Genomic DNA, 113,220 nt, shown 5'->3' with positions numbered 1-113,220 from the left:
ATGGGGTGAAGGGCCAGAGAAAGTCAGAGACGGAAGTGAGAAAGCATGGCCTCTTCCTAGAAGGGAAGAGGGCAGCAGCATTGCCTTTACCTCTTTCCGTGCCTTGCAGGGAAAACTTAGGGAAAGGGGTTAGGCAGTAGAGATGGAGGGCTCCAGGGTGGAGCCATGGGGTGAGCTCAGGTCAAGCCTTTCACCAGGATGTGCCTCAGTTCTCTCCCAGCTGTTAAACAGGGCTCTTGGTTCTTCCCAGGGAGTTAATGAGTGTTTACAAAAGGGCTTGGAGATCCTCAGATCTCGGCTGGGCCACCACTACAGTTATAAAGCTCAATAAGGGCTGAGTGTTTTTTGGGGAGGAGAGTAGGGAAGAGGGAAAAACTACTCCTCTCTTACAAGCTAAGGATAAAGCCAAGCTCAGAGCACAAGCCTCAGCTGCCACGGGATCTCCTTGTGCCCAGGGATGGAGGTCATGCCCCCTAGTACCTCTAACCACCTCCAAAGGCGGGCCTCCAGCTCACTGTGGGCAGAACCAGACTGGCAGCTGGTCTTCATTAACTCCAGCTTTCCCACCCCCCACTGTGAGCCCACAGCTCCTACAGGCCTAGGCTAGAGGGGGCCGCCCCAGCCCGACCTTGCAGCTGACTCTGGGTGGCAGGCACCACACCAAAGGCCAACTTACCAGCTGAAAATAAAGTGGAAGCAAGACTCCCTTTTCCCATTGGGAGCAAGAGAGGAAAGAAAGGAGTGTGGGGGTGAGAGGGTGGAGGTGGGGGAATTTAGGGCAAACAGCAGGCAGTGAAGTCAGCTGGACTGAGGCCCAGAAACCCCCACACCCTGGGGCCAAGTCTTACTCTAGCTTTGCTTTCAGCTTGAGTCTTGGCTAGGCCCCAAACTAGGGAAGGCCCTGGCTGCCCCTTTCCGCCTCCCCACCCCCACCCTTATTAAATACACATTTTATCTCTCAGCATCTTCATTATCTTAACTGAAGGAGACAAGCAGTGGATGGCAGCAGCGTCAGGGGGGGGGTGGGGAGCAGGCGCACCCTTGTTATAAAGTGCTGATCCAGCTCTTTCAGGCAGTGTGGGAAAAAGAGGTGGGATCAAAGGGAGCGAGGCTGATTCAGAACTCAATTAGAGCTGCTTAAAATCGGAGCGGAGCGAGCTCCCTCCTTCTCGTGTCTTCAGCTTTTACCCAGGCCCCTTGCACCCAATTAGCTTCTACTGGCCTTGCCTTGGGGCTGGGTTGAAAATCAAGGTGAGGCCAGAGGGCATGCCTTCTCCCCCTACAGAACGCACCTCTCCTGAGAAGAGGGAGATCTGCCACTTTTGTAGCTTAAAAGAGAATGTCTTAGAGGACGCCTTACCTTTTCAGGAGGAACCTGAGGTTACAACTTTCCCCAAAAGTTACAAAGTGGGACATCAAGGGTAGTTTCCTCCTAATCCCTTGCCAGCTAGAGGCACAACTTCTGGCCAATTTCTAGGGACACTAGGTAACAACCAGACAGGCACCCTTTTTCCCAGCCTGTAGGAAGGACTCTCCCCATAGCCAAGGCTTCCTGGGAGCAAGATGGAAGTTGCCTCAAGCAAAATACCAGTACATCAGAGGGAGCGATTGGAACGCATCTGTGAGGCCAATAAACCTTCACAACTGTGCCAAGGCGTATTTTGTAAGATGAAGCGCCCTTTTACAGGGGCCTGCTCCATCTCAGCGCAAGAGCACCAGCGATGCTTACTTCCAGATTAGAACTGTCCTCAGTGGGGAGGGAAAGGCAGTATCTTATTGCTTCATTGATCTGTCCACTCAACAATTGTTTTTTGAATACCTACCAGGTACCAGACACTGTACGAAGGGCTGGGGACAGGTACAAATGGAAATAAAATCTCAAGCCTGGGTCTTTTGGTCACTCTCAGGATTCAAGGCGATACCTCTCCATAGATATTTTTAAAAATCTCCCAGTCGATCTCATTCCCACTTCCCAGTTCTTACTGGTCTACCTTAAAAGGCACTTAATAAAGGCAGGGAGCAGTGGAGTGGGGGTGGGGGAGAGAAGAGAGCTCTGCCAACTTTTTTGATCTCTGGGTAGCTTGGCCCTCACACACTCTTGCCAGTTATCTAGCCACAGGCAAGTCTTCATTGAGCCAGAAATATCAGTGGCAGCTCTGGGGTTGAAACTCACACCAATTTTATTGTGTCTGTTCTTTCCATGGCAAGACCCACCAACACTCTGGGGAAGCTTAATCTGCTTCTTTGAAGAAAAATAAGTAAACCAGGAGATCGACACATACCCCACCACCTTCAAGAGGAAGAATGTAGGTCAGCATCTTTGCCACTACTCTATGTGAAAGAGCCTAGGATCCTGGCAAAAACTAGTAACCACAAGCCCATCCCGTCCCACTACCTTCCCATATAGCTCTCGGCCTCCGTGAGAAAAGCCAGCAAGGAAAGGCCTTTCTTCCTCCTCTACCCGCTTCCCGGCTGTCTGAATTACACTTAAGACTTCGCTGACAAACATACATCAGCTTTTGCTCCCACAAGGGCAGCGGAAGCCAAGCAGGGACTCTAAGTCTGCTTCACGCATCATTGACAGAACCAACCCTGTTCCAAATGCTGAAGTCTTAAGAGCAGCAATGACCTAGAAATTGACAGTGGGGGGAGAACTGAAGGAAAAGAAACAAGCCAGTACATAGAAAACCCCATTTCCAAATACCAGGGGAAAGGGAGAGAAAGGAGGTAGAGGGAAAGAAATTTGGCCCCTTTGAATCTGCAAATGCAATCTTGGCTCAGCGCCATGGAAGATACACAGCCGCCCCACTGCGAGTCAAGCCATGTTCCTGACTCAAGTCCTACAGTTAAGAGGAAGGCGCCAAGCCTCAAACACAACGAGGTGGGGAGGCCGCTCCTTTCTGGGCAGGATCCTACTGTGGGCCCAGAACAGACAGCAGCTGCCCACAGTGTGGAAACAAACTGTAAAGCAGTCACGTCTCTTAAGGCTGCAGCATCCAATAAAATGTAATTTAAATCAAGCCTCGCATCTGTTCTCAATCCCATTCAGTCTCTGCTTTCCATCAGCCTTCGGACAATCTTTGCAATTATGCTTGTTAACCCTTGTAGCCCCAGACCCTTTCAGAGCTTGTAGGTATAGAGCTGTTTCTACCCTCGCAAATTACCCTCGGAGGGAATGAATGCTCTGGTAAGAGTGTGTGAGAATGACATTCAGACTCCTGTCCACAGACTATATATGCTCTGCTACACACACCAGTGGGTAGTGTTCATTTCAGAGGGCTCTTCTTCTGTCCCATACCACCTGCTGTAGCCCAGATCACATTGCAAGGATACAGTGGGCAGCATGAATGAAACAGTGGCCAACAGATCATTTATACACATATCAAGTTTCCAAACTCAAGTGTGTCAGAAAGGTAGGAGGAGACAGAAGAGCTCAGAGAGCACAGCCTTGGACACTGGCCCCCAGACCATTCATATCACACATGGCTTGCATTCCAAACATCTGCTTGAGTTTTAAAAGCACAGCAATCTCCCAAATGAATCAAACTTAAGTTTCCCTCCCTTCTCTCAAAACTCCCCCAGCCCCATGCTTTCACTTTCAAGGCAGTCAGTGTTATAATGGTGCCCTCTGCTGTCCCCATCACAAACTGCCACTTAATGCCACTGGAAACTAAACCCAGAAAGGGGGAGACTTGAGGAACCCTATGGATTAATTGATCTAGTAAGACTAGAAAAACATGAGATTTAGATGAAAACCCAACCCCAAACGAAGGCATCTTGAAACGAGTGGCTTCATCTGAGGACAACTAAGATTGTGGTACAGTTTAGGGAGAAATTTTCTGAAAGTGGGAGCTATCTTGAAATGTGACTGCTTAAAAAGACAAAGAATTCAACTTGAAAATAAATATATTCACAATCTGTAGAGTTACATTCTCCTTACCAACCCCATACCCTTGGGAATGCCTAAAAACCCAGGAAGTCTTTCAAATGTCACAATGTGGAAGTATCCACAAAGTGAACACAGTATACTCCAAAACGAAACAAATTCTTTGATCACAAAATGTCCTCCAACTCTCCATGTGGACTTGTTTATTTTCCTGGATCATCCTTTCTCATTCTTCTGACTCTAGTCCCAAAGTTCTTTCAAATATACCAATGTTTGAGAAAACAGAGATAACTATATACAAATTCCACAACATAACTCTATACACCTGCAAGGTAGTTAATATAATCAAAAGGGTCTACTTGGTAATTTTTAATGCATAAAAATAGTAAGACCCAAAGACGTTATTCTGTGCAAATATTCTTAAATCTATAAATTAAAATTGATCACTTTAAATTAAAAAGGTCATATTTGTTTTCAAACCTGAATATATGAGGTACTAAAATGAAGACTTTATAGCTTTCTAAATGCCAGCTGGATACTTTCAGGTGGGGTATTAGTACAAAAGAATTTAAGGTAATCCAGTAGATAAGATATTTCCAATTAAAGCTTTGTCTTTCAGAGCATGCTCTATTTCCTTCTCTTCAATCTTCAAAGACACCTGAAAGAAGAGAATAAAGCTTTTCACAATGAACTCACAAAAGCAGTTATTACATAAATGTCTACCACGTTAAACTTTTCTCACAAGAGACCAGCAAGTTAAACACTGCTTTTTCAATGGCCTATAAAAAAACCTCATTCATACCACAGTCCCATCCTCCCACATCTTAATAAACTACCTAATATAAAAACAAATCATCTAATTTTGATCACTTAAAATTCTGTACTTTAGCAAAATATAAGCTCTCCAAAACAGGACAACTAAAAGCAATGTCACATAGAAGCAGTTAGTTGTACCTTTGTGAAGCGGGTTTCCTTGTTTTTCTTTAATTCTAAAATGCCCCTGGCCTCCAAGAGCCCTGAAAGTGACAAACACTCTGACTGGTCCACAGATGCCACCTGCTGTTTGCGACAGACGTTACTATAGGCTTCATATAACTGGGAGGAAACAGGGGAGAACAAATGTTGCTTATAAATCATATCTCTTGCAGCCTTATAATCTTTGGGGGAAAAAATGCGAGTCTAGGTTTGCAAAAAAGTTATCTCAATACCCCAATTCTCCCTCTTTTCAATAAAATCCTTGAACAGGCACTCAGTAGATAATTGCCAGAAACCTATACTGTAATGCAGGAAAGGGGCTTTATATTCTTCCTGAAATGAAGGGGAGAAGATTATAAATGGTGAACTCTCAACCACAACCCAAGGAAAATAAAATCAGCTGCCTTTTGTATGGTTTAGTCTTACTGTTAAAATCCATTTTTAATTCATATCAGCTGGAGCATGATAGGCCTTTTGGAAAATATCTGCTCTGCAAAGCAGATTCTTGTCTCCACCCCAGCACCATCTGCTGAGATTCCCAACTAACCTTCCCCAGAGTGACCTCTTTGATTTTCAGCTGCCTGGTCAAGAGCAGCAAAGAGCAGACCAAGATCTTCTGCTGAAGAGGGAAGGAATCTTGTACTCCTTCTTGGCTCAAAGTCATTCTGTTACCGTCAACTTCTGAAATGACTTGGGATATGTGAATAAGACCAACCCGCTTCGGAACCAGTGACTCAGAGGGTGATTTACCTATAAAATAAATAAATCAAACTTAATTAGGTTTTGAAAAATTCTGTGTATTGAGACACATGACACTAAGTTTTAGTTGGAGACAATTCAAGTGCAGTCATGTAGTGGCAAAGCAGAGTTTCCAACTCTGTAACTAGAAGCGCAAGGATGAGAGACAACAGTATCCTCAGAAAGAGGCCAAAATAATGTGGGATGACTTGGAAAGTAGGGTATCCTTTTTCTGGGCAGAATGGTGAGCTATTTTGCCCTGCAGAGTGCAAATAATCTCAGAGAGACAAAAAGCCACCTCATGAAAGAGTAAGAACCAGATAGAGACTACTTATTGCATTTTACCTTAGAAGTTCCTAATATCTCAAAAGTACAAAAGAACAGAACCTTGAAGCAAAGATGATATATGCCTGATATTTAAGGAAGAAAATAGTTGGGAAAATGAACTAATATTTTGAATCAAACAAGTGACTAAAGGATAGTAAAGTCAATCCTGCGTAAGTCCTCTACATAGACTCCGTAAATGACCTTTGAGGATTGGTTCACTTGCCCAAGCTGATCTACAGTAGAGCAACACTTGAGAAAATGTCATTGGATATCTTAGCAGATAGCACCATCTCCGAGGCCGCAGTTTGGGAAACTGCCAACAAGCTGCACAGGACTATGGCTGCATTGTTTGGAGATGCATGAATTGCAAGACAGAGGAGGGATTTGCTCTGTAACAATCTTTGCTGAAAGTTACTTCCTGTGACCATCTGTAGTTGCCCCACAACAATTTGCTTCTATTTGATTACTACAAATGAGGTCCTGCAGAGGCCTAATAGTAGTGGAGAAACTGGAGATCACTGATCAAGTAGCAGAATCTTAAAGTTGAAAGGAACAAGATGATGAAAAATAGAAAGTGTTCTCTGTGGAACTGTAATGCTAGAAACAATTTTAATAACTTTCAACCAGTGCAGGAGTGAAGGAAGCAACTATCAAATCAGACTGTTCTGTTTCTAAAGATTAACACTGGATATTGAACACTGACGAGATACGTAGTTCATGGCCATTTTATGTTTGCCATAGCTAAGAGAACAAGGCTGAGGGAAAGCAAGACTAAGTTTGCCTTTGCCATTTTTGTAATAGCCTGCAGTTTACTGTAGCAGTATCGGCTTTATACCTCCACCCTCCTAGGCTTGTTTAAAGGTTTGAAATATCCCAAGTTGAACTCCATTCTTTCACTATCTGTCTTATTTACCAGGCTTTGCTTTCACCTATATTGAGACCTAAACTGCACACAAACACAAGCACCCAGAGAAGCTGATCCAACCTTATTGTCTACAGTTTTCATTCCTAGAGCTTGGAAAGAAAACTTACTCTGTCCCAACCATTTATGTAACACCCTGAGGAACGCATTTCCAGTAATGCACGGATTATAGTACTGGCAGGCAAGACTGAAATAAGCAGATGAAATAGACCAAAAACAGACAGACACAAAAATGGGTGAGTGTGGATTTAACTGTGTTCATTACAACTTTCTAGCTGTTTCCTCAGAAAAATTAAGCTTCCAATTATAAAGGAAAACAGGAAGGAAATAAACTACTTACATTCAGACAGTGGTTTGAGGATAGTCTGGCTTTTGACATCTGACTCTACAATTTCAATAGCTCTCCTATAAAAAAAAGTATTTCTGAAATTAATTTAGGCTGAGCCAAAGCAAACACCATACCAAACTAAGCTCAAAAACAGACACATTAACAAAAAACAACATGTTTTATAATTTTAAATCTCCCAAACAAAACTGGGTTATGTCTCTGCTAAAGGAGACTTAGTTGCCTTGAAATAATTCATAGACCAGGGAATCTGAGAAACTTCAACACTACATGGTTTCCTCTTATAAATGCCAAGTAGGTCATCATACATTGAGCCAATAATAACATTTTGTATGAGGACAAAATGTCACGGATAGGAGAGAATATGTAGTATGGGCGACTGACTAAAGAGAGCCAGTTATCACCTGTCTACACTGGACCTAAAAGGGGAGTCCTCAGTTGTACATACATGGCATATGTGTAGGCTAAACCACACCATACTACATGACTATTGCTCATAGGGCAAGTCTTTACCCAAGTAGTTTGCTGACTAGGGGAAACTTTCAAACCCAGGATCATGACATCTAGCAAAAGGAAGAGCTTACTCTCCCACTGCTCTCTCCAAACTACTTTGACCACAGGAAGCCATAAGCCAGACCTGGATCTTCTGCATGGCAGTAGGGGGAGGTTGGACCAGCAGGCCAACACAGTAAGTATCATTTTAATGGACCCAGTGTTCCTACTGAGAAGGAAGAAATTTCATCAGTCAGCACAGAGGCTTTCCCCAGCAGGAGGGGAAGGGGGATGGGAAGGGAGAGAGGTCTGGAGTTACAACTGTGGGGACCACCAACTGGAGGAAGGGGTGCTCACAAAAGCAAAGGAAGGAAAAAATTCTCTAAAGGCAAAGATGGTTCAGGTCCATAAATAAACCTGCTTGAGACCAGCTAATGGAAAAGTAAACTGGAGTCTTTTTTAATACAAATGTAATTAACCAATCTATAATCACCACAGGGAGTGCCAGCAACATCTCATTTGTTCCTCCCTCTGTAGGTAATGGACTGATAATGTTTCAGACATTAACACGGTCGAAATGCAGAGCTCCCCACTGAGAAACAAGTCCTCTTTTCTGAGCATAAAAAGTGGCAGAATGGAGCCTCTTAAGCCACATTCACTTGAGTTACAAGAGACAATTAATGGCATTTCTTTTTTTTAATAAAAGCAGCCAAAAGTGCCATAACTCACCTGCAAACATCTAGTGCTTTGCGAACGTCTCCTGAAACAGCAGACACTTTTCGGGCGCAGAACTGAATTGCAGCGTTGTCCAGAACCTGATCTTTTGATGCCTTCGTTCAAGACAAAGAAAGTGACAGTTTGAATTATAAGATTCCCACTCTGTGATTTAGATCCCAGACATAAATATTTTCACACTTAAGTCTAAACTTGATTGGCCGCCCTTTAGGGTCTAAGATGCCTTTTCTGCTCATAAGTAAATGGAGATTTCACACATTTAAGTATTTCCTAGGAACGTGGTAGAGATTTATGAATGGAAAAAAGGCAATCAGAACTTAACAAAATGAAACAAAACAAAAATTTATTTAGTCCTTTTCAAAAGAGAAAGTTTTCTCGTAGGCCCTATTTTTAAAGGTCATCAAAGAAGCACATGAGTGATTCCTCTCTTATTCTAATTTCAACACTGAGGCATCCAATAAATGGAGCCATGGGTGAAAATTCATATAAAAATGCTCTCTTTATGGCTTTCCCAACACAGGTGATCCAAGGAACACACAATTTGGTACAGTGGTTGACACTCACCTGATTAAGTCGATCCTGCAAGATAGTGGCTATCTGATTTTTGGTATAAGGTGGGAAGTTCAACAGCCATGGCTTACATTTTTCTCTAGCTTGAAGCCTTGGCAGAATTCTGTCTGTGAGATCCAGGGTATTAGCAATACCTGAGGAACAGATAAATAATACCAATCATCACTGGTCAAATCATCCTAAAAGGAAACATCAACCCTCTGAAAGCTAAATAAAATTCCCAGTTCCAATCCAGCATTCCAACTGTTGCTTCTCGCTCCCACCCTTCCCAATACTCATTAGTACATAGTCATCACAGAATACTCTTTTGAAGTTAGGTTTAGAATTGTTCACTGATAAGCAGGACCAGATACTCCAAAAATCAACAGTCTCTGAAATGCAGTATTATGCCATTTATGTTCAGACTTAATAAAATTGACTTGCCTTAGATTAAAAATACCATTATTTTTATGGTAACTCATTTTGATAAGAAAGCAGAAAGCTGGTTTAAAATAAAATAATAGGCGATAAATAAGATGAAGAGATTAAAAAAAGAATTCTTTAGAACCACCATGTAACATGAACAATTGAGCACTAACCAATCAGCACCAATCGAGAATTGCTCAGCCATGGCCATTCAAACAGTGTGTACAATACATCCTGACCTTTGCTGTCCAGTTGATCCATCTCATCCAACACCAACACACTACAATAAAGAGAAACAATCAGTATCCATGTTCACCTTCTTAACTCTCCAGTGTGTTTGAGCTGGGCTGACTCTAGGTCACATTCCTACAGCCGACACCAGTTTGAAGATCATAATCTGCCCTTTCACCAGTCACTGTTACAATCATACCCCCCCCATCATGAAAAAGTAACATAGAGGTTTTTCAAGCAATTAGTTTGAAAACATTTTCCCAACTTAAAATTAGAAGGCGTATTGTATTTTTCCTTTCTTCTTTCCCTGTAAGCTATGTAATGACCTCTCATAAAACAAATATAGGAAATGCTCTTTTTATGAGCAAACCGATAAATTCAAGGATGGGAGTGTGGGGGTAACAGAGCTTGCAGATTTTCACAGCCACATGCAGCAGAGCAATACTTACATCATGGGGCCCTTCTTTGCAGTCAAATGGTTTTCCAGTTTCCTCATCATGTCCTTCCCAGCTGGCCTGGATACTCCTTCCTGACAAATCTCCTGAGCAATAGCTGGGAATACAGCCTGGGCACTCCTCAAGGACATGCAATTCAGCATGATAGTTTTAAAGCCTTTCAGTTTCTTCTAGGAAAATGCAAACACGGGAGTTATTTTGGCTTCAGATAAAGATTTGATGGAACCTGAGGTGTCTTTGAGGAGTTAATAGCATATAGGAGAATAAGCTCTACTTTCAATTGGAAAGATTTAGACAAGGAAATTAAAAATGTCTTCTTTTGGGGAAAACTTCAACCCCCTAAGACTTCTACTTTTTCTTAACCCTTAATAACCAACTGTCATTTTAGCAAGAGCATCATAATTTATACTCTCAACATACCTTGAGGTCCTGCAGAATTCGGCTTAAGCAGGCAGTTTTTCCAGTTCCAGGAGCACCAGAAATATAAAGACTTCCAGCTTTTTTCCCACAGATGTGCTCCCTCAGGAAATTCCTGATGATATCCATCTCCTTTTCCCTGGCAGGCAGCCGATCTGGGACAGCTGTATTCAGGACCAGCTTTGCTTGCTGGTAACAAGTGCCTGTGCCAGATATGAAAAGACAATTAGACACAACAGAGGTGACTGAGAAGACCCAATGGGTTTCCTCTGGAGTCATCAGCCTTGTTTACGACGCTGCACTAACAGCGGCCATGTAAGAACAAACCTTCTTGTTTGAAGAGTCTCACACGTGCCGATTCTTTCTCCAGGGGACATCTCTGCTCAGAATTTGTTGTGATCTCTTGACCTTTTTGAACTGAGGAACATATTTTGTCTTGGTGAACTCTGGCTTGTTCTCTTTTGCTAGGAGACTTAACAGTCAACTGATTGTCAAATACCAATCTACGCCCCTTGGGTAAATGTGAGCTAGGGGGACCATTCTCTTTCTTGCCCTGCTTTGGTGGAGAACAGGGTAGTAAATGAGGAGTGTTGCACAGGTTGTCATCACCTGAAACATTAAAATAAAAACATGGTCATTCACGGTAGTGGATAGTAAAAGGACTTGCAAAGATCTCTGCCTCCCCCAGAAAGAGGTGAAATTTCTATGATAAGTCAAAGCCACCAAAATAAAATGCCTCTCATTTTAGAAGCAAATACTGGCCACCAGATGGCATCACTGAATCTTACTACTGTTTGGTAGAAACCAAATGGGTTATAGTGGGATCAAATTCTAAGATGGTTCTAAAACAGGGACAGGGTTTCTCAACCTGGGCACCACTGATATCTTGGACCAAATAATTCTTCACTGTGTGTGTGTGTGTGGGGGGGGTTATCCTGTTCATTGCAGAATGTTTAGCAGCATCTCTGGTCTTTATCCACTATGCCACTAGCATTTCCTCAGTTGTGACAACCAAGTGTTTTCAGATACTGCCCCATCATCCCGCATTAAAAAGAAATTATCTAAAACAAGGAAGAATTACCAACCACTGTTCTAAAACAAGAATGTCACCTGTGTCTCTTAACTTCACCACTATTAAGGCAAGTTTCAAAATACTATACAGTATAGCTAACTGCAAGGTCATTTAAAATACCAACAAAATTAAGTTTAGTATTAAGGAATTGAAGATCAGACCTATTAAATACTTTAGAAAGTGATCTTAACTCTGAAGTTCGGTAAGAATTTAGCAACCATTCTGAAAATAACCAAAGTGAATAGAGAGGTCTTAACAGAACGTAGAAAGCTGCTTCAGAGAACTAGGCATCTTATCATTGAAGGAGAGGTCAAGAGCTACCAATCAAAAAGCACTTATGTAATGGATAGCTTACCCAGGCGTTTTCTGGGGCTGAGAGGCAGAACTACACAAGGAGAACGGGGTATGGCCTGGACTTTTGTCAGTTCTAGTTTGGTGTCACTAGAGTTTTTAGCTTTGTCCAATGTCCGAGACAGCTTCTTTTTTGGAAAACTGATTGTGGCCTGTGACTGGGATCGCGTTTGAGGCATGATGGCAACACAGCTGGGCACAAAAAAAAGGAGAACAACCAATCGGTATGTAAAACTGAAGGAAAAAAGAACGTGGAATGTATCCCAATGATCAACACTCACTTCGTTAGTAAATGATGTTACAACAATATTTTAGCATCCAGTTCTGCTTCCCATCCAAATCTATGCAATAATAGTGAACACTTGATGTCTACCTCTTAGGTGTAAGAAGCTGTTATAAAGATGTTAGGTATCGACTCCTCTAAATTTTACCCTACCTGAAAGGTAGGTACCATTATTTTATTTGTTTGTTTGTTTATTTATTTAGGAGGGCGCAGTTCACCGTGGCCCATGAGGGGATGGAACCGGCAACCTTGGTGTTATCAGCACCGCGCTCTAACCAACTGAACTAACCGCCTCCCCGGTAGATACTATTATTAAAATAATCTTCAAGATGAGAAAATTGAGAGGCACAGAGGTCCAAAGTCACAGCAAACCCGGTATTCTGGCTTCACAGCCCAAGTTCTTACCCACTTGAGCAACGCCATTTAGTTTATCTTGAGTGATTTCCATATTTCTAATTCCCTCACCCCAGGCACGGGGTCTACCTTTATCACCAGCTTCGCCCAGCAACCTTCCGTAGTTTTCCCGAGGCATCACTCTGCACTCAGTCCCCACTTTACACAACTCTTAACCTCCCCCCGCAGAACATGTTCCTCTTACAACATTCAACTTCTTTACCCCGCGCACAACTGCCAAACTACTCCGAAGGCGCACATCTCCCTTCCCTTACCCAGACCTGAGCTGCAGCGATCTGAGCTCTCCTCCCCTCACTTCACCTCGGGCCTCATCGAAACCCGCGGGCCCTGCCACCCAACTCCACTGCCTACCAGCTCCCAGACCTCCCGAGCAATCTTCTCCTCTCCACCCCACAGGGCTGCGTCACCTCAGTGCCAGCTCCTTCTCACGTCTCTAGCACACGGCTTCAGGGATTCTTCACAAATTCGTGAACAACCAGCAGCAGAAAAGCCCAGCCACTCTCGCGCCAAATCTGCACAGCCGCAGCTTTCCGGCCTCCCGCCAAAGCCGGGCCAGGTTTCTGATTGGTTGTCGTGAGTGCCGCGCGCCACGGCCAACGCCCCTCCTCTTCGCGTCCAATCCAGCTGTAAGACCCATAACCAATAAGAGAGCCCCAGGTCTCAGCGCCCCAGTGAGACCACGCCCACTGGGCCCAGAGCGCAACTATATCCGGGACCTCCGCGGAAAGACGCGCGGTTGCAGAGGGAGCGATTCTGGGTAAGGTGGCCCGGCCGGGCCGCAAAGCCCCGCGGGAGATGTAGTCTTTGCCGCACGCGGCTCTGTATGTCTATGTCCTTTTTTTGGTGGTGAGGTATAAAGGTGCGGTTGCCCCTTCTCATTGCTGAACTTTCCTATTTTCATTATCCTAATAAGCTAGATTTTTAGAGCGCTACTATATAATATCTACCATTTGGGGGGCGGTTCTGGGTGCCAGGCATGATGCGTGCAAGGCTCTTAACTCTCTAATGCTCAACCCTGCAAGGCACAAAGCAAATGTGCAGAGGGTTAATTAGAGGTCACAGCATCTTGTGGAAGGGCCTAAGACCCAGACTTCCTGACACCCAAAGCAATGATTTTTTTTATAAAGTTCCACACATACATCAATACAGTACACTTCATCACAGTATCTCCCTGATTTGTATTTCAAAGGTGAGCTATAGGACCAGGCCTTAGCTTTTATTTTGTTAAAGGTAAGAATATGACATTCTGTGCATCTTCTTATCATTAATTCCATTAATCCCCACTTAGTGGGGAGTGGAGAGAATTATGGCCCCTTAATTGTAAAACCTTTTTTTTAATGGCTAAACACTAGGGTTTCAGGACCAGAGAAAACTGCCACGGAAGAGGCAAGCTGAGCTTTTAATGAAAAAAAATAAATTAGAGCAGTAATTTACAGGCCAGCTTCCAAAGCTAATAATCTAGCTAAGTCTCAGATTCTGTTCAAGCCAAAACCCAATTCTAGGCGATGGTAAGCATTTATCTTTCATCTTTCAGTATCACATAAAATAGAGCAATAAATCCCAGAAATAGGAAAACATTATTACAATCGTCAGTTAATTGTACCTAGTTCATATAGGATAAGAGCCAACACTGACTGTTTAAGCATATGCCGGGGACTGAGCTCAAGTATTTTGCCTATATCACCTTATTCTCACAAGCACCTCATGAAGTTGGTATTATTTCCTTTTACAAATGAGGGGCTTGAGTAAATCTGCCCAAGGTCACACAATTAGAATTTGAACTTGGGAAGTCTGACAGATCAAACTCTTCACCACTCAAATATCGGGAAAGGATTACAGACATAGGTTCTAAAATGGTTTTCTAAATTAGGAAGATATGGTGAAGGAGCACATTTTGGGAAGGCTTTTTAGGAGCTGCAAACTGTAAGAGTGAAGAGATAGGCAGCCGTGAATGTAAAAAGTGTTATCCTAGAATGGAGGCTTTTTGACCAGATGGTATTTCTGATGTCTTAATAGGGCAATGGAACCTAGGAAACAACCTCCCCTGTTCTTATTTTTATAACCTGAGCACCTAAAAATTGTCCTTAATAAACTGAAAGGGGTAACATGTGCCTAGTAGCCAGCTTTAAGGGATGGTGGTGAACAACCTCTCTCACTTACAGTGGAGAAAGGGAGCAGAGGAAGCTATGAGTACTTAATGTGCATATTGGAGCCTATGAAAACACTTACCAGGAAATATAGCCCTGTTCCAAGAAGAGCCTACAAGGGTAAATGACCACTGTGTAAACAGGCAGAGAATCACAAAATGTCAGGATTGAAAGGTGTCTAAAAGGTTACCAACTTGAAGCTTTCCCTTTCCAATACTCCAGTAACATGATGCACATAATCACCAGATTGTTTTTTGCTTCTGTGCCTCTGTCCTTGCTGTTTCCTGTCTGGAATGCTGCTCACCATCCTCCTTCCCTGTCTAATTACCATAAAGCCTTTTAATACACTGCATAGGTTTCTCCTGATAGCTGTCCTGAAGTCTTCTACTAGACTCTGAGCTCCTTGGAAGACCATGTCCTATTCATTTTCATATTATAGATGCCTGGCACAGAGTCAAATATGCAATAAATGCTCACTGAATGAATGGGAAGGACATTCCTGTTTTTTGTGGCCAGATACCATGTAGCCCTTTAAGTCTCACACCCCTAAACCTAGGAGTGGAGAATAAATTCAATTATGTGTAAAAACGATTCAGACTGGGCCCCAGTGATGTCACAGGCAAAGCATTTCCCCATAGTTGCCCTCTAGGGTGGTTAGGATCCTGAGGTTGACATTTCAGTTCTCTTATCTCCGTCTGCAGAGTAATAGGAAGTCAGAGATAGGCAGCTTCCTTGCAGTGAGTTGCACAGTTTGTGTCTGGGTTGGGCCAGGAAATACTTAAGAGGCACATTCACCATAGGCAGTGGTGTCTCATCAATAATTACAGTGGGCAAACTAGTGTCCTTATCACCTGTTAATTCATACACAGTATCATTGGGGAAGGAATCAAATCACACTGGAAGGACCTGTCTGGCGCGCGCGCGCGCGCACACACACACACACACACACACACACACACCTAGCAATATCATCCCAATAGGATGGAGAAAGCTTATAGGGTTAGGAAGTTGAGGGTCATTTAGGCAAGCTCTATTTGAGGGCTATTTAAAGTTACAGGAGGAACAATTAAATCAATAAATAGGTAGTTTATTAATCATATTAATAACAATGATGGGCCAAATAATCAGGAATTCAGCCAATTTGGCAAGTATGGATGAAAATGAAAGGAGGCTTTTCCCTCTTCCTTCCCGCCCTCCCCCTCAGGTTGTTTTATCTAAATTATGTGCGAGTGATTCATACACATACTCATTATGGATCAGTATGGGAAATAATTTCAAGACCTTTGCTAGTGATGAAAGTGTAAGTTAAGCTCATTAAGTCTTAATGGTGATTATGTTGGCTGACCCTAGTAAGCAGAGAATGTCTGGTTTAACTTTTACACCGAAAGTCGAAGTTCCAGAAAGCCAGCTAAGATTTCAACTTAAAGAGCAGTGAAGAAAAACAGCCAATACCCACATAAAAATAGACACACAAGGTCTGCATGCTCTGCCCCCACCTTTTCTTCCATGCCGTAGTGTGAGCATCTGCCATACAACACAGGTAGAAAGAATCATAGGGATATAAAGAAAGGACACAAGGCCAGAGGGTGTCCTGGGTTCCCTGAAATCATAAGCAAAGGGAAGTCAGGTGGTAAATATAAATAATGACCAACTCTATTAGAATTACCCAGTCAGCATGGCTAACTAGAACTGTGATTTTCAAAATACAGCAGAGGGGTGGAGAGAAAACCCTCAGGAAGCTGCAGATACTTCTGCCCAAGTCAGTTATCTCCTTTCTCAGAAGATCTAGAGTCAAACCAAACTGGAATATGAGGCAACAGACTTTCTCCCCTCTCTATGCCAGCAAATGAGGTGGCATTCCCGACAAGAGTACACAGTTTCCAGTATTTTGTTTTTGTTTTTAAGCAAGGTTTAATTAAACTGCATGGCATCCAGAAGAAACAAACGTACCAAAGAATCCAACCTGAGACCAGATTATACATTTTAGTGGAGGTGGTGGGGAATCAATGCTAATTGGGAGGGAGCACTGTAATCAGAATATAACTCCAAAATAAATCATACAATAAATTATGTTTAAAAGAAACTGATCCACATGCAGACAAAGATGGACACACACATACACACTCACACTCTTCAAACATGTCATTCTAGTCTTTTATTCAGTGTTGACTATGAGTTCCATGCTGGTTGTCATGGGAAATAAAGGTTAGGCATGAGAAAAGTAGGCTTGGCCCCTCTGCCACTAGTGGAATGAGATTTAGGACAATTAGGGAACCCACTAAGATGTTAGAAACAAGAGTAGAAAGAAAGAAACAGCAGTTATCAAGGAAGATTTTAATTGCTTCAAAGAGGGAGAGGGGAAGAAAGCACGGAAATCTAACACAAGTAAAGGCACAATGAACGTGGAGTTGAATGGAACCAAACCCTTCCTTCAGTTAAACAGTTATCCTTTTTTTTTTGTATGTGTTTTGAAACTGGTTGCAGTTTTCTATCATTTTGTTTTTAAGGTATGAGTCTTGAAGGCAGAGCTGTAATGCCTTCCATTCCCTAAATTAGGGTGGTTTATAGCAAGCCACCCTGACTACACAGGCAGGGACTGAGATTTAATAGGGGGGAAAAAGACTACAACTGGAATGTGAAGAATTTGATTTGCAGTTGATTGTAGGCTGGGTTTCCAGAAGGGCAGACAGCTCAGTGTAGTGCCATCAAAGGGCCTCAGAAGCCCTATACTCCACCCCCAAAGCTTCACAGAAGACCCTGGAGTCACACTTGTTCCCCACCTCCCATAAGCATTCAGCCTACAGATTATTTCAAGTGATCAGGAGAATTAAAACACACCCCAACCCTGAGTTGCTCTGTAGCAAGTCTATTTACAGTTTTTTCTTACCTCTCCCTGAAGGTAAATCTGGGTTTCAAGTTGGGAAGCCGTGGCATGAGGGGATGCCCCCAGTGCAATGGCCAGTGGCTAGTCTCCTTGCCTTTGCCAGTTGGGAGGGCTGGGATGAATTTCTGGAGACAGAAGTTTCACATCCATTGGGTGGGGCAGCCCTAAGCACTCTCACACTGGGGCACAGGCTGTGAAGATGATGGGGCTCTGCTGCTGGAGGAAATCTCCACGACAGAGAAAAGCACACATGGAATATCAAAGTGCTCTTACCCAGGTTGGGTGACCAGAGAAGAGGGGGGAAGAGGGGCATCTAGCTCATTTACAAACCTGGAGGCCACTGCCCTGCTTCCCAGAAAGGGCGGTAAGAAACAACTATAGTATTAAGTTTTTCCCACTAGAGAAAAACATCATAAAACCAAACCCACACAAGGGCTTTTAACACAGCTTCCTGATGCTTAGTTGGGCAATGTCTCTTCCTTCTGAGGGGGATAGGGGTAAACGGGACTGGGCAACAGCCTCAACATGAGACCACCCAATCTGTCACTGAAGAGACGACATTCCCACAAGCAGATAAAAAGAGCAGTTTAAAAGGTGAGAAGTTTTAGTGCTCTTGCAGCCAGCCCACCTTAAACCTATATTACAAGCTTTTTACAACATACAAAATAGATCAATAACTATGAGGATCACATTCCCATTCTTCAATAGTAAATATACATGATAATAAATCTGTTATTAACAGAGGGACCAAATAATGTATAAGGCAAAGACATTTAAATAAGTACTGTGTCACTAACATGCTCTGAAGAAGAAAATCCATCTGACTAGATCTAGGCCCAGGCCTTTTTTCATGAGGCCGAGAAACTGAAAATACAATACCCATGTGACACAGTCCAAATGCTGGGGAATATGAGGGACAGCAGGTCACAGGGGAGGAAGATATCAGCCCCATTGAAAAGCTGGGGTTTGGCTTTTACTTGTGATACGTATTTGGATGCTCCATGATTGAGTAAAGGGGAAAAAACACACTTGGGTAACATTGTACAAAAGGCATCAACTCCCATTTCAAAAATAAATGGGAAGACTTCACAGTCCAAGATCAGTAACTGGTCAGCATCTATCTACCCTGGAACTGCTGCCGTATCCAGTCTCGTACTCTCTCCCTTTCCCTCCACTAGCATCCCTCTCTCAGCTCTACTCAGGGCAGGATGCTGGGGGTATCACTGGGAGATAAATGCTAAGAGATTTGAAAATAAAAATGATAAATAATGATTAGGAAAAGTCTGGTGACAGACCTAATCTTGGTTTGTCCCAAGAGTCAATGTGGTCCAGGGGATGACAAAGGATAGCCGACCCCATACAAATAACCCACGTCGAGCACTGTCCCATCTAGCATTTGGAAGACTCAGGTTTCACCTGGCACCAGGCACAGACCCTTCGTCTGTGATCCAACAGATCACAAAGGTCCCTAAGGTGGTTGAAGCCTGTGATGTATCTGGGGAAATTTTTCAACTGACTTTCCCCAACCATTTCAAGGAATCGCCATGGCCTCCCTCCTCTGACTCCAAGCTTTGAGTAGCCTCTGCACTTGGTAAGAGCTGTAGCAAACCAAACCATCTGTGTGTGTGGACCCCAGGAGCCCCCATCACACTGTTGGAGAAGGGGAAGTCCCTGTCCCATCATCCAAGCTCAGTTCCTGCCTAGATCGGGCACCTCCATTTTCTCTGTGCTCTTTAACTAGGATCTGGAAGATGAAGAAACAACATATTGCTGGCCGCCAGGGAAGATCAGCTGGGCTGAGGAATGCCTCACCTGTCTTTGCACTTCCTGGCGCAGAGAAATCCTGGACGACCCCCATAAGCTTCCTCTCCCTTCTCTACTCTGCTGTGCTAACCCCTGCAAGTCCTGGGAAGGCAAGGGTGGTGGGTGGTGGACAAAACAGAAAGAGTCTGTTCAGTCAGATGGGTTGTGAACTCTGCAACGATTGGGCCTTAGTCAGTCTTTTGGAGCCCACAGAGTTGGTCCCTTCTACAAGGTGCTTCACCCCTCCATTCTTTATCATCATGGAGCACCCATGGGGCTGACGTGTCTGGATAGGACTGAAAGGGCTGGTGACCTTCAGGGCCAGTCAGAAAAGACTAAGGTGAACTCAAGGTCAAGTGTAAGGCCATCCCCAGTCCCTATCTTCCGAACTCCATCTGGAAGTTTGTGGGGTTTGTGAATCCGGAATGAATGAATGAAAGTGACTTTTCTTTTGAGGGCTGGGTGGTGGGGGGAGGGAAAACATCCCTCAGCCTCAGCACCCTGAGGAAATAGGGCAGGGAGTCCCAGAGGATTCAAATGGCTCCTGGTCCCTTCGCTGCAGAGAGTTCGAACTTACTAGCTCCAAAAGACTCTCCAGTTTATTTCACCCTCTCTTTGTATTAGATGTTTAGTTTAACTGATTAGTATTTAGTGTTATATCCAACTTATCCGTGGGGTGAGTGTAGGGGGCGGGGTAAGAGCAAAACCAAAATACCCCTAAAAATAAAGCAGACCCATTTCCTTGTCCTTTCTTCAAACTTAATCTTTCCAACAGATCACTTCTCTGCAAACTCCTAGATTGTTTCACTAAAAATTCCCCCTCTCTCCCAAGTCCCAGCCATGTCAGCCTCCTAAATGATGAAATGTAACGTACAGCCAAGCTTCCCCCAAAGTGGGTAGGAGAAGGTAGGAGTTCCTTTCTCCACCCTGCCCCAACAATCACAACAAGGCACCTTTCCCCCAGAGGAAAGCAGGGGACATGGAAGCTTTTCCTCATCTGGCTAGCAGGGCTTGCTAGAAAGGGGATGGATGGAGGGTTTGAGACCCTATTGTCAACGTAAAGAGTCCAACCACCAAGTCCAGCAACGAGATGCACAGATGGAGGTGAGCTGGGAGGACGCTTGGAGCCTAGAGGTTGGCTGCACTGGAGAAACACGTTAGGAGCTCTCATGCAGGTTTGCAGGGGAATAGAAGGGACCATCTGAGAAGAGGAGTGAGTCCATCCTTTTCCTGAGGAACAGGACCAAGCCAGACTTCACCTGAGAACGGGTGGCAGAGGCGGGGCTCCACGGGCAGCTGAAAAAAATACCAATAAAAACCACATACACAAGCTCACCCACCAGACCCTGAATAACCCAAACAGCCCTGAAATAAGAGACAGGCTCTTTAAACTAACCTTTAATTTTAGGGGACTAGGTTTTTTAAAGAAAATGCAGATGAGGAGAAGCAAATTTGAGCTGAAGAAAAGACACGAATTCTACTTTCTATGCAATTATGGAAAAACTTTCATGACTACTCTTCTCACCTCGGTTTGTTTTGCTGGGATATACTCTCTGAAAGTGTTTATATTCTTCTGGAGCAGGAAAGTCTTCTACTGGATGGAAAGAATACTTCGACTCAAAATCATCTACAAAAGGAACAGGATATTAATTCGCGCCCCCCTTCCTCACACTCCCACCCCCTGAACCACTTGAACTTCCCCTTACTCGCCTCCGTGCACTCTGACGTACACGAGGACCTGCCTTGCCCACTAACCCCAGTTCCTGAGGACAGCAATAGCACCATTCTATGGCCCTCACATGCACACAGGAGGTGCTCAAAGGCTACTTGTACATGAAGGAATTAGTCTTTCAACTGGTTTTTGAAACATCTTTCCATGAAAAATCAGGCATATAGCAAGAAAGGAGACCAGCTGCCTGCATGGGAGGAGAAAGGAATATAGTTCTTTAACAATCATCTTACAGACTATCACCATGGGAAACCAACTGAACTGAATCCACAAATTGGTAGAAATTAATTTAAAATGGGAATATTTGTGGATTCTCTCACCAACTAGTAACAGATCTGACCAGATAATTCCCTTTTGGCCCAGGTTACCCTCACTTAGCTCTGGAACACAGTTGGGATAACCATCTCGTGGCCCCCACTCCCACTTTCCATGGCCCCACTACAAGAAGGTTCAAAATTTTCACAGGTGTAGCTTGATCACGTTCACTTATCTTCAAAGCAAAAACCCTGGTCCACCTAATAGGAAGAGACTAGGGCAAGGCAGAGAAGAATCAACCATTAAAGAATTCAGGGGGTGGCCGGATGCCTCAGGTGGTTAGAGCGCGAGCTCTGAACAGGGCTGCGGGTTCGATTCCCACATGGACCAGTGACCTGCACCCTCCACAACTAGATTGAAGACGAGCTGCCACTGAGCTTCTGGAGGGACGGCTGATGGCTCCGTTGGTTAGAGTGCAAGCTCTCAACAAGGTTGCCGGTTCAATTCCCACATGGGATGGTGGGCTGTTCCCCATGCAAATAAAGATTGAACACAGTGACTGGGCTTGGAGCTGAGCTGCAGCCTCCACACTAGATTGAAGGACAACAACTTGGAGCTGATGGGCCCTGGAGAAACAAACTTTTCCCCAATATTCCCCAATAAAATTTATTAAAAAGAAAAAAAAGAATCCAGAGTGTTAGAGCTGAAAGGAATTGTATAGACCTTTCCAGGAGTCCTTAACAGAGGGTCTAATGATACCCTCTGGACAACCATTGCTTGGTACTCCATCCCCGACCTAATGAATTAGAATCTCTTAGGTAGGGCCTAAGATTCACTGATAACCTTGGAAAAGTTAATCTGACACACGCCTGATCTAGTCAACTTCCTCATTTCACAGACAAGGGAAGTAAGGTCAGAGAGATAAAGTGACTTCCTCAAAATAACACAGCTAGTTAGTGGCTTTGGATTACTAGACAAATGTTATATACACAGTGTAGTTAGTGTTTTGTTTGTTTTTTAACCAAACACACCTTTATTTTAGTCTTCAAAGAACAAACTCTTCTTTTTTCCAAGACAATCATAATTAACTTATAAAAATGGCATTTACAATGCCTCTTCAAAGCATTCCCCTTTAACAGGAAACTTAACTTCCACAGTGTAGTGTTTTTAAAGGACTAGAAAGTCCTTTCTTAGGAAGAAACCGTGTTTCCCCGAAAATAAGACCGGGTCTTATATTAATTTTTGCTCCAAAAGACACATTAGGGTGTATTTTAAGGTGATGTCTTATTTTTTCATGTACAACAATCTACATTTATTCAAATACAGTCAGGTCATCTTCTTCTGGAACATCGTCATAACATACTAAGTGTGTCTGTCTGGCTGACAATCTTAACTGGGGCTTATTTTCGAGGAAACACGGTACATAGAGTTCTTGTCTGAATGATCCTGAAGAGGATAAAGTCTCTGACTTAACTAAAAGGTAACCACAAATAATGATCCTTGGGGAGCAAGAGAGTGGCTTTAGAAGAAGCATGACACCTGTTGATTTTACTTCAATCTATCGCAAAGCAACCATGCCTCGAATTTGCATCAGGAAAGGGATGTCAATGGACAGGGCCTAGAAATCTGAGGTCAAGTCGGGGAGAGGACCTGCTGTGAACAAAGGATGTCAAGTGACCATTCCCACTCCTCAAGGGCCACAGAATTAGTAAGTCACCACAGGGACGAGGAGGCTGTAACAGCCAGCTACTCACCCAAGAAAGATCGGACAGTGGTAATCGAGTCCCTGTGGCCATTCCTCAGGGGCGGTGGAGGAGGAGGGGGTGGCCCGGCTGGCGTCCTTGAGGGCGGAGGTGGGGGCTTTCCTCGGCTCAGAGGTTCCACCCCATGTCGGTATGGTGGGGGGGGAGGGGGAGCATCTCTGGCACCATTTCGGAGCATGGGTGGTGGGGGCGGAGGAGCTGGAAGTAAAATCCGCAGCAGTTAGGTTTGGATGCAGCGGCTCAGAGGCTCTGGGCACCATGTTAAATACCATATTCACCCTCCTCTCATCCCTGTTTCTCTAACAGCATCGCCATTCTTCCAGATACCGAAGTTCAGACTACACATATGACCCTTTTTCTTTTCTCAGGACAAGTCAGGCAGGAACTCCACCTCTTCTTCATGATTTTCCCCCTGCTTTCCCGTGTCTTCCTCCGCAATTCTAATTCAGGGCTTTCTCATTTTTAGCCTGTTCTATTGCAAAAAGCTTCCCAAATGTTCTCCTTGCTTCTAATCTCTAACTCTGCCAATCTATTCTGCATACCACCAACTGACTACGATCTCCAAAATACTTGCTCAAACTTTTGCAAAGGCTTTGCATTTCCTACATCATAGTTTAGAATCCTGAGCTTCCACCCCGATTGGGTTTCCCCTGATTATCCTTTCTTACCACGTCAGTCAGTCTGATCTCACCTTCTCCTCTTTCCTTTCTTGGTTCCTAGGCTGGGTTCGGTACCCCTCTTCTGCACCCCACCATCCCCTCTGTGTCTCTCTACCACTCTACTGTACTCTGATTATTCATTATATGGGCCTTTTCCCCAGTATACTGTGTATAAGTCAGAGCAGTGACCACTCATGTGAGTTCCCAAGCTCGGCCAAATGTACCGCACATGATAGGTACTCAATCAACCTTTGCTAAATAAACCAAATTACGTATGCTCCGCTCTTATGACTGCTCCCACAATCCTCGGAAATGCCATCGCTCTTCCTTTACTACCAAATCTATCTATCCTTTAAGGTTTAATGCAGGTTCCATCTTCTCAAGGCTTTGCGGAAGCAATCCACTCTATTCTGCTCCCCTCTTTCTGTGCTCACTCAAGGCATTTATAGGCCACGTCACTTACTCTAGCACTTAGTAGTACAGACTAAAGTGAGTGATTTTCAAGATACATACACATATAGTAAGTTCATCTGTGGAAGTTACGTATCGCCACTGATATTCTCATTGCTCTAAGAAACTGGGAACACCTCTCTCAGAATTGCCTCCAAACCCCGTTTATCAGACAGATCCATAAATATTATTATATGATGGTCACATCTCATTTCTGAGGTCACATCAACAGTAACAAAAATATTCGTACCTATGTCTGACTCAGCTTTTAGGCCATTTTAAAAAATCAAATACATCCTTAAAGACAAAAATTTGCCACCAAGTAGAAGATAACATCAAAAGCTTGTCTGAAGAAATGGCACCACCACTGGAATACATTCTAATGTGTTTAAGTTACATTACTTCTATGCTTTGCATTAACTAACAACAGCAGCTACAATTACTTGGTATCCACTCTGTTCCAGGCACTGTCCTGGGTGCATTTTATTCAGTAAATCTTTAAAAATTCTTGCAGCCACTCTTGCAAAATATGTGGTATTATCCCCTTTTCACAAATAAGGAAACTGGGACACAGATTATTTGTCTAAGGTCACAGATTTAATAGACCCAGCACACGTTTGCTCTTTCTCTTACCCCCACACTGCTTTTCATAACTACTGCAAGTATTATATATCTTATCTCCCCAACAAATTTATAACCCAGTGAGATGGAAGTGTGTCTTTTGGTACCTATGCCATGTCCAATAAATAGCTGCTATCTAAATAGTACATGGAGACTAATCAGCTTAACAGAAAACACTGTTTTAGTAATATGAGCATATCTTATTGTCCCTCCAGAATTACTGTCAGAATTTCTGTACAGTGACCGTAGGTAAGCATGAAACACTAATGGGACAATAGATGCAGACAAGGGGTCCAGCACGGCAGGCCCAGTAAGTGTTAGTTTTCACTTCCCATAAGGTACACTCGGAATGTCAACTCTCCCTCAGTCTTTTCAAGGTCTAAGTATGGACAGGGGCCATTAGAGGCAATCCTTAAAGGGAAATCTCCTTAATATCTCCCAGCAGATCTCTGAACCTTGCTTTCATTCCAACTCTGCCCAAACTGAAGCTCTTTCAGTTATCCTCAAAATATTTCCCTAAAGCCCAGATTTCTCAGGGCCCCGAGAATCTGTATCGACTCCTAGGGCGGGGCCCGGGAGAGTAAGGTAGACAGGGTTAGCTAGACACCAGCTAGACACTGAGCAGATGGCAGTGAGGAGAGCCAGCCTGGACTGGCAAAACAGAACAGGACCAAGAGCAACTCACTTGGCTTCTTCAACTCCCTCCCTCCCTTGGGGATGGGCATCCCAACCGGGTCCTGCCATCTCCAGTAAGTTTCAGAGCTCTGTCACATCCAGTTTTAAGACTGTTTCAAGTGACAGACCCGGAACCCAAGGAACCTAAGAAAGAAGCAATTTGTAATAGAAACCTTGGGGTGGGAGACTGCCTTTTGTAATCTAAGATAAACCCAACTGTGACGAAAGCACAATGGAACCAATTTTTCAAAAAGAAAAAAATATCCCTTAAAAATAGTGTTTTACTCTGCAAAAGAAAAATTCAGGAAACAAACTCTATGGACCAATATTGTGAGCTGTTTTTGGTTCCTGAGGACTCTGGGAAGGCAAAAAACCCCACACTGCTTCAAATGTAAATAATTCACATAGAAACAAAAGTACATTATCGCATAATATTGTTATAATATAAGGTAATAACAGAAATAAGTCTGTGAACTACCTTGAAGTCCTTTGCATAAAACTTCTAACATTCATCAGCATACTATAGTTTATAAAGCACTTTCATAAATAACTTTTATTTACAACGACCTCTGAAAATACTGTGAACACACCATTTAACAGATGAGAGAACAAACTCAGAGAATAAACAAATAAAAACCAATACTCAAAAGATCTCTAAAATATCTCAATTTTTTTTTTCCAGTGTACCACTCTTAAGAATTTCCACTCTAGTTATTGACACAAGAAGCAGGGTTGGTGATGGCTAATAAAGAGAAGACCAAGGCTTTATAACTTCATATTTTTCTAAAGAATCCATAAAGAAAAAAACAGAGAAGTAGGACACAAGAAGTCTGCAGACATTTAAAACTACTCAGTTCAATGCACAGAAATTGCATTTTTCTCCATTTCTATTCCTGGGTGGGGTTAAGAAGATGTAGGCTGTGCTCAGATAAAGCGTCTTTAAAAAAAATTCCTAAGTTAAAAACAAAATTTTTTTAACCTAAACTTTGTAGAACCAAAGGCCACCTTAGGACTATATCCTTATAGCTAAAGCCAGGAAGATACGAGGTAAGGAAAGTAATAGGTTACTGCACGACTGCCTTTTGGACTGCCAGCTCTCCTAGAGTACAAATCTCTATGTAATTAACCAAGAAGCAGCACAGGTTAATGGGCTTTCAATACATGTTTCTTGATGATATAACTTCTATACCTGCATGGACTGATGGTTCAAAATAAAAGCTCAAAAGCCATTCGAGGAGGATGTGGCTCCAAGTTCAATGATACAAGGGGATGTGGGAGCCCCAATTCCTGGGTCTCAGAAAGCCCCGGAGAGCTGCTGTCATGGTCTCCCTCACTCTCTACTTTCAGTTACGCTATTCTGTAAAAAGATTATACAATCTCCTCTACCTCTAGGGTTCCTTAATGCCCTCCTTACACATCTTAGGAACACGTTCCATTGTTGCAATCACGCCCTTAACACACATCCTGAAATTAACTCCCTGGCCCCACTCTCCCTTACAGTCTCATGTGCCTAAACACTGCTAACCCTGCTTAAATACGACTCTGCCCAACTCTGTATCTGCAAATACACCAAGCTGATTAACCTCACTCTAAATGGATTAGGCCCGCCTAATCGCGAGTGGGCCTTTCCTGTTCCTGGTTACCCTAAGCCCACTTCCCTACTCCATTCACTCTCCCACGGTCCCACAGGACCACTGCAAGCCCTTTTCTCTCTCTCCTCAAATCTCCCTCTCCTTCGCTCTCCTCACTCAGCAATAGAAAGATGTCCTTGCTTTCTATTTCCCCAAAACAGAAACAAACGAAAAGAAACTGTCCACATGCTCCTACCACCACACCCCCTCACCAACTTGCTTCGGTGCCTATATGCTCTGCCTTCCCTCCTGTTACTATGGAAGAACTATCTGTGTTCTTTTCTAAGGCCAACCCCTTACCTATGGATCAGATTCCATTCCTTCTGGCCTCCTCAAGGACAATTCCTCAGGCAGTTTCCTCCCTCTCTACTGGACAATTCCATCAGTATACAAACAGATGCTGAAATCTCTCCCACCTTGGGAAGAAAACAAATCTAAGCCTCAATCCCATGTTCCATTTATCTGCACCCCCCACACGCATTTACAGAAAACTCCTTAAGGGATTTCTATATTATCTCCAATTCCTCTCCTATTCCTGCATTTGTGAACGCATCCCAATTAGATTTTCACCTCCACCGCTCCACTAAAACTACTAAAAAGGGTTCCATGTTGCTTGGGAGTCCCCAAAAATGACTCCCATGTTGCTGAAACCAATGTCATTCCCAGGCTTCCACTTAACTGACCCGGAGGTAGCCTTGGACAGAACGATCACTCGCTCAGGCTTGGAGTTTTCCCATCACTCTGTTTGTTTCCCCCCTTCCTTCCTCACTGGAGGCTCTTTCTCAGCTCCTTCTGCTTGGCACTCTTCATCTCTCTGACCGCTAATGGAGGAGGGCCCCAAGCCTCAAACCTCTTCTTTACAGTCCCTTATTAGGTGATCTCACCCAGCATGTGGTTTTCAGCATCGTTCAAATTGCTCTCTCTAGCCCAGACCTCTACCGTGAATTTCAGAATTTGAGAGCCAATCACCAATTCATTATTTACTCTTGAATATCTAATAAGCACCTCAAACTTGATTTGCCCAACACGAAATACCTGTCTTCCTCCAAACCTGCTATGGTCCTACCCACCTGCCCACCTTATTGAAATAGCCTCCTAAGTGGTCTCCTTTTGTCACCTTTGTCCTCCTGCAGTCTGTTCTCAACGTAAGAGCTGGTGATCTTTTTAAAAGGTAAATCAGTGCTACTTCTCTGTTCCAACCCCTCCAAGGGCTCCCAACAAAGTAAAACGCAAACTCTTTACAAAGTCCTACATACAATGTTCTCCCATGGAAATCTAGCTTTCTGACCTCCATACTCTGCCACTTTTCCCCTCACTCATTCTAGTCCTGCCCCAATGGCCTCCTTGCTGCCCACCCCCCCTTCCCGTCTCAGGACCTTTGCATTTGCTGTTCTCCGTGCCTGTTTAGCTTATTCCCTCACTTTCTTCAGGTCTTTGCCAAATTGTCACTTTATCAGTAAGACCTTCCCTGATCCCTGACCCCCCTCCACCCACACCCCTGTAATTGGAAATATCACCCCACCCCAGAATATCCTATCCCCCTTCTCCACGTTGTATTTCTCTAAAGTATATACATACTATGTAGTTACATATATTTTTTTTTACTAATTTATTTGTTTGACTGTCAAGGAGTGCAGGAATTTCTTCCATTTATTGCTGTTTCCCTAACAATAGAGTCTGACACATAAAAAGGTATTCAATAAGCTGTGTTGAAAGAGTAAGCGAATTCTTATTCTCTTCAATCACTGGAGAGCTTTGAGGAAAAGAGTGAAAAGATAAGCTCAATTCTCAGTATGACAGGAAAAAAAGGTGCTTCCAGGCACTTACCTGCTCCTCGACTGGGAGGGTCTCGCGCTGGGGGAGGTGGTCTATTACTTTGTAAAGAAGGGGAGGCTGAGGTGGGTGGGGGAGGTGCCAGGCCTCTGACAGGCCCTGGTGTCTTCCTATGCAAAGAATTGTGTCTCTGTGGCAGCTCGGGGGCTGACTCATTAGTGGGACTGGAAGGTCCATTGGGGACCCCTGGCGGCTGGCGGTAAGGCGGCGGCGGAGGAGCCAGGGACTGGCTACTTGGTCCCGTTCTGATAGTCACCGGGGAAGGAGGTGGTTTGACAGGGGGTGGAGCAGGAGGTCCCTCTCGACCAGGGTGAAGCCTCTGTCCAGGTGTGGGCGGCAAGGGTTTCTCTCTGTTGTAGGCTGGGACTTTGTTGCTGTGCATAGGCAGAGGTGTAGGGGGTGCGTTGGCACGACGCCCCGGGGGTGGCGGCGGAGGGGCGGAGGAGCTGTGCTTCATGCCCGTACTGCTGGTGGTGGTAGGCCGAGAAAGGTCCGGTAATGATGGTCTCTGCATCCGGGGTAGTTCTGGGAGTGACGCCCGGCTGCTGTCTGTATCATCTTGAGGGCGCCCGCTGGCTGTAGACACTGGAGGCCTTGGGGCAGCAGCTCGAGAAGTGGGGACTTGTAGGGCTGGCTTACCAACTAGGTTCTCTAAAATATACCAGACAGTACTGGGTCAACAGAGCTCGAGATATGCTGTCGGTCAGTATCTCAACTTCACCCAGCCTCATTAGTGCCACCTGCACAGCAGCAAGGAAAGCATTTGTACAGGACTCGGTTTGAATCCAGCTCAGGGCCCATTAACAAACACTACTGATATAAACAGAATACATTCTAATTTAATGCCTCTGCTTTATTCTACTCTGTAACTCCTCCCCTATTCCCACTCCTCCTTCCGTCTCTGCCACACTCCTCAACCCCCGATGGATCATGAGGGAGCAGTCAGAAATTAACATACTTGGGAAATAAACCTAAGAAAGTATTTATCAAATACCTGAAACGTCCTTGGCTCCCACAGGTCGGAGCTTTGGCACTCCTCCTTGGAAGAGACCTCCCTTGGGCTGCAGGGCACCTGCTCCAGAGCCATAACCACCACTGCTTCCTTTGGGTTCTGGAAAGCATACCATCTATTAGGGCTTTCATTTCATATACGCTAAGCTGGTGATCAAGTCAATTCTGAGGAGAAACTCTTCCTCTACCTGGGCTCTAATTTGCAAACAAACCTATCTTGCTTTTGCCTTTCAAAAACAAAAAAAAAAGCTAGGACTCTCTGCTCCACAGCTTCATGTGACAATGAAACTCTTTGCAGCGATGAAAGAAAAACAAAAGGAACAAGGAGCCAATCTTCCCTTATTTAGGCCAGAGGGATAACCAGGGTAAAGACATGTTCAACAGAGTTTTCTGGGCTCTCCTCTCATGTTCTAGATGGTAAAGGAGGGTGGCGGAGCTAGTGGCTCAGGGACCCAGGTGTGAGCAAACTCCCCAGAGGCCTTTCAGAATGGACATTGTAGCAATTATAAAATCATCGTTGGCTTCAGCTGAGTGGTTTTTAGAACTGTTATAGTCTCCTCAGAGAACAGCTGAGGATGTGCCCTAACAAGCACTAGCGACATAAGAGATGGGAGTCTCAACCTGAGAATGCTCCCCAAAGGTCAAAAAGAAGTTTCTAAGGTATTCAAATGAACAGATGGGAAGAGAAACAAAGAATATCCCAGGACAAAACTCTTCCACTCAAGACCCAACGATAAAAATGACAACACAACCAAGTCTCCAAATCAATCCTAGGATCCGGTGGGTCACTGGAAAGGAAGCTCAGACTCACTCTCAATGATGGGAGCACTCCGATCATTAATGGCGGTCACCTTCTTCAGCTTGGTCCCTTTGCAGATGTCCTGTAAGAGGGCGCCGCGCCCCCGCTGCTCATCTCGACTCAGCTTGGGCTGCTCTTTGTTTGCCTGGAGGAAGAGGGAATGGAAATTCACCCCCAAAAGTCCCGTTCATCACAAGGTCAGGATAAATGCCTTAAGCCAAACTAGATTCCATGAGATGCCCGTCCAACCTAATCAGATATTTGTGACCAACAGCAGTATCAATGCGCATCACCATTCTTCTTCGTCTTTTTTCTCCTGTTCTGTGAAGGGTACAGGTCTCCCTCCTACTCAGAAGCTTCTGCTAGGAGACCTGCACTAATAGTTACTGAGTACCTATGCACTATGCTTCTGTGTTAGATGCTTTATATGTATCAGCAGCAGCAAGGCAAACATTTATTGAGCCCCTGCTATGCTCAGGCATTGTGCTAAGCATATTATTTTCATTATCTCATTTAAATCCTGAAATATTCCTATGACCAACTACAACAGATGCACACGGACAGACAGTTAGTTAAATGGAACAAAACAGTAAGTCCATAGGCAGGCCCAGACCTATTTAAGAAATAATAAAAGTGTATTTCATCAGAAAGAGTAGATTATTAAAGACAAGGTGTTAATCACTGGTAATTTGGGGGAAAACAGTGAAGTTAAATACCTACCTCACAGCTTACTCTCGAACAAATTCTAGCTGAATTATAAAATTTAAGTGTAAAAAAAACTCAGATACACTATATGAAAAAATAGCTAAGGGAAGGACTTTCTAAGCATGACAACTAAAATGCAGGAAAAGATGAACAGACTTGTTTATTACAAATTATTTACTTAGGAAAGTAAGTAAAGAAACAAATGATATACCGGAAGGAAAAAATCATCTGTGACAAATGTAACATATGATAGACACAAACGTAGTGTCCTAAATCTATAAAGCATTAAATATAAAGATGACTTAGAAATCAGTAGGATAATAAGCAAAGGATATGAACAATACTGTGTAAAAGTAATCAAAGAGCCAGCAAGTATGAAAACAAAATTCAACTACAATAAAAGAAATGCAGGGGAAAACACAGTGCTAGTATTTACCTATGAAATTGGTAAAGGTTAAAATTAGAACTAAACAGACTGCTAGCTTCATGAAGGCAGGGACAATGAGCAGCGCGGTGCAGTTCCTGGCATGTTGCAGATGTTCTAAACATGGTGTAGAATAAATAACTGCCCTATGATGCTCAGAAGGCTTCAGGGAAACAGGTACTCTTTTGCACTACATGCAGTAAGGTAAATTGGTATGATCTTTCTAGAAAGTAATTTATGTATTAAACACCTTTTAATAGTCGAACACAAGAATTCTATTCCTAGGAATTAACTTTCAGAAAATCACTGGAGACGTGCAAAAAGATGTTGATAATATAGCCAAAAAATGGCTTATAATAGCATAACACTGAAAATAATCTAAAAGTTCAACCAAAAAGAACCATGATAACCATACAACAGGATGCCAGTTAAGCTAAAGATGCAGAAGTACCTCTCTGTAGCAGTAAATGTTTGCTACAATCAAGTAAAAAATATAAAACAATACATATAGCATGATTGCAGTTTTCTCTTTTATAGAATCGGAGTAACAGGAGAACTTACCTCACAGAGTAGTTTTGAGAATTAAATGATATTAATGACCCTTTTCAAGAGCTTAGTACAGTGCCTTGTATACAATAAAAGATCAATAAACAGTAGCTAGATTACATTTGAAAGAAAAAAGATGCCCACATACAGAACTTTTCTGGAAGGATATATGCTGATACCAGCAAAAGTTAACTTCGGGTAATAATGTTCATCTGTATTTTCTAATTTTCCTACAATCAATATATAAAACATATAAAATGTTAACAAAGGGTAGTTATAGATACTTTTTCACATTTTCTGTCATTATTGGTATTCTCTAATTTCCCCCATTTTTAGTACACTAAAAAGTTTTTTAATGATATCACTAACCATTTAATGACAAGCCATTTACGATGTATGAATGGGTAAGAAGAGCAGATGAGAAATCAATATATAAAGCACAATTTTTTTTAAAAAAGAGTATATAGATAGAAATGAAGGGAGGGGCAGGATATATACAAAACTGTTATGAATGGTTGCATTATGGGTAATTGCTCCTTTTAGCTTATCCATAGTTCATCAATTTCTTGAACATACTCCTTTTGTAAAGAGAAAATTATTATTAAAATATGACTAAACACATCCCAAATTGAGCTTACACCCTTTCTCCACAAATAGCAGTATCATTCTGCGCTTGGGAATACTTGGATGCACTTGGGTGCTATTCACAAGAGAACATTTTTCTGGTAAATAGCACCATCATCAATTGATTCCCCAACTAGGGTCATCCAAACCTTCTTCCTCTTCCTCACTCTGCCATCTGTCATCCAAGACTTCACTTTCTAAGTGTCTCTTGTCTCCACTCTCCATCCTCACTGCTTTAGTCCAGACCCTCAATTTTCAATTGCAACAGGTTTCTGTCTCCAGTCTCAACTCCCAACCCACTGTCCACACTGTTAAGTGACCCTTCTAATACAAACCCAATCAGGTTACTCCGGCTCCTGAAAATACTTCAACACCTCCCCATCTTTACTGGGAGAAAAATCCAAACCCTCAGCTCACATCTCCAGCTTCACCTCCCACCATGGCCCCCCCTTTTCAAGCAATAATCTAAACCTCTGTGCTTTCTCACAAATCAGCATCCTTTCACATTCTGCTTGTCTCCTTCCCTCTTCTCTTTCTGGCTAACCCCTACTCATCCTTTAAGACTCGGCTCAAGTATTACCTCCCCCCAGAAGCCTCCTCTGACTGCCTCCTCTCCTTCCAACCACCAGGTAAGGTGCCCTTCTTTGTGGCCTCAAATGTTGACTTATCTGTCTTATCCATTATACTGGGAGCTCTTGAAAGCCAGAAATTGGGCTGGCCCGGTGGCTCAGGTGGTTGGAGCACTGTGCTCCTAACACAGAGGTCGCCGGTTCAATTCCCACTGGGCCAGTGAGCTGTGCCCTCTACAGCTAAGATTGTGAAAAACAGTTCTCCCTGGAGCTGGGCTGCAATGAGCAGCTGGAGGTTAGCATGGGCTACTGTGTGTGCTGCCCTGGGCTACCGTGTGCTACCATGAGCAGCTGAGTGGCCAGCAGCCAGCATGAATGGCCAGCAGCCATCCCAGCAGCCATCGTGAGCGGCCGGCAGCTGGCGAGAATGGCCAAGGCCAAGAATGGCCAAGGCGACCGACTGCCTCAGCCGAGGGGAGCGCAAGACTCATAATACCAGCATGGGCCAGGGAGCTGTGTCCTATACAACTAGACTGAGAAACAACAGCTTGAACCAGAGTGTGGGGGGGAGGCAGAAGAAGGGGGAAATAAAAGAAAGGACGAAATTGTCTCATTTCTGGGTGATGGTATTATGGGTGATTTTTATTTGCTTCTTTTTGCTTATCCACATATTTCCCCTCTCTTTCAATTATATAAGTAAATTCCTGTTGTAAAAGAGTAAAACAATATGTAAGCACAGAGTAAAATTATGGGGATTTTCTAACTTGTATGCCTAGCCAAGTCCCTGACACACAGTAAGCCCCCAACAAAAGGCTATTGAGTGAATGACAAAGACAGCATGATGCACGGCAGTAATCCAAGAGGTTACAGAGATCCAAGGATATCCTTTGGGTCCTTGAATCCCACTATAACCAGAGCAGCTCTGCTTTCATCTACTTCACTTACTGGGCTTCCAATAAAATTTCATCCAAAAAGGGGATTCATACATATCCTCAAGTGAAATGTCTGAAAACTAGATAAAAAAAAAAAAAAAAAAAAAGGGTTGGCAGACCTGATTTCTAGTGGTATTTCAGAACCAAATGAGCTAGGCAAGTCACTTTCCCTCTTTATAGCACAATTTCTCATCTGTTAAACACTGCGTGTGCACCTCTGGAATATTCATTCTCTGTAGTTTATTCACTAAATTTTACAAAAAATGTGATAAAGCACCCAGGTTGCTTCTTTCTCAGGTGACACCAGATGTCACAATCCAGACATAGTTAAAGAGGCTGCTTCCTTGGTTAAGAAGCTACACTGCTTTTTAAAATTCCATTATCAAACCTTTAAGTCTTCTTACTAACACATGCCACAAACTTTCTTTCTTGATGAGGTGTTAGACGTAATGTACTAGGTTTTAAAATGAACTGATTTGGAGAAGAGGGAGTTGAAATGGTGGCAAGAAACCACCATCAGAAACTGCCATCCTTTTTTTCAACGATGCCAGAGAAATGAAGTAGACCTTTATAGAACAAATAGTTTTAGGGGGAAACGCCAGTTCCTACCTGCCCTAATCTCTATTTAAACTGAACCAGGACAAGAAAACAAGAGAAGCCATTACGGTCCTAAGAGGACCTCTCAGGAATCAGCACTGGCTGGTAAGGGCACATGTTACCTGTTTCTTCTCCTTCCTGCACCACGTCTTTGAGTACTCTTACTCTTATACCAGGAAGCGCTAAGTATCCATTAAGGTTTGAGATAGCGGGTGGAAGGATTACCTACCTGATTAAAAGTGGGAGGTGGAGGAGGACCAGGTGGGGGTGGAGGGGGAGGAGGAATTGGCATCCTTGCCCTGCTCGCAGCTGGCACTGCTCTCTCTCCGTTTTAATTTGCTGCTTTAGGTCACTCATATACCTGCAAATGAAACAGAAATTCATGAGAACAACTTTGCCTTTAGAGACAGTAAGTACCAGGAGAACTGGGTCACTGGGCATGACATCAGAAAACCTAAGCAACTCATTTCCTAGTTCTACTGTGACACAGTCCAGGGCTTGGTAAACCTTTTCTGTAAAAGACCAGATAATAAATATTTGTAGGCCATATGTAGTCTCTGTGGCATAGTACTCTTTGTTTTATTTTGGCATTTTAAAAAAATGAATAGACTGTTTTTTTACAGTAATTTTAGGTTCAGAGCAAAATCGAGCCAAAAGTACAGACCGTACTCCCATAACCCTGTTCCCCACACACATACACAGCCTCCCCCACTTATCTATACCTGGATTTTGTCCCAGCAAACCTCCATTGACACCACGTTATCACCCGAAGCCCATAGTTTATATTAGGGTTCACTCTTGGTGCTGTCCACTCTCTGAGTTTGGACAAATGTATAATGACGACTACCCACCACTGTAGGATCACACAGAATGGTTGTTTCACTGCCCTACAAATAATCTGCACTCTGACTCTTCATCCCTCCTGCCTCCCCAACTCCCGGCAATCACTGATCTTTTACCGACTCCATAGATTTGCCTTTCCCAGAATGTCCTAGAATTGGAATGCTATATAATTGGAATGATATAATATGTAGCCTTTTCAGATTGGCCTCCTTCACTTAATAATATGCACTTAAGTTTCCTCTACGTATTTTCATGGCCTGATAACTGATTCCTTTTTAACGCTGAATAATATTCCACTTTCTGCATGTACCCTTGTTTATCCATTCACCTACTGAAGGATATCCTGTTGCTTCCAATCTTAGCAATTATGAATAAAGCTGCTATAAATATCCATGTGCAGGTTTTTGTTTGTACACAAGTTTTCAGCTCATTTGAATAAATACAAAGGAGCATGACTGCTGGATCATATGGTAAGAGTATGTTTTGTGAGAAACTGCCAAACTATCTTCCAAAGTGGCTATACCATATTGCACCCTACCATTAATGAATGAGAGTTCCTTCTATTCCACATCCTCGTTAGCATTTGTTGCTGTCAGTGTTTTAGACTTGGCCCATTCTAATAGGTGTGTAGTGGTATCTCGTTGTTTTAATTTGCAATTCTCTAATGACATATGAAGTTGGACATCGTTTCATATGCTTACTTGCTGTCTCTGTATCTTCTCTGGTGAGGTGTCTGTTCAGGTCTTTTGCCCAGTTTTTAATCAGGTTGTTTGTGTTCTTATTGCTGAGTTTTAAGAGTTCTTTGTTTATTTTGGATAATAGTCCTTCATCAAATGTGTCTTTTGCAAATATTTTCTCTCAGTCTGTGGCCTGTCTTCTCATTCTCTTGATTGTTACATTTTAAAGATGCAAAAATCATTCTTAGTTCATGGGCCATACAAAAACAGACCGTGGATCACGTCTGACTCACGGGTCATAGATTACTGGCCCCTGGTATAGTCACACCCCTGGAATCTGATCAGAGCATAAATACCATGAGAGAATTTAGCTACCTATCAGGTCACAAAAAAACTATCCAGCACTCCCTCTATTACACTGTGTAACTGATCCTCATTTTACAAATGAGACTCAAGTCAGGGAACTATCTTACCGTCAGACATTAAAGTAAGGGGCAAAGATAAAACCAAAACTCAAGAACAGTAACCACCCCCAAAAAGTTGTCCCAAGGAAATTCCACTTCTTGATCCCAATATATTAAAGCCAAAATAACATGACCACTGTGAGTACAACTTGCAGATGACAAGAAAGGTTCAATAAAGGGTAATCAACTTCATCCATTAATCCATGGACGAATGCTTCCAAGCAACGTGATTAATGAGATTAGGTCACAGGAAAATTCACATGTAGCCCCTAGCACAGACGGGTGACCATGTGAACCCCCTAGCACACATGGGTGACCATATCTACCTCTTAGCATAGAGAGGTGACCATGTGTACCAAGCCAAGTCTAAAAGATCCAACCAGCACGGCCATCCACTGGGGAGATTTGGTTCTGAACTCTACAGGGGTGATCAAAATCTCTGCGAATAAAGGAGTAACCACTTAATCGCTTCTCTCAATGCCTTGGGAATGATGAAAGGAAAAGGCAAATATTCCAAAGGTTCTATAAAACCCAGAACCTTTGTCGGTGGGCAGAATTTGATCAGAAACATGACTGTGAAGGTCCTCCAAACCCCAGCTCTTTCCAGTGTAATGCCAGCATGTAATGCCAGGCTGGCTGGCCAACAGGGCTTTTTGCTCCAACCACAGACAAAGAACTGGGCAGTACTTTGGCTAGGTGGTTCCCATGGAGAATGGAATCTGAACTCACTTCAAGAAACAAGCAGCTGACGCCCCTCCAAGGGAAATACCTTCTCAGCTAAGTCTAATCTTTCTTTGCCTGGGATCTAACACACTAGACTTTTAAAACTGATCAGAACAGTAAATCCTCATAAGCAGAGAACATCTATCACTGGAGAGGGGGGGACACAAATTTAAAATAAAAGAAACATAGAGAAGAAAAAAAAGTTCTTCTATTTTAAAAATAATTGTCTATTTAGAAACAAACATTTTCAACTAATTCCAGTGACCTGAGTTCCTGCCTTTTCTGAGTCTCTAGTTCTGCCTACATTTGCCACTGTCACAGTTGTAACAGTCTTCTAGAATAATCTGGAAAAGAGATTCAGACAAGTCCCTAATTCTTCCCATATCCACAGGTGATCCAACCTATATGCTACAAAGAAATGACCTAAAGGAACAACCCTATACAATGAGTTCCACTTATTAATAAACAAAACAGTGATCTCTGGCAAGGAAAATCTTTTTCTAAAGTCACTCAGTGCAAAAGACCACTAATACATTACACAGTTAAAGATGCCTTCTTCAAGTAGGTGCAATTCAAACTCCAATTTCAAAATAGATTTTTAAAAAATCGCCTTCACAAGTGACTGACTTTAGCGTTGACCACCAGCAGTGGCTCTCAGGCTTACTGCTGCCTCCATAGATTGTACGCATGCACGCCACACTCCCATCAGCGACGTTTAGTATACAATGCTACACTACAGTAGGGTATTACAGCTTCCACTTTACAGGTGAGGACACTAAAACTCCAGGAATGGGAGTGCACACGTGCGCACTAGAGATAAAAACTAACCTGACTTAGGGTGACCACCCAAGATAAACCAGGAGTAAACTGTGGAGTTAGGATTTGAACTCATGTTCTGAGCCCCTTCTATTTCACTAATTACTGGAAAAAAAATCTCCACTGGAAATTGGTTGGATTTAGCAATTTTCTGGTATTGCTTCCAAATGAAAATTTAACCCACTCCCAGTTTCTACTCTAGTGATAAAATACAAACAGCTCTCTGTATGTATGTTTTCCAAGAGCAGCCCAATTTATGTAAAATTAAATCAATACAACTTTCCTTTCCCTGAAAATCCCCAAAGAAGTTTTATTCAAACAAATTTAGGATTGACACTTACAATCAGTAATCCAATGAAGAGGGTGTGTTTTGAGAAGTGCTTTTAGTTAAAAACAAATGAACCAATGCCACATGGGTACTAGATTTATTGACGTGATCACTTTGTAAGGTATATAAACGTCTAATCAGTATGCTGCACACCTGAAACTAATATAATATTGCATGTCAACTTTAATTGCAAAATAAAAGTAAAAAACAAAATTTTTTCATAAAATAAACCAAAAACAGTTCATAAAGTTTTATGACAGAAAGACAAATTTTAGTGACCAATTATTTTTAGTAAAAGGACAAATTCAGATCTTCTGGAGCACTGTCTATTGCAATTTTAAGAATCTAACATTCCTGAGGTTAAACCTGAGATTAAACACAAAAAGAAAAAAGCGGGTTCTCGACAGAATTTTAAGTCTTTCCTTTCTGATTTATTAAATTAGAACGACAAGCCTCACTATCTGTGCTCTTCAGAGTCCCTGGTTTTCAGAAATATTTTGAGATTGCCTCTAGTTCAGCAACATAGCAATTCTCATCCCCTTCTTAAACTCTTCCATCATAAAAACCACGATATAATAAGCTTTTCACATCCTCAGGAGTCAGTTTCTTTTAAATAAAGATCAGAAAGCATTATTTCAAATCTTCCTGATGTTAAATTTATTCAGATGTCTCCATAAAAATCAAGCAATGAACTTTTAAAAAGTGCTTTCTTCTATTCCTCAAAAGACCAAATCTATTTTCCTATTCAACTTCCTAATATTTCACCCAAATATTCCTACATTTTAAGAGCAGGAGACTTCCTGAGTACAAAGACACTGACTATTGCCTTTTGCATTTGAGAAATAAAGAATCCAATTTTGTTGTTGCTTTTTTCATATGTTTAAAATCATCTAAGAGGTATCCTAGTTACCACAACAATCTGGGGCCTTTATTCAAACGGCATTCTGCTGTTATAAAACTCAGGTTTCAATTGCGAGTTATTTTATAAAGGAAAAAAAAATCTAAAATCTTAATGCCATCTACTTTCATTCTTAGAGACCTCAGGTAACAGTACTTTCCTTTAATCTTGGCTTTGATTACAGCGTAAATTACAGTTTTTGTATCGGAGTACCCAACAAAATCCCACAGGGAGAAACAACGACCTTAAAAAGTAGGCTGCCTCCCCTCAGCAAAGCCTCAAGGGCCTTGGTTCCACCTTACAAGAACCAGTCATGAGTAGGAATTTGGGTTGTCAACAAGAAAATTATCTCTCCTTTCTTACACACTTGTTCAATTCTTTAATATGCTATTAAAACTCTTTCCAATATAAAGAAACAGAGATGGGTAAGAGACATTTCAAGATCCTCTCTGGACAAATAGCTCTGCCTAGAACTCTGTCTCCAGATAATCTTGAGAAGACAGTTGTGCCTTCAAGAAAAGATTCCAGGCATTCCCTCCAATAGAATTCTTCTGATTCCATAGTTCAAATCAAAATAAATCTTTCTAACAGTATCAGAGATGGAACATAATAATTGTTTGGCAGAAAATCAGTTGCTCTAGGACAAAGAAATTCACATAATAAAGGGGGTTTTTGTTTGGTGTATTTTAATCCCAGCCAGAAGGAACTCCAGCTTTGCTTAATGTGGCTTCAAGAACCCAGGTAGGTGGAGTGGCAAGACTTTCTAAGCATGGACATTAAAAACCCACTGATAAATCAGCTGTTCACAACCATTCAGTAAGACAACCAACCACAGAAAACAGTCATATCGAACAAGTTCAAAATGAGCCAGTCCACGTTGTTTATTTCTCAACCAGGTTTTAGACAAACAGATTTAATAGCAAGAAACTAAGGGTAATTGCAACAAATGAAAGTAAGTAAAAAGTGAATGGGTAGGTTTATGTTAAAACTGGATTCCAAATTCAACATCAACTTCACCTCATTCTGATGAGCACTTAACTACTGATTCAAATCACCCTGTGGTGTCCCAGTGACACTAATATAGACATTACCCTGAACTAAGAAGCAAACTTTAGAGGAAGATTCCATGTATCTATGTCTGTTTTACCCAATGAGCGCGGAAGCAGACAGCACCGTATCTTTCTATCGTTCTCTCCTGTTATTTTACAGCATACGGTAGGTGTTCCATAGTCACTTGTTAATTGAACAAAAGTAAATTTAAGAGTAACGCTGTCTGAAAGAGTAAGCAAGTCTCAATGAAGGAAAAAAGCAGCAAAGGATGAATCAATGTGCCAGAAACAGAAAAGGCAGAAGGATGGTTATTTATCTATGAAAAGAGTAAAGGAAGAAACATGAGGCTATGCACATAGGGCAGTTTCAAAATTTTTAATTTGCTGAATTCATTCATTCATGAATTCAGTTATCATCCAATAAATATTTACTGAGCACCCACACTTAATCCATTCAATAAGTATATATTAAGCTACCTACTAGATGTCAAAGTATTATTCTATAACAATGGTTCTCAGCAGGGGTGACTTTCTTCCCCTGGAGACATTCGGCAATGTCTACAGACTTTTTGACTATCACAAGTAGGGGATGGTTACTAGCATCTGGTGGACAGAAAACAGGGACGCTGCTCAACATTCTATCACGCATAGGGCAGCCCCCCCCCACAACAAAGAATTATCCATTCTAAAATATCAATAATGCTAAGGTTGATAAACCCTGTTCTAGAAGGTGAACAAGACAAGTTTCTACACTCTTGGGGCTTCCATTCTAGTGGAAGAGATAAACAAGGAAAACACATATAATCTCAGTATCTCAGTTACTAATAAAAGAAATAAAAAAAACTAGAGACTCATAAAGGGAGAGAGCACAGGAGCAGGGTGGAGTGCTGTTTTAGACAAGCTGCTTGCAGGGAGAGGCTCCTGCCCAGGCTGGCTCTCCCTGAGCAGAGCAAGCCCTATGACCATCTGAGGGAAGAATAGCATTCCAAAAAGAATTAACAAATAGCATGTAACCCGCCACACACAAACTGATGGGACTGAGCTTGATGTGTCAGAGAACTAGTAAGAAGACCAGGGTAGCTAGAATACAGTGAGGAGGAGAATGGTAGGAGATGAAACCTGAGGCTTTATAGGCCATGCTCCAAATCCAACAGTAGCACCCTTCTCTGTCTAATATGCCTACAATACTAAAGAAGGCTAAATGAACCAACAGTTGCACACCTGAAGGAAACCACAAATTCAATCAGTTATCTCATTAATCCCAGACTGCACTTGATCTCTCGGCTGAAGCACAGCTAGGGACCTCCGTGCTAGCTGGAAGCCTTCCAGGATTAAAAGTCACCTGATGATAATCTGCCTGTCGGTCCACCTTCAACTTCGCTCCTGAAAAGCAGTCCACGGTGGGGAGACAGGGGCTCGTTACCACAGCAGCATAATGGCATCCAGTTCCGAAACCACAGAACCCCAACATGGGAGAAGAGCCAGGAGCTACAGAAGACTATTCACATGCCACTCCACGAGACTAATGAACAGCAGGAGCCAAACAGGTTCCAATAACTACATGGGAACTAGCGTGAACACAGAATCATGAACATGTCTCCATGTGTTCAATGTAGCAGAGGGTCTCAACTAAAGCATTTTTGGTTTAAAATACAAGGAAACAGACTAGAATAAGTTTCGTGTTTTACAGTTTACCACCCTCCCCATCCCCAAAAGCTTTAATTTATATAATTTGAAAATAACCCATAGCCCTCTTATCTCAATGGAGAAGGTGCCACCTCCCCCTTGAAATTCAACTCAGTCAAACCTCTGGTGAAACAGATATCTATCATGTGTAGAGATGGATTTAATTAAAACTCCAAGGTTATTCTATGAAGGAAAAAAAATCGGTTTTCCAACTGCAAGCATTTTCCATCATGGAAAAGTCAACTATAAAACAAATCTGATTGATCTAACAAGTGAAAAAAAAAAAAAATCACATACCCGCCATGAATATTTATACTGAAAATCCTAGGACTTCTACAACTAAACATGGATATTTTACTCTTTAGATCAATGATTGTCCCTGTTACAAGCAGCACACAACCCTGGAAGAGAAAAGGAAGGAGGCAGAAGAAAGATGCATAACTACATGATGAAATGCTTTCAAATATAATTTCTCTAATAAAAACATAAGTATGCATCCTAATAATGCAGGTTTCCCCCCTAATATGACTCTTTCCTCTTGTCCTAGATTATTTTTTAAAAGCCCTAAAAACATAAACTCAGGAGTCTACTTACTCATGTACTACTCGATGTGGTGCTAAATATTAGGCACCACACATTATTCCCAGATACAAGGCAGCCCAGGAGCCAAATCCACTCATCTAAAACAATGACAAATCAATAAGAATTCTCCTCTTGTGTTCAATTAAATAACCACAGCTGCAAAAAAATGGTTTCATAAAAAGATAACTAATGCCAAGAGCAACTGTAAATTAAATGTCTGAAAATCATCCAAAAAGACAACAGGGAATGACCTCACCAAACCTCCCCAGGCCCACCACACCCCAAAGCAAAAAGAAAATGCTGTGGTCCTGTAAGCACTGAAGTATTGGGAAGGTGAGGGAATGTGTACAGAAAACAGTCAGCTGCAATAAATCACTGGTGGTTCAAAGCAGTGCTTTAACACATAGCCAGTGGTCAACAATCAACGCGACAACAGGACTTGAGATACAGCATTGTGTTTGTGACTTCATACCCCAAATCTGTCACTGGAACTTGTAAAAAGGTATTAGAGCTGATTCTATAGAGCTGCTCTTAGAACACCAATCAGCGCTATGTCAGAGCCCACACATCTTGCTCTGGCTGTGTGTTAGCTTGTAACAGCCGCCAAGACTTCCAAGAACCGAGAACTAGGGTACTACACTTACTAGCTCCTACAACATCCTAAGACAGGTGCTAGTTGGCTCCTGATGGCCAAGCAAGTCACAGCAACCTTGGGGCAAGTGCAAACATCTCATTCCCAGAGGCCTTACAGACTGGCAGTACAAGACAAAGCTTTTCTTCCTTTGCAGGCCTAGGGATCTATAACACAAAAAGGAGAAGAGACTATGCCCTTTCAACTGTCAAAGTGAAAAACAAACTTCAAATCACAGTGCTTTAACATCTCCTAAAACGATGCTGCATATATCCAAGGTAGATCGTTAGTACATCTGTTTTCAAAGCCTGAGTCAATTTTCCATTTTGCCAAAAAAAAAAGTAACAGATTCTTGGATTTGAACAGTAAAATGATGCAGAAAGTAGCTCCATGTTCGTAACTAATATTTCCTCCCCACCCACACAACCCAGGAACCAGAGGGTTTAGAAATGTTGGCTAAAAAAATGGAGTCACACAGGGCCAAAGTTATTACCATCAGCCAGCATTTAACTAAAGAAAGGAATTAATCAGATGAAGGGCACATTCTAATTTAGAAATCCAGACCAAAGCTAGACAGACTAAAACACAGTCTGAATGCAAACAGCAAAATTAGGGGAAGCCTAAGGAGTTCACCTTGGAGAGACTTAAGACAGCAATAAGACCCTTCTAAAATAGAGTTTCCAAACTTGCCTAAAGACACATCCTAGGGCATTTGTTAACAAACAAACAAACACAAAAAGATTCCTGGGCCTTAACCCAGACCTTCTAAAATCATAAATTTTCCATGACAGAGATCTGGGAATCTGTATACTCAACAATTCCTGGTGTTAGGGAAGTTCTAGAAGACACTAAAAGAGTATTAGGAATCAACTACACAGATAGTATCTGAATAGATGTCAGCAAGGGAAAACTGATGAGCATGTTGGTTAAACGTGAAGATGCTGCATGCATTTACCAGTGTTCCCTCAGAAAATGCCATTAAAATTATGCAAAGGGCTTTTTTTAAAAAGGCATAAACGAGAGAGAGAGAGAGAGAGAGAGAGAGAGAGAGAGAGAGAGAGGGAAGGGAAGGAAGGAAGGAAGGAAGGAAGGAAGGAAGGAAGGAAGGAAGGAAGGAAGGAAATGGGAAAGGAGACAATAGCAGAAAGAGAAATGGCAATAAAATTTTGGAAGCTGGACAACAGATGCACTAGTGATAAATAACTTCACAGAAGGGAAAAAAGCTAACCGCTTGCAGTGGAAAGAATTCCTACCACAGAGTCTCTGAAAAGGCTCAGAAATGGTAGGCACTTAGTACCTGTGGACCAAGGAGAGTAGGAGGGGCTAAAACAGGAGAATTGGTTGAAAGTCTGTATAAGACGTAAATTCCTCCTTACCAGGTGGAAGATTGGACAAATTGAATCAGAGGGTTGTTGAACCAAGGGGCCAAGGTAAGGGCAGGAGTGCCAATCTGAAAATAGGGGCGCAAATAAAAGCCTAACTTTTACTCCAGGTAAGGGCAGGAGTGCCAATCTGAAAATAGGGGCGCAAATAAAAGCCTAACTTTTACTCCCCACTCCCCATCTCTCTTCTCCCACTTGGCTCCAAAAACCCCTGCTGCTGGGCAGGAGACTCTAGGCAGGAGACTGGAGAATCCTCTGAGGAAACTGACCAGCCGCCAATTCACCCCAAAGTAATGTCCATCACTGAATGAGCCAGGACTCCACATTCAGAGCTTACTAGTGCCTCATTCTTAAAAATGAACAGCCAGCCAAGAATTATGAGACACCTGAAGAAAACCTCTGACGTGAAAGACAGAAATCAAAGTAAACAACACAGAATTCCTGGCAACATGCAAAAATATTTATATATAAAATTCAGAGAACACTAAAAAGAGCCCATGGATGTTTAAAAAATTCATACTAGAAAATACAATACATAAAAATAGTAAACATGGAAGAAAACGCTAAGGAAATCTGAAAATTTTAGTATATATGCTGCTGAAGCGAGCACGGAAATCTGAAAATTAATGAATAAAAAAAGGGAAAATTTGCTATGAGGAAAAAAATTAGAGGACCAGTCTAGTACCGTGTTTCCCTGAAAATAAGACCTAGACGGACCATCATCTCTAATGCGTCTTTTAGAGCAAAAATTAATATAAGAGCCAGTCTTATTTTACTATAATGTAAGACTTGGTCTTACATAACGTAAAACCGGGTCTTACATTAAATATTTTTTGCTCCAAAAGACGCATTAGAGCTGATTGTCTGGCTAGGTCTTATTTTCGGGGAAACAGGGTAGGAGTTTCACCATCTGGATAACAGAGGTTCCCAGAAAGAGAGAGGAGAGAAATAATTATCAAAGGACGAATACATCAAAGATGTAACACAAGAAAACTTTGCAGGATGGATGGGAATAAGCTTTAGACTGAAAAGGGACACAGAATGACAAACATGATGAATTTTAAAATATCCACACCAAGGCACAACATGATTGTATTTCAGAATGAGGGGTAAAGACAAAACCTGAAAACCTTGCAGGAAAAAAACACAACCATACAAAGAATCCAGAATCAGAACAGTATCAAACTTCACAGTACCACTATTGAAAGTCAGAAGACCACAAAGCAAGGCTTAAAATTTCCATAACGATGATCTCCAACGTAATACATTATATCTAATCAAACTACCAACTGGTGTGAGGGTGGGAAGGAGACAATTCAGATACACACATCCTCAAAAACTGCACCCCCTCCAATGGACTCTTTCTCATAAAGCCTCTGGGAGAGGCTCTACTACTGTATTTGAATGCATTGAAGAGAGATTTATACTTCTGCCCGAGTTCAGGGAGGAATTAGTGATTGATATTTAGCAAAAGCAAAAAAAAAAAGTGAGAAAGAAGAAGAAGAAAGGAAGAAAAACAATGGCAATTATTTTATTTAGGGAAAAATAAGGAATATAATCATAGTAATAGTTATTATAACAGATGTTAATTTCTTTTCCTCCCCCCGCACCACCGTCTCCCCCGCCCCGCCTTCCTCCGCCTCCTCCCTGCCCCCTCCAGGCATGTTTCTCAGTCTAGTTGTGTAGGACACAGTTCCCTGGCCCCTGCTGGTATTATGAGCCTTGCACAACCCCCTCACTGAGGCAGTCGGTCCCCAGCTCACAGCAACTCTCGCCACCCTCAAGCTACTCACAGCAGCCCAGCTCCAGGGAGAGCTGTTGTTCACAATAATAGCCGTAGAGGGCGCAGCTCACTGGCCCATGTGGGAATCGAACCAGCGACCTTGGTGTTAGGAGCACGGTGCTCCAACCCACCCCAACTACCCGCACGGCCCAATTTTGTTTTTGTTTTTTAAATAACATTCACCACTACTCCCTTCGGACTCATGGGGTGGCAGGTGGCAGGTGGGACGAGGCTAAAGGCCTGGGAAGTACATTCCCAGAATCCCATCATTGGGGTTGTGGTTTAAATTCCGAGAATACTAGTCATTCACCCAAGATCTGGAAGATCTTAAAAAAAGTAGATGCCACTACTGCTCTTCCCATAGCAATGAGTAGGTGTGTGGCTTCCGACAGATGACAGACATGAGTTTTGCAGCAGTTCCAATATCCTGCTAATTGCCTGCTTTGGTGTTTAAGGCAGCCAAGATCATTAACGATAGCAGTTTTTTTTACAAATCCTTATAACATGGCTTTCCCTGACCAATGCTCCCATGGCCTTTCAACGGTTTTGTAGACATCCAATATCTGCTTTGAAATACCAAGAATAGTTTTTCTAATTGAATCCTGATCTATAATATAAAAACATACAAAATATTGATTTAATCAAGATTATGATATATCTGTATTAGGCAAATAGCAGGAAGGGTTGAGGGTGGATAGCAGCATAAGAATGCAAAAATCATCTGCCACAGTAGAAATTCAATAGATAATATCTAAGAATGGAAAAATCAAAAAATAACAGTATAAGCATACTATGTAGAAACATGAAGATAATACACATCAGGAAAAAAAACACTAAAGCAGTAAAAGTGAGGACAAACAAGGAGAAATGGAGCAGCTATTTTTTTTAAGACTTGTGATACTATTTGACTCTTTCAACTATGTATGCTTACTATTTTAATTTAAAAAACATTTAATTATGAAAAACCAAAAAATCCTAACACTGTATAAGCAAAACCGAGTTTCAGACTGACCAAACTTTCTTTAAAATGTCAATCAATACTGGATCAAAACAGGGCCAAACAAATAAAAAAATCAGCTTAAGCAATTTTACTTACCAACGTAATTAAGGACAATAGAAAATCCCCAAAACACAAAATATTTAAAAGTCCATCATGCTTGATTCTAGAACCTGTCTTGAATTCAACTCTAATGGAAGCGGGCTACCTAACGTGACCTGAATCTGCACAGCCTGGGTGTAACCAAACAACGTTCCCCACCCCAGTGCTTACTCTACACCTCAGGTCAAATATGTGAGGAACTTGCAGGTCACTGTTAAGAAATCATGACCAAAATTAATTGTAAACGTAAGCACAAAAATAGAGGGATACATCTTAAAATCTTAAAAAACCTTAGCTCCTTTATGGGTCTTGTTTTCCATTTAATGCAACTAACTGAAACACAGAAACAACAACCATCTGTTGTCAAACATCTTTAGAAGTTCTAATAAACTGTTAATTAGATAAAAAGGGAGATTACAAGGTGAACTGAAACCCAGTCATTTATGACAAAAACAGCTCTTCTCACTCTAGGCTAGCCATATCTCACATTACTAGCCCTCAACATCCATGTGCCATCCTTCATTTGCACACCCAAAACATCCACGTAGAAAAGCGTATACAAAGAATAGTCAGAAGTAAACCCAGTGATAACAGTCTCCAGTATGAAAAGGCCTACAAGAAAACGTAAACAGATGCTGCATGAAATGTTGATCCAGATTTCACATGGAGAGAAGTGTCATGCCTCATTTCAAAGATAATATATTAAGTCCCAACTCACCACAGATAATCTAATAACAAAGCTTGACTTTCACTGTCGAGGAGTCTCTTTTCTCTCACTCTAATACCCTTAAGCCATGATATACACAGATGCTCCTTGCTGAAATGCTAGAAAAATTTGCCCATTTTCATTTCTTGATCACTAGTGATGGACTGCTAAACCTAGAGTCTACTTTAAGTTATGAAAACAGGGCAAGCTGATCCAATTTCACAAGAAAGGTACTAAATCAAACAGGCCCATCTGGGCTTTGAGGAAGAGTACTGTGATTTCTGAACAAAAGTCAATATCCTGAGAGATAAAAATGCTTTCATGCTTTTTTATAGTGGCCCTTGGGCTACTGATTCATTTGCGTGCCCAACAAGAGTTATGTGTGACATTAAGACATACGGCCTAGATGATGGGTATGAGAATATTATATTCACCAGTTCATAAGAACATCTGTGTTCTCGCTCTAGCCCCATGAGGCTTACAATAAAGAGTCAATATTCCCTAGAAGTAAATGGGTTTTCTGTTTGCTAAATAGCAGGTCTGTTAAACTAACAATCCATAATCCCCATAATCTAAGAATTGCTCCCCAGTAATCACTCATTTCTATACTAATTCCTAAGACCTTAAAATTTTAAGACTTAATCCAGCCACACAAGTTTAATTTGCAAGACCTAGAAGAAATCAAGACTGAAACAATAGGCTTTGTCCAGGGAAGTTCTTATAGAGAACGTTCCACTGTGTAAGCATCAGATTTCTTTATGATACTGATGGTTTTAGCATCAACACTAGCCAACTAATATCTGTGGAAAGAACTGACAGAAAAAAAAAATCTCTACTGTAAAGGCTGAAGTCAAAATTCACTATGCTATTTATCTAATTTTTTTAGAGAGCTCACGCTATCTGATGTCTTACCTCCTGTTTCTCAGACATGCTGGAACTTTCTTCAATTCTTCAAAATATCCATATTCCTTCCCTGCTCAGGACCTTCACCTATGCCATTTCCTCCACCTAGAATAGTCTTTTGTCCTCCCTTCATTCTTTAGGTTTCAGCCTTAAAAGTCAATTCCACAGGGACCTTCCTTGACTGCCCTTCTTCCCAATCAACCTGCGTTAGGCTTCCAAATAGTTCTCTCCACAGTATTTATAGTGAAAGTAATTAATTGTTTGTTTAATGGATTCTTCTCCACCAGACCAGAACTGTGTGAATGCAAGGAATGAGTCAGTTTTGCTCACTGCTATGTCTCCAGTACCTAACACAGTGCTTGGCACACAGGAGCTCAAAAATTCTTGCCAAATAAATGAATTAACAGAGCCAAAAAAAAAAATTAGCTTCAGCAACTCTACTTATAATTTACTCTACAGTTATTGTCACACATATCAAGGGCCAAATATATATTATTATTCACTGACCACAGTTTATAATAGCAAAAGACCAGAAACATTTAAAATACCTACCAATATAGGGCAGGTACCAAATCTCTTCATTGCTTATATGGAATGACTGCCAAAATAAGTTAAAAAGTACAGAGTATTAACAGTGTGCTACACTTGTTTAAAAAATACAAACCAAGAAATATATTTATTTGCTTTATAAGTACATAGTATCTCTGCGAAGGATCTTAAGAAACTGAATACTAGTTGCCTCTGAGAAGACGAATTGGATGAGTAGACAGTAGACTACGAGTAGAAGGCAGACGATTCACTCTATACCCTTTTTACTTTTCGAATTTTGAACCATGTGAACATATTATCTATTTTAAAAATAAAAGTACCTAAAGACACTCCTGTCCTTATTTCTACTATAGTGACGGAAAGAGAGTAAACATCTCATACTTGGATCTTTGACGATAAACATCTTGTCTACTAGCTGAACAGTGGGAGGGCAGAAGTAGAAAGAAGGAAAACTCACGTATCCACAAATCTTGGACAGCTTGCCCCATACTAGATTGCATCATTTTAGAAGAAAATTCCATGTTTTGTTTAAACCAGTTGTCCCAATCTGGACATATGGACAATGTTTTCACAGTCAGAAGGGATTATTAGGAAGAAAACAAACGGGGGACTATTGGATTCAGCATTTCTATAAGCAAATATAGTAGAGTGATGAATTTGTACTGAAGAAATATCATAATACTGGCTAAAAACAAATTATTTTCACTGAGGGGCCTCAAAATCTTAATGGAGCTTAATTTGAATCCACAGAATTTAAGAAACTAAATTTTTTTTTGAAAACCAATTATAAGAATGGGGAGAAAAGCTACACACATTCCTCAGAAGTACAGATTTGCTAAACTTCAAGATGCTTTTCAGGAAAGAAAGATCCAAGACTTGATTAAACACAACTCTAATAATCGTATTTGTTATCAAGACCCTGGACCAGATTTAAAGTCTTTGGATCTGAACCTGTAAGTTTCCCAAACCTGCATATCAGGAACAGAATACTCTAGACTAATGATGGCAGGAGAAAGCCGAATCCAGGACCACCAACGAGAGGGTCTGTCTCGGGGTTTCCAGTGTTAGAAGGGCCACCGTCATACGCTATAAGAAATGATCTTCAGAATCCATCCCAAGACCTATCGGAGAGAGTTATCTTCAACTAATTATCCCCTGAAAGACAAAAGGGTATTTATTTACTAAGCAGAACCCACTGAAAAGGGCATTTACTAAGTAGAACTAAGTATTCAGTACAGCTATTCTAAATTGTTAGAACTTTGCCTAGCCTAAATGACAAGTTAGAAGCCAATTCCTGGCTCTCTACTTTGATAACACATTTGTCTCCACACATTAAGCCTTTCCACACATTAAGCCAAAATCTTAAGAGATCTAAGACTGACACAGGCATTAGCAAATGCATCACCTTTTGCCCCTGCCAACATTGTTTTTCTCCATCAAGTTCTATTCAGCATTTTAAACACCCTTCTATAATATACTAAGAAACGTTCATGGATTTAGCCTATGGCTCTCCAGGCTCAAAGGCTTGGAAGTGAAAGTGGGGCCTAAGAAAAATGTCTGAAATACTCTCTCTCAATGCCCTGGACTTTCAAAGCTAGACAAAGGCAATGATTCTGCATTTAATCACCAGATGAACTAAGAAACAGATTTGAATTTAGAAGAAACATAAAGGAGTGCAAAAACATTCACGAAAGAGTACTGCCTCTACTTCCTTGCAGAGCAGCTCTCAGGATCTGCCAATGAGCCTCATTTTGACACGGAACACCCCATCTACTCTAATCCGGGGCATATCCCTCAAGAGACAGTCAACCGGAACTCTGCCAACTTCTGCTCTGGAGTTGTGTGAAGAACAGTAACAACAAGAGCCTACTTTGAGAAGGAGATCAACAATCACACTCAAGAAGAAAAGAAGTTATTTGGCAAAGGGAAGCATGTTGCCAAAATGTTCGTCACAGCTTCAAGGTCCCGGTTTGTGTTTCTGCAACTATTCTTTGCTTTGACAGAGTCCATTCTCTGGCCCAGGAAGCCCAGCTCAGCTTCTGTCACACGCCCCATTTGAAGCAGTCAAGAAGCCTTTCAATTTGGTGGTATCAAACTGTGACACACACAAGATGTCCACCAGCGACTAAAAAGGAGGAAAAAATATGTAATTTGCCATTTGCACTTAAGACCGGCTCACGGAGAGCAATGGAAACACATAATAGGATGGAAACAAACGGAAAATCATTGTTAAACAAGCAGGCTCTATATACCAAAGCCTCCCCACAACTCTGAGCCTCTGTAACTTATTTCAAAACCTTCTTAAAAACAAACCAAAGAGACACACTGTAGTCTCTTTGAAATTACAGCAAAATATTAAGCAGGTTTATACTCCAAAGTAAGTGTATACACTTCAGAGCCTGCAGCTCTTCAGAATTAACTTCAAGAGCAATAGGAAAACAGACTCAAGTAGACCTGGTTAAGTCTCCCAAAGGGCCCAAGAAGTCAAGAAAGAACATCTGAAAATTTTCCCTTCAAAAGGAACAGGACTCTTCTCCTCCCTTCTTAAAAATGAAAACTTCAGAACTCCAACGTTCTCAACACCCTCCCCCTTCCCTGCGTTTCACCTTTGTGCTGACATCACATAACTAATCAGTACCAACTAAGGTAAACACTACTCTGATATCAAGGGTGAGGTAGAATTAGAAACTGCCCCCTCTTGAGCAAATCCACGTCAGACTTCAGAAATGCCCAGACTTTCAGGAACACCAAGCTACGTAAGTTCACCGACGGGCAAAGTATTTAAGGTATCGTGCCCCAAGGAAAAGCTAGAACAGTCGAGATTTCACAGAATTAACAATAAAGAAGTTAAAATTGCCCACATGCACACTCGTCCCCACCAACTGACAACAGGGCCAAAGTGACCGGATCAAAGTAAAAATGCTCAATTGCCTAAAACATTATTTCTAGTATTTTAAAATTAACATTTTAAGATGTTCCAAGAGTTCATGAGGAAAATCAATGTTTGTCAACAGTCAAGTAATGGAAATTCTGTCCTTAAATTTGTTTTAAAGAGTAAAATACTCTGGTGGCTAGACTGAATTCTCTCGCATTCTCCCGCAACAGACTTCATTCACCCCTCACTCTAACTAAAGTCTTTATCTTAATGGCAGCCAATACAATGTAACACAATAATGTGGAATTTTTGGCCACTGAAAGTTGACGTTAAGAAAGGTTAAAACACTGGATCACAAAGGGTAAAACACATGTATCAAATCAGAACCAACTCTTCCCTAGCACAAAAAAATGCAGCAAGGCTGAGAGGAAGAAACTGAGAAAGACATGTCTTCCAAATATCAGTATCTCAATCTTGTTTTCAGAGGTTACTTCTTCGCGTCCACTTTAAACATCCCATTTGATTTAACACAATCTTTTAGAGGTAGCTGAAGGGCCCAACCTGTATCTCAAAAGGGAAAACAATGAGACAGTTTAATGACTTGCCCCACCGTTACTCAGGAAGTCCATAGGTGGGCTAGACAGTCCTTACTCCCTCAGGTTCTCTCGTAAAATGAGAGAAGTCACCGAAAACATTCAGTAAGCCCTTCAGAAACAGCAACTGTAACGGCAAGAATAACAGCATGAAACAGGAGGTGGATCCTAGGGGAGCCCCAAGCAGGAACAGATGATTGAAACCCCTTTAAAACTAGGAATTCCAGCAAACACCAGCTCTTCCCCTCATCCCAGTGTTGTCTTTTAAAAAGTTTCCTTCCTGATCAGTAACTCAACAACACACACCGCCCACGTTTAGCACGTTAAGATTTCTCCCTTCCCTCACTTCACACCCCTCCGATCTGAACCCTCAACTCTAGGTGGTGGCCATGCCCGTTTCTCAATCCAACCTTGAACTCAATTCGGATTTCTTCTCCACGGACGCTCTCAAGATTCCCTCTGGTGTAAGCAGTTTCCCGAGTCCTCCTCTCAACCAGCGGTTTTCACTGCAGTCAGTCCCCAAAATGTAACACTGGCCTCCTCACCTGGAGCATCCGGTTAATTACCTGTTCCCAACGAGTCCTCCCTCCCCATCTCTCTTTTTGCGCACGGTTACCTCTCGTTCCTCACCCCGAGTTACCGTCTTACTCACCTTACCCAATCTTTCAGGATCTCTTATTTCCTGCCTCTTAATAACCTTCCTCCCCATTTTCAGTCAGCGAACGCCCCACACCAATTCCCGACCACTCCTCCCTCCTTAGATTTGCCACGCTCCCTCTCCTCCAGGTTCTTCGGACCCAGACCCAGCTCTCCCTCCCCTCAGGCCCCGCCCCAAGGACCCCGCTCGGCCTCAGGCCCCTCCTCCAATACCTCGCTCTCCTGAAGCCCCGCCCCAATCCCCCTCCCCCGGATCTCCCTCCCACTCAGGTCCGCAGGTCATCTCAGCTACGGACCCAGCCTTCCTGGCCTCTTTCTGACCTGGCCGCAGCGGCTCTGGGAGCGAATCCTCCGCCACCTCCGCTCCGGCTTCGTCCAGCTCTGCTCGGCCCCTGCCCGGCAAGCTCCCTTTCTCGCCGCCGCCGCCCCTTTTGCCAACCCGGAAATGGATCTGCTCCCACCGTCCCCAGCGTCCACGAACAAAATGGAGGCGGGGGGGAAAAGGAGCAAGGAGCAGGGAGCGAAGAGACATTACACGCATGCGCCCCTGGAAAGCCCGCCCCCGCCGGTGCACGCAAAGACGGAAGAGGTCCGGTAGCCACCATCTTGAGAAGGTCGCAAGCAGTCCCACCTACGAGCTATTATAAAAGCAGGATTTGCAACTTTGGCTGCAATTGCAATCACCTGGGAAGACCTAAGTAATAGTGATGCCTGAGTTTCATCTCAGAGATTCTGATTTAATTGACCTGGGGTACGGCCTAGGCATCGAGACTTTTAAAACTGAGCAGATGATTGTAATGTTCAGGTGGAGAATCACCAAGCTAAACAGGGTCTTGAGTATACCTTTTTCGTCTTTATTCCACCACGCTCTGCACATACACACACCCCATAAATGTCCTTCCCTAATTTTGAGTTAAGGAATAACCTGCCTCAGTCAACCTTGCAAGGGCCCGGTAGTCAAGCTCCGGTTGTCATAGCAACAGAGAGGTTAACACCCTCCCCCCCCCAACAAGTCATCATTAACGTCATCTTACCCACCTGACCCGAACGCCCGCAACCACCGGTCTCCCCTTTCCAGGGTTGGAGGTTCCCCAGCTTCTAGGGCTGGAGGATGGTACTGCGGACTCTTCGAGCTGCTTGGGTCACGAAGAGGAATCCTGTGCCCTCCCTGACGGGGCTGCTGTTAACTCCGTTTCAGCTGACTAAGGATTCCTCCATAGTCCACCCATAAAAGTTCCTTTCCACTGCAGCCAACCCCGTTGCCTTGTATCCTCAAAATGCTCTTTAGCTCTCTCTGTCATCCTTCTTTGCACTGACTTAGTTCCCACTACTTAACTACCAGTGTGCCTTTGGGCCTCAGCTACCCTATCTGTAAAATGGGGCTAATAGTTCCTGTGCCGACTGTTTCATAGGGTTGTTGGAAGGCTCAAGTCAGGTAATGAGTGGGAAAGCATGTGATAAACATGAAGTTATTATTTTTGTTTTCCTTCTGGTCTGCCATGAGTAGTGCTGAGCACCACCCACTAGTCAAGTAAATGTCACAGCATTCATTGAGTGCCTGCTGTGGGCCAGGCACTGGGCTAGACACCAGGAGGTAGCTGCAGAAGTGACTAAGACAGAGCCTCTGCCCTCAGGGAACTCGCTGTGTGGTGGGCAGATTGGCATGTAAACAGCTAGCTGAGATACAAGTCAGCATGTGATTAGTGCCATGGGGACATATGGGCTCTGGGACATCAGGCAAAGGAGTGATTAATTCCTGCCAAAGAATGAGAGAAGGTTTCGCAAACTGTTTTAAACGCAGCTCTGAAGGATGAGTACAATTTTGTTATTAATCAGAGAAGGCAAGGAACACCTTCCAGACAGGGAATCAGTGAGTGCAAAGATAAAGATTTTCAGGTATATAGTCCCGCATGCCTGAAGTCAGGCTGATTGGGCCAGGGAGATGGTGGATCTAAACTCCAAGGTCTTCAACCCCATTTTCATTCTGTCCCCTCCTAGCTCACTATACACTGTGCAGACCTGCTTTCTATCACTGCAACACAAAGTGGTCTTTCAAGGCCTTCATATTGGCTGTACCTGGCCTCTTCCTCATTTTTCTGGCCTTAGCTCAAATGTCCCCTCCTCAGAGGGCATTCCCTGCCCACCATAACTAATGTAAATCCCCATTCTCTATAACATCACTCCATGATAATGGCAGCCATTGGGGTGGAATACAGGGGCATCTCACCCAGACCTGGGGAGATAGCCGTGGGCTTCATAAAGAAAGTAACATCTAAGTGAAGCCTGATGGGTAAGTAGCAATTTGTCAGGGGCAGAGGGGAGGGAAAGCATATCAAGGCAGAGGGAGAGTATGTGCAAAACAAAAAGAATCATGGCACATTCTAAAAAACAAAGCATTTTGGTGTGGTTAGAGCTAGAATTACGGGAGAGGCAAGAAATTAGGTTGAAGAAGTAATCATAACATCTGACATTTATTAGCCCTTACCATGTGCCAGGCATTGTCATGGCTCATTTAATCCTCATGATAACTTTCGGAGGTGGATATTATTACTCCCATTTTACAGATGAAGAAACTGAGACACAGCAAGATTAATTATCTTGCCCCAAATCACACATCTACAAAGTAGCAGAACTGTCTCCAGGGTCTATGCCTACCAAATGACCCTGCACTCTACCAGACCCAGTGTCCCTTTATGATAACAACTACGTTGTAACTCAACTTTACTATCCCAAAGTGAAATCAACACATAAGATAACATCTGATTTCAAAACACATGATTTCAAAAAACAAATCAATATAATGCCTTGACCATAAAGAAGACAAATAAGAGGAGAGCGTTTCGATATGCCAATGCTCAGGTACCACTACACTGGAAGATACATCGTGTAATAAATGCATGCACTCATTCCTAGAATCATTAAGAATGTGACAGGAACAAGTGCAGACTGAAGTAGGGGTGTTGTATTGGGCAGCATTGTCATTTGTGATAATGATTTTCCAAAATGGTGGACAACTCTTGTTAAAGTTCTGAACAACACAATGGTTGTATTCCTAGAAAAAAACAGATTATATTAACTATGTGTAAAAATATTTCATATTTGTACTTTCCTTTTCTGACAACATGTTAGGCTAAGTACCTTGGAAATCTTCTCTCTAAAAACAATTAAAAATCCTACATAAAAATATTTTTAAAATCTTAAATTCTTCAATGAAAAAGTAAGGAATTTTCAAGGCAAAACAAAGTAAATGAAGGCAGGGGACACACCAGAGAGAAGTAAGTGGAACACTGAAGCAGGTGTTTGCTCTGAGGACACTTGCCTACTAGATGAATGTGAGCTTCTGTCAGTGTCTCATGGGAAAAGAAAACACCTCAGAACTTCCTCAACAGGGGAACAGGAGATTCTCCCTTCATAAAGATGGGACCCCAAAGGACTACATCTTCACTGCAAGGGTGAACCAGGAATAAACCTGTCCTCTCGTCCCTCGGGCGTAAGGTTAATGGCGATAGATTCTAGGCTCAGACGATAGATTTTTTTTCACATGGAATGTCCAGTAGGACATTGAAAGCCATGTGAAACCCAGGAAAATTCTTTGTTGTGTGGATCCGTCCCTCACAACGGAGCACTCTTAACATCCTGACCCCTGCCCACCAAATGCCAATAGCACAACCTCATCATTGTGATAAGCAGAAAGACCTCCACAAATTTCCAGAATGCGCCCATGGAGAACCACTGTCAAGTTAACGGGGATCTATTTGTATAGGACTTTATTGTGAAAACGTCGATTTTATCTTGAGGGCGAGAGGAAAACCATTGAAAAGTTTAAGCCAAAAAGTGCCATCACTCACTTTGCCTTCTGGAAAGATCCCTCTAACTGAATTGTGGAGGATCGATTAGACGGGGCTAGGCTGGAGGCAAGAACACCAGTTTGGAGGCTGCTGTGGACCTCTAAGTGAGAAATTATGGTTACCTACACCAAGTGACAGCTGGGCACTGGCTGGACACACGGGCTTTGGAGGCAGGACTGCCTGTCTGCAGAGCCCAAGGTCTCAAGCCCAAAGCCCACCATTGAATAGGGCGAGACTTTGGAGAGGTTATTCAACCTCCACCAGCCCCAGGCTCCTCATCTGCAAAATGGAGCTAAGACTAAATGGAATAATACATCTGAATGGTATACACACTTGGAAAAGAAGGAGGAGCCAAAGATGATTCCCAAGTTTCTGGCTGTGTGCAGGTGAGGCCAACGATTGGCTGGAGAGAGTCAAGAAAAAAGAGAAGGGGCTTGGGTGTGGCAGCAGCCTGAGGAGCCCGGTGGGCAAGGAAGGAAAGAGAGGCCCTGTAAGCCACGGGATGTTTGGGTCTGGAACTTAGAAGAGCAATCCTAGCAATTTGGGACTCAACAACTGTGGTAGCCAGTCTCCAAAGACAGCCCCCAAAGACCCAGGACTCCTCATATTCATCGAATCTGGGCTGGCCTGTGACTCCCTTTAATGCAGCGGAAGTGATGCTGTACCAGCTCCAGAAGTAAGCCTTAAGAAGATCTGGAAACTTCTACTCTTGTGCTTTTGGGACCCCTAACCTCCCGGCTGAGAAATCAGCTACTCTGCTGTACAGGCCACCTGGAGGAAGAGACCTTGACATGGAAAGAGAGAGCTCCAGCTGACCCAGCATTCCAGCTGTTCCCACCAGGGTGTGAGATGAGTGAGCTAGACATCATGAACATTCTAGCCCCCTTCACCTTCTGACGGCAGCCACATGAGACACCCGAAGTGAGACAGCAGAACTGTCCAGCTGAGCCCCATCAATCAACCCAGAGGACCCTGAGAAGTTATGAAATAGTCATTGTTTTTAGCCACGAAGTTTGAAATCATTTCAGTAAAAGCAGTAAATCCCTAAACAAAAATATGTGGATAAAATCTAAGCCCAGGTGTATAGAGGGAAGAGAAGAGGGCTCAGGCAAGCCCCAAGGAACTCCACGTGTAAGGATCAACCCGAGAGAGAAGGCCAGCAAGACTAAGAAAGGGGACAGAGGGAAATCCTGAGAGCATAGTGTTTTGGAAACAGCAATAAATGTTCAAGAAGGAAGAACAGTCAGAAATAGCAAATGCCAGAGAGAGGAAAAGTAAGATAAGTGTCCCTTGGACTTGGTAACAAGGGAGTTAGTGCCCTTGATAAGAACGGTTTCAATGAGTAATGAGGGCAGAAGCCAGAGGCACTGTGTTGAAGGATGAAAGGGAAACATAGAGCAACAAAACCAAACCAACTGAAGTTACACATACAGGCCGTGCCAAAAAAATTGTGTACAAGTGGACACTTCGGTCAATGTTGCTGAAGCAGTAGTTTGCCATAATCAGAAGTGTCTAGACGCTGATGGGAACCACTTTAAGCACCTCTTGTCGTTGCAGAAGTCAAACGTGACTTCTTTTTCATCTTTTGTTATCAGTATATATTGAGTATTACAATTTTAATAGTTTTTTCCTTTCTTAAAATGTGTATACTTTTTTGGCACCCTCTGTATATATAGCAAAAGTTCACAGAAATGCATGAAAATGATACCACACTCAGGAAAGTGGTTGCCTCTGGGGAGAAAGGAAAAGGGTGTGATCAGAGACAGGTACCAGAGGCCTCAGCTACAGGGTAAGTTTTCATTTCTTAAGCGGGGTGGTGGAGACACGGGTGTTCATGATATTAATCTTTAAACTTTTTGTACGATTGAAATACTACACAATATTACATTTAAAATAACTTAACAAGAGTGAATGATTGGGATACACAGGATATTTGCAAAATGCTAACGGCAAGGAGGAAAAAAAAGTGTCTTTTCAATGGATAGGCTTGTAGTCCCCCTTCAACTAGTAGTCAAACTCAGCCATCACCAATATGGGCCAACCTCCCAGTGTGATGCTATTAAAGCAGCACCTCTAAACTATTCTTCTCTAGAATATTTACGCTCTAAAAAACCACTGGAACCAGGTTGTCCAATTTGGGAGCCACTAGGTACTGTGGCTATTAAACAATTAAAACTTGTGTGTGTGTGTGTGTGTGTGTGTGTGTGTGTGTGTGTGTGAGAGAGAGAGAGAGAGAGAGAGAGAGAGAGAGAGAGAGAACAAAAGGAAATTTAGCAAAATATTAATTATAGAATCTAGAAACTTTGGAGTATTCATTGTACCAATCTTTCAACATTTCTATGTTTGAAATTTTTCATGACGAGAAGTTGGGGACACAAGACAAAATAAATAAGGAATGAATGGGAGGTGAGGAAATTGAGACAGTAAGTGGAGCCAACCCTTTGAAGAAGTTTGGTTATGAACTGAAGTGAGAGAGGAGACAGTAGCTAGAGCAGGCATTTGGGGAATAAGCCGTGTTTTTAAAAATAGAGACTCGAGAAGGTTTAAATGCTAAATGGGAAACAGCCAGTAGAGAGGGAGAGAATGAAAGATACAAGTTATTCTGATCAAATTTCTGGCTCATGCCTGGGGACAGACTCTCCCAGAGAGATTCAAGAGATCCCCAAGAAATGCTCTAACACCCTCTCCCTGTCCGGTGCCTCCTCCCTATTCCCAAGCTTGGTGAGAAAGTAATCTTAGTGGTGACACCTAGTGGATTAAAAGGGCACTGCTTCAATTCTTCACTCTCCTCTCTTCAGGCACCTGCTCAAGAGGGCATCTTACTGCGTATGCTGGTCAAAGGACTGTCATCCCTTTGTTCATTGCTAGACCAGCCTAAGAGGTACAATGCTACTAAATAAGGTCATCTTCTCCCCATCCAGCCCACAGGACCCTTGAACCACCTCTTGTGTCTCTCGGCCACGCTCTACACAAGGAGACAGACTACAGGTGGGGTGGAGGAGGGGACCAGAAAGGATAGTCCTCCCAGGTACAGTCAAGCTGCCACTGCAGCCTGGTAAGCACAGGGTGGACGTTTCTCAGCTATTCAAGATTCCAGGATTGTGCAGAGCTTAAACTGTGGCTCCGGAGTCAGAAAACTGAATTCAAATCCCTGCGAGCTGTGAGACTCAGGGCTGGAAACTTGGCCTCTCTGTGCCTCTGATAAGAAATCTCTCAAGACCTCAATTCTCATCTGGAAAGTAGAGCTGATGGAGCCAAAATCTTGGATTCGTTGGGAAGATTAAATGAGAGAATGCAGCACATAAAACCCAACATAGTGAGTGACAACACTCTTCCAAATGTCAACTCTTTATCATCACCCCTAAAAGATGACAGATGGGTCTAACGATGCTGAGCGGGGACAAGGGGAATAACCCATAGCATTTTTTCTGCCCTACCTGACTCCCCACTTCCACACTTTGGCCATCAAACCCTACACTGACTGCTTCAAGACCTGGGTATTGACCTCTTCCAAAAAGTTTTCTTTTATTGTGCCCCACCTACTACCCCCAGACTGGTAAAGAATCTCCTTGGCTTAATTCCCAGAGCACTTATCATCTTATGTCTTGTCCCACTCTACAGCTCCTATTTCAACCAACCTAATTTATTTATTCAGCAAATATATATTGAGTGTCTTCTCTGTGCCAGGTATTGTTCTAAGTACCAAATAGTGAACAGGACAGACTCGGAGCTAACATTGCGGCGGGAGAGTAACCATGAAGCAAATACACAAAGAAGTACCTATGATGTCAGGTAGTGATGAGTGCCTTGAAGAAAATACAGGATAAAGGGATAGAGAGTGAAGGATGGGGTGGGGTGGATCAGAGTGGTCAGAAAAGGCTCAGGGAAGAGCAAAAGTAAAAATCCCTGAGACAAGGATGAGTGCTATGAACAGTAAAGTGATGAGCGTGGCTGGAGTGGAGTGAGGGGAGAGGGGGTAGGAGACGGGGGCAGAGAGAGAGGAGTCTGATTTTTAACCGAAGTTTATCAAAAACGGGAGTGTTATGATCTGAATTGTTTTAGTTGAGGTATAAAATAACTCCAGTGACATCTATAAATCTCACATGAACTACTCAGTGAACACACACGTGTGACCACCCCCCAGGTCAAGCTACGGAACATTTCTATCACCACAGAGGGCTTCTCCATACCCCTCCCCAATCAATACTCTCTCCCATCCCATTGAGTAACTACTATTTTTACTTCTAACCCCGTAGATTAATTTTGCCTGATCTTGAACTTCTCTTATATGGAATAATACAGTACGTAAGTCTTAGGTGTCTGGCTTCTTTTACTCGGTATTATGTCTGTGAGATTCATTCATGCGGGTAGTCGTCATTGGTTCTTCTGTGTTGCTAGGTGGTATTCCACTATAAGGATATTCCACAATTGATTTATCCATTCCCTGTGGAAGGACTCTTGGATTTTTTCCAACTTCTTTATCGTGAATAAAATGGCTATGATCATTGGTGTACGTGTCTTTTGGTGGACATAGTTACTAATTTCTTTTGGGTATACACCTAGAGTGGAAATGCTAGGTCAGAGTTGAGGTATACATTTAGTTTTAGTAGATACTACCAGACACTTTGCCAAAGTGGTTGTACCACTTTCCCCTCCCACTAGTGGTATATAAAAGTTCCACTTGCTCCACATCCTCACTGACACTTGGCATTGCCACTCTTTTTAATTTTATCCATACATGATCTGATTTAGGTTTTTAGAAGCGTACGCTGGCTGCAGTGTGGAGAACTCCCTGGTGGAGTTAGGGGTGGGTTGGAGAGAGGAAGCTGAGAGCCCAGGTAGGAGACTCATGTAGTCATCCACGGGAGACCTGAGAGTGGTTTGGACTCCGTGATCATAACAGAATCATAGAGAAGTGGACCAATCCCGGACATATATAGGATACATCCAGAATATATTCTGGAATTGCAGCCAAAAGGACTGGACAATGCGATGAGTGAGGGATGAAAGAACCATTAAGGGTGACTCCTATATTCTTGCCTAGAAAACCTGGGTAGATGAAACGATCATTTCCTGAGATGCAGAGGATTGAGGAAATAACGGCTATAGGACGAGGCTGTCAAGGGCTCGTGTGCAGCTGTTTGAGTATGATATCGCCTGGAGTTTGGATGCCCCACACCTTAGTATAACTGGTAAATATTGGTTGTGTGAGTAGTGCTTGCTGTCTGCAGTGGACGGATCTGGGTTAGAGGCCCACATCCAACCTCTCGTTTTCCCTGTAACTTGGACCTTATGTTAGGACTGCCCAGCCTCCATCTTCCTCCTTACAGTGTTAGAATTAAACAAGATCACGTATTATGGCACCTGGAACATGTAAGAACTAAAACGTGCACTCTTCCAAGTTCCAGGCACTATGTGACCTGTCTCATGAGGTTGGCACCTTTCCCTCTCATCCACATTTTCAAAGTCACTCCAGAACCATCCTGCTGAGGGGCCCAGTACACTGAGAGGGCGTCCCCTCTCCCTCCATCCGCTCTTCCCCAGCCTCAAAGAAACAGAATGGAGAACAGCAGGTGGGTTGATTCATAGACTTTATCGGCTTTTTCTCCACCCAGCAGTTGCTGCAATGACAACTGAGCCTGTACAGTACACATGGTTCACTCAGTTAAAGCTATGGGCACAGGGAGGGGGCGGGGAGGGCCCTGGGAGGGAGGCAGCAGGGCAGGTGTCAAGGCCATGGGCAGGCAGCAGCCAAGACTGGACCAGTGGGCCCCAGTGTCCAGGATGGTCGTGGGAGCTGGAATGAGAAGGCTGCTAAGAGGGGTCAGGGCTGCAGGGAGAGGAGGGCACATCTGCTGTTGCAAGGAAGAGGCAGGGAGCACGAGGGGGGCCTTGGTCACTGTCTGTAAGGGATGGAAGGGGGGGTGGGACACGGCGTCTGTGTATGTGGGGCTGGGGGTGGGGAGGAACAAGACAGGCCACTGTATAAAAGGGACTGTACAACATAACCTATGATACATTGTTTACATATGATACAAGGCTCTTTCCCTCTTTGAGTTTTAAAAAATAAATTTACAATTCCAGAGCTTTTGGTAAAAAATATATACACCCTCAATGCAGGAGTAACAGCTGCTTTTGCTGCTGCTGCTTCTGCTGCTGCTGCCTCTTCAAAAGGGAAAGAGGTGGTGCCAGAAAAGAGGGTGAGGCTGTGCCAGGAAACCTCACCCAGTAGCTGCCAGGAGCCCCTGCAACCCCTCAGCCCTAGAGGCCCTGATGGGAGAGGAAGGGGAGACAGAGAGGTAATGAAGGCATCGCTAGAGTCTAGTCTTCCTTTACAGTCTCCGCCATTCCCTCCCCCCACTTTGGGGGTCTACCTGCCCCAGATACAGGGGTCCACCCCACCCTAACTCTGATGAGGGGGACCAAGGGGGTGTCAAGACTGGAAAAGGATAAAGATCACGTTCTTGGTGTCAGACATAGAGCCAGAAGGGGGACCATAACTCCCTTCTTAGCAGGGAGACACCCCAGAAGCAGGAGTGTGGGCAGCAGGTGCCCCTAACTCCTGATTCGGCCACGCCCAGCCCACTGTAACACAGAAGGGGGGCCCTACAGGCAGCTTAGGCCTGTGTCTCCCTGAGCATCTTTTACCCTCACTGGAGCCCACCCAGGGACCTGCAGCAGGCCTGACTGGGGGGCTGCCAAGGGCTGGGGGGGTCACCCCTCCCACGTGCTTCTGCTCCCTGTCCTCCTGAGCAGCTTTGCCCACAAGCTTGGGGATGCAGGGCAGCATGAGGAACTAAGCAGGGAGGTGGGGGTGCAGAAAGCACCGACCAAGGGGCAGAGTCGACTAGGGTAGCACCAAACAGAAGGACCACCCCCAGCACACACAACACCCTCCCTCAATTACCCGATGCACTCCTGCTCCTTAAGAGCGACACAAGCACACGCACGCACGCACACTGACACGAGGGCAATATAATATGGGGGGGTACGTCCAGGGGTCCCAGCACGGACGAGGAAGATGACGGACAGGTGGTGGAGAGGAAGGCTGCCAGTCCCTCCCCCAATTCCGTTCTGCGAGATGGGGAGGGTGGGCTTTGCTTCCTGCTTGGGAAGAGGAGGTTGGAAACGCCTATCTCAGAAACAGACCTCCATGGGAGGGGACAGAGGAAGGAACTCTCTGCCCCCTTTCCCTGCCAGGGCAGAAAGCAGCAGAGTGCGGTTTGGGCTTGAAGGAGCAATGGGGAGAAGACTTCAGCAGGATGAACAGGCTTATGCGTCCAGAGGGAAAGTCCATCCAACTCCTTCCTGTGGGGCCGGAAGTTGCTCCAGGAGAAAGATGTCAGAGGTGGAGTGGGACATCGTGCAAAGTGCTTGAGTGCCAGGTGCCCGAGAACCCTGGTGGGGGCCGACTAAAACCTCTGTTCTCACTGACTATTCGCCTCCAGCTTGTAGGAAAGCTCGAAGAGGAGGTTCTGGTTGTCGATGACTTGGAACTGGCGCACGTAGGCCTTGGTCTGTAGGTGATGGGGGGACGCCTCCATATCCAGGCCTGGGGTATAATGAGAGATTGGAGGTCAGGCTGCCAGCCCCTCTTCTTCCTCTACACACACACCAGCTGGAGGAGAAAGGTGCAGACTGGGAAAAGGGTTGGGCAGAAGGGCTCCCGGGGAGGTCGAAGGAGAGAATGGAGAAGTGACAAGCATCAGGAAGTAAACATTTGAACGGGGAGTTAGTTCTCCCTGAACCCTCCTGCTTAGGCAAAGCTCTACCTGTAATACTCTCGGAACTCTGGGTACTCACAAAGAGGCCGGCTCCGGTATTTGCGGACTGTCCTCACTTTTTCAGCCACTGAATGCTGGGAGAGGACAAGGAATGAGCCCTAAAAAGGGTACAGAAAGACACTCCCCCCCTCTTATGCTCGCCTTCCTCCAACCTCCAATTCGGTTGGTTTTACTCCCTCCAGTCCCCAATTCTGGAGGGTCTCTGAAAGACCAAAGAAGTGGGTGTAACAGGGTGCCAGATGAGGCGGAGGTAGTAGAGTTGCCCCCCAAGCTGCCTGCCAGATCTGCCACCCGTGGGCGGGTTGCCACAGCGATGCCACCAGGGAGATAGTCGGGCGTCTGTCAGGCAAGCTGGGCACCATGGAGAAAGGCTGCTGTCTTTAGGGGGGGTGCCAGGAGAGGGGGAGGATGCCAGTCCCCCACTTACAGGACTGGGGCTGGCAGTGCCACTCACCAGCTTCTCAATGTTCACCAAACCATCCACAAGGGTCTTACTCCCCTCATGTAGGAAAGTCAGGTCTAGGGGACAGGGAAAGAAGCAAGTGAGTAAGAGAGAAGGTCCCCTGGACTCCACCCAATCTTGGGGCTCCTCTCCTCTGGGCACTCAGAGCTGAGCTGGGAGGGGGCTGAGAGTCAGAACTTGGGCATGAAAAGTGTGGATGAGGAGCACAATTTGGGAACTCACCTTTGAGGATCAGAGGCACAAAAGGAATCACAGGGGGTTTCATCTTGGAGATCACTTCTCGGTAGCTTTTGTGGTTCCTGCAAGGGTCCTGGCATTCCACAGCAGAGGGAGAAAGGGACAGATAGGTCCAGTGTACCCAAAGGCAACCCCCATTCCCTCCCTGATGCCACTGCGCTAGCTACATCTCCAATCAGATGGGGTGTGAATGGGCATCTAGCTGGGGGTGTGCTGGGGAGAAGCTTGACTGCCCTCCCTGCAACTCCAGGGAAAACAGGGTAGCAATCATCCAGCATGGTGGGGAGGAGGGGCGGGGGGTCCAAGGCAGTAAAACCCTTGAAAGGGAAGCTTGAGGAAGGTTTATGGGAACAGAGAGTCTCTGAGGTGCAAGTCCAGGGGCAGAAAAAAGAGCCAAACCCACTCACTGTCAGGTTCTCAAATTTGCGGAACAAGTTCTTGAATTTCCCTGGCAGCTTCTGCAGAGTTTGAAGGAAGGAGAAGGCATGTCAGCGTGGAGCTCCTAGGGTTTCATGGGAGCTTCTGACTAATACCCAGGTGTTAGAGGGGGAAAGCGCCTGAGTGTCTCGAGGGGACTGGGAAGCTGGTGGATGGGGCAGTGGAGTCACACTTGGCTGGATCTGGGCAGCTGGAAGCAGCCCAGAGGAATGACTTATTCTGGGGAAACGGAAGCCTCTGCTTATGCACATGGCATGCACAAAGGTGCCTCACTGAGTGCTGGATGAAATCCAGCAGCCAAGTCGGTGACCTGGCCTGGGAGGCCTGCCCTTCCACTCCGGCGGGATTCCGAAGACGAATCCGCACCAGGACAGGGTCCATTAGCCGAGCTGTGTGCCCTGGACTGTATCTGCCAGAAGAGGGCGCCTCCTTCCAATCGGAATGAGCCCGGGACGTCAAGACTGAGGTTGAAGGCCAAGATGCCCAGGTGGGCCAGCAAAGGTGGGAGGAGAGGAAAGGGAAGCGGTCGTATCACCTCCCAGGTGAGCCGCAGGCGGCTGACCGCGGCGTTGTCCAGCCCCATGACCACGGCGTAGAAGGACAGCAGGTCCTGGTTCTGCTTGCAGCTGCGGGGGTGGGAGGCGGGTCAGTGGGCGGCCAGGCGGCGCGGGCCACGCCCCGACATGCCGGCTTCCCCTGTCCCGCGGGCCGCACTCACATGGCTGCAATCTTGATGAACTTCTTGAGCAGCTGCGCACGCTTGCCGGCGGCCTCGCAGAGCAGCACCTCGGTGGCCACCCAGTGGGTGACTTCGCTGCAGCGCTGCAGCAGAAGCTCCAGGTTGGCCGTCTCCCGGCGGCCGCGCTCCCCGTGGAACACGTAGTCCACGAACTCCAGCTGCATCCAAGTGGCGGAGGGGCGTCCAAGGCGGAGGGGGTGTGGGTGGGAAGATGGCAGTGCCAAGCAGTGAGGAGGGAATAGCAGGAGGGCGGGGGTGGGAGGAGTGGAAAATAGAAAAAAGAAAAAAAAAAAACGGGGACAGGACAGGATGCAACAGAGATGGGGGGGAACCAACCAATATGAATAACACTCTACCATCTATTGAGCATTTACTAGGTGCCAGGCGCTTGAACCATCTGATAGACATTATTGTCACTGCTTGATTTGACTTCCTTAATAGTGAATATTTTTTAAATATTAACGGTGAGTCGGGTTCTGTGTAAGCAGCGCTCAGGCCCTGAACCACCCTGTGAGGGGGTCTCTGTTATTTTTCAGATGAGGGCCCAAAGGCTTAGGGAAGTTCTGGCAACACCCTGCCAGAGGGCAGGCTGCAAAGTGGACGTTCTCATCAGGGGCTGCAGCTGCACACACTGCCACCCTCTGGACCCCCCCCCCCAGCCGCAGCTTCAGCCCCCACCTCGTGCACACATCTGAACAGCTCCCAGTGGAAGGCAGTAAGATGGTTGGCAACGTCCTCGGGCTCCACGCGGTGAATCTCTGTGTCTCCAGGGGAGACCTGGATTTCTTCCGGGAGAGGCACCTGATGGCAAGCAGGGGCACAGGGCTGGGCTCCCCGGTGGGCTCCCAGCCCCTCCCAGCCCTCACTCCCAGCCACAGCCTTGTGAAGGTGTTCTTACCAGGGCCTCATAGCTGTCCCGGGTGCAGGCAAATAGGTGGCTGTTGATGCCCAGCGTGGTGAAGACACAGTCTTCAGTCGGTTGGAGAAGGACCTTCTCTGCAGAAGAACGAGCTGCTCTGCTCAGCCCTGGCCACCGGCCCCCTCACATATCTCAGCCACTGTCACCACCCCATCCAGAAACTCCTCACCCCGCATGGACATATTCGAGACTAATGGGTCCCATATTATCACCAGTTTACGCCATATTTTTTCTGAAATTTTTCAAATAATGATTTCTTTTATATTTTTAACCTCTTTTTTGCTCCCAATGTTTTTCACAGCTCTCCTCTCATCCTTTCATCCCTGTGACACTGGAAAAACAGGATTTTTTCCCCCCATCTTAGAGGGAAATAAGGCTATGTCTACTACATTGCAGGCTTTTTGCCTTCCCACAGGGATTGGAGGCCCACCCTGTGTCTTCAGCCTCAAAAGCATAGCATCCTGTGGTGCTCGATGCGGTTAAAGGACTAGATTCCAAGGTGAGTAAGAGGCAAGCACCCAGATCAGCATCCAAGTCCTCAACCAGTGCTTCCCAAATTTTAATGTGCATGGAATAGCCTGGGGAGCTTGTTAAAAGGTACCTTCCAATTCAGCAGGTGTGGAGTGGGGTCTGAAATACTGCATTTGTAATAAGCTCCCAGGTTATGCTCAGGCGTGGTCCCAGCATCACACTCGTAGTAGCCAGGGCCTAGAGGTCAGTCTTTACCCTTCCCCAGGGCAGCAGGCTTGTGAATTTCTCTCCCCAGCCCAGCTCTTCCTGACCCTCACCTCCAGAGGAGGCCACAGCTACCAGGATGAGGGAGTCCTCACGCCCCGCAGGCTCCTCTGAGTACTGCAGTTTCTCGGTCACAGAGCCCAGAATGTCCTGGACAGACGCTGAGAGGCGGCTTCGTATGGTCACATAAGAGTGGTCAGGCATGTAGACCCGGCAGAAGACTGGACAGAGACAGGAAGGTGGCTGTTTACCAGATGGCAGAATGGCAACACTGGCACAGTCTCCTCCAGGACACGTGTGTTCCCCACCCCATCCCACCCCTAACCCTAAATTGGGGGGTTAGCCTCTGAAAACGGTGCTGTGAAAGGAGTGATTCTACTACACGGGGAGATTCCACGGAAGGTGCCCAAGACCCAGAGACCCTGCAGGGACCCCTGAACCACTCAGGAAGCCCTGACCCTCCTACTGCCCCCACTCACTCTCATCGGAGCCCCGGAAGGCCACTCGGGTCTGCAGACAGGAATCTATCCGACGGAAGTGGCGGAAGAGTGGCTTCACCTGCTTGCTGGGTGGCTGGGTCTCCTCTGGGATCCTGGCATGGACACAGCTGGGCATCAGGAAGCCCTGCCAGGCATATGGAGTACCAGGCAGGCACCATTACGCAGGAATACCAGAACGGGGGCAAGGATGCACTGGCATCAGGTTCATTCAGAGAGTGGTGAAAGAGGTCAGAAGAGAGGACAATGGCTAGCCGGGGACAACTGTCCAGGTGACCCAAATCCAATGCCACCTCTTCCATGAACTCTTCTTTGATTCACCCCACCCACCAGGAAAGTTCACGTTTTCCCCCTCAACTGCTATAGGACATTGGGCTAATCTGTTTATGTTCACATCTTATCTCTTCTACAAGATTGAGAGCTTTTGAGGGCTGCGATTAGTTGTTTTTTATTTTTCTTTTTTCATCCTCCAGGTCTAGCACATTGCTTAGTACATGGCAGGTGTAGGTCACCAGCTATTTGCTGAATTTTGCCAACAAGGACTTTGCAGTCTTGGAGGGAGACTGATGTCATCCAGCTACTTCTAACACAAGGCAGGAGGTGTTAGGTGATATAACAAAGGTACAAGGAGAGTTATGTTGGTCTGGGGGAGGGAGAAAGCTACTCCTAAAAGGAGTATCTGGGAAACTTTCACTGAGAAGACAGCATTTGACCTGGCCCTGGAAAGACAAGAAGAGACGGGGGTGGGAGGCGGTCCTTCTGGAATTGACCGTATAAATGACAGCAGGAAGTTGGGAAAGCATAGGAATTCAAGGAATGGGGTGTACAGAGAGAGTGTCATGGGTATAGGAGGATGTGGGAGAGGAAATGGGAAGGATTATTCAGAAGGCAGAATGGGAAGGGTGTTGAATGCTGTGTTAGGATGTTTCAACTTTGTCTTGTAGGCAATGGGGAGCCCTGGATGTTTTTGGAACAGGAGCATGATGTCGTCAAGTTGGAAAGATCTCTCTTGTGTCAGCATAAGAAGGGAGAGGAGGACACGAGACCATACATTGAGGCCCTGGATAGAAAGCTGTGGCAATAATCCAGGTGAGAGATCATGAGACCAAAACAAGGGTTGTGGTGTTGGGGATGGAGCGGAGAGAAACTGAAAGGGTCGAAGGGATGGAGGGATGGATGGATGGATGGATGGATGGATGGATGGATGGATGCAGTGGTGTCCTGAAGCTGGCTCACAATGGCTCATGCGAGGTTAAATTTGGGGGTATTTTGCCAACTGGTTTTTAAATAAAGCCATTACAAAATATATGAGCATGTTTGTTTCTAATCTTACAGCCAAATTATCACCCAAAAAATTAGTTTCCTAATTGTTTTACTACATTTTACTATTATCTCTGCTCTTCAGGATATTTACATCTATGGTATTTGTAACAGTGAAAATACTACATAATGGCCTGGTACTGCACATCTCTTCTCAACTTCACATTCAGTGACCTCATGTCATGTGGGTAGCTTGAAATCAGCCATGGTGAGAGAATTTACACCATTGAAATCATCAAAAGCTATAAATCAGGGCTCTTTTTTTCCTGAAGTGCTCATTGTTAATCAGTACACCATTGGATCGACAAGTAAGTGGATGGGAGAATGGACAAAAAATGCCTGAGACAGTGCTTTGCGCTACTCTCCAGTAAGAGAAAGGGACTGAAATAAAACCATATTGGAGCCAAAAGGCCAGAGGCAGCCCCCGTAAGAAAGGAACCTAGGGGACTTCTTTCCTATCCCCTTCCCCAACCCATTCCCCTCACTTTAGCTCCACTGTTTCCACAAGCTGGTGCAGCCTCAGTGTGTCATCTCGGAGGTCCTGGTAAAGGGACTCATCCTTCATGATCAGCAGGTACAGATCCTGGGGAGAGGAGGAGAAACGTGAGGGCAGGCGTCTTATCCCAAGCATCACTCTCTGTAAAGGCTGGCGCAGGGTCTCCATGCCTTCGAGTATAGAAGCACCATATAAGTTAAGGCCCACTGGCATCTTTTTCTTCCAGCATGCAGCTTGATGATATGGCTCCTTTAATGGGGCCCCCCGTTCAGACTTAATAGCCTGCTCACCCGCCTTCTCTTCCCAGGCCCACCTTGATGATCCGGCCAGCCCCCTCTTCCTCCTGCAGCAGTCCCTGGTAGGTGTCCAAGAAATGAAGGAGCATGGCTAGACAGGCCTGCTTCCGGCCCAGCCCCTCAGGGCCCTCCATGCCTCCTGCCCAAACAAAGCTGACCCCTAAGTTAAGAAAAAGCCCTGGGCAGGCAGACCTGAGGAAACTGGGAAGGAAGAGGGGAGGCTAAGCTACTTCCAAATATTCTATAGGTTTGGGGCCAGGGAGAAAGGAGATCCAGGGGTCCCTGGAACCAAGACCCCCTCATGACCCAGGCCAGGTTTTTGCTGAGTAGGCAGGGATGGCACCCACTTGACCACATCCAAGCTCCTGCTTCTTTGAATTTCTCTTGAGGACAGCCTGGACCCACCCAACCTCTGACCAGCCCGTGCCTGGAGCTCATAGCAGGCTAATAAAAGCCAATGGTGCTTACAACAAACCTGACCATACCCCAGTGTAAGGCCTGGTGTTTCTAAGAGAGCCTATGATATTCTACTCAGCCTGACATTTATAATTAGGTCTTAAAATAACTCAGTGAGAGGCCCTATGCTTACACGAGACCCTATGAATAGCCCAGCCAGTGACTTGTCTCTAGTAGACCCTAATGAAGCACAGCCATGACCTGATGTTTACATCAGACCCTGTAATCATTCACTGGGCAACCAGATGTTTAGAGCAACAATTCGGTGGGGAGAAAAGCACTCTTAATATAATAATAACACCTTACATTTATACAGGGCTTTGCAATCTCCAACGCACTCCCATACCTATCAGATCCATCTCCACAGCAGCCCTGTAGGTAGGCAGAGCAGGTGCTATTCACCCCCATTTTACAGAAGAGGAAACTGAGGCCTCGGGAAGTTAAGATGATCTGCCCAAGGTCACACAGCTGGTGAGTACAAAAATTGGGGCTGAAACCCAAGTGTGTCTTCTAGGGGAGAGCTTAGGCCCTGATATTACATGCGGGATGGGGGTAGTGGCTCCCTCCTAACCTCCCCTTTTGCTAGCTCCACAAAAGGATATTACTGGTGTAGCTCCTGCAGAAATTTCTCCGTGGGGAGGAAGAGAGAATGGGTGAGGACGATATCATCCAGCAAGATATCTGTAGAGATCAATTGGCACCACCGATGTCAGGAGGGCACTTCCAGGACCCAGCTTGACACTCACCACTCCCTTCTCTTGACTCCAAGGGTGAGTTTTCGTTAGCTAGGCCGGAGCTCCAGCCACCTGCCCCATCATGCTCTACACAAGAGTGCACACACACACATGTGTGAAGGTTCTGGGCAGCCGCTGCGGGGGTGGGGTTGGCAGCTGCCAAGGCAGCTGGAGGGAAGGAGGGGGCACCCTTTGATGGCCACGCCCACTTCAAGCTGGTCAGCTATTACACCAAGCTTGATATCTGCCCCACAAAAGAGGTAGCCCACAGAAGGGTCTCTAGACAAAGAGAACTTCTCAACAGAGGTCGGGGTCAGCAGGGTGTGCGTGTGCGTGTGCGTGTGCGTGTGTGTGTCCCTCCTCCCCTCCCCACTCCCTACCTAACAGCTTTGAGTTCCAACTAGGCAGGTGAGAACCAGCCCCATTAAGAGGGGGAGGGAGGACTGCCATCTCTTTGATCCTAAAGCCTTTAAAGAGAAACCCTGTGTCTTCTGGAAGCCCAGAGATGGAAGGGTTAATGATGGAAGGGTGGAGGGGCGTGGTTCCTCCCACCACCCTTTCCCCTTCCACACCCCCAGCTGGGCCTGGCTCAGCCAGTCAGCCAGGTATAAGGTCGCCCTGACTTGCAGCCAGCCCTGGGGTGGGGCAGGGCAGCCTGGCACACACAGACAGGCTGGGTGCAGCGAGGGAGCCAGGAGTCCTCACCAAGACAGGTTAGGGCCAGGTCCCCAGGCACTGCCCCAGGACAAAACCACCAGCCCCTGGCCTCCAATTCTAGCCAGGAAGGTGAAGGAAGAAAACCAACAGAAGATCCTTTACTTCAAGTCTTTCATTTCACAAATGAGAAACCAAGGCCCAGGGACTTGCCTAGAGCTAGACTAGAACCTATACTCCTGAGACTTTGTCCTTTTCTCAATATGCCTGAGATAAGCAGTGTCAGAGTAGAGCAAGTGGTCAGATGGGGCTACTTAGATGTTTGAGAGACTGGCTACTTTGGGGTACCTTCTGTCAGTCCTCTGCTCCCACACACCCTGGGAGGGAACCAAGATGGCTTGGTTATATCGGAGAATATCAGAGTGGCAGGTTAAGCTGATTCTCATTCACTCTGGGACTGGTTTGGGGTTCCCCAAACCAGTTACTCTGGGAATCCAGCTGGCCAGGCCAGATAATACAGGTGACAGTCAATTCAGGAGTCCCTCCCCAGATAGACTGAACAGAGTCTGTCTGTGGCACCAGGCACCAGAAAGACAGTTTCTCCTTTTTCCTCCTGCCCAGCTATCCCGCTGTGTTCTTATAGTGATCCCGAGAGCCCCCCCCCAACCCTGACACCCAGCTCCAGGGATGGGGACTAGGAATAGGGATGCCCAACATACTTCCTATACCCTTTATCTCACAGGATTGCTAAGCCAGAGCAAAGGAAGAGGAACACAGGGCAGACTGGGGGAGATGCTACTGTGGGGGTTACAGTTTGGCGTCTGTCTCTTCCAAGACAGGCTCTGGTCCAATGCACAGCCTCCCCAGGGAATGTGTCATAGAGACACAGGGTGTGTGGTGTAGGCGGGAAGTTATGGTTAGGAGAGCTGTGTGTGTCTGATATTTTTCTAATTAAATCCAAAAGGTGTCAGCTCCCCAGGGCAGCTACAGCCTGAACCAAAGGAAAGGACCTGGGTCTTGAGGAAAATCTAGAGGAGTGGAGCCCCCTTCCACACGTCTAGGCTAGGGCTCCCTGCAGAGGTCTGAGAGGAAAGTGTGAAACCCCCAACCAGAACTCTGAGTCCCCAGACCCTGCTGGGCTTAGTGACATTCTGAGAGGCAGACCTAAAGACCAGCTAGTCTTCTACCTCACCCCCTAACCAGCAATTTGGGGCCTCAATTTTCTCCAAGTTTCCTTAGGAAGGGTGCTGGTGGGGAGTGGTGAAATAGCATCATCGGTTAGGGAATAAGCCTCTCAGGGTGTGGTTATTATTTCTGAAAGAGGCCGTGTGCTGAGGCCTGCCACTGGAAGGGCAGGAGTTGGAGAGGCTCAGACCCCCGCCCTGGGTGCTGCAAGGGCCTGATGTCTGCTCAGCCATCTCTCCCCCAACAATACCTCTGAGTCAGCCCCCCAACCAGAATGCCTCCCTCACCACAAGCTGCTAAGGACAATGCATCCCTTTGCCAGAGCCCAAAAGGCAGCTCAGGCCTTGTGCCTGTCTGGCACTGCTCCACTGAGTGGGCCAGCCCTTTGCTCTAGGCTTCTAAACAGAATCGGGGACTCCTGGAAGGTCTTTCAGGGCTGGGCACCTCTGGGGGTGGAGGGGTAGTGGCACGGGCTGTTCTGGGCAGCTTCCATCTTAGTGTGTCAGGCTCTAATTTTGGGCCCCAGAAGGAGATCATCAACATCAGGGACTGTGGATAAAATGAGTCTGTGGATAAAATGTCCAGGGGAAAGGAAGGGCGGCTTAAAGAGAGAAATGTTTAGCTTCTCCAGCTGTGGGTGAGGCTGCTACAGGGAGGAAGGGGACACCGGCATCTCTCTTCTGCAGAAGGGTCTGCTCCTCTGATGGACCCCTACCCCGCTTCAGCTGGCCACTCAACCCCACATCCAGTCTCCGGCGTGGAGCCACCCCTACTCTCCAAGGGCAAGTAAGAGGAACCAGGTGGCAACCCCCTACTCCGGGAGGGATGAGCCGACTCCTTACCTGAGGCGGCGCTGTCCCTGGTGGCCCCTCCCGCCAGCCGCTCCAGAACCCGGTTCAGAAGATGCTCCGGCCGCTCGGGGGCGCCCAGAGGAGCCCAGGGCGGGGAAGTCAGGGGCTCGCCGGGGGACAGCTCGTCCGAGGAGTACGAGGAAGGGGAACGCAGGGGTCCCCCGCCCCCGAGCGGCCCGGGCCCCGGCACCTCCTCTAGCTGCAGCCAACAGGGTCCCCCGCTGCCGAGCTCCTCCGCGACCCCCGCTGGCTCTCCCCCTTCCTCCTCGAGGGGCGGCTCCAGCCCCGGCTCAGCAGGGGGCTCCCGAAGGAAAGCTGGGAGCAGCAGGCGAGACACACTCTGACGCCGCTGCAGCGGCCGCGGTCCCCCGGCTGGACCGCCGCCCCCGCCAGGTCCCCCACCCCCTCCAGGCCCGCCGCAGCAACCCTGACCCCCGCCGGGACCTCCCGCCACGGTTCGCCCCGCCAGCTGCGACGTCTGTTTCTTCAGAAATTTCTCCAGCGGCTTCATGCCTCCCCCCCCCCGCCCCTCTCCTAGGGGCTGCCGGGGGACCCAGGTGTCCCAGGCGCGGGCGGGGGGGGCGGGGACAGGATGCTTAAAGCCGAAGGGGCAGAGCGGAGGGCCGTGCCAGGCGTTGGTCTGGGGGCCAGAAGTGCCCGAGGCTCGCTGGCTGGAGTCCAGTGGCCAGTGGCCGGAGGAGGTGCCGGAGGGAAGGGGTGCCCGTTCTTAGAGGACCCCCATGCCGGCTGCAGGCGGAACGCGGCCCGAAGGGTAGGAAGGCTGCAGGGCTAGTGCCCCGGCTCTGCGCTCCAGGGCCGGGCTGCGGCGACAGAGACAGCGGGCGGAGCGCAAAGCTGAGAGGACGCGGCAGCGGCGGCAGCGGCGGCTGCGTTCCTGATGGGGGGGAAGGTGGCAGAACTGAGACCGCACCCCCTCCTCAAGTCCCCGCCCAGTCCCCGCCCCTGCCCTTACTGGGCCCACCCCCTGGGCAGCGCAAGGCTTGAATTTGGGCGTTGGGGCTGATCAAGAGAGCAACAGTTAGGGCCTGAGTAGGACTGGGTGGAGAGTTCAGAGCAGATGCAGAAATTAAGGGCGAAGGTAAGGGAGTGATATAGCAACTGAGAGGGATGACTGGCTCAGGGGCTTTCGGGAACTTTCTAGGGTCATTTCAAGGCACCAGATCTGCAGTCTGCACACCTTGGAGTCACTTATCTGTACTCAGATGAGGCCTACAGATTGCTGATTGGGTGTCTGTCACTCTCAACCCAATAGCGTGCTCTTTTGCCATACTCACAGGAACATGTGGTCTTTATCTCTTCTTGTAACAAGGCCTGGGAAGGCCTTGGTGGATTGGCATTGGCCCTGGGGGCAGCACCCATGTGCCCTTTCTGGTTGGGCACAATAGATGGTGCGCAGGCCTGGCCTGTGAGAGGCAGGCCCTGGCAGGCAGGTAGGAGCCGGGCGGGAGCAGCAGGTTGTGGCAGGTCTATTTGGGGTGAGAAGAGACAGTAGGTGGGGGGAGGAGACCAGGAGCACCAGGGCACCTAAGCCCAGCTGGCAGCAGGAAGCAGGGCCGTGGAGATGGATGACAAGTTCCAGAACTGCCGACTGACACCAAGCAGAGTGCCCCCCTAGAGTTGACACAACCATGCAGTGGGTAAAGTGATGTCAGATTCACATTCCAAATAATCTTTATTCCTGATGCCTATACCAGGAGCCTTCGGTCCCTAAGGGTACACTGCCCCAGGAGGAGGGGAGGGGGGTAAAGAGACACGCTCAGTGTAAGCACATCAAGATTAAGGTGACAAGGTGGGGAGTGGCACCAGGTTCCAGATGGGTTGAGTCTCCTTGGCCAATGCCCCACCCGTTTACTGTGCACCGACCAGGCAGGGACAGGAATGCTCACAGCTGGGAGTGGTGGTAGAACTAAACAGGGTGTGCACCACTCGTGTCAGTGTGTGCACATCTGGTCCTGTGTGCTAGAGCATCGTTCACAGAAATAAAGCTTGCACACCCATCTGTTTGTGGATTTGGAAAGGGAACAGTAAGTAAGGGAGAGCATAATTTTGACTAACAAGCTGGAATAGAGACCCAAGTACCAGCTTCCTGGGCTCCCTTTATTAGATACCCCAATATCCCTGAGGTTAAGGGGAGGAAACTGGCTGGAGTGGCTTGGAACTCCCCAGACATTTTATGAACCAAATAAGAAGAGGGGAGGGCTCCACTCCCAGCACATGCCACAGTTACCAGATTAAGCTGGTTGCCTTGGTAACCTTCTCTCTGGGCAGGATTTGGGATTGTCAGGAAGGGGAAGAATTGGGGGGTGTGGAGGGTGTGGGAGCTGGAAATAAAAGGGTCAGAGAGACTTCTGGAAGCTGGAAGCTTTGGGAGCAGGACTCCAGGACCTCTCCAACTACTCAGGGCTATCAGGCAGAAATTAATTCAAGACCTTAAATCAGGGAGGAAAGCCAGCATCAAGTCATGGTCCTTCTTGAGCAGCGGTGGTACTTGCCCCAACTGCACATTGAAATCCAGGGGAACTTTTCAAAAATACTGATGGCCAGTCCACACCCCAAACCATTAAGTGCTATCTCTGAGATGGGGCCAAGGTTTATGGTATTTTTTGGAAGATCCCCAAGTGATTCAAATAGCCCGTGTTGAAAATCATTGCCCTAGAGGGACACCCCCATCCAAGTGGGCTGCAGCTGCTGGAAGACAGCTTTGAGATTGTCTTTGCTGTTCTGAATCACTCAAAAAGTAGCTGATCTGTGTGCTGACTCCAAGAAGGAGGAGGGCTGGCAGGGAACCTACACTCTATCATGGAAAAAACTGAAATTGAGCGAGAGATGGAGGCAAAGAACTTTTGAGAAATCAGCCCATGGATTCTAGAAGGGGATGCGGCAAGGCTGATCTGTCTGCCCCTTACACTCTTTCTGCCCACTGAGGCAGGCTGAGGGCAGAGAACCTGGGGCCTTTGCTGAGCTTGAGTTTCTTCTTGCTGAGCCAGTTACCAGGGCAACAGAGAGCAATGGGATCTGAGGAAGCAAGAGGCAGGGGTGAGGGGGAAGCATCTGAACATGCTCAATACTCCTGCCAGTAACCCAACGCCAAGGGTGGGTGGCATTCTTTGCATGACCCCAGATCAGGCCCATGGATACCCATCACCCTGTACGGGAGAAAAGAAGCAAACTGACATGATTTAAACAGGAATTAGGGATGGGGGTCATGAGAGTCATAATCCTCCAGCCGTAGAAGCAGCACCAAAGGGTATAGGGAGAGTCCCAACTGTCATTTTAAGATGTGCCATGATGCCCATGTCCCCAGTGCACAAGGATTTGTGGGACTCAAGAATAGATGCTGTGGGCTGCATATTCAATTCAATTGCTCCCCCCCACTGTGGATTGTCTCCACAGCACCCAGGATCGGGAGGAAATAGTCAATTCCAAGTTACAAACTCCCCTGTGCTCATCAGAGGCCGAGTGGCTAAGGTAACTGACAGCATGAGTCGCAGCTGGTGGTTTTTAATTGCCCCTCCTCTCTCCCTGTACTAAGACTGACAGAGCCTCTCTCAGATTGTGGTCCTTGACACTTCAATGTCAGCACAAGTCTTCACTTTTCAAGAAGCTAGCTAGCTACCTGCACCTCGCCCAGCGAGGACCTAGTACAGTAGTGCTGCCGTGTGGCACATTACGCTGGGAAACGTCCATGCCTCGCACAAAAGAAGGCAATAGGGATACTATGTGCATGTGGGTAAGCAGCATCTCACTACTTTTTGTCCCTGACACTTCCAAGCTAAGGTACTGCATGATATCCCGGTGTCTATGTGGCAATGTGGCTAAGAGATAGTGGATGGGAGTACCGACACAGGGCCTCACAGGCGCCGTGTCACAGGGGCTCCTCACCTCTCTGGGCTCCCATTTCACAAGTCTGAGGTGGCTCAAGTTGTGACTGTGATTCAGGAATCAAGGAGTCCCCCTCCCTCCCTCTAAAATCAAAACTCATGCAAAACAATGGCAAAAAAGCCAAGTTTACAGCCTAAATTTTATTATCTTCAAGTCACAATGCTGATCACAAATATGCACCCTTTAAAACTGTAACAAAAACAACAACACACATGGAGAAATTCTTGCAACGAAACACAGCGAACCAACAGAGACAACTGTCACAGTGTCTTAAGGTCTGGGAATCGGGGCATGCTGCCCACAGGCTTGAGGAGAGACATATTCAGGTTTAAGGCAAAGGGAACAGCCTACAAAAGGCACAACCACCAGCTACCCTTGGAAGAATCTCTTAGTTATTTCCTCCTTGAAGGTTACAGCTTGAGTGCCTCTCCCACCTCCCCACCACACACCTGTGACTCAGAGTGGTCAGGCCAGCTGCTAAAGAGAAGGAAGAGAAATAGTGACATTACTTGGGGAGAGACACAGTTGTCACCTTCCCCCTCAGGTTCTATAGAAAGACAAGGACAGTGGCCAAGTTACCCCTGGCAGACAAAAGTGCTGCAATAGGACTCTCTTCCACAGAGGCAGCAGAGGAGTGGTTCAGCGTCATGGATAGGGAGGAAAGGAGAGGGGAGCCCTTGCCCCAAAAGTAACTGGCTTTCTTAGGCCTTAAGCCCAGGTGCGGTATCTTCTATTTGCAAGGACAGTAGAACTTGAGGAAAATAAGGTAGTAACATCTAAACACTTATAGCAGGAGAGATATGGAGAAGACCTATTACGAAGACAGGGTAGACTGCTTGCTGTATACTATTTGTCTCCAGAGATGCATTGGTCCACAGCAACTGGAAAAGGGGTGTGATAGGAGGGATGGAGAAAAGAAAGGCAGGGCCCTCTAATTCCACTTACCTCAAAGACTGAGCCCTGAGGACTGTGCGAATATATACCCCTAAGGTGCAAAGGCTCTCATTTCAACCTCCCTTTCTCACAAAAACGTCTGGTTTGCCATCCTTCCCTACTGCAGAGACTCTGTCTTCAGTAGAGGCCTGAAGCCTATCAGTGTACAGGAACTGATGGAGGCTCAGACTTCTAAAAACCGAAATCAAGAAGGGCTCCTACCACACACTTTGAGCTTTCCTCCACAATGGGACTCTGTGCAGACAGCTATTTCCATAGAGTTACAGGAGTTAAGAGAATCCAAGTATATAACAAGAGCCAACCAAAAATGAAAGGCCAGCTCTTTGCAGACTTGGTGGGAAAAGAGTAGCTGTGCAGGAAAGAACGAAAAGTGAACCAAAGGAGCTGGCAAACCAGAAAAATGAACTTGCTCATTTAAAAGGGGAGGGAGGAAAAGAGAGGGGGAAGGGAGATATTGATTGAGATTAAAAGAACATTAGTTTATGAATGGCAAGCCAGGCTTTAAAAACAAATATCTTAGAAAACAAAACAAATAGGAAGGAGCCTCCTTCCCTGGGAGCTGAAGACACTTGAATTTCCAAAGAGCAAGTGAAGAAAAGCCAAAGACCTGGGCTTCTAGATGTCGACCCAGAAGCTTGGGCTGTCTGCATCTCTGCTCCTCTGAACACAGCCAATTCAAACAGCGGAGATGAGAGGAAGTCCACGTGTTTGTCCCTTTGTCTAACAGAGCCTGTCCTCAGAGGAACACAGGGGTCCTCTTCATTCAGCTGCTTGCTGGCGGGAGCCACCCTCTACCTTTGAAGCATTCCTGGTAGTAGACAGCCAGTTGTATTTCTCTTCTTCCCTGGTTTCTCACCTCTTCTGTTCTGACTGGGGTGGAGAAAAAGGAAGAACCACCAAAGTGTTAGTGGACCTTCTGGGTATTTACAAGCTGTTTTCAAAAAGCCACATTCTAAATAATGTTTGAAAATAATGTCCCTAAAAAAAACAAAACAAAACCCCCATGGTGTTTCTCCTTCATGACCTTTAGAATTGGCTCTGCTCTAACACCTCAAATTTAGATTTCCTCTTTCCTTAATAAAAAATGCAGCTTCCCAAATGAAATTCTGCCAAGTTAACAACAGTTTCTACTTCAACCCTGATCAATGCATTCATGATACAAAGAAACCGGCAAATTTTGGGGACTTCTTTAAGCCTCCCCCAAAGATAACCCATGATTACAACTTAAAGCATTAATTAGGCAATGGTTTGTTAAGCAAGTAAGCATGAGCATTAGTTTTAAGAATGTTGTAAGAGTCATAGTAAGTTGTGCACTTACTTTTATATCATGTTAGATTTAACTGGAACCCCTGCTTACAACCTGAAATAATAAAGTTGGAATTTGTTACCAGGTCATTAAAAAATTTTTAAAAGACTGTTTTCCATAGAAACACATCCAGAAAAGGAGAAAAATCTTATGGAGAAGAGGCAAGCTCACTGACGCAGGTGGTGCGCCAAGCATGGGAAGAAGCTGTCCTACCTCAGGTGGTGGGGGCTTGATGGTGACTGGCTGGGGAGCCCTCCGGGGTGGGGAGGGCTTTGGCTGCACTTGCTGCTGGGCGGGGTTATAGTACGTCACCCCTCCATATACCTGCGATGGGGCCTGGGCACCCCAATGAGCCAGGAAAAAAAGTCAAGAATTAATCGAAACTATAATGAACAGAATACATTATTCAGGCACAAAAATAAGAGTGTTGGGGAATTTATAATTTTTAATTCTCTAAGCTGCCCTCCTTTAAAACAAAATGATTAACTTCGGCCTTAGTATGTCCTAATTATGCTCTGGTTCCTACTTCTTCAAAATACTGCCCAGCTTTCTCTAATTCCTATCATCAGCTGACAAATGGAAGAGGCGGAGCTCAGTAGTGCCACTCCAGCTACCAGATGTCAACCTGCTGGGAGTTAGGCACTACAGGGAGGCGTAGGGCTGGTAGGTAGAACAGTGTCTTTATGCAGCTGAATAAACGGCCACCTAAGGTGAACTGAAACACTTGAATGAAATACCATTAACGAAATGAAAATGAATAAACAGATGATGGGCATTACATAAGCTGCATTTCCAGCTCTTGACCACCAAGAGGCGTCCTGGCACCACATGCAAATCAGTGGCACTGAAATAAAATGTTTTCTCAAGTTTCTTGAACATTCTCCCCATCCCATATTCTGTCTGATTTGAAGCATGAGTCTAGAACAATCTGCTCACCAGCCATCTCACCTGCGTATTGGGATACAGATGAGGAGGTGGTGGGGGAGGCAGTGCCCCTGGAGCGTAAGGATAACTGGGATTACCAAAGTTCACGACGCCTGGAGCAGAGAAGTAAGTAGGAGCAAGCAACTGCTGAGGTGGTGGCTGTCCTGGAGCCATGGACACGGGCGGGGGGTAGAGGCCTGGGTTGGGCAGAGGTGCTGGTGTCTGATGGGGATGTAAGCCTGGACAGGGAGGAGAAAACAGAAACTGAAACAGAAGCGAACACCAGCTCCGCGGGGTGGCCTGGCTGGACGGCGCAGCATGAACAGGCTCAGGATGGCGGTCCTCAGGACCGACCCAAGAGGAGTTTGTTGCCCAAGCAGCCAGAGTGGCCAGCCTCATAGGGAGGTAGCGCAGAGCTCAGGAGGACGGGCTCTGTAAGCCCCCAACACACACCCTCATGTACTGGAAGCATACAAGCAAAGGTGTGATGCTTACCTGGGTGGGGAAGGTGCATTTCTGGCTGCACAATCATGCCCTGAGGAGGCAGTGGGGCAGGGCTGTCACCATGGGTATAGATTGGTCCCTGGAACTGCACTGTAAGATATCACATTGGGACTCTCATAAACCCTCACTCTTCCACTCTTCATAGCACACGGACAAGTCTCCTCGTCCCCCAAGCCCTTTTAAAGATGTTCTCAATTTTTCATGTGAAGAGAACAGCAACCAGACCATGAGAACCACGGAGAGACCAGAAAGGAAATTCAGGAGGCAGGAGGCTGGTCGCCCTAGATCACTTCACCCTGCCAAAAAGGTACCCCGACAGTAAGAGAAAACTCACGTGGCTCATAGTAGTGTCCTTCCACGATACTGATATGCACGGGAGGGGCAGGCGGCTCTGGCACAGGTCTCTGCCGCTGAGACGAATAGCGTTTGGCTCGCCCACCCTGGGTACCCTGAAAGAAAGAAAGAGGGCTGAGCAAGACTTCCAGAAGCTGGCTCTCAGATCAAGTTCCGTCCTCCTTTAGTTGCAAAACACTTTGTACATGGCAAGTGTTTACAAAAAACATTTGCAAAATGAAATGAAAAAATCTCAAGATTTGAACCTAAACCCTCACTCTACACTTGTAGAGATTCAAATTAAAAGTCACGGGTCAATCAATGGAAAAACTGACTTTAAGACCTCATCTTGGTTGAAACAATGAACAAGCTATTACATCCAGTCCTCTCCCCATCCTCCATCTACCCTTCTTTCCCTTCTGTACCATTTCTTCCATCCGGTTAAACTGAGGTGGAGGTCCTGCTCCCATGTGTATATGGTTGTGCATACCTGTAATACACCAAAAAAAAAAAAAATCACTGCTGCAGAGTACACAGATATGAGTGGGACTCAAAGATACCATCAAGAAAATGACAGGGTGAAGAACCCAACGTGAATGGCTTTCTGCTTTTAAACCAAAAAAATTCCTTTTAAAACATCTGTTTCCTGTCAACACCAGCATTTGGAAATTTGCCCTCACTGCCCACCATTTTAATATAGCAATAAAGCTTTTGAACATGAAAAAAAATTACTTCAGTGAAAAAATACAAGTTCAAATTTTCTCCACCAAATACTTCCGTGTACAGAACCCCTGGGAGGTTACAAGTAGCTCATTACATTATCAAACATAGTGAAAAATCTCAGCCCAAAAGTTTATGAGCAACAAGTGGACAGGGGAGGGATGTTCTGTAAATCTCCCTGGTTATTTCTGGCCACAGGGTCTGAGCTGGAAGTTTGGGAAGAGATTCCCCTCTGGGTGAAAATGGCTCACGACAAAAGAAGGGACTACATCCTAGAGACTGTCTTCCAATGGTAACAAGACTGGTAGGACAGTGTACTCCTCTATCCAAAGATCAACTCCAGATTCCAGTGTAGGCTACTTTGGTTTTGGTGTTCAAAAACCATGTGTACCAGAGAAAGATGCTGAAACTCCCAGTCTGTATGAGGATTTCCAATCTTTGTTCAAATTAGGTTTCAGAAACGAAGGAAAAAGATCCTTTGATCGATCTGCTTGGAGGAAGACAAAGAAGGACGGCCAAAAGGGGTGACAGCTAGATAGGTCCCAGTCTCTAGAACTATGCTGGCTAATGTATTTGCTAGCCACGTATGACTATTGACATTTCAATTAATTAAAATGAAAAGTTCAGTTCCTTAGTCACTCTGGCCACGCTGCAAGTATCCAAAAGCACCATCATTATGGAAAGGTCTATTGGGCAGCCTGGCTCTAGAAGATTAAGGAAATCAGAGAGGCTTTCCTTTCAAAGAGATTAGAAGACACTCGTCCAAATGTAAATGAACAGGTTTCTTTCTTCAAATTTTAACTGTTCGCTTAAATAACAACAACACTGCTTTCTGAATGCAGGAGCTCATTATTGATCAGTTAATAGTAGGCAAAGTAGTGGGGTAGTCTTGGGTCACATATAAAACTGCTGAGATCCTTGGATGAGTATACACAGGAATCCATCTGCTTCTTGTAGTTAATGAAAACACAGATGTTTGTCACACACCGCATCCCTGAGAGATGTTAAGTCCCATGCCCCTAAACCCAACGATGCAAAGGAAAAAACCTAATTACTAACGCTAAGGTACCTACCCCGAAGTTCACGTGGTTGCAGAAATGAGGGCTGCCCTGGACTCCAGTTCTGCTCTGTTATATTGAGTTGTGCCACATCTTGCTCAAGTCCACCTGTAGTAGAATCCACTGGAGTCTCCCAGTTCCCAGTCTTAGCAGGTGGAGGAGGAGCAGTTTCTGGAACTGGAGGTGCTGGGGTCAGCCCTTCGGGTGCAGGGGGCACCTCCTCTGCAACCTTCACTGCATCACCAGCTTTGATTCTGGTTCTTCTCACCCGGGAATAGGATTTCTTCTCAATAGGCCTGTCAGGGGCTGGTGGCGTAGTGTCAGGAGCAGGAGCTGGTATCTCTGAGGCCGCCTCTTCCTTCTCAGGACTGCCAAGCACTTGAGCGCCTGCTTCTGGAGATGGCTCCCTCACTGGAGTCTGTTCTAGGCGTCGTGACCGGTAACTAGTCTCATGTTTAACAGTCTCACCAGAACGGCCACCATGCTGCCCACCAGCGTCCACAGGCCGAAAACCAGCACGACCTTCCTTGAAGCCCCCAGAGCGAGAGTAATTCCTGGGAGTAGACATGCGGCCAGTACCTGCAGCATTCCTATTGATAAATGTCCTTGGTGGTAGGGTGCCCCCAGGACCCTGGTGGCGATGGGACTTGTTTGACCGCTCACCAATCCAGCTTGGATCTCTTTGTGGAGGACTCCCAAACCTGAATAAATGGAATGGAGAAAGCCTTAATAACAAAAGGGACCACGAGAGATATAAACTAAGGAACAGGGAGACTTCCCACATTCCTCACCCAGTCAATTATGGGCTAGAATGGTGTTTTAAAAAGCAGAGTTCTTTCTACAATACCAATAGTCTAGGCTCCAAAATTTCCTCACCTGGGTTTCCGGATTCTTCGGGGTTTGATGTCATCAGGATTGTGAGCTGAACGGATGTCATAGCCGTAAAGAGCAATGAGTTCCTGTCGGGACTTTGGAGCCTGTTCATCTTCCCGGAACTTGTCATGCTCCCAGCGACCCTCATCTTTCCAGAGTTTTCGCTGACGCCCCTTGGGTCTGATAAAACCAGGGGAAAGTGTCTAACTAAAGATGTTAATGAAACAACCAGGGTTGAGCAGGGAAATAGGAGCTTTGTATAGTCTCCCCATCTCCCCAAACAGATTCTACAAAGTGGGCCTCCCAAAAGCAAGAGTGAATCACAGCCCCTCAGGGCCTGCTGGGCTCAACTGCAACAGGAATAGAAGTGAGGCAAGACTTCACTTCTAAGTACACAGCACCTTGGAAACCTCTCTCTGATAAGGCAGCCCATGCCAGTACTTCACGTTCCAGAGGCCTTGAGCCTCAGATTAAGGCAGGCAGTGGAGGTGTGGGTTTGGGTCCCAGCTGCTCCATCAAGACTTACCCAATATTCTAATACTCACTTTCCTCATTTGTATAAGAGAAATAATAATACTTACCTTAAAGTGTTGTGAGGAGTAAGTGAAATAATACAGGTAAACCACTTTGCAAAGTGCCGAGGGTAGGGCAAACACTACGTATGTACTAAACAGCAGCAAGTGGCCGTTACCTGACTTCCTCCTCCTGAGTTTGCCCTCGAAGATCATGCTCAAAGAAGAGCCCTTTCCGAGGGATGTATGCGGGGTTCTTCCGATCTTCATCATCATCCAAATGCTTGGGGCCCTTCTTACCCGCTTTGTTCTCCACAGGCTCTGTGCTCTCCTGGAGGACAGACAAAGGCCTGGTACTCCCTCCGCAGCTCACAGCTCCTCTTCCAGCCTCCACATGGAGGCCTTTGGGAGGTACTGACCTGTCCATCCCCGCTCTGCCTCTCTCCTGTCACAGTGCCTTTGCTGTCAGGCTTTTCTTCTCCCTTCTCTTCTTTTGCTGATGAATTAACAGCATCATTGGCTTCTGATTTCAACTCCACTTTGGAGTTTTCCTCTTCGCTGTATTCCCCTTCTTCACCCTGAAAAAAGTTTTCCTGTCAGCTGTGGAAATAGGATCTAAAAGGTGCATATTTTTATTTTCCATTCTTTAGAAAACATTTTCTAACTAAATTAAGAATTAAAAGCAAGCATGTCAATATTCTTACTAGAATTTCTAGAGGATAGGGGCACTGTAGAAATAAAATCACATAAAAATATACCCAAAAAGATAACCTATATATCCACGTATACACACGCTAATATTGATCCATATAAGCTTTCTAGGAAGATATGCAAGCAACTGTTAACAGTGGCAGGCTCGGGAGAAGCCTACGGGACACAGATGGGAGGCTTTAAAGTGCCTAGCTCACAGAAGGAGCTTCATCTTTGATAATTTCTCTCTCCATGAATTGTCTTTTAAACATGCAGTGTCTCATAACTATACTCAAGCTGTGAATTCTCTCATCTCAAAATGGCGTAAAGCATATTCCCAACCTTTTAGATTGGACCCCTTTTTAGGATCTAAAAATTTCATGGATCTCCATGAGATAGCAGCTCAGTAGTGTATCCAATGACTGAGAAAACATATGACAATTTTCAATAATACTTTCAAATAAATTTGTTTTATTAATTTATATATTAAAAATAGTAGTATGTAAAGGTGAGAGAGATATATTTAGTCTATAGATAATGGAAGCTGAGCTGGTAGATTTGCAAGCCCCTCATATAACCCCATCATTTAACAAGACACCATTATCCTTAAGTTGGAAAATAGTGGCTTACATTTTTTATGTTTATGATATGAGTACCCAATTTTTTGCAGCATGAGATCCCCTTAGCCAACAACTCTATCTAGAATTATATAATTATAAAATTTTAACTTGGGAAGCCTTAGAGAACATCTTAAAAATCGCATCTTAGAAATGAAAAAACATAAAAGCCTAAGTGCTCTCTCTCCTCCCCACCATCTTTTTCCCTTTCTTGCCACATCAAGATTAGATAATCCTGCTTGTGACAAAGAAAGCGTTTCTGTCCACTCAAAGGAGCGTCCTTAAGCCATTCTCTAAATAGAGGCCACTAGGAAGGGTCAGGTGTGGCTAGTTCTAGGCAAGGAACAGGAGCAGCTCAGACTCATACTAAGGGGGAATTGGCTTTAGACTAGAGTTACTCTCATCTCCTGTCCCCCCAGGACAAGGACCTAAGGTTAGCCTAGGGAGGACAGTTTAAACCTGTGAGAACACAAACAAATGGGTTCGAGGGAAGGTGGTCTAGTCCCCACCGCTGAGTTAACATGGCAGGGTACCAGTACATCTTTGCCACCTGGTAGACACATGTATAACTGGTCTCTTATTCTCCTTCTGGGTCTGACACTTGACCTGAACCATGAACCCTTGCACAACTCCAGACTTAGACCAGCCTCAGGAATCTTATCAGAGACTCATTGTAAGATTCCCGATGAAGCCAGATCTCAAGCTCTAAGTTTCTGCCTTTTCTTCAAATACAGTTGAGTCAGTCTGATTGGTCCACACAAGCTGATTGTTATAATTTCCCTTCCCCATTCTTCCCTTTTCATCACCTGGGTATTTTGGCCTATAAGTGCTTTGGGTTAGGATTCCAAGAAAAGTGATACTGGTATCAGTTTTCCCTCCTCTTGAGATGGGGGGGAGTGGGTGGTAATTATTCAGTTCTTTCCTTGATCCTATAATTCACTGCAGGTTCTGAAGCAGAAATTGCAAGAATCTTGCTTGGTGTGTATGTGTGACCTTAATTCATTACAACCCACCCCCCCCACACACACACTGAATGAATTCAAACATCTTAAACTAATATCAACATGATTAATGAGGGAACTTTGTTTTATGCTCTATCTCCTGTGGTCTGTGGTGGAATATCAAATGAGGCAACTCTTTTAATTCCAAATGAGACACTAATTTTGTATCCAGGGCAGGACAGAAAAATACAAATAGCACAGTGCTGAGGAGATTCCAAATTAGAGTCAAAGTCTGGTCTAACTAAAGCCAAAGTGCTACTCTAGGAACATGCTGCTTTGGCTAAGGGCTGACATCAAACTCCTTACTGCTGGTTCCACCATTTCAGTGAACACTCTTCTCAGCTGGATTCCTTCCCTGGCAGAATTCTCACTACAGAGGGTTTAGCTCATTCTTTCACTTCCCACATATGTCAGAGGAAGGGGTGGAGATGGTGTGTTCCTCGTTTCTCAATGTCTCTTCCAGATCTAACACCTCTTCCAGATCCAGCCTCGTTTTAACCTGCTCCTGCACCTGGCTATACCTCTATGCCTCTGCCTGGGCCCACCCTGTCCATGCCTTGAAGATTGAGCAATGAGTTCAGTCTTCACCTCCACTTCAGTCATCCATTTCCATGGCCACACTTCAGACCACTCTTACCGTGTGGATGAAAAAAGCGGTTCTACGGAAAGTAACCTCACAGGGTGATCTGATCATAAATTCCTAACTGGATAGGTCATGGTGGGTAGTCACACCCCAAGCATATAACTTCTTTAGTAAAAGGTTTATCTTTGCCTTAACTAAGCCCTGTTCATTGCTTCTGTGCATCTAGGTTAACACAACTTTGAAATAAGCCACACTCAGGAGAGCACATAATCTTGTTAACGATCCTATAATGCAATCCTTGCCTTGCTTTCTCCCACCTCTCTTATCTACTCTAATGTTATAGTACCATTATTCGTAACAACAAAAAACCAGAAACAATCCAAATGTCTATAATGGATGAACAAAATGGGGTACATCCACACAATGGAATACTATTCAGCCATATAAAAGAATGAAATACAGATACATACTTCAACTCAGAAAACTACGCTAAGTTAAAGAAGCCAGTCACAAGAGTCCACGTATTACGTGATTCCATTCATACGAAAGGCCAGAACAAGGAAATCTCTAGACACAGAAAGTCGATCTGTGGCTGCTTGGGGCTGGGAGGGATGAGGATGGAGGAACTGGGGTGGAGGTGATAACTAAAGGGCACAGGGTTTCTTTCTGAGGAGATGAAAATGCTCTGAAACTGTGGTAAGGGCCGCATATATTCGTGAATATACTAAAAACCACAGAACTGTACGCTTTAAAGGGATAAATTGTACGGCAGGTAAATGTCAATAAAGGTTGTTAAAAAACCCTGCCTATTATTCCTGTGCCTACAGAGTTTTTCCCTTACCCTTTCATCTGCAACTTACGATATCAACTCCCTTGACCTCCCCACCTTCTCCCTCTCGGTCCTTTCCCACATTCACTTCCCTCTCTGAGTCCATTCATTTCAATCACTACTAATAGCACTCTCCATTCTCTTACCTCTCCCATGTGCCCAAGACTGGATCAACTCAAATATCTCCCCTCTCTAGGCCTATAAGCAGACTACTGGCCACCACTGAAAGTTAAGATAACTTCACATGTCAGTGCCACCTCCAACCTCAGCTCCTCAAACCTCCTTTAGTCTTTCCACTCCTACCTCGCTCCTCCACCCACTTCCTTCTCCAAGTCTTTCCTACTATTTCACAAAAAAGGGAACACCAGCTTCTTCCCCCACCCCTCATGCCTTTCCTTCCCACCTCTCTGTCATTACAACGGGAGATGTTTCCCTTGCCTGGTTCCTATTTCTTCCATATTCAGTCAAGAACACCAGTACATGTATTATCTACTCCCTCCCGTTTCTTTCCCTTTCTCCTCATTCCTTCAATCTTTATTCGCCAACTTTAAAAAATAACCACCAAACCTTCTCTTAACCACATAGGCTTCTTTCCAGCTACCATCTCTCCAGCCTCCCCTTCAGATAGTCAAGTTTCTTTAAAAATCTTTTCTTGAAAGATTCTGGGAAAAGGGTAGTAGCATAGTTTTTGACGTCTTCAAATCTCCACACGAAATGGGAGCTTTTAGACAGCAAAATCAAAACCCTTCTGACAACATTTACAAAACTAGGTCATAAGGTATCCCTAAGACCCCAAAATATAAGCACGTAAGAACAAAGCACCAACAGCCATAAGACCTGCATCTGATTGTGTCAGTGACAGAGAAAGCAGAGAGAAGTAAATGGATCTGAGAACAGGAGAACCCTGAATAATCAACAGGGAGTCAACAAAAAGCAAAACTGAGAACAGCTGAAACTAGGAGGGAGCTTACTGTCTCTTACAGCATGAAGATCCTGCAGTAAGAAGGTCTGAATGGGGCTAGTCTAACCCCTCTGAAATATAGAAAACTGACCTGGCTACCAAGGATCCTTTCTAGGATACGGTCTCACACTGAAGAGAAACTGTTGAGAGGAAGAGGGATAAAAGGAATGAAGGAAAGAGAAGGTACAAAACAAGTTAGGGAGGGGAACAAAAGCAGGAAATTTCAGAAAGCAAGCCACTATATATTCTCAACATTACTGGAAAACAACAGAAGAGGGAGCTCTGTGAAGTTAGAAAAAGCTATTATGAGTTACTTCTAAAAGATTAGGAAAACTAATTTTACAGAAAAATACAGAGGTCAAATACCATATAAATGTATTATAAGGAAAAAAAAAGTAGAATAGTATTTCTACAGACAATGGAAGCGTGCCAAAAAGACATGCATACAGCCCAGTGGCTCAGGCGGTTAGAGCTCCATGCTCCTAACTCCGAAGGCTGCCGGTTCGATTCCCACATGGGCCAGTGGGCTCTCAACCACAAGGCTGCCAGTTCAATTCCTCGAGTCCCTCAAGCGATGGTGACCTCCGCCCCCTGCAACTAAGATTGAACCTTGAGCTGAACTGCCGCTGAGCTCCCGGATGGCTCAGTTGGTTGGAGCGCGTCCTCTCAACCACAGGGTTGCCGGTTCAACTCCCACAAGGGATGGTGGGCTGCGCCCCCTGCAACTAACAACGGCAACTGGACCTGGAGCTGAGCTGCGCCCTCCACAACTAAGATTGAAAGGACAACAACTTGAAGCTGAACGACACCCTCCACAACTAAGACTGAAAGGACAACTTGACTTGGAAAAAAGTCCTGGAAGTACACACTGTTCCCCAATAAAGTCCTGTTCCCCTTCCCCAATTAAAAAAAAATGCATACATCAAATCAAAATTGCACGTTTTATTTCCAAATGAGCTAAAAAGACATTAAGAAAATTATGTAAGGCATGAAATTATATCAGTGAAAAAAAGAAAAACTCAAAAATAAAATGAAAGAACTCAGGAAGGTATTGGAAATTAAAAAAAAAAATCATTTCAAATATGGTATAAACTAGAAAGAACACAAAAATGAATACAAACAGTAATGCCATAAGAGAATTAGAAGTGGAAAGTATTTAAAAATCAAAAAGGGGGGTGGTCAGTTGACTAGAGCACAGTGCTCATAATAACCAGGTCGCTGGTTCAATTCCCACGTGGGCCAGTGAGCTGCGCCCTCCACAACTAGATTGAAAACAATAACTTGAGTTGGAGTTGGTGGGTTCTGGAAAAACACACTGTTCCCCAATATTCCTCAATAAAAAAAATTAAAAATCAAAAAGAAATGGGGGCAGCCGGATGGCTCAGTTGGTTAGAGCACGAGCTCTGAACAACAGGGTTGCCAGTTCGATTCCCACATGGGCCAGTAAGCTGCGCCCTCCACAACTAAATTGAAGGCAACAAGCTGCCGCTGAGCTGCTGGAGGGGCGGCCGGATGGCTCAGCTGGTTAGAGCGCGAGCTCTCAACAAGGCTGCTCTCAACAACAAGGTTGCGGTTCAATTCCCCACGTGGGATGGTGGGCTGCGCCCCCTGCAACTAAGACTGAAGGACAACGACTGGACTTGGAGCTGCGCTGCGCCCTCCACAGCTAGACTGAAGGACAATGACTTGGAGCTGATGGGCCCTGGAGAAACACACTGTTCCCCAATTTAAAAAAAATCAAAATGGAATAAAGAAAAATATAAAAGTATTACAAAGGAAGGATTAAATACTGAAGACAAAGAATATTCAGAATTCTATGATATATACAGTAGAGCACACCTATCTATGAACACTGACCTACAATGACCAACACCAAGACAAATTCTAATAGAATTACCGGACCTTAAAGAAAATATCCTGAGTATATCTAAAAACAGCAAGTGACTTGTAAGGGAAAGAAAATTAGGTGATCATCAGTTTGGCTCAAGATAAAATCTTTGGTTCACACTGTCTTTCCATGAATCTGAAAATACCAATTTGCAGGACATACAAAGGACAGAGGGAACGCATTGAATTGGACCATGAGTGAGCAACCATCAAAATAGTTTCAACAGATTAATTGTAAGAAAAAGGATGAAAAACTAAGAGACAGATCAAATTTTAAGAAATAGGCAAGACTAAACCGTAGTGTCTAAGTATACACAGTTAGTAACCAAGAAGAAATGCAAGCAAATAACAGATCACTATGAAAGTCAGGATAGCAAATCTTTTTCTCTAATCTAAACCAGCACAATCCCATAGTGTTTTTATCTGTGCTGTCCAACACAGCATCCACTAGCCATACTGAGTATGTAAAATGTAGCTATTCCAACTGAGAAACTCAAGTTTTACCTTAGCTTTAATTAATTTAAATTTAAATAGCCACTTTTGGCTGGGAGCTAGCACAGGTTCCTCAATCTCAAAACATCCAAAATCTAACCCACTACTGTCCTTCCTAAAACCTCCTCCTCCTGTGGTCCCATTCTTAGTGAATAACACCCTTCACCAACCTGGGCATGCCTTTGACTCCTTAGTGTAGGCTTCACATTCAATCAATCGAGAAGTTCTGTTAGTACCACCTAAATCTCTCCAATCTGGCTACATCTTGCCAGTCCCACTGCCATGTCCCTTCACGTTCCTTGGACTATACTAACAACTTCTGACCAGCTCTCCCTGCCTCCTGTCTTGCCTCATCCACAATTCATCCACAACACTTAAGCCTTCAGAAGCCTTTCTTTCCTCGCTATTAGGATAACATCCAAACTCCTGTATACACACAATGTTAAGTTGCTATAAATTCAATCACCACACCTCACTGAACACTCCAAACTACATGGCAGTCTTTCCAATGTTTCTATTTTCTATTGACTACTCCAAACATTCTGTGCCCCAAAACCTCTCATCTCCCTTTTACTCTTTGCAGATAACTTCGCTGACTTCAGAGAAAATAAAAGTCATCACATTCTGTCATTCTGAAACCTAAATAACTTTCAGTTCTGTCCACTTCTATTTTCACCGCCACCATTCTACTGCATGCCAAACTTACTGCTGGCCTAGACTTGCACAATAGCTTCTTAACTAGCATTTGTCTCCAATCTTGCTGCCCTCAAATCAACTCTCCCCACTGCAGATAAAATAATTATTATAAAAATTCTCAAATTTTACTGTGCATAAACATCAACCTAGAATCTTGTTAACACATGTCTCAGTCTTCCCTCCCTCTGAAGATTCTGTTTCAGGAGGACTGGCCAACTGAATTTTCTCACGCCTGGGTTCCTTAGAACTGAAAAAAACTGCTTTAAAAGTTAAGTCTAATCATATCACACTCTTGCTTAAAACCCTGTCATATTTTTTCACTTCCTTGGGATAAAATTCAAATACTTTTTAACCTGTCTTACTTATAAGTTACTTTCAGATTTGGACTCGAACTCATCACTTCCCACCCAGACATACTAAACTTTTCACATCCTCCATCATGCAGTCCATTCCTTCTACAGCTTCCCAGACAGTGTTCCCTCTGCTTAGAAAACTAGGCCTGGCTGTCTCCTACTCATCCTCCAGGTCTCTATTTTAACACCCTAGACTCTAGGCATTTCCAAAAACTCTAAACCCAGTTAGTTGCCCCTGCTCTGTGCTCCCAAAGCATCCTATGTTTCCAAACGGGATCATGGCACTTACCAAACATTATTATAATTACTTAGCTGTTTTCCTCTTCTGACGAGGAAATGTAAATGTAAATTCCACGAGGGTAGAACCACGTCTGTCTTTTATTCCAGTGCCTAGGACAGCTCCTGGCACAGAACACGTACTTAATGAACAGAACAAGTAGGCCTCTTCGTGATCATCTTCGTGGCCCCTGCTCTCTAATTTGCCTGTATTTCTGGTATCCATCCTGTCCCAACAATGTTCCAGGCACACTTTCAAGTTCTCAATCTTCTCTCATGTCTCTGGGCTTTCGCACCCATTGTTTCCTCTGCCTAGAACATGGTTTGCCTGGCTAAGTCCAATTTATTCTCTCCTGACTGCCTAAGATGTATTCAGTATCCAGCCATTAGCACTCTATTTAATCCTAGCCTCCAACACTTGTCACCAATTCCTATCACTTCCTGAATGTTTGTCTGACTTCCTTACAGTCTTAAAATTTCTAAATTTGGGAATTTTGTTACAGTGTTCCCTGTTGCATCATCAGGGCTTAATGGAAAGCCTAATATGTAGTGACAGTTCTTTAAAATTTATAGAATGAACTTTTGATCCAGTTCCTCTTGTATATAACCCCATGACCCAATCCAGAACTCAGGACTCTATTCAACAACCCCAGGAAACACCAATTCTGATGGCATCTCTAGTAGTTTACCCAATCAAAACAAGTAAACTCACAAATGCTTTGGCTTAAGGAAATTTAAGCCCCGTCTATAAACTGAAGCATGTTTCTGACAAAAACCACTCTGAATCCTGCCCTTTCACTTAAAAAAAGAAAACAAACCAAAATAACCCAACTGGTTGGCTTCACAACCTAGGCAACACGAAATGAACTGTCAAACGTCCTGTGAAAGGCTTCACAATGTTCTCATTTGCTTATGCAAAACTTTATTTTCTTCCGATAATGTGTGAAAAGCCAACAACTAACAATGTAACACGTGTGGCCTCAAGAGGCTCGTACCAAGTTTCCTTCACTCTTACTGAACAAGAACTTTGTGAACAGTTCTTCAAAAGCATAAATGAACAGTGCTCAAAAAAGTAACAAGTAGGTCACAGTACTTTTGAATCACAAGTGTGTACATGTTTTCAAAACACGTTTTCCAACCTACACCAAAGGAGAAAAAGAAACCTATCATACTCACTTCTGAGTCTTCTGCACTTTCGTAGTCTGAGAGAACAGCTGAAACAAAACAGAAATGTGTCAAGAAAAATGCGGCAGAAATTATATTTCTTGACTGCTTGCTGTGGTTCGGGCTAAAAAATCTCATTTAATTCTGACATCAACCTATGAGATAAAATTATAGTTCCCTATTCCAGAGAGGAAACGGGCTCAAAGAGCGACTTGCCCACGATCCTACCGCTAAAACCTACGCTCTTAAGCACTACGCTACCAAGAGCCACTCTGTGTCCAACTCCCCCAAATACGTAAGAGGGTATCAATTGCTGGAAAAAGGTGACCTGAGCTTTTGGGCACAAAACTCATGTTACTCACCATCGCCTTCGATGCCGTCTTCACTCTCCTACAAGAAAGGAGAAGTCATTGGTTAGTTCTGTGATTTCCAGAGGGCGGAGAGACGACGACTCAACGCAAAATGGTTGAGAGGGGCGACGAGGTAGGGCACATCTTCAACAAGTAGCCTCCGAAGGAGGGCCGGTCTCTTCACCTCCAGCCCCATTTCTGAGTAAACATTTGCGGTCCGTCGGCAGCGCTCTGCCCCGCCCCCCGCAGAAATCCCCAACCCCCGCCCCGCCCCTCCCTTAGGGCTCCGGACGCAAACCGCACTCAGCGAGCCGTCCTCCATCCCAACACCGTACGCGCCAGCACCTACCACCCACTCCCAGCCTCCCATCAGCACCTACACCCCGCCCCCAGGCCGGGACGCCACCTGCCCCGGCCCGCCCCGCCGTGCGCACTCACACACTCCGACTCCTCGGCGCTCTTGGCACCCCCGCTCTCCACCCGCCGCAGATGAAGGGCCCCGGCTCGGCCTCCGCGCTGGGAAGGCAGCGAACCGCTGCCGCCGCCTCCAGCGCTACCGCTGCAGCTCCCGCCGCCCCGCGCCGGGGAACCTCCGCTGTCTGAGCCGGAAGCACCAGACTCTTCGTCTTCGGTATCCTGCGAAGCGCGCTGCCGCCGCCGGTCCGCCATCTTACGGAGAACGGCCGTCGCCAGCCTGCTCCTTACGTACGCCCGTCGCAGGGACTGCCGGGAGGCTAGAGCGCTACTCCCAGCATGCTTTACGTGCGGCGCTGACCGCCCCGCTTTTAGAGCCGGGCTGGCGCTCTGCGGCACGTTTGCGGGGAGCGGGATGACGTAAGTCGATGACGTGAGGGGGCGTGGCGCGTCCCCTGACTTCCCCTGGATAGGCCCCGGGCGAGGGGAGCTGTTTGGCAGCGTCCTTCGGCTCCTCACCCGGCCATCTTGAGCTTTCCCGGTGGAAGGCGTCGACCTGTCATAGCTTCACTGCGCCATTGGAGCTGTTTCATGGTTTCCTTTTTCCATTTCTCGTTTCTGCCTACATTTGAAGGAAATCGTTTTACTCCATTTATTTGTTTTGTAAAATTACGAGTCAAGGTAAACCTCTAAAGCCCTTGTGCTGCATCAGGTTTGCCACACCATCCCATTTTAAGCTAAAGGGCGAAGCTTGTCTGCACTCAAGCCCGAGGACTTAGTGCTGCAGTATTTTCCCCGAGGTCTCATTTTTCTCGTCCCTTTTCACGTGTCTCCCCACCCCAGCCATCCCCTCTCCCAAGGTGCTGGTATGATGCTAGTCTTAAGATTTTAGAACCTGCTTACAAAGAGATGATCATAGGAAGCCTTTGGTTCAATATATTGACATGATTTCCTTCTTGTTAAGGGTTACCAGACGGGTAGAAGAGGGAATGCCTTGATTTTGACAAGGCATTTATCAGCAATGAAATCAGTATATTTTCTTGGGACCATAATGACATACAAGATGTGTGAGCTAAGTTATCAGTGCACCTACAAGAGTGCACATTAATATATTGAACAGAGAGGTCACTATGGCACACTACAGGATTCTGTTGTGTGAAACATTTTTACAAATTATGTATGGTTAAGGATCTTGATGCTTATCAAATTTATAGACAATATGAAACTAGAAGGCATTCGGAATGCCTTCAGAGATAGAATCAGAATCCAAACAGATCTCAACTGGTTAAACACGTGGCCAAATGTGACAACTTGTAAATCCAGCTCCAAAAACCGACCGCCCCCGTTCAAAATGGAGGATGTATGATTTAGTGTCTAAATAAGGAAAGTGATAGTCGGCCACTTTGCCTTTCAGTTGTTTGGTCTGGGTTCAATTTTTAAATGGACATGAGCAAACTGTTCACTTATCCAGAGGGAACTGAAAAATTCAAAATCCTTTCTTTTGAGGAACAAGTGTAATATCTCTGAGTGATTACCATGAAGAATTGGGTTAGCCACAGAAATCTTTAACCAGGGGACTAGGAGGAAAAGGAAGAGTTGATCTTTTTCATCACTGGAAGGCAAAGGCCGAACTGATGGGTTTGAGGTATAAGAAGTTAGATTTTGTCAATGAAGAATTTTCTAACATTTAGAAAAATATGTCTAGGAAAAAAACCCCAAAATGTTGGAACAGAATCTGGACTTCATTTGTCTGGAATGTTGTCAAGGGGAAATCATGTATTAGAGGTCAGACTAGATGACCTCTAAGGTCTTTCGAACTTTGAGGTTTTATTAATTTAGACACCAGGCACCAAGAATCCTATCCTATAATCTCATTTTTAAAGTTGCCAATTATGTGTAAGGAAGAACACAGGACAAAGAGGGATGAAACATACTAGTACATTGTGCTCATACACAAATGTAGATGCATTCTTTATAGAAAAGGGAAAATGGTGTGTTTTTCTATTTTGTGAAATGGATTTTTTTCTAATCTTTTAAAATCTACAAGCAGAATTGTTTGATGCTTCCCGATAAAATAAATTGAAGCAGGAGTTCAAAAATTAACAGCCACAATAGTTTATTTACAATTGAACTCTTTATAAGATATTTACAAGACAACCAATTTTACACATCAGAAATGGTATCAAAAGTATGAATTACAACACAGACAACAATATGAAATGGGCTTAAAACAAAGCTGAAGTGGACAGACAAGCAATTTCTCTTTTTAATTTATTAACACTAGCTTAAACTTTGTTAAAGAAACAAAGAACTATGTTTTAGGAGAACTGCAGGGCTTTCAGTTGAAGATTGAATTTCACAGTGTTGTATCCCATGTAGGGAAAAAAATAAAACTAATTTTCCCCCCCACACTCTAACACACTGTAATTTCACTCTTGGAATTTTGCTAATCTACTCTCCAACCTCCTTCTCAACAAACCTCAACATATCCAAATCAAAGGAGAATTGATCTAGAAGAGGGGACAACAAGGGTCCTGGGTAGAGGGAGAACCAAGGAAATAGAATCCACTTAACTCTGGCCAGATAGCACCTCATGGATTCCTTTTAGTCTAGCTGAAGTTCAGAATCTGGACAGTCCCCTGGGTAGGGCACAAACAAAAGGTTAATTTGCTAACCCATATCCAAATTCGGAATCCAACAAATGCTGAAAATCAAGAAGAAACTGAGAGGAATCAAGGAACAAAGAAGTAAAGAGACACTGGTCTTTTTTTCTTCTTGGACACGCATTATAAAGAAACATAACATAGGTCAGAGCAGGAAAGCGAAACAGCTTGCCATATTAAAATGATGGCGAACAAAGAAAATCTGGCCCAGTTTTTCTAGAATTCTCCTTCCTCTCCTTAAGGTGTGAGATGAGAGCCCCGAGTGGAATAAGTCCTATTTCTCTACATTCTTGCTGCAGTGAAGTTCACAGCAGGTTCCCTTGTGGAGAGCCCACTCTCCTAAGCAGATGGAGTTACAAATGAAAACCCATAGCCACACACACACACACACAGAAGGAGAAATTAGAGCAGCAAGATCACCCAAGAACACTACATGTGCTGCCGGAATAATTCCTTTAAAAGTCAAACCCAGGGAGCACAGATCAACATCTCACAAAAAGCTGTAGCAGTGGGAGGCCCCTGAGGAACTTTTCTTTTCTTCCCACAATGGTATCCCATTCTCTCACGCTCCACGGATGGGCCGGCCACACACCCTACATACCTTGGCTTCTCCTCTAAAAGTGCTAATATTCTGGGGACATATTCTCTTCAAGGATAAAAGCCCCTAGCTTCTAGGAGATTAGACCCCTACTTTGTTTTCACACAGTAGTCCTGAAGACTAAAGAAAGGCAATTCCTATATATTTAAGACCAGAGGTCTTGGCTCTATTTTCCTTCCAGATAGTTACAGGGATCTTAACTGAGACCAGAGTGGCCTGGAGTGCTGTCTTGACGTTTTTTAACCAAAGGGGTGGGATGGGGGGACCAAGATGGTACACATACAAATCTATTTTTACAAAGTGAATGGAGAAGCTCATTAGGTACATCTGTTTGTTTCAAGATGTAGACATTTGCCAGCCAAAGGAAGCACAGATTTCCACATAAACCCCCCACCCTCCCTAAATCTCTATCCCACCACCAAGAGCTCAGCTAAAAGGATAAAGCCCAATTAAGGAATACTTGCAAAGTGATGCGACACAGTGACATCTATACAGGTTCTGGCATGCCATCCCCAAATGTCAACTGCTTTCGTTTAGAGCCATAATTTGTCCAAAAGTAACCATTCCCCATTTTCTTTTCCAAAGGTTTTATTTTTTGAGGGGTGGGGTTAAGAAATTCAGTTACCCATTCACTAAGAAAGTAAGTCACAGCCAACACCCCTTCTCACATGGCTACATCACAGAATAGTTTTAAGAGAACAGCTGTCTTTTAAGACATCTACCAACTCTCCCATCTCTTTTCTACCCTGTGAAGATGACTTTGCTTCATCACTTCACTTGTTATTCCTCATCTGGTCCTTAAGCTCATGGTGAGGTTTTTTTTTTTTGTTTTGTTTTAGGGTAAAAACCACTACACTCAAACTATATGGAAGGGTATATCAGGGCGAGAAGAGTGCCATGCAGGCACAGGTCTAAAGGCAGGGGTTGCTTTATCTTCCACAAGTCTAATGAAAGATTGCTTTTTACCCCTTTAACAGGCAAATGTATAGAAGCAGACCCCTGAAGCTTCCAAATCTGCCATCCTAGAGATTTGGCTTGAGAGCTCATTTCCCCAAAACGGGAAAAGATATCCCAATTACCCTCTATAATTCACAATTCGCCCAATGAAAGAGTTTTCTGTGAAGTCAGAGAAACAAAAACAAAACAAAGATCAAGGGAGTATGGTAGGGTATTATCAGCGAATGACAACATACATGAGGACATAGGTCACATATACAGGTCTCTGCCACTCTCTGAGAATGGCATGCTACAACTATCTGAAGACAGAAGGTTCTTGCCAGCACAGCTATTTCCTACACGTCCGGTGAGGTGTTTGCTTCTTCTGGATCTCCAACCTACATCGGCTACGCTCATCCAACCAGGGCAGCTCAAAATTCCTGGCAAAAAAGGATAAGGAAATGAACTTCCAAGACTAGCAGGGATTCAGTGTGGACATGAGAGTAACTCGGAAAAAGACACTATGCCCCTCACCACTCCCAGCCCTGACTCCCACGTCCCAAATTTGCAATGTCCTTCCTGCCTCAAAGCCAGAGCAATAGTGTGCTATTAAATTGACTGAATGATCTATTTCTACCGTGTTTCCCCAAAAATAAGACTGGGTCTTGTACTATTTTTTGCATAAGACGCATTAGGGCTTATGTTCAGGGGATGTCATCCTGAAAAATCATGCTAGGGCTTATTTTTGGGGAAACACGGTCACTCAAATAGCAATCTTCCTAATCCCTGACTTGGAAATCTTACCACTGCAAAAGCTCGTTGCCCAGGTAACCTCACTTCTGTCAAAAAACCATGTCTATCCCTAAGCCACCTGTTTCACCTTATATCTAGGCTTTCATAAAGTCTGAAAGGGAGGTGAAGTACAAGCTATCTGAGAGGGTAAAGGGAAAAAACCCTTTATACTTACTGTGGAGTTAATTTTGGTAATGGTCGTCCAAATGCTACAACAGGCAAGAAGGGAGTAATCATCAAACTTTCAACTATGGAAGAAAGCCAGATGTGACCTTGTTAGTGACATAAATGGGAAATGTCTAGCAACTATACCTCCTCCAACATACTGTTCATTCATTCAAAGCAAGTTGTATCCTGGAGCCTTGCACCCTTTTTCTTCTTTGAAAAATCTACTCTTTTAGATAGATAAAACTTACCATCATCTGGCTCAGGGAAAAATGAGGTAACCTCAGGCTCAGATTCCTGAATTCCTTTCTTTTTATACATTCTGAGCTGTAGTCGCTGTAAAATTCTTTGTTCCCTGATCCTCTGAATATCCCATCTGGGAAAAACAAACCAGACAAACAAAACAAACAAACCCAACATTACTAAAAACCTGCTCTATAAAAGCAAACTCACAATCAAGATTCTAGGGAGATCTTTGCTGACTCTTCTTGATTGGGGGTGGGGGATATGGGGATGGGAGGTGTTAAAGAGAACTGCCTGCCTGTTTAGGGTAGAGCTGTTCAGGTCTAGCAGTCCAAATCGTGTTAGTCTCCCAGAGAGAGTAAAACTGAGGAAGGGCATACATGAAGCAAAAGAAGCCAAACGTCTTTACCTACAATAGCTACCATTTCAAACTAAGATACTCAACACTGGGAAGCCAGTAATTTAGGAATGTTAAGAGATCCAGGACTCTCCAAGCATGGATGAGAGAGAGAGGTCAGGGTCCTAGGGCTCAGTTGTTCCCAGGATGAATCATTCTAGCCTCACCTTTTCCTTCTCTTCTCATCCAGCTCCAGTTTTGCATGTCGCTTCGAAAACACACTGTCATCCAGGTTCTGTGTAAAGAATAGCAGCTGATAAGCTATTTGTCACCGTATGGTATCATATGGTGTACTAACTCATTTCCAGCTTCCAGGAAGGCAAAATCTCACCGTCAGGTCCCACCTGAGCCTGTGAGTTCTATGGATATTATGGGAACCTCCTGGTGACAGAATCAACAAAACACATACTCCACCCCCTACTCCCACCCTTGTAGAATCTCCAAATTTCAAAATCATTTCCATAACTTTTCAAAGTGAAAGTCACGTCAAACTGAAGCACCCCTTTAGACTGCTATAAACGCCCCTCACCTCCATACTTTGTAAGAGTCGTGTTTAAAATAAGTATCAAACTTTTAAGAGTCAACTGAGTTTGGAATACATAATTTTGTTGCTGAGGGATACATGCCACCTTTTCTATCTAACATGAACTCTAGCTTTGAACACTCCCAAGCTATTTTTCAATAAATCCCTTAACCACTCTGGACCTCAGTTCTCTCATCTATACAACAAAGGAGTTTGACTAGATAATCTCTCAAGTACCCTTCTGGCTTTAAAGTTTTATTTAACCCATCCATACAATTATGACATTTCAAGTTTACTCCCCCATTTCTACTTGGTCTCTCACTTCCTTCCACTGACAGGTCTTGGATACCTACCTCCAAAAGGTCTGAAGGATTTGGGTCCCTTAAAGGCTCTACTGAATGGTCCCTCCAAGAAGGAACTGGAAAAAAAAAAGAAAAAGAAAAAGAAAGGGAGGAGGGGTGGAACCACCCTTAAATCCAAGGTCACACAATGCTACTTACTATTCACTAGGATAAGAGGTCTCTCCCCAGATAAGACAAGGTTACCAAGTGATAGGAATCCATTCTATGGCCTCACCTGAAGCCATATTCAGTGTCCTCGCTATGGTATAAAAGAACCTAAAATGCCATTGCAGTCTGCCAAACACAGATCACAAAAAAACCCTAAGCCAATACCTGACAATTCATATAATGGATGCTACTGCAGTTCCTGAAAAACAACTGAAATTTGTAGTCATTTTGAAGTCTATAGTGTAATCACACACCAAGGAATCTGACTCTCCCACATCCAGCTGATGGGGAATGCAGCTCCCAACCATCCACCATCCCACCAACCCCCACCCCAGGCCCAGCCAGCACAATTCCTATTCTACTCACCAGCCAAGACTGAAGTTTCTCCTGCAACACTTGATGGCATCAGACACCCTAAATAATGCAGGAAAGAAGAATCATCTCAGTGTAAAAAGAAAAAAAGCCCATACCCAAAATGGAGGAAAGGATCATCACTGAAGTTCTCACTAGGAAGCCATTTTGGTTTTTTTGAGTTGTTCTTTTGAGAATTTCTCTCTGGGGGAGGGGAAGAGGGAACAACAGACAAAAGAAAAGAAAATAAGCCCACCACTTTTTTTTTTACACTGAGACGACTTCTTTTCTTCATTATTTAGGGTGGTTTCCCTGCAACAGTTGATGGCCAAGGATATCAAACCTTAAACTCAGAACATGGCAGGTGAGTAAAAGTTGACCCTATTTTTCAAATAAAAGATCAGTGTTCTCAAAACTTACATATGTAGTCTTCTTAAACAGCTCCCTCCTCCCTCCAAACAAACTACCTTGCTGGTCCAGCCTGAACAACATGCACAAAGACTTTGGCTTCCTTAGAACAAGCCATTGAGACTTCTCTTGAGATAGGGCGTCAAGAATAAGGATTCACACGTTATTCACAACTCAGGCTCCTCAAAGGGCTGGGATCCCCTCAGTCAGACTCCTTCTGTACTGCTATGCCCACAATCTCAGAGGTGTTTGGAATTTTCTGTACTAGAGCAGACAGGGTTTTCAAAAACAGCCAGTCACACAGAACAGCTCTGGACCAAGCCATTTCCCAATCCCGGATGGGAAGTTGCTTCATGGTTTCTCTTAAGTTGTTACACAGCATTACTATGGCAGCAAGAAGGTTAACCATTAAGGATGAACCTGTTCAACTGACTGAACCAACAAAAAACCTGAACCTAGATCAGGATCCTGGTCTATTTCATGGACGCAAGTGTGAGACCTAATGAATTTTAGATAATTAAGAAGAGTAATCTATCTTCCCCTCTTCATTTTGTCACCAGAACAGCCAAACAAAGCCTGGAGAATGCTTTTGTCTTATTGGAATGGATTCCCATCCCCATCCCTGCTGGGGCAAGACACAGTGGTAGAAATTCGGGGCTGCGGCTCTATCCAAGAAAGCTTCCCCCACCATCACCCTCGAGCATCCGCAGTGACTGTCATAGACTAACATTACACGATTGAAGACACATTGCAGTTACTGGTTGATGTAGGAGATAGGGGAGCATCTCTGTGTGGAAGCCATAAAGAAAAACAAGGGAATGAAGACCAAGGTCCCACACCACACACCCTCCCCAAGCAGCTCAGATATCCCAAGATAGTCCTTATTGTTTGAAAAATAGTTTGTAGACCATTTTATTTAAATATATGAACAACCAATGGGCTACTGCAATCCAAGTAAACTCTTCACATTTAGAACCTTTGTGAAGTATAGTAAGATAAAATAAGACTGTTGGTCTTTGGCAGATTCCTCCTGCCCCCCAGACCGGGACACAGAGATACAGATAAATGTTTATATAGTTAGAGCGGAGGCCCAGGTGAAATTCCCCACCCCAAGCTGGCTCCCCAACCCAAAAATTACCATTGGCCCCTGAGAATACCCAAAGACCACCCTCCCAGGTTTCACACAATATCAATTGCAGGAACAGTCGTGCATGGCAAAGTATAAGTTCTATGCATTTCACAGCACAGAAAACCCTTCTTTCAGAGGGCATGCAAGTTGCCAGAGATTACACCCCCAAGTCTGGTGCTCTTGTGATGAGCAACTTACTGGCAAACACATCTCCCAGTGTTGTAAGCAGGCAAATACATTGAGCACATTTTGCTGTAATTCCATCTATTTGCAATGCCTGCATAGTGTCTGTCTCTGGCTGTTAACTTACTCATTCTTGACAGAACTCTGCTTTATTGATTGCACTTTTTTAAAAATGCCAAGGGCATTTTCACACTTGTTAGCTTGACCGCCACCACTAGGGTATAAGAGCAAGTGTTCTCTATGCCTTACTTGCTACAGTCTCCTCCTTCTTTGGAGAGGATTCCCGTAATGGTAACGGTGATGGGGGAGGCTGGTGCCAACGACACAAATACATTTCTGTGGTGGAAAGGTACGGCAAATAATCTTCTATCTCACTTAAGAAGGCTTTCTCCTTGGGATGGGTGCTGGGTCCCTTCTGGGGAGTGGAGAGTCTTGGCGGGGTGTCCACTGAAGACCGGGGCTTTTCTGGAGTTTCTTGGCTCCTCAATTCACGTTTACAAACAGTTTCAGATAAGGAACCACAGGGTTCCTCTTTAATGGGAGAGTGCTTAGGAGTTTTTGTTTTGACTTTTGAAAATTCAGGAGCCAGCTTTTTAACAGGAATCTTTCTTTCTGTACTTCCAAATGGGGATTTCCTATTAGATTGGGAAGAAAACATTATACAATTTATTGATTCTTAGATAAAATCTGACTTGATTTTATTTTGGGGCAAGAGAACTAGCTTGTATTCAGGGATCTAAATATCTGGGTTTATCTGGCAGTTATAAGCAGAAACAACTTCATGCTTAATAGTACTTATAATAGGCCCCCTTAATAAATGTCTGTTGAATAAGTGAGTTCCCACACTTAAGATCTTCTAGCTAACATCAGGTGCCACTACCCTATGGCCTATTTCATTCCTATCAACCAGAGACCAGTCTCTTATTTTTTCCCCCAATCCTATACCATGTTAGTTACAATCTCTATTTCTTTTTTTTTCTTTTTTTTGCTATCTGCTGGCTCTTTCTCCCACCAAACCCACCCACCCCACATTCCTAGAATGCCATTTCCTTTCCTTTTTACCAACCTAAATTCTATACTTCTTTTTAAAGATCCATCTCCCCCTTAAAGTTTCACAATTCTAACTCAGAATAATCTTCACTATCCATGAATCTTACAAAACTTAGTTTGTTTCCCTGTTGTCTATCTGCATATTTTATTGCAGCTGAATTCTTAGTTTTTAAAATTTATGCCATCCTCACAGCTAGATTAATCTCTTTGAGTCCAAGGACAGTTAGATCTTACTTTTTTATGTCTACCAGTACCTAGCACAATGAAGGAATTTAACACTTCTTAACTTGGAATGAACTGCTATAGTTTTCTTTAAGAAACTCAGCTGTCACATTTGTTGCTCATTCTCTTTATGATGTACTCTGCATTCTGTAATTACTACAGTGGCCAAAATGTTCCTAACAGACTTTTATAGTCTGCGCAAGAATATTTCAAGATAGTTTCTCAGCACCTAAGACCTCCTAATTCAGGATATGGTTGTATTAGAACTAATTCATAAATCCCAACCCCCCTACTCTTGGTCACTGGAAACAAGTGTCCTTATCATGTGTAGAAAGTGTAACAAAGTTATCAGCACACCTTTTGTGTCCCTTTCCACTCCGCCCACATGAAAAAGGCTTGGGAGGCAGAGTCTGGGGTGTCTCAGAAAGCTCCGGCTGGCAGTCCAGTTTAATTTTCTCAGATAGCTCCGTTTCCTCTCTTTCTTCAGTTTCATAGCCCTGAAACAGCTTATGCCTTTCTTTCTCGTTATCCTTCTTTACCAACTGCATCCGCCTTTCCATACGTTCAATCCGAGCAAGGAGCTAAAAGAGAGATTGGCAAAATGTAGACTTAAAACACACAAAATTAAATGCAGGTACTTAGCCCCATTTAGTAATCAGTATGGTCTTCTAACTCTTTCAATGGACTACAGCAATTCAACTTATTTTTAATAGGTAGACATAAACCTAAATAGTTTTTCCTTAAACACAATAGAGAAGGTAAGGTACACTGCTTAATTTTAGGGGCTAACCTAGTTGGGGAGGGACGTGGGGGAATTTGTAATTCATTTTTCTGAAAGAAGATCCTCTTCACAGAGAGGGGGGAAAACATGCCTTTTAAATGGCATGGTCTCTGCTACTGCTAACCACGTGGCTCCAAGTCAGTTTGGGAGTTTCCAAAATTAACCCTAGGTTCTTTTAGGAGGGCCTAGGGTTCTCAAAATCCTATCCTTTCTACTTCCATTCCAAAACACTATACACAAGGGCAAAGTCCAAACAGTACACTGAGAAGGAATTAAACACTCACAGTCACAGTGCCACTAGGGATTGCAGTGTTATTTGAAAGGGGTGTGTGAGGTGAGGGTTTGGGGTGGGTACCACTTAAGCAATGAAGACTCAATTAGGAAGAATTATAATAGAAACCAGTACCCATAAATCCCATCAATGATGAAATATGCGTATTGCTTTGCACTTGAAATAACAGAAGAAAATTTTACGTATTTATTTAAATGTTGATTAAAAACAGTCTTAACTCTAAAGGGAAAAAACTACATAATCAAACAGAAAATGAAGTCTATTATCATTGAAAACTTCATGTTAAAATGTTCTGAGAAAAGGTACCAACTATGCCAGTTATACCCTATAATAAGAATTTTATTTGAGTTAGACAGTAACGTTAATGTTTCTTTCATTACATCTACTTAGCTGCATAGATTTCAGTACAGGCCAAACAACAACTGCAATAAGAGAAACAAGCTTAAGCAACACTAAGACTCCAATACACAACAGAAACAGTGAATGCCAAGTTCAGACTGACACTCTATCCTTAACTCACCCCACTTTTCCTGCCTAGGAAAGTCTGCAAAGGGGCCATTACCTTAGGAACTGAGCAGAAACCTCCACCATCAGCAGAGAGCCCCCCTGTCAGCCATACTCTCATTTCATCTCCTCCTGTTTTGATTCACAGCCTTAACGTTACTTAACCACGGTTTGTGGGTGACATTTCCTTGATTTCTTTTCCTTCACTGGTCCTTCTCTTCCTACCCCCCCCATGTAAGGATATAATGTGTTGTAATTACAGTACCATCACACCCTGAGACTGCAGTACAGTAGCTGAGCAGTGCCACCTCCATGTTGAGTAACTTCCACAAATCAACACTATGAGATATTTTAATGAGACCTGCCCCAGCTCCCATTCCACCTTGCAGAAATGTATTCTCCAATAAAACAGCCGCTGCCTGATGCGATTCATTTGGAAAGCAAACAAAATGAATAGCCTTCTGCTCTCTTGCTCAGCCCTTGGCACACACAATGAGAGAGAGAGAGAGAGAGAGAGAGAGAGAGAGAGAGAGAGAGAGAGAGAGAGAGAGAGACACTGCTGCAGCCTGAACACAATTGTAGAAACCATGTTTATTTTTAGGCAGCTGTAAGGTATGCTAGCACAGTAATACTCCATCACCAGCTTTCCTGATATCTGAAGGCATATGTTTCAATACATAAGATGCCCTTAACTACTGCAGCAATAAAAAGCAAGCTGATATAGTCATGCTCCTCGGAAGTACAAAGAAATAATGACTTCCCTATTACCTTAAGATTCTAAAATAGATTTTTTTTTTGGGGGGGGGTCTACTCAACACATTTAATAAGGTTCCTTTCCCCTGATGCCTTAAAACCTGCCAGCGTCTAAACACCATGTTTATATTATACAAGGGAGCTGGTCCGTGGGTCAGGTTTGAAAACAGATTCCTATTAAAAACTGTCTGGAGTCAAAAGCAGTGATCCTCTTAATATAATGTAAGAAAATTAAAATAAGATTCCTCTGTGAATCACCTCTGCCCCTCTGCCAATTAAAAGGCCTCCTACCCTCCTATCTAAAGATGCTACAGCAGTGGTTAGAGCAACAGCTGCTCTGTCTCCCTCCTCCAGAATGCATTTCTAACGCAAAAGCTCTTTAATTTAACCCCTTCCAGAAAGCCACCACATATGCATCCCCCGCTTTGCATTTTCAACCCCTCATAAATCAGGTCTTTTCCCACTCTAAACGTCTTTCCCACAAGTCTGGGGCTGTCATTTTAAATTAACCCTTTGGCGCCTGAACCCTCCCCTCCCCCTCCGCCTGGGAGGTTGCCCTTTAACCCTTCCCTCCAACCCGACGTGTCTGTGAGCCGGGATCCCGAGGACCCGTCACCTAACACACTCCCTGGCTGGTGGCCCACCTCCTTACCCCTAACCAAGGGATACCTTAACCTCCTACAGCCCCCCGTCCCGCGAGCATGCGCACAACTCGCTCCCCGTCCCGAACGCAGATTAACCTCTTCCGTACCGTGTCTCTCTCTGACTTCAGCTCCTCGATCTCCTTTTCCTTGGCCTGCAGCTGCTGCTGCTGCTGCTCGATGAGGTCCAATTGCAGCAGAAGGATCTGTTTGAGGCAGGCGGCCTGACTGGAGGCTCCCGAGCCGCCGCCACCCCCGAGAGGGCTCTTCCTTATACTCTTCCATCTGCCCTCGCTGGCCGCCAGGGTCCCGGCGGTAGCGGTGGGCGCGAGGGGTGGCGGCCCGGGCAGAGGTAGTGGTGGGGGTCCCGCAGAATCCGAGGCTGTGGCAGCTGGGGGAGCCGCCCCAACCTTGTCCCCAGCCCAGGGCGTAGGCTCTTTGGCCGCCGCCACGAGAGAGCCCGTCTGAATGGGCAGCACCGCCTGATACTTGGGTCGAGGGCTGCAGCCAGCCCCGGCTGCCGCCGGCTCCCCCCCAATGCCCGCTTGTTTGGTGGCCGGGGGCGGACAGGGCAAGGGCACCGAGCCGCCCCAGCTCTCTTCCTGCTGCCCGGGGGCCGCCCCGGCTGGGAGTAGCAAGCCCCGGCCCTTGCCGCCGCAGCCGGCCGGGGAGGGCGCGGGACTCCCGCCCTGGGAAGAGGCCAGCGGGGGCCCCGGCTCCTTGAGCTTACGGTGCCGGGGGAGGAAGTGGGCTTCAGCCGCCCCGGCTTCGTCCTCGGGCCCGCCCAGCGCCGCAGCCCGCTCGTAGTCCAGTCGCTGCTCAGGGTTGCCGCCGGCAGGGGCCGCGGCCGCCTTGAACACTGCGGATCTCATGGTCATAGTGGTCCGGAGCAGCGGCGGGGACCGAGACAGAGGAGGGGGTGGGGAAGGGGCGAGGTGCGGGGGGTCGAGGACGGAGGAGGGGGAGGGGAGTTTGGCGGGCTCGCCTTAGCAGCGCGGCAGCAGGCCTAGGCTAGCGCGGCTCCTCCGGGGCCCCGGCGCCATCCCGCCGGCGTGCGGAGAAGTGGAGGCCGCGGCTGAGGCCCGCCGCAGGCCCATGGGGGCCTCGCCGCCGCCTCTGCTGCCGCCGCCGCCGCCTTCGCCTCAGAGGCAGGAGCTCGTACCCAGCCGCCCCCGAGCTCATCCCCGGAGCTCGCTTCGGCCCCCCCTGGCCCGGCCGGGCCCGCCTCGTCTCCCCACCCCACACCCCCCCTTCCCCGCCCCGGCCCCCCGCCCCGGAGCTCGCCTCAGCCGCCCCGCGCCTCCATTTCCCCCCGCTCCTCCTCAGAAGGGGGTGAGAGGGATGGATCCGCCCAAAGCCCTCCTACTCCGGGAGGGGATCTGTCTCTTCCCCCGGGGGTCTCCGCGGCTCGGGGTCCCCCTCCCCCACAGTCACCCCCGGCGCCTCAGCGTTTCCCTTTAAAAAAACGGAGCCGCTCGTGGCCGCCACCGCCGCAGCCACCGCCGACGGAAGGGCGCATGCGCCGGGAGGGCAGCGGGCGGGAGCGAACCTGGAGCCGAGAGGAGGGAGGCCGGCCGCGCTATTGTGAAAGGGGCAGCCGCGGCGAGGGGGGCGGGTAGGGGGCCGCGGGGGCCCCGGCGCCGGGGGCCGGCGAGGGGAGGCCGGGAATCAGGGGCGAGGACCGAGGAGCCCGCGGAGGAGCGGGGTGAAGGTGGGCTGCCGGGGGAGGGGCGAGTCGGGGGTGGGTCGGGGGAGGGGAGAGAGGGCGAGGGCGGCGAGTGGATGGGGAATGCGGAGGCTCCCCGGGAAAAAGGAGCGCCAGAGAATGGAGCTGTGAGGAAGGAAGGGGGGCTTCGGGAGGTCCGGGCGCCCTTCGCGGACGTGTACCTCACTCCCCTGTACCCGGCCCCTTACCCAGGCACCTTGACAACCCGCCTCGCCCTGCGGAGGGGCCCGCGGCCCCCGCAGACCCGTCGTCCGCCTGCACCGGAGTCAGGATTTAAGCTCCTGCTGGAGCCTGGGGGTGTTGCCTGGGGGTAGAATTCTGACCCCTCCACCCGCCTCTACTCCCCAGCTGCCTCACACTGGTTTGGGGGAAAATAAAGTCCTTTGTCTCTGAAGGGCTCCAGACCAGAAACGGACAAACCTCTGGTTCCCAGAGGGAAGAAAATCCCTGATATCTGCTGCTGAGGGAGTTGTCGCTACAACCTCCCTGGAATGAAGTATTGCCAACCACCAACAGTTCTTTCCCAACGGCCCTCTCTCCAGCCTTCTTAAGTCACTTCTATCATCTACTGCAAAGGAAATCTCGGAAGAGATTTGTGCCTTACTGGAAATAGGAATACTTGAGTATTTTCCTATGCTGAGCACTTAGTCCTGTCTCTAAATGTTCTTTCTCTGTGTGTGTGTGTTAATTCCCAGCCAACTTTAGCCAACAAGTCCTCAGAGAATTCCTCGTGGAAAAACTTTTAAATAGCTTTAATTGATTGTTTTTCTTTTCTGTTGAGG

The 113,220-nt window shown here is 45.2% G+C and overlaps 5 protein-coding genes across 10 annotated transcripts; all 5 read right to left on the bottom strand.

The window, feature by feature from the left end:
* Positions 1-3,890: 3,890 nt before the first annotated feature.
* On the bottom strand, positions 3,891-13,318 carry CDC6 (cell division cycle 6). Its single transcript, XM_081028145.1, has 12 exons — positions 13,027-13,318; positions 11,927-12,114; positions 10,827-11,108; positions 10,503-10,702; positions 10,077-10,252; positions 9,570-9,676; positions 8,986-9,125; positions 8,416-8,516; positions 7,189-7,253; positions 5,409-5,611; positions 4,841-4,981; positions 3,891-4,544 (listed from the first exon to the last, which is right to left on the bottom strand). Exons 2-12 carry the CDS (start codon positions 12,099-12,101, stop codon positions 4,455-4,457), a joined length of 1,680 nt encoding a protein of 559 aa, XP_080884271.1. The 5' UTR covers positions 12,102-12,114; positions 13,027-13,318; the 3' UTR covers positions 3,891-4,454.
* Positions 13,319-13,466: 148 nt separating this feature from the next.
* On the bottom strand, positions 13,467-54,988 carry WIPF2 (WAS/WASL interacting protein family member 2). 4 transcript variants are annotated; one of them, XM_081028148.1, is made up of 9 exons: positions 51,364-51,467; positions 50,399-50,444; positions 35,506-35,637; positions 30,892-31,024; positions 30,064-30,180; positions 29,064-29,720; positions 23,192-23,398; positions 20,979-21,080; positions 13,467-20,749 (listed from the first exon to the last, which is right to left on the bottom strand). In XM_081028148.1, exons 3-9 carry the CDS (start codon positions 35,566-35,568, stop codon positions 20,709-20,711), a joined length of 1,320 nt encoding a protein of 439 aa, XP_080884274.1. In that variant the 5' UTR covers positions 35,569-35,637; positions 50,399-50,444; positions 51,364-51,467; the 3' UTR covers positions 13,467-20,708. The 4 variants fall into 4 exon arrangements, with proteins under 4 accessions (XP_080884274.1, XP_080884272.1, XP_080884273.1 ...); XM_081028146.1 differs by lacking the exons at positions 50,399-50,444; positions 51,364-51,467 and adding an exon at positions 54,842-54,988; XM_081028147.1 differs by lacking the exons at positions 50,399-50,444; positions 51,364-51,467 and adding an exon at positions 54,516-54,641.
* Positions 54,989-65,325: 10,337 nt separating this feature from the next.
* RAPGEFL1 (Rap guanine nucleotide exchange factor like 1) lies at positions 65,326-77,071 on the bottom strand. Its single transcript, XM_081029885.1, has 15 exons — positions 76,164-77,071; positions 73,351-73,429; positions 72,310-72,445; positions 71,986-72,083; positions 70,163-70,275; positions 69,737-69,904; positions 68,928-69,025; positions 68,708-68,830; positions 68,009-68,187; positions 67,826-67,916; positions 67,260-67,310; positions 66,838-66,925; positions 66,607-66,671; positions 66,172-66,226; positions 65,326-65,920 (listed from the first exon to the last, which is right to left on the bottom strand). The coding sequence occupies exons 1-15, from the start codon at positions 76,681-76,683 to the stop codon at positions 65,796-65,798; spliced, it is 1,989 nt and encodes a 662-aa protein (XP_080886011.1). The 5' UTR covers positions 76,684-77,071; the 3' UTR covers positions 65,326-65,795.
* A 3,124-nt stretch (positions 77,072-80,195) lies between these two features.
* CASC3 (CASC3 exon junction complex subunit) lies at positions 80,196-99,659 on the bottom strand. Of its 2 annotated transcripts, XM_081029506.1 has the most exons (14): positions 97,597-99,659; positions 97,171-97,198; positions 96,821-96,858; positions 87,679-87,837; positions 87,439-87,590; positions 86,751-86,927; positions 85,890-86,575; positions 84,522-84,586; positions 84,098-84,212; positions 83,755-83,853; positions 83,284-83,498; positions 82,549-82,671; positions 82,348-82,389; positions 80,196-81,899 (listed from the first exon to the last, which is right to left on the bottom strand). In XM_081029506.1, the coding sequence occupies exons 1-13, from the start codon at positions 97,825-97,827 to the stop codon at positions 82,366-82,368; spliced, it is 2,112 nt and encodes a 703-aa protein (XP_080885632.1). In that variant the 5' UTR covers positions 97,828-99,659; the 3' UTR covers positions 80,196-81,899; positions 82,348-82,365. The 2 variants fall into 2 exon arrangements, with proteins under 2 accessions (XP_080885632.1, XP_080885631.1); XM_081029505.1 differs by lacking the exons at positions 80,196-81,899; positions 82,348-82,389 and having other exon boundaries at positions 82,405-82,671.
* A 4-nt stretch (positions 99,660-99,663) lies between these two features.
* Positions 99,664-111,935, bottom strand: MSL1 (MSL complex subunit 1). Of its 2 annotated transcripts, XM_081029507.1 has the most exons (9): positions 110,823-111,935; positions 108,099-108,322; positions 106,719-107,104; positions 104,765-104,812; positions 104,243-104,307; positions 103,534-103,601; positions 102,978-103,102; positions 102,737-102,809; positions 99,664-102,209 (listed from the first exon to the last, which is right to left on the bottom strand). In XM_081029507.1, the coding sequence occupies exons 1-9, from the start codon at positions 111,588-111,590 to the stop codon at positions 102,119-102,121; spliced, it is 1,848 nt and encodes a 615-aa protein (XP_080885633.1). In that variant the 5' UTR covers positions 111,591-111,935; the 3' UTR covers positions 99,664-102,118. The 2 variants fall into 2 exon arrangements, with proteins under 2 accessions (XP_080885633.1, XP_080885634.1); XM_081029508.1 differs by lacking the exon at positions 104,765-104,812 and having other exon boundaries at positions 110,823-111,925.
* Positions 111,936-113,220: the final 1,285 nt, after the last annotated feature.

This window comes from Rhinolophus hipposideros (genome assembly GCF_964194185.1).
Source record: "Rhinolophus hipposideros genome assembly, chromosome: 20".
NCBI lineage: Eukaryota > Metazoa > Chordata > Mammalia > Chiroptera > Rhinolophidae > Rhinolophus > Rhinolophus hipposideros.
The sequence above is the reverse complement of the archived record's forward strand: the minus strand, read 5'-3'. Positions and strand labels throughout refer to the sequence as shown.

Excerpts from the sequence above, each read along its gene's own strand:
- CDC6 (XM_081028145.1), bottom strand. The coding sequence starts at position 12,101 with ATGCCTCAAACGCGATCCCAGTCACAGGCCACAATCAGTTTTCCAAAA. Across the intron at positions 9,126-9,569 it reads TTCTCGATTGGTGCTGATTG|GTATTGCTAATACCCTGGAT; the intron begins GTTAGTGCTCAA and ends TCTGTTCCTCAG. Across the intron at positions 4,545-4,840 it reads AGGAAACCCGCTTCACAAAG|GTGTCTTTGAAGATTGAAGA; the intron begins GTACAACTAACT and ends CTCTTCTTTCAG.
- WIPF2 (XM_081028146.1), bottom strand. The coding sequence starts at position 35,568 with ATGCCAATTCCTCCTCCCCCTCCACCCCCACCTGGTCCTCCTCCACCT. Across the intron at positions 29,721-30,063 it reads GGGAGCCAAGGACGTTTCAG|AGAACCTAGTTGGTAAGCCA; the intron begins GTATTTGATAAA and ends GGTATATTTTAG. Across the intron at positions 23,399-29,063 it reads CCCTCCCAGTCGAGGAGCAG|CTCCTCCGCCCCCACCACCC; the intron begins GTAAGTGCCTGG and ends TTTTACTTCCAG.
- RAPGEFL1 (XM_081029885.1), bottom strand. The coding sequence starts at position 76,683 with ATGAAGCCGCTGGAGAAATTTCTGAAGAAACAGACGTCGCAGCTGGCG. Across the intron at positions 70,276-71,985 it reads GTGGAAACAGTGGAGCTAAA|GATCCCAGAGGAGACCCAGC; the intron begins GTGAGGGGAATG and ends TGTCCATGCCAG. Across the intron at positions 68,831-68,927 it reads GGGACAGCTATGAGGCCCTG|GTGCCTCTCCCGGAAGAAAT; the intron begins GTAAGAACACCT and ends GCTTGCCATCAG.
- CASC3 (XM_081029505.1), bottom strand. The coding sequence starts at position 97,827 with ATGGCGGACCGGCGGCGGCAGCGCGCTTCGCAGGATACCGAAGACGAA. Across the intron at positions 87,838-96,820 it reads AAAGTGCAGAAGACTCAGAA|GGTGAAGAAGGGGAATACAG; the intron begins GTGAGTATGATA and ends AACTTTTTTCAG. Across the intron at positions 83,499-83,754 it reads AATGCACCTTCCCCACCCAG|GCTTACATCCCCATCAGACA; the intron begins GTAAGCATCACA and ends CTCCCTGTCCAG.
- MSL1 (XM_081029507.1), bottom strand. The coding sequence starts at position 111,590 with ATGACCATGAGATCCGCAGTGTTCAAGGCGGCCGCGGCCCCTGCCGGC. Across the intron at positions 107,105-108,098 it reads AGTGGAAAGGGACACAAAAG|GAAATCCCCATTTGGAAGTA; the intron begins GTGTGCTGATAA and ends CCAATCTAATAG. Across the intron at positions 102,810-102,977 it reads TTTCCCTGAGCCAGATGATG|TTGAAAGTTTGATGATTACT; the intron begins GTAAGTTTTATC and ends TTTCTTCCATAG.